This window comes from Patagioenas fasciata, chromosome 15, assembly GCF_037038585.1.
Source record: "Patagioenas fasciata isolate bPatFas1 chromosome 15, bPatFas1.hap1, whole genome shotgun sequence".
Classification (NCBI taxonomy): domain Eukaryota; kingdom Metazoa; phylum Chordata; class Aves; order Columbiformes; family Columbidae; genus Patagioenas; species Patagioenas fasciata.
In genome coordinates this window covers 2,200,655-2,309,828 of record NC_092534.1, presented here as the reverse complement: position 1 = coordinate 2,309,828, position 109,174 = coordinate 2,200,655, and the positions used below count along the sequence as shown (strand labels likewise).

Sequence of the window (109,174 nt, the reverse complement as noted above, 5' to 3'; positions counted from 1 at the left end):
GATCAGACCTTGCACAGGATCAGGGCCTGACCTGGCCCCAACCCCACGGCACTGGTCCAGCCGCCACGTTGTCACCCTAAATGGTGACACTGACTATGACATGATCCAAGTTGGAAATGGCCTCATGTCAGTGGTGGGAGCCATGATTCATCCCCTACAGCCTATAGCTCATGCAACATATGGCAATGCTTTTTTAGATATACAGGATGGAGAGAGGGAGAGACAGCATACACCAAACCAGGGAGCACAGCTAGCTGCCTGTCAGGTAACCAAGTCAGCACACGGCTGCAGACCAGCTCTGCACCCCTGTGTGCCTGCAGGAGACATGGGGACCCTGGGAAAGCCACCATGGCTGCTCTCCATCCCACCGCGCTCCATCCCACCGCGCTCCATCCCAGCATCCCATCTTTGATTTTTTCAATGGTGAATCCAAGCCAGAGGATGCTCACATCAAACTGTCTGTAAATTAAAAGAGATCAGTTCTACCTTACAGAAGGAATCTGTGTGGCTCTTCTGCTGAGATGTTGACAGGCAGATTTAGCCCAAACTGCAGACAGATTTTAGTTTCAAACACACAAATATAAGTCTAGAAGCAATTTCACTGTCATTAAAGGTGTTGTTCTGGGTTCATTTCAGCACCCTATTAGTGAGAACCTGGCCCAGGACACAGGCAGGGACAGATGAATTATCAATGTATAATTACACCCACCTTCTCCTCCTCTGTCTTCAAAGCAATTCAAGAACAACCTACCCTTGTTCCACATTTTAGCAGCTTCTTCAGGGGACCACATTTGCAGGACACCTGGATCCAGGTGACCACTGCCAGCACAGCACCCAGGTGAGCTCCAACGCAACATCAACACAAGCCCATCTGTCTGGGCAAATCTCATTTAAATGGAACCGCGCTGAATTTGGGACTAAATCATTTAAAGAAAATCACAAAAAGTATCCAGGAGTACAAACATTCAATAAGTCATCAGTGACGGCTGAAACTTATTTAAACCAGCGGTTGTGGAAGTGGCACTTAATTAGAATTCTTATTGCAGAGTCACACACTGATCGTTCAAAATCGTATTCAAAAAGCAGCCAGAGGAAACCGTACTGATGTCAGGGATTGCGAGGGATGCAGCGGAGATGTGCTGCACCATCTGCATGACGGTAACTCGCAATACAAGAGCCTCCAGCAGCCGCGGCCTCTCCAAGAAGGGGCCGCAGCCTCGTGGCAGCCGCGTCCCCACAGAGCCAGCGGCTCTCGGCCGAAGCAGAGCTGGAGGAACCACCCACCAGAGATCAGCAGACTGATTTCTGATTTACTGGGCCAAGATCCTCAAAGCACATGATGTAAAACCAGCTCTGCCTGGGACTCCAGAAGGCGCTACAGATGCAGATTCCCAGGGTTAGTTGTCCCAGGGCAATTGGTGCTGTGGAGGTTAATTTATTCCTCAGTCTCTTTCCCATCTTTTAATCAAACCTGACATTGGTTTCTGTTTGATGAATCCCAGATTGTCAGGGATGGGAAGGGCCCTGGAAAGCTCATCCAGTGCAATCCCCCCATGGAGCAGGAACACCCAGCTGAGGTTCCACAGGAAGGTGTCCAGGCGGGTTTGAATGTCTGCACAGAAGGAGACTCCACAACCTCCCTGGGCAGCCTGGGCCAGGCTCTGACACCCTCACCTCAGTTTGTACCCATTGCCCCTTGTCCTATCGCTGGTTGTCACTGAGAAGAGCCTGGCTCCATCCTCCTGACACTGCTCCTTTCCATATTGATCCCCATGAATGAGTCCCCCCTCAGTCTCCTCCAGCTTCAGAGCCCCAGCTCCCTCAGTCTTTCCTCACACAGGAGATACCTCACATAAAGCTACATGTGCGATCACCTCTTTGCTTCCCGGGGGGGTGAGCGCAGGACAGACCTTTGCCGTGCTGCAGGAGACACGACAGAGCAGTGACCAACATGAGCTGCCATCCCACAGCTCCCCTCAAGCCCCAAAAGGGGTTGGAGTCCCCAGCAGGCTCAAGCTGTGTGCTGCCATTCAAGGAGCCAGAGCAAGAACCACGGTTAAATTCACTAAATCCATGTTTGTCCACTGAATCAGGGGTCTTTAAGCACTCATTGAGAGCCTCGGGGCAGGCAGGCACACATGTAAAATTGCCATTTAAAATGAAAAACATCTAAAGTGAATGGCTGAGCTACAGGCTAAAGTATCTTAAATTGTGTGGCGCAGGCTCCCATGTACAACCCCATGTGCCTCAAAGCTCTGCACACCCCGATGCTCAGCTGTGGCAAGAGGAGGGCTGAGACTGAGCCGGCTCTGGCCCCCCGCAATCCCAGCTCCAAAATCGGCAAAGATCTGTTATTTCCAGCAGATCCACCATAATAGGCATGGGATTAGAGGACAAAAAAAAAAAAAGCAGAGCTCAGTGTGCAAAACTAATCTAATCAGGGGACGTCTGGGTCTCCCAGCAGAGCCGAGCCGCACAAACAGCCGCTTATCCACAAGGCCGATCCCAGCACCTGGCTGATCCTCAAATCCCCATCAACAGAATTGACCCCAAACCAGAAAATATACTCAGTGCTGCCAAAAACCTTATCGGCTATTCGGCCTTTTTTTCTCTAAGCCGTTCCCAGCAGAGCACAGAGGGCTCATCCTGCTACTCAGCCGGCTAACCAGGCTAATGAGACGATACACACCACAACTTCCTATGGTATATAATCAGCCTGAAATTAGGTTTTAGTGTAAATCTGACAAAATATGCCACTCGAAACTTCAAAGTGTTGTAATTGGACTCTTCTGCAGAAGAAACGTCCATGGGTGAGACCTCAGTGCTGGTTACTCTGCATGGGGTGGGAGAAAGGGAGAGCAAGGTGTGGGACATGCAGAAGATGTGTACATACAGTGTGATATAATAGCAGTGTCATAGGCAAATATCTGTGTGTATTTAAATACGGTTAAACACGTACATATAGTGAATCTATATGCGTGTACATGTATGTATGGTTAGATGTTTTCACTAGGCTTACTGGAGACAGAGCATGTGCAGGATGCTCCAGAGAAGTCAAGTTTTGAAAACGCAGCTCTGGGGAAACCAACAAGTGGACAACAGGAGGAACATAATCCTCCTTCAACTTCAGCACCCTTGAAAAACATCTGCTAAACTAGGAAGATGTTTAAAGTCACACTTCAGGTGGTGGTTTGGAGGCAAGAAGTCCACAAATGTAAGGGAGGATGTATTTTCAACTGTTAAATAAAGTACCATTATAAAACGAGCACATTGCCTCCATCCGAGGTGGGGTTCAGACAGCCCAGATGGTGCATTTGACCTCTTCCAAAAATAAACTGGACTCTGTTCTCCTCCCTCAGGACTCTGCATTTGCCCTTGTAGGGGGCATCTGTCACAAGGGTTCGTTTTCTCCAACATCTTAATGAGGACCGTGCTTATTAGAAGAATTTCAACAAATTTCTAATAAGGAAAAAGTGTTAAGTGTGTTGTATCTAAAAATGCCCACAAGAAAAGCAATGTATCCTTTAAAAATACATAGATACTAAATCCACCGCATTAGGGTGCAGCCATTTGGTATATGCTATTAATGGTGTAGGTTCCCTTAGCGAACACAGCCACAGCTGGAAAATTCAGACCTATCCCCCAAATGGCATATTAATAATGAGATCTTTCAGAGGACGATACATGACTCATCTGAGAAGAAAAATGGGTCATTCACTGCGCTGAGCTGTCAGAACAAAACAGCAGCTTTTTTGGGGTTTGCTCAGTTTAAACCAGAAAAATGAATGTGAGAGAGGATGTGGTGGATGTAGCTGCCAGATAAGGGGAGCAGTGAGAGCTGGCACTGGCATTTCAAAGTTAAAAACTCCACTCTGACAGGCATTCTGTGCCTCGTATGGTTTTACACTCAAACCAGGGGTGGAAGAAACCACAAGGATCCTCCGCCACTGCCTCAGTGCGCTCCAGCCAAAGCCACCGTCCTCCCGTCCTTCCCAAAAGCCACATCCTGGGGACATCCAGCACTGGGATGCTCAGGGAGCCCAGTGGCTGTGGCCCTGGCAGTTGTCCCTATGAGGGACACCCCTGCAGCAGGGAGCAGCCCAAGGGCCAGGATAACACGCCATGAGGGTTTACTGTATGGGCAGAATATACCCCAAAACGTAAAATCAGAGGATGGCTTTGCAGTGCCCTGCCTGTGTTGCTGCCACAGCAGGAGCTGCTCCGTGCAACCCGTATGGTTATGGGGCACGGGGTAATTAATAATGCTGAAATCCTAATCAGGCCAGGCATGCATGGCGGAGTAGAGGGATCACGTGCAAATCGACACGCAGCCCCCAGACAGTTACAGCAGGTCGCTCAGTAGAGTCAATGAAGACAAAAGGGCAGGTTACAAATCTGACATTCAAGATTTCATTAGAGCTGTTAATCTTACTGCTTTTACCAAATTATAATCGCTTTCACAACCCAACTAAATCCAGAGTAACTATTCATACTAGATGAAAACATTTGTCACTGACATTCAACTTTTACTTGGGATCATGACTTCGTGTGATGCTTTGGAGATTAATAAAAGCCACAGCCCTTTCCTGCAAGCCCCTGCCCTTCACACGGATGAAAGACCACATTTAACTGCTTTAACCCTCACCTCTGCTGTTTCCTTCTCTTCCCGCTGCCTGGGACCTTCACGCCGGGTGTCCGCTGGGTACAACCCACGGCTGGTGGTGAGAGGATGGAAGAGGTTGGCCGTGATGGAGGAGAGGAGGTCTAACGGGCCCTGTGCTCCACGTGGGCACCAGTGCCAGCACCGATGAGCAGAGCAGGAGTCCACGAGGGTGCACAAAACAGCTTCTGTCTGCAGACCCGTCACAATGTCCTGCTCTTAATTTAATTATCTCAACAAGCCAAAGAAGAATTAGTGGTAAATGGATTTTCACTGTTAAACAAATACTTGACAATGAACACCGAGCTCTTAAACTGCTGCTGGACTGTGGGACAACTGGCTTTCAAGAACCCATGGTCGTTCAGTCTAAACAGCATCCAAATCAAATCAATTTTATCTTCAGAACAACAACTAATAATAAATAAGCCTTCCCCATCCTTCTCTACAGCCACCTCTAAAAATCCAAGCCAGCCCTGCAGCACTGTCCTTTCCCAATGCTCCTCAGCAAGTGCCGGCTTTGCAATACCAAAACCTGGTAAGCGTTTCGTCTAAGCTGGTTTTCCCAAACCTCAGAGTCTCCATGCACTCTTTTTTATTCTAGTCCTCTGCACATTACAGAGGCTCAGAAAGCAAGTTTCTGCTGTCCTGGCCTTGACAAGATCTCCACAGCGGGTCACCTGGATTTTGTGTTGTCCCAAGCAACCGCATGAGTACAAATGGATGTCGGAGGGATGAGCAGAGCAAGGACACGCTTCCTAGGCCAGGGGTTGTGTTACTGAGCTTCTGCAGGAGGGATGCAGTTATAACACACACCACGCTCCAGCAAAGTTCCCATTTAGAAATCTGCTTAATACCAGCACCAGCCACTCAATACAGCCCTGACAACCAACCATCTACCGGTGCCCTGACAAAGAGCTTCACAAACGATGCAATCAGCAGCCCAGCGTAATTTTCAAGAAATACAAACGAGCAAATACCTAGTTGCCATGGTAACCCCAAGAGCCGGACTAGACTTTTTTTGCAGATTACCAAATGCAGCTACATTTTCCAACGCAGCAGGAGCATGGTGCTCGGGACAGCAAGCAGGTATTGCTGAGAAGTATCAGCTCTTGCGGCAATCTGCCCAAAAAACCCTCCGCTCTCACTAACTGGCTCCAGGTGATTCACGTTGACGGTGCCGGTTGCGATTCATTTCTCTCTCCCTTCACCTGCACTTTGGCTCCGTGCCCTTCAAGGCTGACCGGTTGTACCAGCAGAAACCACAGCAGGAGTTGTTCTCTTGTTAGATCTGTGCTTTACATCTGATCAGCAGTGTCTCTGACAATTTGCACCCAGGAACGAAAGTTTCTGGCCCAGTTACCAAGCCCCTACAGAACTAAAGCAGTTAATAACAAAATCTTTGCCACTGTTTTCAGGCAGCTGTGCCGCAGAACCCTGTGCAAAAAGCGGGTCAGGGCTGCTGACCCACAGGCTACCGCTGCCCATCGAGGCAGTTTTCACAGGAAACCTGGAAATCCTCGGCCACAAAAGATGGGGAGACTTTTGGGGTACCTGTGCTGGTTTGGCTGAAAATGGTTTCATTTTCTTCATGCAGTTGGAAACCTTTCTTTTCCATAGCTAGCACGCTCATTATTGGGACTTAGTTTGAGAACAAGAGATAACAGCCCAGCACAGAGTTAATGTAACTGTAATTTGTAATTGCTCTGGTCTGAGAGCCGAGGATGCTCTGAGCTCTGCCCACAGGTGTGAGGCAGTGAGGAAGGGGATGGATGGACAGAGCTGGATGGACACCAGACTGAGCAATGAGAGCGTTCCAGCCCATTGGCGTGAGGCTTCGTTGGGATGGCTCCTCCGTTCTCTCTCTCGGGTGCTTTCTCTTGTGTGCGTTGTTTTGTTTTCTTCGCTCTTTTTTTGTCAGAGCCGGTGGAGTTTTGGTCCGGACGTTTCATTCGGCCTTTTGCCGTTTTGCAGAGGCCTCTGAGCCTTTCTGCTCTTTTTCCTCTCTTTTCTCTTGCTGGGATCGGCTGTGGGACCAGGTGCTGTTTTCCTGGCTGCTCAGTGGGTTCATGAGGAATTGCCTTGAGTACCTTTTATTTCTACTTTATATATGTATTTACTAGTAGTGTATTAGTATTTTATTATTTCGTTAAACTGTGTTTGTCTTAATCCAAGTTGGTCCCTTCCCTTTTGATTCTCTCCCCTATTGGCTGGATGGGAAGGGGTGAGTGAGCAGCTGTGTGGTTGTATTGCCAGCTCAGGTTAAACCACGACAATAACAATCTGGAGCAACCAACAGCAAGACGGGCCCTGGTGCTGATGTGAGGCACCTCTGAGCTGAGCCTGCTTGAAGCTTCACTCAGCTTTTGTAATTAAGGTGCCATCACACAATCTGCCTTCAATCACATCTCTGGCCCTTTTCTCTATGGCCGGCTCAGGCCAGTCCCTGCCCACCCAGAGGCAGCTGCATTTCCCAGCAGGTTTGTCCCCACCAGCTCTCGCCACCCTGCTCTTCCCTGGCAGCACTGGGAGCAGCTGGTGCGAGCTGGGACAGGAACCCCCGCAGAACGGGAGGAACACGGTGGTCAAGCTGCTGTCTGCTGGGACCCGCACAGCACGAGGCCAAATCCTGCTCGCTTTCCTGGTGCCCCGCTGCTCCAGCCCTCCCTGCGGCACATCGGGATGCACCACCGCATGGAGAGGGAACAGCATTTATCATAAGTTTTTCTGGTCCGGAGGGATTTTTTGGCGAGGACCTCACTGCTACAGCCAGTAAATATCTATAATTCACTCACTGAGCTGCTGGAAGCCTTTTTTTTTTTGTCCCCGACATATTTTTGTTCGCTGTCAAAAGGAATCGCACTGCAGCATCCTCGCCCCAGGGCAGGAGCTGCTCGGCTGGGCAGGCAATTAAACCCAGGGAAACTGGGGAAAGGAGATGCACAAGGAAAAGCTCCTGATTCAGCTGTGCAGGCCTTATCCTCCCAGTAATTTTCGGGGGAAAAAAAATCTTACTGAATGAACAGAGGAAAGGAAAGCTCAGCCCAGCCAAGCCAGCCGTCTGAGCAACCCAGATTAGAAACCGGGGAGGAAAACCACAGCCAGGCTGCTGCCAGCTGGCAGTGCCAGCGCAGCCCCGCGAGCTGCTGACGCTCACTCACACACAGCACTTGTCTCCACGGCGCCCTGCCCTGCACACCAGCAGCGTATTTCAGCAAATACAGAGAAATAATAAGAGGAAAAAAAGAATCAAAAGGCAAATGGTCCATGCAGGCTCATCTCTCCACCCAGGGCTTACTCCAACTTTAACACGTTACAAAGGAAGATGTTCAGCTCCTAAAAACCCAGAGACACAAACGGGCCCTCTGGCATCAGTCCCTTGCAAGGGACATGCAAGAGAGGTGTGGGAGAGTCCCGCCACCGCCAGGCTTCCCACTGCCTGTGTGGCAAGGCAGGACAGAGAAATTCAAGATAACAGGGGAAATGGGGGTTATGGGACAAGGAAACAGAAAAATAAGCAAAAGAAGTACAGCCTGAAGAGCTGTAGCTCTTCTCGGCCACCCAGGACTGTCCATGCCACGGGAAAGGGCTTGTCCAGTCTTCCACCGAGAACTGACCTCACCAGATCCACTAGAAGTTCATTAGGGAGGTGAAAACTCCTGTTATCTTCTGAATTTCATTTAATTACTATGAAACAGAAGACACTAGCAAGGAGAGAGGGTTGCTTTGTAAATAACACCCTTGGAGTCTATGGAGAAAGTGGAGGGGGTTGCAAAACAATGCCCTTATTAACTTTGCTCCTGACTTTCGGGTCATGCATTTTCAGTTCTTTTTACCTGGAAATGAAGATGTTAATTGGAGCTGACAGCTTTCATAGGTTTCCCCATTAGCAATATTTTTAGCCACAGTGGGGCCCAAGTCTTCAAACGCTTTCCCAAGGGAAGGTTTTAACCTTTCTTTTGAAACATCTCATGCTACTTGCAGGGAAAAAAGAGACTTTTCTGGCTTGAGGCGTGCTGAGCCCCAGCTGTGATGAACTCCTGGCCCCTCTGAACGGGGACATGGGAGGAAGAGGGAAAAGAGCTCGGCACTGCGCGGCAGCATCGCCCGGCGGGGCAGCCCCCGCCAGCCCCCAACATCATAGAATCAGAGAGTTGTTTTGGTTGGAAAAGCCCCTCAAGACCATCAAGTCCAACCACAACCCACCCCTGGCACTGCCCCATGTCCTGAGAACCTCATGTCCGTCTGTCCAACCCTCCAGGGATGGTGACTCCAGCACTGCCCTGGGCAGCCTGTTCCAATGCCCCACAGCCCCTTGGGGAAGAAATTGTTCCCCACATCCAACCTCAACCTCCCCTGGCGCAACCTGAGGCCGTTCCCTCTTCTCCTGTCACTTGTATCACATCACTCAGTCTCCTCCTGAACTGCATGGGCAGCACGGTCCAGAGACCTGGTCTGAGCTTTGCTGCCAGCCCCTGAGCGAGGGATGTCCTGCCTGAAAGTGCCCCAAATTCTCCTGCAACCACCCTGATTCGCAGTTTCCTCATGAAGCAACATGAGGAACAAGAGGAAAAACAAACTATCATGATAACGCCGCTCCAGCAATAAGAAAGAAGCAGCATTTGCCAAGGTTAAATCCCTCTTTCTGAGAAGCTGGTGCTTGGCTGCCCAACCCTGTGCTCCTCACAGGCCCCGTCCATGGGTGACATCTGAAAAAGCCATCAAAACGGTGCCTCAAACCCTTTTTCTGCCCCAGATCAGACCCTACACATCAACTTGCATTAGCCTGTTGGATCTAATAACATTTTTATTTTTTTGCAGCTGGTTTCTTCACATACTGTTCTTAGCTGTATATAATTCATTGTTTTCAGATGAAGCAAAAGCCTCAAGAAACCACATTCAACGCTGTCTCCTGCCCAGGACTGAAAACTATGCAACATGCTTACTTTCCACCTAAGTATATGGATAGTGTATATATAAAAAATAATGAATTAAAAATAATATATTTTTATTTATATGTATGATTCCTTTATACCTATTAAAATACATAATCAGGAATGACAATATTTCCTCATTTTAGAAACCTGCTCCAACACACATGTTCCACTTACAACATCACCGTTACCCCCAAGTTTTGCTGTTTCTCTCCAAGTGGAAATGTATTTCAGCTGAAAGCTGTGCTGACAGCCGAGGAAGCAGCGAGACAGTCCCAGCAGAGCCCCAGTTGCTGACCTCACTGTATCCCATGCAATCGCTCTGGAAAGTCTTGGTTTGGAAATTTTGTATCTCTAAGATGGTGACATCAAGGGACACCAGATGATTTTATGAAGATGCTTTTACTCATCTTCGCAGGCGGAGGCTGAGATGGGACAGCCCAGGGTTGTCTCGGCCACTCCAGTGCCCTAAGACCACAGGGCTCTGCTGAACAGGGACAAAAGGGACACACGGCTCACAAGAGGGGTGCGGGGATCACCCTGCGGTGACCATGGGATTTACTGTGTTTCACTGGGTCCAGCAGTGCAGCTGTGTCCCCTGAGGAGAAGTGTGGGTTTGCCTGACAGCTCTGCCCTTCCCCTGGGTGCCAGTACCACCACAGACCCCATCGGCACCACCACAGCCTCCCAGCGCCACCGCAGCCCCCACTGGCATCACCACAGCCCCCATCGGCACCACCACAGCCCCCCAGCACCACCACAATCCCCACTGACACCACCACAGACCCCATCGGCACTACCGTAGCTCCCTGGAACCATCACAGCTCTCTGGAACCACCACAGCCCCCACTGGCACCACCACAGCTCCCTGGCATCATCACAACCCCCATCACACCACCACAGTCCCCCAGCACCACCACAGTCCCCATTGACACCACCACAGCTCCCTGGCACCACCACAGACCCCATCAGCATCACCACAGACCCACTGGCACTCAGGTCCCAAAAACTCACCCCGGTGTGAGGAGGAGGGTCCCATCCCCCAGTGAGCAGCCCAGGGCAGCCGGGGCTGCCGCAGCAGCACACACGTGATTTACCTGGCCGACACCAGCAGCTCACCGGTGCCAGCGCAGAAGCGGCCGCCAGCAAGGGCAGAGCGGGTCAGGGTGAACCCAGCTCCTTTGACATGAGACCCCATGTCCCTGGGGAACTGCTGCTACTCGAGCGTCAGAAAGACGTGGGAGCCTCCGCCTGCTGTTCGCTGTTTATTTTAGCAGAGAGAAAAAATACCATGAACAAGAGGCATTTTGCATAACTTAACAGAAAATAACACTTTTCCTCCACTCTTCACAGATCAATGGCCAAAATCATTTCCTACACACTGTTTGTTTTTTTGCACTTACAGTTTGTTGTATTGATAAAATCATGGGTTTCCTCTAATACTCTGTGGTATCTGGTCTGAAACCCAAAGCTCAGGCTTGGGGGGCTTCTTCACTGTTTAACGCAGCCCCCATCACCATTTGCCTGGGGGGGTGAGCGCTGGGATCATCCCTGCAGTGCTCCTGGAGGAATTTTCACAGCCGGGGTCTGGCTGGGGATGCTGAGCAGCTCAGCAGCTCCTGCCGCCCGTGCCATGTCCTGGTCACTCGGCACAGTTGGAGAGGTGACCCAAAATGAGGGGTGCAGGCAGCACCGGAGGCCTCAGTCCAGGGCCAGCGAGGGGATCTTGCAGACGAAGGGGAAGGCTCTGTCACAGGTGTTGTCATTCCAGGAGCGCAGTGCTACCCTCCAAAAAAACAAAGCATTAGCCAAAAAAATGGTGCAAGGAGGTCACCATGCACTGCCCTTTGGACCGGGACCTCCTGCTGTTGCCAGAGGTTTTCCCTGGATGTCCTCCCATCTGGGCTTCTCTGAGCAACCCCATCCTTCCTTCGGAGATGCTGGTGGGGACGCTTGGCCCCAGCTTCAACACTGGAGGCAGCTGCAACCTCCCCCTGTACCCCACAAAACATCAGCAGGTTGCACATGGATGGGGAGTTCAGGTGTGCCACCGGGGTCTGGATACGCCTGACTGGTCCTACTGGCAATGGGGGTGTGAGGAGGGGTTTTGCACAAGCAGGATCATGTCCTGCTTCAGCAAGGTGCCCCAGCCCGAGTGAGGGAGGGAAGTGCTGGCGAACTGAGGGGTGTTTCCACCGGCCGCATGTGGGAGGGGAAACTGGAAAAATTGACCTTTGGCTAAATTCAGTAACTCTTCAAAGTGGGTGTTGCTTCCCTCCCGCTGCTGTGGGAGAGGAAGATGAGCTGTGAGCGGAGGGAAAGTGTGTGCATGTGTGTACACATCCCTTCTCCGAAAAAAACCCCAAACAACAACAACAAAACACAAACAAACACAAAACCCCTACAAAATCAAAATGCAAATCTTTAACCTGCCCGCAAACTCCCCAGAAAAGCAGGAGCTGCAGCGGATTGAATTTATCGACGTGCAAGTAAGACGTACGGTGCGCTCAGCCCCGCCACTCACCGCTGCTGTGCCTGTACCAGATCTGCACGCAGTCCTCCTCCTCGGGGATGGCGTGGATGCCGTCGTCGGGCTGGCTGCCGTCCCAGTAGTGGTAGTCGAAGGAGGAGCCGTCCGTCCACTCGAAGTGACCCTCCTGGCGCGGGGACAGGCCACGGTCACCCAGCAGCGTTGGCAGAGGGGGTCCCGCTCCCGTCCCGCCCCCGTCCCCATCCCACAGCCCAGGGACATGGGGAGGGGGTGTTGCCACCCAGCAAAGGCCAAACAGAACATTTGGGTTTTACAGCTGAAAATTTGCCCTAGAAAGCCCCAGCATTCTCACCAAGTCAAGCTCAGAAATTAAATCAATATGCTTTTTAACATACGCACTCAATAATGTGTTCATTTTCCTTTTTCTTTTCTATTCCTTTCCCAATATCTACAAAAATACTTGCTGGCAAGGGATTGTTCTCCTGATGGTCTCAACTTTTCTTTGTTACATATTAGACTATATATTTCCAACATGTCAGCTTTGGAAAGCTGCAGAGTATCACAAGAAAGCAATAAAACTTGGTGATATATGACATTGGAGATACTTTCAGATAACTTGCTGTTCTTGGACCAGCAGTACATCACTCTTGCTATTAATCCATTAATAAAATATGACGTGAAAAATTAGTAATTAGTAATCTATTAATTCTAGTAACACTTTTCTTTTGAAAGCAGACTGGAGGTGATGGAACGAGAACTTTCTCTCATGCGCTGCACAACAGGCCCTACGTCACCTCGCGATTAATGGGGCTATAAGGAGCAAAGAAGGAAACCAAGTGGCTTTCCAGGAGGAAAACACAGGGAAGCAAATTTTTCAGAGCCATTTCCCACATGATTACAGGGATCTCTCACCTGCCGCAGGTCGTTGAGCCCCATCCAGATGTCGGTGGGGATGCCCGGCACACGGCTGTTCACCAGGTCGTACACAAAGACGTTTTCTTCCCAGCTGGCAAAACAGAGCAACACGGAGCCGCTGAGGGGTATGTCGGGCAAATGGTCAGGCATGGCCCTGAGCATCGCCCTGCGGCATGGCCACATGGCTCCCCAGCCTCTGACTGCTGTGGTTACTGTCCTGGCTCTGTGCAAGAGGTGTGTAGTGTGGCTGAGAGCTGGGGGAGAAGCCCATGTAATCATCTTGCATTCCCACCCCTTTCTCAAGAGTAAAAAATACAGTTTTGGGGAATTTAGGGAATATTATATCAGTTTTCCTGCCAGCCCAGTAAAGGCATTGTTTTACATGGCCTTTGTGAGCCCAGCACATCAGAGCTGACCCGGTTGCTGCTGCAGAGGATGCTGAGGCTGGCGCAGAGGGGTGCTGAGGCTGCAACACGAGCCCGTGGCTGGCACAGAGGTTGTGCTGCGGGAATGGGGCTGTGTCTCCATCCCCCTTCTTCCCCGGGCTGTGCGAGGGTGGGATGACAAGTCTCCGTGCCCCTCACCTGTGGATGGAGGCCAGCTTGGCTGATCTGATGCCAATGGAGAACTCGGCGCAATAGAGGTCAGCTTCAGCCCAGGTTTTGTTGATGGGGAAGTACCGGTAGCAATGGCCTTCGTACTCGGTCCAGAAGAGCGGGCAGGAGTAGGCGTGGACGGGCTCCGGCATGGCTGGGCAGAGCAGAGGACACCAGCAGCTGGGGGGGCAGCACGGCGCTGCTCCCCACCTCACCGGGCACATAAACACCACACACACATGGAAAAAAACATTGGTTGCAGAAGCCATGCAAAAGTTTCCGAAAGCCAAACCACATTTTGCAAAAGCCATGGGTTTCTCATTTTAAGCATCTGCCTAAGTTAGGAGGGACATCTCACAGAAACATAGAATCGTTTTGATTGGAAGAGACCCCTAAAATCATTGAGCCCAACCATAACCTAACTCCAGTACTACCTCATGTCCTGAGAACCTCATGTCCGTCTGTCCAACCCTCCAGGGATGGTGACTCCAGCACTGCCCTGGGCAGCCTGTTCAATGCCCCACAGCCCCTTGGGGAAGAAATTGTTCCCCACATCCAACTTCAACCTCTCCTGGCACAACTTGAGGCCATTTCCTCTTGTCCTGATGCTAGTTCCCTGGGAGAAGATACCAACCGCCTCCATGTTACAGTCTCCTTTTAACATCATTTTAGGCAGAGGGTGCTTAAGATAAAGGCACTGACACTTGCTACCGGGGAAGCTGAGATAAGGGCTCCCCTGGCCTCTGCCGGAGCTGTGTGCTGGGTGGGAGCTGGCAGCAGGGCACTCTCTGCCCTCCTGCTCTCACATCCTGCAGGCCATCCTCCACCTTCTCTCTCTGACCAAATCCCCCACCCTCTCCTGTGTCCCAGGGTCTGGACGCAGCCGTGCACGTCCGCACGTGTTGGATTCTGGCCCCATAAATAGCCAGGCGAGGCGCGCGTGCTGCCGGGAGCGGTGCCGGCCTATCTGCCTCCCGCCGCCAGATAAGAGCCAGGGTCCACGGGGCTGCTCCTCCTCCCTCACCGCTTTTCAGCACAGCGGGGAACGTACCCCCAAAGAGGCCATTCTGGGGGCAGGACACATTTCTGGAGTCTTTGTGGCTGAGGCTGTGAAGCTCTCCAGCCCGCTGCCTCGGTGCGTGCGGGGAGGGTGCAGCCCACACCTCACAGCACCCAACACTAACACGCATGTAACCCCCAAATCTTGTGGCACGGAGGCTTAACTCTCCTAGCTGCTGGGTTTTGAGCCTTGGGGAATTGCCAGCTCCCCCACAGCTCGTTCCCGCATCCCCACAGGGCTGTGATCTGGGGTCAGCACTGCCGTCACAGCGAGCAGGGGCTATGACAGACATCAGATGCCATGAAATTATCCAAGCAGGGAACGGGTTCCAGCCCAGGGGGCTCAGGGTGCTGCCACGGGGCCTCTGGTACCACGGGACCGTGGGGAACGGAGCAAAATCCTGCAAGCGGCAGCGTGGGCTGTGTGAGCAGCAAGGGCAGCATCAGCGTGGGGAAAAGGAGCGGCCAGGGGAATTCAAAGCAGGAGCACTCGTGGAGCGTCCCTGCATCAGTGCTGGCAGCTCCAGGTGGTAATTTCATATCATAGGGTCCCAGCCTGGCTGGGTTGCAGGGTCCTCTGCAGATCCCCAGCCCAACCCCTGCTCATGCAGGGTCACAGAGCAGATCACACAGGTGGGTCCAGGTGGGTTTGAATGGCTCAGAGAAGGAGACTCCACACCTGCTCTGGGCAGCCTGGGCCAGGCTCTGGCACCTCCCAGCAAAGAAGTTTCTGCTCATGTTCAGATGGAGCCTCCTGTGCTTCAGTCTGTGCCCGTTGCCCCTCACCCTGGCATTGGGCACCACTGAACAGAGTCTGGTCCGTCCTCTGACACCCACCCTGAGATATCGATCCCATTGATCAGATCCCTCTCAGCTTCTCTTCTCCAGCTCAACAGCCCCAGCTCTCTCAGCCTTTCCTCATGGAAATGCATGGGAAGCTCATTTTATCCCCACATGGGGATCTCTGAGCATTTTACAAACAGCTGCCAGCCAGCCCCCGGGTCCCTCCTGTCACACCCCCTGCCAGGTGACAAACCACAAACACAAAGAGCCTTTTTTCCACCTCACAGCCTCGGGACCCCCAACCGCTCCCTCCAGAGCCGGGAGCAGCTCTGCACACACAGCAACAACCCTGCGAGAGCAGCGAGGGGCTCTCCCGTCCTCACCGGCACTAGTTATGGGCTGCAGGGGAAAAAGAGAAGGCAGGCTGGGCTGGAAACGGGCAGAACAGCTTTAGGGGAGGGTGGCCATGCTGCGGCCAGCTCACTGGCAATGCAGGGTTCAGCTCTCTGGTTCACACCCAGACATCCTTGTGTTTGGAAAAGCCTTAGGACAGCTCTAGGAAATGCAAATTGTTCTGCTGTAGCCATAGAGCAGAAATACCAGGAACGTTGAGAGCTGATGGGATTTCTTGGGAGGCCCATAATGCTGGCCAGGGGTCCCCACCAAAACCGAAGCAGAGCAAGAGCAGAGGGTCAAATCCATGGGATGAGGCTTCAGCTTCGCCTCCAGGTCACGGATGAGGCACGTCCCCCGCCTTGAGGACAGGGCTGGGATCTGGTCGCAGCTCACGGTGACTCCAGGTTGCTGCACCCCAGGGGTCTGCAGCAGACGGGCACCGCCAGCTCCCCCACCAACTGGGATTTTATTATAGGGGCTGTGAAGCACCTCAGCGAACTCTTCACCTCTAACAGAATGGTGACAAAATTCACAGGGCTCAATCCAGCAGAATCCCTGGCAAACGGGGCCCTTTGCTCCCGAGTGCTAATTGCAGTGAGTGTCTTGGAGCCCTGGCTCCGAGCTGTGTCCATTGGCACCCGGACTGCCCAGGAAAATCACCCTTGTTTTGTTCAGAGCAGCCAAAACCGAGTCAGAGACAGAGACAGTCTGTCTTTGTTATTTCATACTGCTTCCCATTAGGTAGCATTAATTTGACGAGCTCCAGTGAGCCAGAGGTGCCTGAAGGAATTTAAGGTTAAATATACCAAAAAGGAAAATATGGGAGGTCAGCGTTTAATTAGCATCTCTTCTGTTAGGTCAGGATCAGAGGCTTTGGCTGTCTCTTTGGAGGAGAACTATTGCTCCCCCTTTTACAGGCAGGAACAATTGGGGTGCTGCTTTAAGTGGGGTCTTCAGGGGCTACTTTTAGCAGAAAGGCCATAAGAAATCAGATGTATGGTTGTGAGTGTAGGAGCCCATTCATGGCTCCATAGGAAAACCTCACAACCCGAGCCAGCAGCTGCTGGCAGTATTTTGATCTCAAAGGGGACAGGGGAAGCAGTTTGGGGCTATTTAGACCAGATCCTCACTTTTAAGCGCTCCAGTGAACAACCCCCAGCAGCGCGGGTGCTCCTGCAGACCCCAGATCACTTCATCCATTTGTCCCCAAACTCCTGATGACAAATGATGGCAAGAATCCTTCCTCCCTTTGCTTATTTACAGTGCAGCAGTCAGGGCTATGTTTTAATGCAGCACCAGCAAAATAGAGGTTGAGGACAAGATTCACATCAGGCAGCTGTTACTAACTCAGAAAAGCTGGAAAACAATAATTTTAGGTCAGAAAAGGAGTTTTGTGCTCTCTGGATTTGTGTTAGTGCCAACAAAACTGGGCCCTTTTCATTGATTTACTAGCTGGGAAAATCACTTGTCAAAATCTTGAAGAAGATGGAACTGCTCTATCAGAAAGCTTCATTTCCCCAAATGACCACTTTCCAATTAGAAATAATTAACTGAGAAAATCCCAGCCAGCTTCTGGAGGTTTTTTTAATTCCAGGATGCTACTGAAAAGGACAAAATACCAACTGCGCGACTCCCACTGACTCAGCTGGTGCAGAGCAGGTGTTTTCCTGACCAGCTTCATCCCGAGGTGCAACGCTGCCTCATCTCCAGCGATCTGCAGACTTGAGAGACGAAGTTTGGGGTAAGGAAGGCTCCTGGGGGGCTGCGGCTCCAGCAAAGGGGTTTGGCCAGCAGATCAGATCAGGTCAGTGCCGTTCTTCTGCCTGCAGAGCACTGAAGAGCTCCGTTTCACCAACAGCTGATAACCTATCGAAAAGCTCAGCGACGTTAGGAGACACCTCGCTGAAATGCATGGCTGTTGTGTGATGCCTCCGGAAGCTTTAAGAGCACATCCTTAAGCCTTGACGCTGTAGACATTACAAATAATCCCACCTTCATGTTATTTGCAATGTTTGTCTTTCATTAACAGATGAAAAAGATTCCTGCTTAGCATCCACCTCAAAACAAGCGGATCAGGAGAGTTTTCAGTCTCCGTGTGTCTGGGGGACGTATGGGGCTGCAGCGAACGGTATCTACTGATGGACGTGGAGCTCATTTAATAACTGAGCAATATTTTACATACTCTGAAGTGGTTTTTTAAGGTGCATATTATAAATTTCCTAATAAAATACTACACACCAGCTGAAGCACATTGGAAGTGACATCCTTTCCCACAGAGGGCTGTGCTTTTTAAGATCCTGTAATGAAGCCACGCTGGTTTTACAGCTTCAAATCAGCTGCCAGGTATGTTTGGAGTTGTGAGGCTACGGCAGCCGCAGCGGCCGCCCTCCTGCAGCCAGCACTAACAGACACAAGTTACCTTGCAGAGTTTTCTTCCTCCTTAATTAGTTTTGGTGAAGCTCCCACAGATTAGGTGTCTGGCAGGAAAGCCGGGCTCATATTGATGTTTTTTCTCACTGAAAAACACTCAAGGAGCCATATTCCTCTCACATTCCCATATAGATCTAACAGAGTGCGAAGAAACTTGGAGCAGCAACTCTTGCATTGGCCCCATGAAAAAGTTTGCAAGAAACTCAAGTGACATAGAGCACCAAACACCACCAAAAGCTCAGGAAAAAATAGGGCGGGGAAGCAAGGGAGAATCACATTTTTGTGGCCACTTTTCACATGCAGTAGGTGTTAATCAATAAATGGCGGAGCTGCGGTGCCCCCCCCAGGCTGCGGCTGCTGTCCTGCCCCACTCACACGTGTGTCCCTGAGGCTCCTCCTGCCCTCTGCCGGCCCCACAGATGGGATAGCTGATGGGTCCGTCCCACGGCCCCAGCCCCATTCCATGGCTCAGACCCACGGCCCCATCCCACGGACTCAAGCCAGTACCACGGCACCATCCATGGCCCCGTCCCATGGACTCATCCCTGTTCCCCGGCCCCATCCCACGGTCTGTCCCATGGCCCTGTCCCATGGACCTGTCTCACGCCAGCACATGCTGCTCAAGGCAAACGCGCAGCCTCTCACAGACAGAAACAAGACCAGCCCAGAGACATCTGCCATGTCCCGGCAGAGGGCCCGGGGCTGCTCTGGCCATGTCCCACCAGCGAAGAGGAAAGTTGATTTCGAGGAAGGCCAAATACTTCTGCAGCAACGGGAGGGAGGGGACCGGCAGCCGCCGGCCCTGCGGCAGGTCCGCGCTGCTGTCCCGCGGTGTGGGGGTCACACCCCCGGCACCCCAAGCTCTGCACTCACCCTGGCTGATCTTGATGTTGGTCTGGGGGAAGGCGTGGGCGGCCAGCAGGGCTGCGGAGAGCAGCGCGGAGAGCAGCGCGCACGGGGCCCGCCCGCCGCCCATGGCAGCGGCCGCCGATCGCTGCGGACCCTCCCGGCTGTGCCCGGGCGGCTCGGGGCGGGGGTGATATAGGCGCTGCTGCTCCCTCCCCCAAAACCAGCGGCTCTCCCAGCGGCATACGCCTCCCCCCGCCAACGGCTGAGCCCGGACGCGCTCGAGCATCCCACCCATCCCACCCCGAGGAGCTTTGCCACAGCCTGGCGGGGGGGGGGGGGGTGCACGTCTCCTCCAGAGACTCTTTGTTACATGCTGCAGCAAGCAAGGAAATCCCTTTTCCACCCCTCCACCCCGAGTTGTGTCGTGAAACATTACTTTGTGTCCCAGTCTAGCGCTGCCGGGCCCCGCGGGGACGCTGCGGGGGGAGCTCGGGGCAGAGCCGCCCCCGGGGGTGCCTGAGGCCGCGTCCCCTGCGGGGACAGCTCGGTGAGCAGGCTGGGACAAAGACGCTGAAGGGAGTGGAGCATCTCCCGTGTGAGGAAAGGCTGAGGGAGCTGGGGCTCTGGAGCTGGAGAAGAGGAGACTGAGGGGGGACTCATTCCTGGGGATCAATATGGAAAGGGGCAGTGTCAGGAGGATGGAGCCAGGCTCTTCTGGGTGACAACCAGTGACAGGACAAGGGGCAGTGGGTGCAAACTGGAACACAGGAGGTTCCACTGAAAGATGAGAAGAAACTTGTTCCTGGTGAGGGTGGCAGAGCCTGGCCCAGGCTGCCCAGGGAGGTTGTGGAGTCTCCTTCTGTGCAGACATTCAAACCCGCCTGGACACCTTCCTGTGGAACCTCAGCTGGGTGTTCCTGCTCCATGGGGGGATTGCACTGGATGAGCTTTCCAGGTCCCTTCGACATTCTGGGATTCTGTGACTCTGTGGTCCCCAGGGCTGGCAGGGGGTGCTGCCGTGTGCCAGGCTTTGTGCAGCCTGGAACCGTGGGGTTTAACCCACCGCTGCCCCATTGTGTGCTTGCCTTTGTGTGTGTTTGTGTGTTTTGTTTTTAACTGGGGCAAGGCAGTGCTTGTGCACACTAAAACAGCTGGAAGGACAAACCAGGGGTCCAAGGCTGTTTGAGGAACCCGTGCCGTTCCCGTCTGCTGGGTTCATGTAGAAAACCCTCAGCACCAGGAAGCAGCCAATATTATAACAGTCAGCATTCCCTAGCATGTCTCCTTTCTGTGGTTATTTTCTTTTTAAATAAACTTCAGATTTTAAAAAATATTGTATAAAGTCTGTTTCTAGCTGCTGTACTGGTACGAGAAACAGTATAGGCACAAATGCTATGAAACTTTGTGGTCCTGCTCTATTTCCAATTTATGCCTTAAATCAGCATTGAATTAACTGGTTGGGAACATAGTGCCATTCCCTTTTTATTCTTAGCTACAAATTAAAATTTTCAGCATTTTCTGGGACTTCAGCTAGGGTCACCCATTTTTACACGCAAGATTCAAGTAGAAACAACTTGGGGTGACGCAAAACTTTCAGTATAGTAAAGCATTCGGACTTACTCTAGAGGCACTAGCTTGTTCAATCAACTTGCTTATATTACATTTTCTTTGCATTAAATAAAGCCTTTTAAGGTAGCTCACACACACATTTGTGGTTCCATACATTGGTCTCAAACTATACAGCTCAAGGAAAAGCCTATTGATACATCAGACCACTAAAAAAATGAAGGAATTTGGAGGATGAGAAGCCATGGCATGACTTCGCCCTTTGTAACTGTGTGCCAGCCCCAGATAAAGCCAGTGTTAAAAGCAATTATCAGTAAACGATGGAACAAAACCCTTTGAGCATATTAATCTACTCCTAAAGCACAAATGTCTGCGCTTAAAGAGGGAGCAGAGATGCAGAACAAGTTGGGTCCTGTGGCTCCGTGCCCGGCGCAGCAGCTGCCCCCAGCCGGTCCCAGCGCTGGGAAGGTGCCCGCACGTCGCGCACGCAGAGCCGGCCGGAGCTGCAGCTGCGCTTCTGACTTCACAACACACACGATGCCTTTCACCTGCCCAAGGCAGCCCCAGGAGCACAGCCACGGCTCCTCTACCCAGCCCTTCTGCTCCTCTCTATCCACACGCTGTTTTCTGATTGTCCCCCAGGTCAGCAGCTCCTCAGTGCTTTTATTGACCTTTCCTCAGGGCTCCCTGGGCAATTTTTGGCACCGTATGTACATGACACCCCCCTGCCTGTGAAACAGCTACCTCCTGGCTCCAAGGACAGACTCATGGGAAGACTGCAGCTGCTCACATCTCTCGCTCAGCGCTGCAGCAAGCACCCGCAGGACTCGGGTCAGCTTCTGTGCCTGCCCAGAGCTCACGCTGCTGCCCAGAGACAGAGGAAGGATATTAATGTCAAAAGTAGCAACCGCTGAAACCACAGCCCCTTCTGGGAGTTACAGAAAGACATCAGCCTCTCACAGCGTGTTTGCCCAGGACACCCCATGGGCTCCCCCTCTCTACCGTGATTTGAATCTACCTGGAATCCTGGGGTCAGTTTTGGGCCCCTCACGCCAAGAAAGGCCTTGAGGTGCTGGAGCGAATTGAGAGAAGGGAACGGAGCTGGTGAGGGGCAGGAGCACAAGTGTGATGGGAGCGGCTGAGGGACCTGGGGGGTTCAGCTGGAGAACAGGAGCTGAGGGGAGACCTTCTGATCTCTGAACTGCCTGAAAGGAGCTTGGAGCCAGGGGGGTCGGGCTCTGCTCCCCAGGAACAAGCGCCAGGAGCAGAGGAAACGGCCTCAAGTTGCGCCAGGGGAGGTTGAGGTTGGATGTGGGGAACAATTTCTTCCCCAAAGGGCTGTGGGGCATTGAACAGGCTGCCCAGGGCAGTGCTGGAGTCACCATCCCTGGAGGGTTGGACAGACAGACATGAGGTTCTCAGGACATGGGGCAGTGCCAGGGGCGGGTTACGGTTGGACTCCATGATCTTGAGGATCTCTTCCAACCAAAATGATTCAATTCTATTTATTGAGGAGACAAAGCAGGAGGAAGCCAGAGAACAGATTTTCCATCAACCTCACCGCAGGACTTCTCCTTGCAGAGGGGCAGGTTAGAACTGAAACCCACCATCCACAACCCGCTCAGAAAGAGGATCCCCATGGCCAGCCCTGTCCCCAGCGCTCAGTGCTGGCAGGAGCAGGGAGCCCCAGCCAGCGGGCAGGAGGACGTGAAGGCGTTCACCAGAGAGCCGTGTTCACCAGAGAGCAGCGCGCACCGCCACACCAAGGGCGGCTCCTCCCTGTGTTCACCCCCATTCACAGTCACTGGGCAGTGGTTCAGCAATGAAGTCACCACGGTCTGGTTTCTCCATCCTCTACCTAAGGCCATGCCCAGAGCAGGGCGTCCTCACTGCCGCCCGCTGGATGGCTGCTGGATGCAGAGGGGACACCACATCTCCTGCAGCCTCTTTGCACCCGTTGCATTCCCTCCTCCCCAGAGCAGAGTCATGCTGTTAGACTGGGCTCCTGCCACACACAGGAATGCTCTGCGCACAGAATGGAACGAAACACGAAGGACCCAACGTAAAGCGGAGCAGGTCCCAGGCGAAAGGTGTGCTGCAGGGATACGCTATCAGAGTTACAGCTCAGACCTTCACACTGGAGCACAGACAGCCTGCAGGGCAGCAAGGACTACTGCCCAGCACACCAACACCTGCCCAGCACACCAACACCTGCCCAAACAAGCACTAACCTTTTTGTGATGGGCTTTTCTTTCTTTTTTTCAAGACTCACCTGTCCCTACCTATAGCAGCCAAACAACTAAACAGAGAGCAAATAGACATATATATGTATTGCTTTCTTTTTAAAACAAAAAACTATGAAAAGCACGGGAGGAAAAGGGATTTAATTCTGGGCTGCACTTGATGAGCAGAGAGGAGGGAGATGACACTGCCTGCCCCAGTGCAGGACTGGCATCGTGTACACCTCCCGTTTCGAAGGTGGGCAAGCCAAGGCAAGGCTTCTCCAGCACCCAGCCCCACGTCCCTGCCCACAAACACCACCTTCGTTTCACTCAAAGGAGCTCTCCCGCTTCTATGAAGGAGCCTGAGCTCGGAGAGAGGGAGAGCTTGCGGGTCTGTGCCTCTCCCGGCACCCAATGAGACCCTGGGGACCAGCGTGGCTGGGGACAGCTCTGCCCTGCGGGGTGTGGGGGACACAGGCCACTGCCAGGACCGTGGGTACAGCCCAGCGATTCCCCGGTGGGCGAGTAAGCAGGATTCAGCACACCCGGGGCCCTTCTCCGCCTGCTGCTCCACCACAGCAGCGCTGACAGTGGCTGAGCCGACCCATCCATAACATAACACCCGTAACGAGTTGGACTCGATCATCCTTATGGGTCCCTTCCAACTCAGGACATTCTGTAACACCCCAAGGACTTCCAACCCAACACAGAGAAACGCTGCTGGGGACACAGATCCTTCCTCCTCCAACATGAAGACACGCAAAGACAATAACATCATAACCCAGCTCTCTTCAGGATTATGTCCTTTTTGTTGATTTCTTGAACAGGCTGTAAGCAAGAAAGAGATTTTTATGCAGTCTCAATGTTGATAAATAGAGCAATAAAAAATAATAACACTTTGGGGCCCACTCCTGCAAAGAACCAAGACCCAGAGCCCGGTGCAGAGACTTGTACGTGTGGGACCGGCAGCACTGGGTGTGCTCGGGCTGAACCACGCACGGCCAGAGCCACACGCTTGGCTCATCCCTCCCAGCTCCAACAGCAGTTCCCCAGTTTCTCTCTAATTGCTCCTGGTTTGTCTGCAGTGAGTAAGAACCGAGTAATCGCCAACATTTTGGTTTTTCTTGTGCCATAAACAACTGATGGAGCTCAACACACAGATGAATTCTGCTAAGTATCACCCCAATCTATATGGCACAATTAAATAGAATTTTATTTTCAATAAATATACAATCTGCATCATACCAGACAATATGCTGTGAAAAAATAAAATGTACAGAAGCGACCAACAGGACAGCTTGACCGTAACTAAGTTCATTTCGTGACCTGAAGAACTACCTGGGTTAACACACACAACACAGAAAGAGCCACTGCAGTCTGTGAGAGAATTAAAATTGTGTATTTTGGGTCTTCTTAACCGCAAAAGCCCCCGCAGCAGGTTTCTTTTGCACAACACAGGTTTGAAAAGACATGAGCTGGCTTTTCCAGTAGGAATGCTATTGGAAATGTTGACTTTGCTAGATCATCACTGTATCTACTGGATGCACACAGACTGCTATCGAGAGTGGCAGGTCTCACCACTGACAGGACATCGGATCCGTGTGACACGAGGCCGCACAGCCGCAGGCACACACGCACCCCGGCACACAAATGCACGCGTATGTACTAACAGGAGCTTAATTCTGTTAAAGCTAGTACACGGACAAAACTGGAGTCTGAATCGATTTCACCACAGGTTCTACCGTTCAAAAAAACATGATAGCCTAATTACCACGTTCACCAATGAGAGCACACGGGTACTTATATCTTCAAGAGGATGAGCCATGGGTTGGACTGGAAGGACAGCGGAGGCAACTCCCAACTCTCGCACCCCCCGGCGCTTCCCGCAGCCCCTTCTGCGGGTGCAAACAGCGGAGCGGTGCCGCTGCGGCAGTGACGGCTCCGGCACAGCCGCTGGTGGCCCCGGGGGGACGGCCAGGACCCGCTGGGACACAGCTGGTAGGCAGCTGGGTGCCGGCAGCTGCTTCAATCCAACGGAGCTGCTGTGGGGTGCGTGTAGGGTGTGAGGTGGGGTGTTTCAGTCGGTGGTTTGTTTTTTTCCCTCGTCTGCCTGCTTGGTCTGGCTGCTGTTAGCCCCCCACCTCATGTCACCTCCAGGGACGCCGGGGAGACGCGGTCACACTCCTCCCGGGACCGCAGGCTGTGCCACTGCTCCACAGCTGTCCGGTGCGCGTTGAGCATCCGGCGCCAGTGGTTGGACTCGGGGGCGCCCGTCGAGTACTGCCCGATCACGATCCTCCCAATGAAGTCGTTGCTGCTCTTCACGTTGTGCCCGTACACTGGGGAGAGCAGAAACAGAGACGGGTCACGGCAAAAGCATCGCTTGTCCACCCAGAGCCAAACGTCCTCCAGGCCCCCGCACAGCACACTGGACACCAGCGCTTCTGGCGTCAAACTCGGCACCTCGGAAATGTTAGAGACAAAATCAGAAGTTTGGAAGGAATAAGATACGCTGTACTATAGACTGAAATACGATTCACATAAAGATACAAATCCACAGTTATCATGGTATTTAACAGAAACAGAATCATTGAATGGGTTGGGCTGGAAGGGACCTTAAAGCTCGTTAGGTGCCACGGCCCTGCCACGGGCAGGAACACCTTCCACCAGAGCCCCGTCCAGCCTGGCCCGGGACCAGAATTACATTGGATAAAGAAATGACAGAAGCACTGCCTGGGCACCGTGCAACGCCGAGAGCAGCCCCGCAGCCCGCACCTGGGGAAACCAACACGCAGCATCTCGCAATGTGCTCCTCCAAATCAAATGCCCACTCAGGTTCCAGCGCCAATCGACAGCCCTCCCAGCTGGGGACAGGAACCACACACGCACCGGCTGCCAGGGATGCCCATACAGAAACTACTTGTCATTATTATCACTGCGGCTACTTCTTAAAAGTCCAGGAGAGCAACTGAGGGAGAGGCGTCAACCCAACACCCATCCCCTGCATCAGCCCCATCTCCTGCAACGAAGATCGCAGACAGCAGCGAACTGTAACGCTGGGGCCATCCCAGGAAAGGCTGCACGGTCCCACCAGACAGGGGCAACAGCGCTCGGTGTTCTGCAAACTGCAGCCCAGCTTCGGCTCATTAGAGAGCTGAACAGACGTCCAAACACGCTGAAGCCAGGGCAGTGTTTAGAATAATAAAGAATTGTAAATCTCCTTAGGAAAAGGGCTTTTTAAGAACAAATGCCTGCAGGGGCTCCAAATCCCCCCAGGTTTGTGCAACAAGAGCAAGTTCAAAGGCAGTGTTGGGTCTGGCCCAGAGCCCTGAGCCTGGCCTGGAGCCCAGGGTGGCCCCGCCAGCAGCACCAGCTCTGCAGGGCTGCTGGAACCAGCACGGGCGGCAAAGCCTCCGGTGGGATCTGTGCTGGCAGCACCCACCGCCCGGCAGGACCCCCGGCCCTGAGCACTGCACCTCGCTTCCAGCCGCACAGCTCTGCCCAGGATGCGCGTTTCCTCTCCTAATATATCCCGCGATTAATTAGGATTATTTTAATGTGGTGCTCAGTATCTCTCTACCATCACCACACTCTGCAAAGGCTGGTTCTGAGTTATTGCACCAGTATAGGATCTTGCACCAGTACAGAATCTTGCTCCAACTTAGGTAAACTCAGTAAATGCTGCATAATCTCAAATCTTTAAGTAGTCAGACAGTGATAAAAAATTATTAGGAAAGCGGACAACCTTTCTGAATCGTGAATGCCACTCATTTCAAACATTACTTGCTAGTAAAGTGCTGTCACAAGCTAAATGAAATTGTTAGTGCCTATTGAGAGCAGATGACATTTTAGTAATATTCAAATTGTATTTGTTTTGGCCCCAAAGCAAAGCTGCACAAGGCTCCATCTCGCTTTGTACCTTCCGACAGCTCTGACACACAGTTTATGGGCAGAGAGGTTTCTCCACATCAAATTACCTGGGGATATTTTCAGTGACAGCAAACCTTCAAACGTCCCAATCATTTCTCCAAATAATCGCGCCGAAAAAAAATGACACAGCAACTGAGGGCACCGCAAGTCTGCCCGCAAACCACAGTTAAAAATGAACTTGGGTCCATCTTCCCCGAAGGCAGAGCACATCGCTCCCGCTTGTCACCATCAGGTGACGCCGCCACGTGCCGCCCAGAAGCGCCGCTGCCAAGGGGCCAGGCTGGTGGCGTTGGAAAGGCCACCTTTGCAGGATGCGGCTGGGAATCCTAAGCCATTCATCTCCAGTGAGTACCCAGCCTGCCGGAGTTATTAACGACTTCTCCGGCAAGGCAATGCATCACAAGTGTAGCCAGCACGGCTGTGCTGCGTGTCCCGCTAAGGCTTATCCAAGAGAAAACAAATACTGTGATAAAACAACACAGAAGGACCCACAAAACAAACGCCTCCTCCATTTTTTTTCCTCCTTTTTTAAAAATCTTCAAGAATGAAAGAAAATTAAGCCTAATCCTGGGAGACAACATCAAGTAATTTAAACCAAGGAGTCTTAAAGGCCATCAGTTAATCACAGGATAAATTAACAGTGAGGAAGTTACCCCAGGCATACCAATTCTTCAAAAATAATCCATGTCAGGATGGTAGAATGAGTAGGTGTGCTAATCAAGGGGATCTGTTATTTTATTGTTTAGCCGAGTATTTTGAACTCTTATAAAGCATCATCTTGCTAATCCCATCACATCAGGTAATTAGCATGTTGATTCCTTTAGGGTATTAATGGCCTAATTATACAAGCATTGTTGCCTCTATCATTAACTAGTTCAGACAGCACAGAGGCAGATTTACTGCCGAAGAACAGGGAAGACATTTTCCAGGCCAACTGTGTATTCACACACAGACAGTAAGAGGTCGCACTGGATTCAACCGCAGGTTTACAAACTCGCAGCTTCACCACACCAAAAGATGAGAGATCTTTGTGTGCCAAAAATTCAGCTTCACTCATCAGTTAAAGCCTTTAAAACTCAAGGACATGCCTTCCTTGGAGGGTAATTGCTCTGTTCCACTCTTAAAACAGCCAGTATTTGCTGAGCAAATTTGCAGATGGTTGAGGTTCCTGGAGTTGTTGCACGGACCTCACCCAGGAGAAGGTGCTGAAGTCAGTGCTGTGAAAATGAGCCCTTCCCTTTGCTCACACTCAGGAGCACAGCTTTCCCTGTTGCTGTCACCAGTTCTTCCAAGAACAGCTTGGAAAGGAAAGCTGTAGGACCCCCAGGCCCTGTGAGGCCAAGCCGTGCTGCAGGCACTCGCTGCTGGGGCTCGAGCGTCCTGTGCTACAGAACACAGCTCTGCTCCATCCCACTGCTGCAGCCAGCGCTGCTGCTCGGAAACAGGTGAGGAACCGTCTCCTTGAGCGCCCCTGAGCACGCAGGAGCCATTGCACTTATTGCATCACGTACACTCATGTCTGACACTTCATAGAATCATTTTGGTTGGAAAAGACCCTCAAGATCATGGAGTCCAACCATAACCCACGCCTGGCACTGCCCATGTCCTGAGAACCTCATGTCCGTCTGTCCAACCCTCCAGGGATGGTGACTCCAGCACTGCCCTGGGCAGCCTGTTCAATGCCCCACAGCCCTTTGGGGAAGAAATTGTTCCCCACATCCAACCTCACCCTTCCCTGGCGCAACTTGAGGCCGTTTCCTCTGCTCCTGGTGCTTGTTCCTGGGGAGCAGAGCCCGACGCCCCTGGCTCCAAGCTCCTTTCAGGCAGTTCAGAGATCAGAAGGTCTCCCCTCAGCTCCTGTTCTCCAGCTGAACCCCCCAGGTCCCTCAGCCGCTCCCATCACACTTGTGCTCCTGCCCCTCACCAGCTCCGTTCCCTTCTCTCCACTCGCTCCAGCACCTCAAGGCCTTTCTTGGTGTGAGAGGCCCAAAACTGATCCCAGGATTCGAGGTGGAGAAGCTTCAGTCTGCTCCAAAGCCCAGGAGAAGCAGCTCACATCACACCCTCGGTACAGACCCTGGATAAACCACTCATGCTCCAACCAGGACTCCCAGGCGCTCAAGCACAATCCCAAAACTATAGCTTGTCCAGATCCAAGGCGTCCCTGGGCTGAGCCGTGCCCTGGCTGAAGGGAACCCGCTGCTGGAGCGGGACACGCTGCAGAGCCACGGTGGGGCCACGAGCCCCGGGACGGGCAGGCTCTGCCAGAGCCCTCTGCTCCTCACGCTGCAGCGACCCGTGTACCACGGCCACAGACCCCCCGGCAGCACAGCCACAGCCACACCAGCTCCTGCTTTTGGCCTCTGGGGGAACAAAGCTGCTGCTCTTTCCTTCCAGCTGGTTCCAGCACACAGAGGTGAGGAGCCCTGTGGTCCAGCCCTCGGGACAGCAGCTGGGCGCTACGCCAGGCTCCGAGCCCCGGTTACGGTACAAGTGGACCGAGCTGCATCACCCCATGTCTGATAATCCCCTTCCAGAGTCTGAAGGGAGCTCAGAGCAGATTTCACATTAAATCTGCTCTTGGCCACAAAAAACAGTAACTCTGTGGAGCTGCTCAGAAGCAGAAAATTAGGTAATTATCATTAGGTTTTTCTTCAGACAGACTCAGACTCCGGTTATGGACAGGTAGACACTGCTTTCCATTCAAGAAACGTATTTTCCTGCCAGAAACTACACACCTAATCTCATCATCTCTCTTCCCACCATCACAGTAATTTACACAATAGCAACATCCATTTCCAGGCCAACACAGACCAAAAAGCAATTAAGGAAGCAGAGGTCAAATCAATTCCTTCTGCAGCTGCTCTTCACCGAGGGATGCATTTGGAAACTGAAAGACTTCTTTAAAAAAAAATATCATTATAATAGAAACGCTGAAATATAAAAGAAAATGGGGTCCATTTATGTGCATTAAAAGGGCTGAATTCTTGAGGACAAGCAATGCAATGTACATGAAACTTTTTCGTGTTATATACTTACCAAAGCATCATTCCTAAATGACTTGGGTCCTAAATGGCCTGGGTGCTACATGAAACTTTTCCCAGGGGTGGGCAGCAGAAGGAGCAGCCAGGTGATGGCCCGTGTCCCCATGGGTGTCCCCAGGCAGCACCCGGGGCCACAGGGACGACACAGGGCCCTGGCTTTGGGTGCAACTGCTGCCCACACCTCCCGTGACCACGGGCACCTGGAATTGCTTTTACCTGGTCACCTATTGCTGCGTAATCCGGCACTCGCCTCTGAGCCACCCGGTTGCCTGGGTGGCATCAACCCAGGAACCCGATCCAGCCAAAACGCCCTTTCCCTTCCCCTTCACCTTAACTGAGACTTGCAAACAAGTGCCTGTGAACAGCACAATGGCAAAGTATTCATGATTCATCTGCAATAGTAAAATTTAAGCTGGCAATTCAAATACTACTCCATCCCTTGATCGAATGTATTAGCAGCCTTGAAATGACCAAGATGGAACACTAATTCAGAAAATTTCTTTAGGCTAACTTCAAGGCTTTCAGCACCATTCCTGGGGCGGATTAGAAGGGGGTGGTCAGTAGGTCAGAGGGGTTCTCCTGCCCCTCTGCTCTGCCCTGGGGAGACCACACCTGGAATATTGTGTCCAGTTGTGGCCCCTCAGTTCCAGAAGGACAGGGAACTGCTGGAGAGAGTCCAGCGCAGCCACCAAGATGCTGGAGGGAGTGGAGCATCTGCCGTGTGAGGAAAGGCTGAGGGAGCTGGGGCTCTGGAGCTGGAGAAGAGGAGACTGAGGGGGGACTCATTCCTGGGGATCAATATGGAAAGGGGCAGTGTCAGGAGGATGGAGCCAGGCTCTTCTGGGTGACAACCAGTGACAGGACAAGGGGCAATGGGTGCAGACTGGAACACAGGAGGTTCCACTGAAAGATGAGAAGAAACTTGTTCCTGGTGAGGGTGGCAGAGCCTGGCCCAGGCTGCCCAGGGAGGCTGTGGAGTCTCCTTCTGTGCAGACATTCAAACCCGCCTGGACACCTTCCTGTGGAACCTCAGCTGGGTGTTCCTGCTCCATGGGGGATTGCACTGGATGAGCTTTCCAGGTCCCTTCCAACCCTGACACTCTGGGATTCTGTGGCGGGCCAAGGGAGTCAGATGAAACTTTTGTAGGCTGTGGCAACAGCAATTGCAGGTATACAAAACTGGGTAGGATGTTTTGAAATTACTTTCATGCCTGGTGATTGACCCAAGCACCTCATGTTCTCCCCTAGATCAGCTATAAAAATTAAGCTGGAGTTTTGCTAGCTAGTATTGCAATTGAATAGCTTTATCCTGTTCTGGAAAGGCGAAAGATTCCTCGGGGAGCCGGTTCCTGGGAGCAGGAGCTGGGAGATGCCCCGGCTGCAGTGGATGCTCTGCCACAGCGCTGCCTGCTGTGCTGTGCAACGTGTGTCGGAGGGTGAGCTGCACCAAGGGCTGCTATGGTATGTAAGGCCTCCAAAATAGGCAAGATGCAACTAAATTGCATTTGAAACAAATTTTTAAAAGAAAACAACGTTTGGAGCAAATTGTTAGAGAACGGGTGGTAGTGTGCTGTAAATAAGCTTGTTGCACACTAGCATAAACTGAGTGAAGATGTTCTGCTAGATGTCTGGCCTGAATGACAGCACAGATGAGAAGCAGGGACACATTCTTGCTTGTTATTTCTTTTTCCTCTCTGAGTTAAATGGTTTTAATTGCATTGCAAATAACTGCTGTAGGTGACTGGAGAAGAGTTAAATGATTTGTGCCAGTGCTCCCCGCGACTCTGCTGTGCTGGGATTTCTCCACCCATTGCGCAGAGGCTGCAGCGGGTGCTGGGGCAACACAGGTGCAGAGTGGCCGTAACCGCCGAGGAACTGCTGGGCATGTCTGGCAGAGGGATTTCAGGAGCCGCAGATGGTTTGTGACCCCAACCGAGCAAGGTGCTTCTGCATAAAGCTTTTCCCTCATCACATCAGTCACAGAATCCCAGAATGTCAGGGGTTGGAAGGGACCTGGGAAGCTCATCCAGTGCAATCCCCCATGGAGCAGGAACACCCAGCTGAGGTTCCACAGGAAGGTGTCCAGGCGGGTTTGAATGTCTGCACAGAAGGAGACTCCACAACCTCCCTGGGCAGCCTGGGCCAGGCTCTGCCACCCTCACCAGGAACAAGTTTCTTCTCATCTTTCAGTGGAACCTCCTGTGTTCCAGTTTGCACCCATTGCCCCTTGTCCTGTCACTGGTTGTCACCCAGAAGAGCCTGGCTCCATCCTCCTGACACTGCCCCTTTCCATATTGATCCCCAGGAATGAGTCCACCCTCAGTCTCCTCCAAGCTCAAGAGCCTCAGCTCCTTCACCATCATGTGCCCCAAGGGACCAGAGCTGTGGACGGAGGTGCTGGGAAGGTCAGGCTCGTTGTTGATAAACATTAATGAGGTTAGGTTAGGAACTGAATAAACTCCTACACAGTAAATATTCTTAAATATTGTTACTGCATGGGCTGTGCAGCACAGGCACCCCGAGCCCTGCAGCCACACTTGCGGCTGGTGCCGTTCTGCGAGCTGCAAAACCCACACCAGAAACCTTCGCTACCAGCGTCCTGCTCCAGCAGCCACACTGCGCACTGCACCCAGATGCAGCCTCAATTACAGCCAAAACAGGGCGAAAGGGAAAAATAAGCCACGACAGGCTTGAAGCTGCACACAGGCTTTTCAGTCTCCCCTGAGGACACAGGTCTCGCCAGACCATGGGGTCTCTCCGGCAGGAACCACAGTTCTGTTGGCACTGACCCACCTGCACTCCTGTGTTTCCCTAGTTCAGCCTCAGGGCTCAGCAGGGGCTGCAGAAGTGCCCCATCCCACGCACTTGCACCACTCACGCCGGCAACGCTTTGCCCCCATCCTTTGTGGGCAGAAATCAGCGCCCAGCCTTTTCTGTACAGCAGCTAATGGCTCTGAGCTATCAGGTTAAGCAGGTCTGAAAACTACTTCTGAACAGCTTGACATCAATATTAAAAAGCTGTTCAGCACGAAGAGGGTGCTGCAGGAGCAGGCAGCAGCAGGGCTAATGATGCACACTGCGAAGGTCACAGGCACAGACCAAATTCTGCCCTTTGTGCGTGGCTTGTAATATTTAGTAGAGAGGACAGAAAAGCACTGGGGAAGATGCAGTGGTTTCACATTTATCAATTTAATCTCCATCAAGGCTCTGATGCACACGTAAAACTCGCTTCCCAGCATCTCCTCGGTGAGGCTGCTCCCTGCAGCATCAGCACCTGCTCAGGGCCACTTCAATATGAGAAGAAACTTGTTCCTGGTGTGGGTGGCAGAGCCTGGCCCAGGCTGCCCAGGGAGGTTGTGGAGTCTCCTTCTGTGCAGACATTCAAACCCGCCTGGACACCTTCCTGCGGAACCTCAGCTGGGTGTTCCTGCTCCGGCAGGGGGGGTTGGACTGACACAAACAGGCTCCAACACCAAGGCCATGCAGCACCCGCGGGTGAAGGCGGCAATGGCTGCAAGAGCCACAACCTCCACCGGCACCGCTGGGCGTCTCCTCTGGTGGTCACATTGGGCATCTCCTCTGGTGGCCACAGAGCCAGGCACAGGCACCTCATCTCAGACAAAGCTCCACCGTCCAGAGCCGCTGCTGCCACCGAGATTTCTTCCTCATTTGATGCACAGAAAGGTTATGGTCTTGTGAGATGTTGGAACAATTTCTTTTACCGCAGCATGAGCCAAACAAGATGAAACACTGACGCCAAGTGAGACGTGACACTGCTTAAATTAATGGGCTTGGCAAAACGAGCAAGCGCTGATGATCAGCCTGGAGAGAGGAGGGTTTGCTCCTTTCTTTAGGAGGAAAAGATTCCCCAAAAATTCCAGAGAGCACCAGGACAAGTGGTCTCTGCCATGTCTGCAATGAGCTATGGTTATTAACTAAGTCAACCCGCCTGAAGAATCTAATTTTGCCTTCTAAGCAAGCAACAGATGGGCTCAGGAAGCACGAGCATCTTGTTGCTCTCAGCAGGATTAATAGCGTTTCACTCCTCCTCATTAAAGCAGTGAGTCTGCTGCAAAAGCCAAATCCTTTCCTGGAGCATCTTCCCTGGGTGACCCTGAGCCAGGACGGGGCCCGTGGGACCCCAGGCAGCATCTCCACCTGTCCCTCACGACCTGCCCGGCTGTCACCTGTCACCCACCCCGGGGTGACAAACTGCACCTGTGCTGGGACCAGGCAGGATGGAGAACAACGAGGACTCTCCTCCCCCAGCAGGTCCCAAAGCCCCTGCAGCACACCCATGGCTGGACAGGGGGGTTTCCAGCAGGCCAAGGTGTCACCCTGTGCCCCTCTGCCACCACCCCAGAGCAGAAGATGAGATGTCCTCCTCCAATGACAACCAACGATAGGACAAGGGGCAATGGGTACAAACTGGAACACAGGAGGTTCCACTTAAAGATGAGAAGAAACTTGTTCCTGGTGGGGGTGGCAGAGCCTGGCCCAGGCTGCCCTGTGGAACCTCAGCTGGGTGTTCCTGCTCCATGGGGGATTGCACTGGATGAGCTTTCCAGGTCCCTTCCAGTCCCTGACACGCTGGCATTCTGTGATTCTCAGCCACCACCCCAGGGCAGGAGATCAGATGTCCTCCCAAGACCTTCTGGTCACCTCCAGCGGCCACAGGACCCGGAGCAAAGCCATCAGATCATTCTGCTCTCCCGAGACCCGAGCGCCGACCATATGGCATCCAGTGCATAAATACATGAAGTATTTTACAACGCCAGACACAAAGGCCAAATTCTGATCTAAATTAAACAGGTACAAATCCCCAGAAAATCCAGTGCTGACATCAATGTTTTTTTCCTTTCTTTCCCCTTTGGCTAAGATAGGATTACACAGGTTTAAGCACAAATTAGATTCTGCTTCTGAGCTCCAGATATGTGGAATATACACATAGTCCAATGCTTCAGAAACACACATCTAATAGACAACAAGAAACAATTTTCTAGCAGCAAGTTGCCTAATTGTCTACCTAAGAGATGTTACAGTGCTCAACATGATAGTGCTTCAAAACAGAAACCACTTCTTCCTCCTGCATTCCAGCATGGGGAAATATTAGTTCCATTTGCCTCATATGTTAGAGACTTTATTTCCCCCGTACGTGTGTGCAAAAGACAAAGTGCCCAAATGTTTTCTGTGGGAAAGAAAAAGCAATAGGAAACACAAGAGATGAGCATCTGAAGCAGCAAGTCAAAGTATAGATATGTAATGACCCCAGACACGTTGTGGTTTCCATCCCTGCAAACGGGAACCTGAAGATGACGCTGGTCTGAAGGTCACGGTGTCACACAGCCAGGCAAATCAAAATTCAGGTGGATTTCTGGAGAAGCCTGAGGACAAAACCATTAGGAGCTTTCAACCTGACCCAGCTAATTGGAGCATTTGGAAATCAGCCTGTTAATGAAAAAATACCACTGAAAAACCTCGCTATGTCTGCATCCCGTCCATGGGACTTGTACAAACCTTGCACAGTGCAGGCACACACCAGAAGCATCACCACGTCTCCAACATTTATACCACGAGTCTGAACACCAGAGCTGATGGGGAAAAAACAAATAGTTTTCAGGTTTGAGGAGCTTCATCCACCTTCTCCTCAACCAGGACTCAAGCCACCTGGAGGTCCAACTTTAGGACTCACCCAGGATGAATCCCAGTTAGTTTGATTTCCAGCTGCGATGGCTATGTGTGGGTGTCTGAGCTGTAAGCCTTTGGTGCAGCAGTTCGTCCGTCCGCCTAACCTGGGCTCAGCGGGAAGCTGGAGCTGACGAGCACCCTCAGCTTTGGCCCATCTCCAAACGGCCTCTTCTGCCAGGTCAGGGCTGCTCATCCCCCCCATCTCCACCACCAGCGACTGCCCAGAAACTCTGTCATGTGCATCAAGAACACCCCAAAATATTTCCTACGAAACATCCAAAAAATGCTCATTAGACAACATACGAAATCAAATTGGTCTGTACCAGAGCATCTCCAACATCCCCAGGAGCAAAGGGCGACCGCGGGCCGGAGCAGTGCTCACCGTTAGTGACCATTTATTCCATATACAGAAATATCCCAAACAATCCACCTCTGACAAGAAGTCGGGATTTCAAGGAAGAGCCAGTTCCTCCCATCACAAGCTGTAATGCCACAAACTGAATATGCTCACACAGGCATTATTTCTTCAAAAAGAAAATACTTCAGTGAAAGCAAACCAAACTAAACTACCCAGAACTGCACCTTTAGCAACACACAGTAACATTTTTTTTCCTCTAACAATTCAAACTTCATCAAATACTCCTTAAATTTTCCCAAAGGCCCAGGGAAAGAGAAAATGAGCCAATAGAGGAAGGGGGTATAAGGCTATTGAACAGCAATCTTATTTTAATCAGCACTGCCTATAACTGGAAGTTGACTGGAGCTCTCAAGGTGATCCGGGGGTCTGCAGACGGGTGTTGCTACAGCACTTGGTGCACGGAGACACCTGATGGTACCGCCGGTGCCCCCTGCAGCGGCCACCGAGACCGCGGGTGTGGGCGAGCAAAGTCAGCGGCACTCCCTCAGGAACCCAAACACAAAACCAAATCTTTAAAAAAGGGTCCTAAATCACTACAGAAAACAGAGACATGGTGCACTTTGAAAACACACTGAAGAGTGAAGAGAATCATAGAAAAAAATCCCACAAATGGTTCAGAAGAGAGAGTGCCTGTGCGCTGCCTCCTCAGCCCGTACCTATGATGAAGATGTCACCAGCTGTCCCACATGTACCGAGGGCACCTCTCCACCAACACGCGTTCCGAGGACACCTCTCTGCTGAGGACACCTCTCCGCTAACGTGTTCTGAGGATGCCTCTCCACTGAGGATCTCTCCACCGACACATGTATCAAGGACACTTCTCCACTGACACGTGTTCTGAGGACACCTCTCCACTGAGGACACCTCTCCACTGACACGTGTACTGAGCACACCCCTCCACTGACATGCGTACCGAGGACACCCCTCCACTGAGGACACCTCTCCACTGACACGTGTACCAAGGACACCTCTCCACTGACACGTGTACCAAGGACATCCCTCCACCAACATGTGTACCAAGGACACCTCTCCACTGACACGTGTACCAAGGACATCCCTCCACCCACATGTGTACCAAGGACACCTTTCCACTGACACATGTTCTGAGGACACCTCTCCACCAACACGCGTACCAAGGACAACTCTCCACTGAGGACACCTCTCCACCAACATGTGTTCTGAGGACAACTCTCCACCGACACGTGTACTGATGACACCCCTCCACTGAGGACACCTCTCCACTGACACGTGTACCAAGGACACCTCTCCACTGAGGACACCTCTCCACCAACATGCGTTCTGAGGACACCTCTGACACATGTACCAAGGACACCACTGAGGACACCTCTCCGCCGACACGCAGGCCCTGCCCTGGGCAGAGCATCCTGCCCTGCTGCAACCCCAGTCAGCTCTGGCACAGGACCAGTGCAACCGGCCCCAGCACCGCTCTCTAGCAGCCACCATCAACCCGCTGCTCAGCCCAGCTCCAGCTACGCTCTGGGCCAACAGAAGGCAAAGAGGCTTTCCCTCTGCACTTGCACAGACAGTACCCAGAGCACCAAAATGATTTTTCCCTCTTTTGGGACCTTGCCTGCTTCACAAGCCCTAAAGATCCTGCCATCTACACACATACAAGAGCATATTTAAATGGAGAAAGACACACAGTCACCACAGGACCTTGGGGAGATATATTTTCCCTAACTGCGAGCACTGAAGGTTGTATTTTTTATGGTAAGCGATCAAAAGATGTTAACGAGTCACCAAGATGCAGTTTGCCCTGGAGCACCGGTGTTTTTTATTGGGCCATCTGGGCTTTACTGCAATGCAAACAGCATTACCGACAATTGTTATTACCAACATTATAATCATTAACAAAATGCCACAGTGCTCAGATTTCAGGTGTCACCTCACCTCCTTCTGCACAGGCCAGGCTTTCTGAAGGTTAGGCTGGGATTTAGAGGACAGCCTGCCCAAGATCCATCAGCAGGGAGAGCGTGGTGCCTCCAGAGGCTGCAGTCGCACCCCGAATATCATTTTTTCTGCTTGAAATGATCTCAGACAGCACCTGAGGGCCCTATTGCTGGGGCCAAACTCCACCTTCCCCTTGTCATGGCACAAAGAATAATTAACACCTCTGTTCACAGGTATACGTGTGTAGAACATGATGTCTCTTAAAGCTTGCCCCATTTCTCTGCAAGAGGCAAACCCATGACCTGCTGGCACTCAAGCAGAAGATGGTGTGAAGGATGTGCTTAAAGTTGCCAAAAAAAACCCCAAAGGTGGAAAAAATAACTACCCAAAAAGTGCATTTATGTTACAGTATGTATCAGATACTCATTACCTAACAATGTGTTTGACGGAGTACATGAAAATCAACTTCTCCACTGACTGTTGCCTCGCTCATCATCTTCTTTCTGTGAGGACATTAGACTTGTTGTGAGTATCGGCTGCTTTTCTGGTTTTAGTCTCTTGTTGGGAGCAGCTGTGAACAGACCATACTTGCAGCTGTGGTCCTGACGCTGGATGCCTCCTCCTGGAGAGGACATCTCCACCTGAGCTCATCCCACCTCATCTTAGGCACTAAACTGGAACGTGTAAGTTAGTGACAGCTACAGTAAGCATCTGAGGTAGGAACAGAGGAGAAAGCAGAAAGACAGCCTGTACAAGGAGTCCTGCACCAATGTGGAAGGAGAAGCATTTTGGTCTGCAAATTACAAGCATTTCCAGTGTTGAATCCTACTGTGTCTGAGGATGAGGAAAGATCTAAGAACCAGCCCAAACCCTTCTCAAATCCTGGCTAGAGTCTTATATCTGGGCAGGAACAACCCCAGGTTCCAGTGTAAGTTGGGGAACGAGCTGTTGGAGAGCAGTGTAGGGGAAAGGGACCTGGGGGTCCTGGGGACAGCAGGATGACCGTGAGCCAGCACTGGGCCCTTGTGGCCAGGAAGGCCAATGGTACCTGGGGTGGGTTAGAAGGGGGTGGTCAGTAGGTCAGAGAGGTTCTCCTGCCCCTCTGCTCTGCCCTGGGGAGACCACACCTGGAATATTGTGTCCAGTTGTGGCCCCTCAGTTCCAGAAGGACAGGGAACTGCTGGAGAGAGTCCAGCGCAGCCACCAAGATGCTGAAGGGAGTGGAGCATCTGCCATGTGAGGAAAGGCTGAGGGAGCTGGGGCTCTGGAGCTGGAGAAGAGGAGACTGAGGGGTGACCTCATTCATGTTTACAGATATATAAAGGGTGAGTGTCAGGAGGATGGAGCCAGGCTCTTCTCGGTGACAACCAACGATAGGACCAGGGGCAATGGGTTCAAACTGGAACACAGGAGGTTCCATTGAAATATGAGAAGAAACTTGTTCCTGGTGAGGGTGTCAGAGCCTGGCCCAGGCTGCCCAGGGAGGTTGTGGAGTCTCCTTCTGTGCAGACATTCAAACCCGCCTGGACCCCTTCCTGTGGAACCTCAGCTGGGTGTTCCTGCTCCATGGGGGGATTGCACTGGATGAGCTTTCCAGGGCCCTTCCAGTCCCTGACACTCTGGGATTCCAACTCAGAGTTCACCCTGTGCACCCCATCTTGAAGGCACCTGCTGTCCATCTCCTTCAGCCCCGGGCTCTGCAGGACAACGCCAGGCGAGCAGGGAACAGAACGATGCTTCACAGGAAAACACCCAACCACAGAGTTGCACACACAGCCCTTGCTAAAGTCACAGCAAAACCACCGCAGGAATTCTTACCACAGTGCCCTGAACCCAGGCAGCTTGATTCAAGAGGCACATGAGAAAAACACACACGGGGATAAAAAATACTAATCTTACTTTGTGTTGGTGGTGCCAGACCATGCGGGGCAGTGCCAGCTGCCCCCGGAGCCAGGAGCCGCGGCTGGCAGGGCTGGCACCGCTCCACCACAGCCCCTGAAGCCAAGGCTGGGGCCGAAATATGAAGCCACAACTAAGGTTCCTTTAAATTATTGAAGACATACTCACTCCTGGCTCCCATGACCGCTTTTACAGCGCTTTCTCCATTCAAAACATCGTCTGCCACCCTTCAAGTGGGATTATTTTCCTTTTCAATTGGACTTTGACTCAACAGCAAATTTAATTAACTGACCTAATGGACCAGAGCTGTGGATTAGAAAAAATAAAAAGAAAGAAAAAACAGTTCCCACAAAACAGACAACAAAAAGAACCACCCCTGCAGTAAAAATAACAAAATTAAAACAAAACAAAACAACTGAATTTAAAAAATAAGAGGAAAAAAATGTGGCTTCTGCTCCTGCACCGTCCCCAGCGCAGAACCTCAGCCGAGCTGTGCGCGGATGCTCATTGAGTTAAAACCTCACAGACGTGCATGAGAAGAAGCCGGTGTGGACACACTGCCACCAGCTTCTGGAGTGTCTCCATCGCTCATGTGAACGCTGAATGTGTCTCGGTATCGTCACCAGCACGTCCCCGGGGCCACCTCAGGTCCTCATGACACGTCTGGTTCCGGCTCCTCCAGCCATGGGAGGTTGTGCAGACTCTGCAACGCAACGTGACTGACACCTCTGGCTTTTATTTAACGTACTTTTTTTAATTGAACATCTCTCCTATTCATTTTAGATTTCCTTTAGCTTCTCCACTTAAACCTCTACCAAGCTCATGTCCACAAAAAGAGAACTGGGAAAACTTCTCTAGAGACAAAGAAAGACTTTTTAAACTGCTGCATTTATCCAGGAGAACTTTTAGAAAACATGAGTTACTACAGTCTCTGGTAATAACTTATGTTTCTTGTATAATTACAGTTGTCATGCATTTTCTCTATTAAAAAACAAGAAACAAATTAGAAGCAACCATCCTTGAGTGACAGTGTTGTGTTGTACTCTTCCCTTCTAGTTTAGGAAATAAATTGGTGAGTTCCTCTAGACAGTGAAACAAAACATTTAGATAGGTATAATAGAAAAACACAGCTATATTTTATAACAAAGCGTCTTGGTGACGTGTGCTGTTTCTCTTCTTCAATTTACAGAGAGAGATTTTATTAAATAAACCTACACAAACCACATGTCTCAACAACAGAGCCCCGACCACAAAGGCAGCGAGTCCAACGACACCAGCAGCAACGCCATGACTGAGCTGGGTACCATGGCCCTCCATCCCAAAACAGCCGCCAGAACCCAGCCCCACTGCTCCAAAGAGCTCCACAGGCCCCTTCCAGCTTCTGAACAGCAGAAGACATTTCTGCCCTGGGATTATTTACTGCAACATTCAAAGTAAGCAACACGTCACCTACAAAGTGAAGCTCCACTTAGAAGGCACGCCACTGAAATCCGACCGCATTACGTACGCTTATATATCAGCTAACTTCCCATTGAGTTATCCGAGAATAAATCCATTTGCATGGAAAATAAAATCAGACATCCACTCATTAATGCAAACTTCATCAGCTGCAGCGCATTCCCCTGGCCCTTCTGACCACACAGAGCTGCAACTCTGTTCGCCTTTTCTTCTGCTATTAGGAAAAGGGGAAAACGAAGGAACGGGTATTCCACGCCTGTCACAAGATCATCTCATGGAAGCTTCCAGGAACAAACTCATCATCGCACTCAGGGCGATGTGCATGCAAAGCGGTGATTACAGACTTCTTGCTGTGGAAATTTCTAGACGTGAAGGACAAAGCTTAATTTGTTCATCAGCATCATTTTTGTTATAACGTGTTTGGAAACAAACTAATGGGATGGAATGAGGCTCCTGGAACCAGCTTTGACACCTGTACATGCCATGAAAGAAATACACATTTAAAAATACTTCAAAATACGTTTTTTCAGATGCAGATTCCTTTCTCTTCCTCAAAAGATGGTGAGCAATGGGTGGAAAGTTGCCAAAAAACGTGTTTGAGAAGCACGGGAGCCCAGAGTGGCAGAAGAGCCCGGGTCGCACCGCCCAGCCCCTGCGGAGCGCCTGACCCTGCTGCCCACGGCAGCTGGGGGTGTCACAGCAGAGGGACCCCCACACCTCCCAAGGGGTCCCTGCAGCCCTGCCCGACACCTCCGTGTGTGGGACAGCAGGAAAGGCCACTGGTCACAGCAGGTCCACGGCCCCAGCTCAGCCCCACGGCTGGTGCAGCAGGGACTCATCTGACAGTGCGCCCCACTGCCAGGTTCTGCTGTTTGCATGCCCAGAGAACAAAAACAGGAGATTCAGAAATTGATTAAAATAACAATTCCTGTCCCAGCTCAACATCTCCAGCACCGACAAAGGGACACAAAGATGCTGTAGGGTCTGGAGCATCTTTGTGATGAGGAGACACTGAGAGAGCTGGGGCTGTTGAGCTGGAGAAGAGAAGCTGAGAGGGATCTGATCAATGGGATCAATATCTCAGGGTGGGTGTCAGAGGATGGACCAGACTCTGTTCAGTGGTGCCCAACGCCAGCGTGAGGGGCAACGGGCACAGACTGAAGCACAGGAGGGTCCATCTGAACATGAGGAAAAACTTCTTTGCTGGGAGGTGCCAGAGCCTGGCCCAGGCTGCCCAGAGCGGGTGTGGAGTCTCCTTCTCTGAGCCATTCAAACCGCCTGGACCCACCTGTGTGATCTGCTCTGTGACCCTGCGTGAGCAGGGCTGGGCTGGGGATCTGCAGAGGACCCTGCAACCCAACCAACCTGGGACCCTATGATATGAAATTACCACCTGGAGCTGCCAGCACTGATGCAGGGACGCTCCACGAGTGCTCTTGCTTTGAATTCCCCTGGCCGCTCCTTTTCCCCACGCTGATGCTGCCCTTGCTGCTCACACAGCCCACGCTGCCGCTTGCAGGATTTTGCTCCGTTCCCCACAGCCCTGCAGTACCAGAAGCCCCGTGGCAGCACCTTGAGCCCCTTGGGCTGCAACTCGTTCCCTGCTTGGATAGTTTCCAACAGTGTCCAACACCTACAGCTGCATCCACAGGGATGGCAAATCACATCCAGCACTATAAGTTATCTCAGCCAACGTTTGGCCTCTGGGATTGTTCAATACTTCTCTCTCATTCTTCTAATTTTTTACTTTATGCCCAGGTCGTTTGCCGCTGAGAAATGCAATTAATGCCTTTTCCTCCACCGCACAAAAGCGTTCCCCATGGTGCCAATTAAGCACAGGACCGCCAAGGTGTGCTCCAGCCAGCCCCGGCCGTCAGCTGGGCACAGCTGCTGCGAGGACACGGCGCTAATTAAGCTTCCCTGGAGACCCCCGCGATGGTCACCTTGTGCAGGATGGCTACTGGAACAGACACCACCTGGCACAGGATCATCTGCATAACCACAGCTGCTGCTTTGTTCACCTCCGAGGCAACCACGACCATGCCAGGTCGCTAACAGCACCACGTTTACCTGTGAACACCAGGCTGGCGTTCTCCAGTTCTTCCTGCGGAACCTTGAAGCTGAAGGACTCGTTGTAGAAGGGATCTATCGTCCCCCGCATGCAGGAGGTCTTCTTGGTTTTTGTCAATTTTAATCCATGGACAAGTTGAATTTTCACAAAGGGATCTGTCAAAAAACACAAAATGCAGCCTCTGCATTATGGGCACCCTGAAGGTCGGGCACCCATCGCAGGGACGAACCGTGTTGGAAAGAATGGGGACTCGCACCCCTGTGCTGCCCCCAGGGGCGTGCAGTGCAGACCAAAGTCAAACTGCTGTATTAAAAACAGTCCCTGCCAAAACCACGATTAATGACTCTCTTGATAGCGGCCAAGCACACTGTTCTTTCTGGCAAATGCCAACTTTCTGGCAGTAGTGGTGGCTGGGAACATGGGAAAAACACCTGAGGACATACACATGAAGCAAGTACCGGGGCAGCAAGCTCAGAAATGGCAGGGAGCAATGCATGGACACTAGAAAAACCTCCCACCATCCCCAGAGCAGCTGGATATTGTAAATGAAACCACGGCAGCCTCAGCGCTCGGGCAGCGCGCAGCATCCGCGAAGCACCGCCACAAACAGGCCGCCGCACAGAACACAGCACGCAGGTCATTTAGAGCTCCTGGTTTGTCCTCTCACCCTGGTTCAGAGAGTTTTACATTAAATATGGCCATTTTATCTCAGGGTAAGTGTTCCAAATACTTTTGGGTTTGTTGGCTATATATATAAAATGAATAGCCAGAGCCCTGTGTTAATAGGAACTGAGCATCCAAATCCCCCAGGTCCTCCACAAATTGCAGCATCACTGATCTGTTTTAAAGCACGTATAACCTGTGCATGAGTAATGTGAGAAATGCACTGCCCTTTACCTGAACCTTGGCTCATGTCTGTCTGAAGAAGCTGTTTTGCTCTAATGATGTCCACGTTCAGCCTTCCCGCACTGGGTAGGTAGTTCAGTGACAACAGCAGCTCTCCCAGCTCCACTTCATTCTGCAGAGAAAAGGGAACGTGGAAATTCAGAACAGAGATCGGAGGGAAGGGAAAAGCAGCAAGAGAAACTCAATAAATCCCATTTGTCCAAGTGCCTGAGAAATAAATTGTATTCACGTTCTAAACTGCAACCAAGAACCATCTGGTGGTGTCTCACGCTGAGCAGAAACAAGAAATAATACTATCCCCAGGTGAAGATCGTTCTTTAATTGCTGATCCTTCATCAGCTTTCCAGCAGTCCTGCAAAGAGGACCTATAAGGAGGAATGAATATAAGGTCAGTAGTTTCTACCTGCTCCATTTTGAAGGGTTCCAGGGGGTTCTGATCTCACCGACTTCTCTTAATGTACAAAACACGGACCCATAGGAGAAGGCATCCTCTCTCCTTCCCAGCCCTTAAGGACCACACCTCCACTTGGATAGCTGAGGCAAGAGATGGTTAAGTGCTGGGTCCCAGGAAGGCAATTCAGAGACATCCCCTTGGCATCCGAACCACTGTGCCCTCACTGCTCATCAGGCTGCACCATAGCCATAGTTTCACACTGACAGAGCTGTTCAGCCATTATTTCTTTTACTTAATGACGCTTAAAACTCATAATCGAAAAAAAACAGAGCTGGAGAACTGACATCCCTGTTCTTCAGACCTTCCCCCAGCACGACTTGGGTCCAAAAGGCTGCAATTCTCAGATGCAAATTACAGGTCTGGAAAGCACACCAGCCAGCCTGGGCTGGGCATCGATCCATCTGCATCATTCCAGGTCCACACAGGAGTGCAGAACTAATTCTTCATCCCAAACTGCTCAAAGTCAAGCCTAAATCGGATGGTCACAGCCTGTTCCCAACAGGAAAGGGAGCTGCAGTGATATTGCAATCATAACATCTTCACTGATGCCCCAAATATGAGATGACAGAAATCAGAGACTAAAGGACTGGGCAGACCATAAAGAAAAGGCTCAGAGACACAGTCAGAACCTGAACTGACCCAAAGAACCAGGCTCACCAGCACATGAGGTGCCCATCCCTGGCAAAACTACCAGCAGCTCTGGGGAAACCGAGGCTAGGGCTGCGGGAAACCCAGCCAGCCCACGGCCATCCAGCTGCAAATGGAAAAGCACTATTTCCACCAAGATGCACCAGTGGGCTTGGGCTGAGCCCAGGGCGGCCCTTGGGGAAAAGCCCCGTCCCTGAGCCAGGAGTGGAACCCACTGCTCACCCAAGGAGCCAAATGCCAAAACGAACGCCAGGTAACGGCACTGGAGTTTCCCCAAAGCCCGTGCTCTTCTCTCCCACTCCTGCTGACTGCTCCTGGCGATGCGCGTGTGCGCGGGAGCAGGCGGCAGCCTCCGAAAGCCCTGCACCCCCAATGCCACCTCAAACCATTTATTTCAATTCTTTTTGTTTGTTTGTTTTTGGCTTTTCAATGCAACAACAGGCTGCCCATCGAAGGTCTCTGCGCTTCAGAACCCGGCGAAGCAACCCCTCTGTGTTTAGCCCCGTACATTAAGGAGCAGAGGACAAGGGAAGCGTTGTGCGGGGAGCAGGGCGAAGGCTGCGAGGACAGCAGCATCCTGACCCAGCCCTGGGGAGAGCGCCTGGATCCACATCACAGAAACCACAGCAAACCCACCTGCCCTCCTCACACCCTCTGCTGCTCAGAGCCAGTCCAGAGCCCACCCACAGCTCCTGCCCCACATCCTCCAGCCCCTCAGCCCCATGAGAATCCCAGAATGTCAGGGATGGGAAGGGACCTGGAAAGCTCATCCAGTGCAATCCCCCATGGAGCAGGAACACCCAGCTGAGGTTCCACAGGAAGGTGTCCAGGCGGGTTTGAATGTCTGCACAGAAGGAGACTCCACAACCTCCCTGGGCAGCCTGGGCCAGGCTCTGCCACCCTCACCAGGAACAAGTTTCTTCTCATCTTTAAGTGGAACCTCCTGTGTTCCAGTTTGCACCCATTGCCCTTTGTCCTGTTACTGGTTGTCACCGAGAAGAGCCTGGCTCCATCCTCCTGACACTGCCCCTTTCCATATTGATCCCCATGAATGAGTCCCCCCTCAGTCTCCTCTTCTCCAGCTCCAGAGCCCCAGCTCCCTCAGCCTTTCCTCACACGGCAGATGCTCCACTCCCTTCAGCATCTTGGTGGCTGCGCTGGACTCTCTCCAGCAGTTCCCTGTCCTTCTGGAACTGAGGGGCCACAACTGGACACAATATTCCAGGTGTGGTCTCCCCAGGGCAGAGCAGAGGGGCAGGAGAACCTCTCTGACCTACTGACCACCCCCTTCTAATCCACCCCAGGTACCATTGGCCTTCCTGGCCACAAGGGCCCAGTGCTGGCTCATGGTCACCCTGCTGTCCCCAGGTCCCTTTCCCCTACACTGCTCTCTAACAGGTTGTTTCCCAACTTACACTGGAACCTGGGGTTGTTCCTGCCCAGATTCAAGACTCTACACTTGCCCTTGTTCTATTTCATTAAATGTTTCCCTGCCCAGCTCTCCAGCCTGTCCAGGTCTCTGGATGGCAGCACAGCTTCCAGTGTCAGCCACTCCTCCCAGCTTGATGTCACCAGCAAACTTGCTGACAGTCACTCTATTCCCTCATCCAAGTCATTGATGAATATATTGAATAATACTGGCCCCAGCACTGACCCCTGAGGCACTGCACTGGATCCAGGCCTCCAAGAAAAAAAACAAACCACAGCTGATATCTCACCCCAGACTCCTTTTGTCTCAACACCTCTCGGGCAATGTGCAGCAGTGTATGACCACACAGCACACGCGTTCACATCCACCACGTGCACTTTCTGCCATTCCTACACTATTTTTGCTTCACCAAGCAAGCAGCCCTCTCCTGCCAACCTCTGCCAACTCTCACACCACAGATCTCTTCAACATGTGTTTTACGTTCCTTCCATGAGAAAGCTGTTCCCCTACACAAACCTGACCCAACACGCACACACACACGACACTCACAACTTTTCCAAGGCCAAGCCAGACCTACACACACTGTTGTGCCCAACAATGTGCACAACGTAAGGCTCTACGAGAGTCTCACACTCAAGGTGATTTGTCATCTCTCTAATTTAAACTATCACCTTTGGCTTGATTTTCCCCAAAGCTGCTCCTCTCAGGTCTGTGGCTGGAGCAGTCTGAAGACACATTTATCACCAAGAACAGCTGGTGACTTCCACGTCTGTGACCAGGACAGTAAGGAAGCATCGCAGCACCCACAGTGCCACCCACGATGGGGTCCACCCGAGGCACCCCTCAAGCCCAGCTCATTTTTATAACATATCAGCCACATTTTTACATATCCAGTTCTGCTTCCACTTGCATTCACCGCTGAGTCAGGTTCCATGCAGGCTTTAATTCCTAGAAATTCAGGTACATTTGCAGAGCACAAATTAGGAAACTAATTAGTGTTGCTATTACCTGCTGGGAAAAGACAACCAAACAGCTCTGGCTGCAAATACCAAACTCCTGGCACAGCTGGGAGGCAGGTTGGTAGTGGACATGGATCAGGATCTTTCAAGTCACCTCAAGCTTAGAGTGCTGAAAATCCACAGTAAGATTTGGGGTAATTACTTCTGGATTCACCTGTTGGTGGAACCTGTTGACCTTCTTCAAGACATGCAGGAACCAAGGGGCTTCCCTGGGTCTGGGAGGCTCAGTGAAGCTCAGCAAAGGAAGGGAGATGTCCACGCTTCCGACACATTTACATTCACGCTCCATTTTTAAAAACCCGCTCCACGTTGCACACTGACAACATCAGATGGGTACGTAACGCGCCGCTGATGCACAGGCAGGAGAACCAGGCACCCGCCCCCCAGCCCTGCACCCCATAGCCCCGCGAAGGAGCCGCTATAATGGAACCATCACACTGCTGCCTGACCCACCAGCCTGCGGAAGGAAAAGCTAAATCCCCAACTTTCCGTAGGGTCTAACCTAACAGGGATACTGCCACCTCCAGAGAAATCCATTTGACTATCTGGGCCTAAATTTGTGTAAGGTGAGACATAAAATGCTGTACTCTCAGTGTGATCCACTTAAAGCAGAAGACAGACTACCACCAGCTCTAATGAGGCCCAGATCAGGCCTAATTTCCCAAATCTCAGTAGCCCTTTCTGCCCCTTAATTCTTTTCAGGCTTGCCCAGGTTTTTGTTACTAATTTTAAGGGAGGAACATACACTGCAGCCCCCGAGGGCCACGGCAGGACGGGTGTGCTCGACGCCCCGCTGCAGACAGAGCACCAGCAGCGTCTGCAGCGATAACAAAAGGTGTTTGCAGAGGAACCCAGATCCCCGGGCAGCTCACCTCCCGTACCAGTGACTCAGCCTGTTCGAGGCACTTAACTCAAGCACTGAACTGCCTCTGATCTTATAAATGCATTATTTCTAGCTTAGCCGCAAGAATCCAGGAAACGTGCTTCAAATCCTGCTACGGTGCCCAAGGGGACATCAAGCACTCGAGACACCAGAGCGGTGGCCGGCAGGCACCACGCGCTCCTCCCCGGCGCACCAGCTCTCTCCTGTTTTTTGATCACTCGTCCTCATTCGCAAACACGCAGGGAATTAAGGGGTCGCACCAAGCAGCTGAGGTACAAGACACCTCCTCAGGATTCAGCTCCCTGTGCTTCCCCCAGCCCGCTCACACCACGGTGCGCCTTTGCTGATGTGATAGCCTTGCTAACAAGACCCGCTGCTGGCACAGCTCACGTCAGAGACGAGGATGAGGATGCAGACAGAGCTGTGACCTGGCGGACTCGCTGGCTCAGTGGGCAAAATGGAAGTCACTGGGGAGCACAGCGGGTTCCACTGCTAGATGCAGAAACAAGACCCTTCTTGCTACATGCCGGGCAGGAGACGCGGCTGAGGGAGGGACCAGTGGCCACAGAGGTGTCCAGTGGCTGGTGGGGCCACAGGAGCTGCCTATGGACCCACTGAGCTCAGCTCCACTTTGGAAATCCTCTGTGCTGCCACAACCACTGAGCCCCAAGCCCATCACCTTGTTCACAGGCATCTGTACCAGCAATGGCGTGAAGATACGTCTTGCCAGGGGCCTGCGGGCGCAGGAGTGTGGGGTTTGTTTTGTGACACACTGGGGCCTGCCCAGACCTCGGACTGGAGCAGGGGCTGAGCGGAGGAGAGCGATGCTTATGCATGAGGTGTCATCAGCACGTTGTTCACCGGAGGGAAAGGAAGTGCCTGAATTTTACTTTTCCTAGGTCTTTTCATCAGGAAACTAAAATGCTGTTGCTCTCACCTTGAATATTTTGCTTACACCCCGCGGTGTGCAGAGATGCCCCTCAGGCATCCATGCAAAGGTATCATTTTAGCTGCCATTATTATGCTGATGACGCGCCGACTGGTGCCGAGATCCCAGATGACCCTGGAAAAGCAATTTCCTGTTTGATGAGGTGCCCGAGTGACACCAAGTCTGGGATGTCTGAGGCTCTCCTGAAGCTCTGATTAACATTTCACTCCTGGCTGCTCTCTGCAGCCGTATTACACAGCCAGTCATTTGCAGCCTTGAGCTCGCCTGTGATCCAGAACTTTCTGCAGTTACCATTTGGGTTGAACCAGACACACATAAAAAGTGTTGTTTTTTTTCCTTCTCTGTCATCTCTGAAACACAAAGAGGGCTGCCTCAAGGGAAGAGGAGTTTTTCATTAGCGCCATTTGCACATCTTGTTTGGATCAGAGTAATTCTTCCCTCGCAGCCCCCCAGCCTGTTCGCTGGGCATCGCTAGGACACAGCAAAACTCTGCAGCTGAACCCCTCCTGGCTCCCGACTGAAACCAGAGCACATTACATCAGCACAGACATCTATGCAACGCTCCTAATGAAGTTTCAGATTGATTTTGCTCCTCAAGGTTATCTGCGATAGTACCTCCAGGCGCATTAGAAAACCGGTGGTTTAGAACAGTTTGCTCTAACAGGCTCCCTATAGCAGCCTGTGATACACAGCAATCATCTTGTGAAGGTTGAGCACCAAAACCTGAAAAATAATACACTTACCAATGGATACGAACACCTAACCTATGTAACAGACGCTGAGCAGACACACAGTGAAAAGAGCCACAAATCCCCTTCTAGAGTCTGCCTGGCTTTGCATCACCTTGCATGGCCATGACAAAGTCTCTCCAGCACCAAGAGCTTTGGGCAGGCGAGGGAAGAGTTCCCAGAGAGAGCCCCTGCCATGGCCCCAGCATCCCGGGGCTCCTCCTCAGCAGAACACACCCCACAGCACCCCGGTCCCTGCAGGAAGGGCATGGAGTGAACAGCACGGAGGGGAAGGGATAAAGTGAGCGAGATGGCAGCCGGAAGCAGAAGAGACAGAGAAGGATGAAGAGGAGAAAAGGATCAAGAAGGAAAATTTCTCATTGCTGGAGCTTTAAATACTGGAAAAGGGGTGAAAAACAACTGAAACAGATCTGGGGAAAAAATACAGTGAAAGAAAAACGTGAGAATGCCATAAGCCAAAAGACGACAACAAATCATAGGTTAAGAGCAAAAAGTGTTGTCAGGAGACAAGGCCACAGGGGCAAGGAGTGTGCAAATCCAGGAGCCTGCTGAGCTGCTGAGCCTTTCCTGGGAAGGGGAGGGGACAAAGGCCCATCACGGTGTCCGGCTGCTGTCCCCTCAGCTCTGGTGACATGTCACACACAGGCTGTGTCTGGGGCCTCCCTCCCACCCACACAGCTGAACTGCCAGCCTGAAGTTAACATCGCGGTAGTGAGCGGGCAGAACCCCACGTAACCAAGCCATGCTCACCATCAGGGATTCTGCATCATTCCTTTCATTAAGCAGCTACTAAGCTTTTGGACAGAGATGGGGAAGGAAAAAACCCTGACAACACAATTCCATATCTGATTTCCCGTGGCTGTGCCATGAAAACAGAGCCCTGAGTCAACTTGTGTCAGCTCTCTGAACCAAGTCTCTCCCTGGCCACTTCTACACCGGGCCAACACTTTGTGCCCATACGAGCAGGGCTGCTGGCGTTATTTTCAATCATGCGCTGTGCTACCAAGCGCAAGGCATCATCCGCGTTCCCCGAGGATGGCTCCATCTCAGGAACAAACGTGCCAAGGACAAACCTGGCACACGCGCAACCGGAGGCCACAACCACCCGGATGTGCCACAACCACCCGGACGCGTGGTAGGTTTCACAGAATAGATCACAGAATAATTTCAGTTGGAAGAGACCCCTAAGATCATCGAGTCCAACCACAACCCACCCCTGGCACTGCCCCGTGTCCTGAGAACCTCATGTCCGTCTGTCCAACCCTCCAGGGATGGTGACTCCAGCACTGCCCTGGGCAGCCTGTTCAATGCCCCACAGCCCTTTGGGGAAGAAATTGTTCCCCAGATCCAACCTCAGCCTCCCCTGGCGCAACTTGAGGCCGTTTCCTCTGCTCCTGGCGCTTGTTCCTGGGGAGCAGAGCCTGACCCCCCTGGCTCCAAGCTCCTTTCAGGCAGTTCAGAGATCAGAAGGTCTCCCCTCAGCTCCTGTTCTCCAGCTGAACCCCCCAGGCCCCTCAGTCTCAATGTAACACCCAGAAGAAATGCTCCAAAATGACTCATTACTTGAATTTCTAATTCCTTTCTCCTTTTTTCCACCCAACCAAGGTAAGAACAACAGCACAGTACTTGTTGTAGGTTTATCTCTAAGATGGGGATCAAAAATTGTGGAGAGCTGCCGTAGGACAGCCACTCCATTTGTGAAGCACATACCATTTTCAACGTAAAAAGTGACAGCTCCTTACATGACTGTCATTCCAGTGCACTCAATGTACAACGTTAAAAGAGCAAGTCCAATACATACCCCCTCTACTATCAAAATGGCTTAATTGGAGGGAGGAAGGAATTTTTATGCTATGTTCCCACCACAACCAGGCAGGTTTTCTTTCTTTCGCAGAATGATCTCCAAGCTCTCATTACCGCTGCTCCAAAACATTTATTCCTGCCCACTCAAATCTGCCAAAAGAGAAATGAATCATATGTCAATAAAACTTGGGGTCCTCAACATGTGTTACAGAATTAATCTTAACGGCGAAATGTGTGAATCCGAGCCCAGCTACAGCAAGGCCTGCCAACTTCATTCATGGTAATTAAGCAAAGCCACACACATTTAAGCGGATATTTAAGGAGCGCAGAGTGTTCCTATGGGGACCGGACCTGAGAACTACTCCATGAGCAGTGCTTTAGAAACACATTAATTATTCTGCAAGAAAAAGCGTCCTCAAACTACCAGGGATGAGGAATTTGGCAATACCTGCGCTGACATTTTCTACAGGGAATAAGTCCTTCTGCTTCGTTGCTGGCTCTGCCCATGTACTGGACCGCACAGCTCCCCCGTGCCTCCGCTTTGGACTTGATCCCACCAAGTGCTGAGCACACGATCCGAGCTAAAAAAGCACTTATGTGCAGAGACCGTCTTCTGCCTGAATCTTAGCGCCGAGTGCTGTGCTGATCCCTCGGCACGCTGCTCACCCAGACGGGTTCTCCGGCAGCCCCGTCCCGACACCAGCGCTGTGGCTGCGCACACCTCGGCACACCTGGGGCAGTTCTCAGGCTGTTAGGTAACAAGCAGCTCCATGAAGCAGTAATGAAGTTATTCTGCTGTTAATGATGGGCTTTCACCCACTGAGGAGCTCTACACCCCATTTCACAGCCCTAAGGACTTGCCCCAGTCCAGCTCACAGTGCCTGCAATGGACTCATTGGCTGCAGAACCTGGATGGGCCTCAGCCTCAAGAATCCTACCCGTCCCTGCTGACGCCACAGCCACCCGGAGATCATTGCTGTCCTCCAACCCTTGTCGTAGGGCTCACTCTGTGCTGAGACACTGTCCCAGCTCTGGGCTTAACAGGGCTGAGCATGAGGCTGGGACAAGGACTCTGCACCTACAATCATAGAATGTCCTGAGCTGGAGGGACCCACAGGATCATGGAGTCCAACTCCTGTCCCTGCACAGGACACCCCACAGGTCACCCCGTGTGTCTGAGGACGCTGTCCGGTCTCTTCTTGAACACTGTCAGGTTGGGCCGTGACCCCTCCCTGGGAGCCTGTTCAGTGTCCAGCACCTCTGGGTGAAGAACCTTTTCCTCATGTCCCACTGACCCTCCCTGGCACATCTTCTGCCATTCCCTGGGCTCTGTCACTGTCACAGAGAAGAGCTCAGCCCTGCCCCTCCTGCTCCTGCTGAGGAACCTGCAGCCCATGAGCTCTGCCCTCAGGCTCCTCTGCTCCAGCTGAACAAACCCAGGAACTCCAGCTGCTCCTCTCCAGCCGCTCCTCATCCGGCTTCCCCTCCAAACCTTCACCAACTTTGTAGCCTCTCCTGAACACTCCAGTAGCTTTGTCTCCTTTTCTCCTGTGTCCCCAGCTCTGCACACAGTGAATGCTCCAGGTGAGGCCGCCCCAGCGCAGAGCAGAGCGGGACAATCCCCCCCGCCCGCTGGCATCGCTGTCACCTCCTGTACCAGCACACTCCAAGGCAATGGTTCCCAGGTGGGTACAGCAAGCGCAGAACAGATGTTCCTCTCAGCCAACACCATTTAGGCCACTTTCTCTGCTCTTCCACGGACCTTGTCCCACCTCACTCCCACCAGCACAAAGAGAAAACCTTTAGCCACAGCTCCTGCCATCTGGATTCACTTTGCCCCATCTCTCCAGCTCATCATGTTTCTGTCTATAAATGCCAGTTTAAAAAAAAATAATAAAAAATCACATATTTTGTGTCTTTTCATCTTTCCACATCACATCCACGCCTGCCTGTTTTTCTCTCACGCCTGTTACTGGTTTTCCAAGCACCTGCTTCGGCGTTTTCTCCACCACGATCTTCAAGGCTGGGGGCGGTGCTGCCAGCTGCTGCTCCTCAGAGCCCTGGGCAGCCGACCCAGCCTGCAAACCTGTCATGGACGCCCGGTCAGAGCCAACGAGACACTAACAACGGCTCTCTGCACCTCGACTAATCAAACGAACACGTGAGAAGTGTCAAAGCTTGTCAGCATGTCCAATCTATCATTGCACAGGCACAATCTTCCACCTAGCAATCAAAAAGAATTTCACAGATTACAAGCACAAGCATCGTTGTTATTGAAAGACATTAAAATGTTGGGGGGGGCTGGTGTTTAAACGTAATAAGCTTTATTGTTCTACTTCTTCCAGGATTTATGTTAACCCTTTGATCAATGTGTTTAACTCTAATAGCTACTAATACACCTTATTCAATGAACTTCAAAATCCTTATCACTGAGAAAATTTGGGAAGGTGATACCAAACATCCTCCCTGCATATCCCAGTACAAGTACCGCTGTTCTCTTTGCAGCTGCAGTCTGCCAGCTAAGGCCCAGCCTAAAAGAACAAGGAAGACCCAAAAGACCAAAACAAGACACTTCAGTAATCAAGGTGTGAAGGACTTTTTGCTTAAATTAAGTTTTTCCATATGATAGCAAGCAGATAAACGCAAAAGGCTGCCCATTCAAAGGGAGTTTTCTTCTTTCCCTTCCTTTTATAAATATGAGAAATGTCAATTTCCACATAAATAATTTATCTGGAATCGTGGCGAACGAGGCAGCACTGCTGAAAACAGCGGCAGCTTTCATTTAAACTTTGGGGAGGGAGGAAGGGCTGGCTCCGAGCTTGGCGCATGAAGGCAGAGACGATCTTGTCTAATCAAGGTCGGTATTAGCTGTGGAACAAATCCATGTTACTAATAAAGAGATAGATAATACAGAAAACTGTTTATCATGCAAAATCTGGTGGGTGGGAAGCAAAGCTGCACGGTGTGAAACACGGGAGGATAACGGGATGCAAAGAGGAGAGCTCTGGCTTCAGATACATAACGCAGAGCCCGTGATGAACCATGAACACCAAAATAAATAAAATAGTTGCAGGCATCTTTAAATAACATTTGGGGGAAAGGCCCAGGCAGTGAATACCTGTCCGTGTTCACTTTCCTTATGAACCATTCCCCAGCCGTCCCCTCACTAAGCAGACCCCAGTGACGTGAAGACGTTCCACATAAAGATCTGCACTCAGGGATCACACAATTTTGACTCGTGCACAACTTTCAAAACTTTCCCTTATGCACAAACAATGTTCATGCTAATCCCGTAACACTCCTACTTCTGTTACAGCAAATCCAGTGGGGTGTTCCGCAGTTATCAAGGGTCTTGACAATCTCCATGACACGCTGGAGGCCTGAGCAAGAGCTACAGGTGCTCTGCAGCCCCTCTGCACACAGAGAGGGGACAAAGCACAGACCCTTTGCGTACAAACACCGCTTGGTGGATTTGACTTCCACAAGTGTCTGATCACAAGCTTCCAGTCCAAATCAGGCTCTTCGACCGCACTGTAAATTGGCAGCAAGGTCAATGATTTACTGTTCATCTTGTCTAATACCTCTGTCTATGGCACCCTTTTGTGAACAGGTAAAAACCACAGAAACCCTGAACTATCCAAGTTCATGCAGAACTGGATTCAGCAAAGGCTCTGAAACTTAGAAATTGTGAGGAACGGGGAGAGGCAATCATGTTACACCAGCCTTGAACGGTCCTCCTGTCCTCAGCACGGATGCCTGAGATGACGCTCACACCAAGCTCTTGGTCTGGCTTTTCATGCGGTCCTACGCCTCTAGCTGTGTGGCTGGTAGGGCCAGCAGCAAATTTGGCAGCTAACTGCTGTTCCTGCTTGCAAAGGTCAGATTTTCCCACTGAGCAGCTCTTTTCCTGGCTGGAGAGGAGGCGGCACTGACCGGGGCCCTATCTTTGGAACAGACATGGAAGTACAGACCTTCTGCACCTTCTCCTCCCATCCCATCGCACGGCTGAATCTAGTCCAAGATGCACACTCCGATTTGCATGCGTGCAACATGACACTTACACCAGACAAAACCTATGACAATTTTATTTCCTTCAGGGACGTGATGAAAACAAATCTACCACCACCTTGCAATTTTCTGCTCACGCATGATGCCGTAAGGCTGTAGAGATTGTGTTTTCTATACACTTTCTTGCATCAAATTATTACTGAACGGACACCAGTGGTTCCCCTCATGTCCCCAAGGCACAGTCACGTTAACAACGACGGGAGCCACCCAGACGGGACAGTGTCACTGCAGTGTCTGTGAATGGGTGCAGGTCACTGCAGTGACAAGGAACATCTTCCAAAAGATGCACACTTCCCAAGCAGCCTGCATTTGTTCTTGTTAAAGCTGACGCAGGATCCTTCATCACGCTACCTCCTCTGAATATGAAAGACAACTTCTCTACCTCACGGTAACAGTTATAAGACCAATTATAGGCTCGACATTATTTCAACCCAGCAGATATTGTATTCACAAGATGACAATGACCAATTAGAAGCCGCATGACTTGCCAACAAGAAAAGGAACTGCACAAAGACACAGCGAGAAAAATGGTGGCAATAATTGGATAAACTCTGTTACCTGAGAACTAGGCACAAGGGCTTTCCACCAGTGTCCGCCTTTCACAAGGTCTACATCGCTCAGGGGCATTGACACTTTGCCAATAACACAATGGCGCGAGAATTTGTCAAAATCCACTACGGTTAAAAGCAGAGTTCTTCTCTGGGCTTCTAAAAAGGGGATTTCAAATGTGTACCTCTCTTCAAACACCGGGTTCTGCGTTTTGCGCTTCACTCCCGTTTGCTTGGAGTTCTTCTGATCGGGAAGCAGGCAGATCTTCACGTAGGGGTTGGAGTGAGCCATGTCTTGCCTTGAACCATCATAAGAAATCGGAGGAGGCAGATCTTTAGCCTCAATGACTCGCACTATTAGATAATTATGTAACAGGTCGTACTGCGTGCTAAAATGCAGCATGCCCAGCTGATACTTCGACAAGATCTCCTCATCTGTCAAGGAGTCCATATCATCGCTATTTGAGTCAAGAGAGTACAGTCTTGGTTCAAATTTCCTAAAATAGTCATCCGGAGTATAGGTTTTCCGCAGGACAGTTGGCTGAACTATCTCCTTCTTAGCTCCTATTATTCCAAACTCGATAGGTTTAATGTCAATTAATGGAGAACTTGGCCTCCTCGACTCTAAACCTAAACGAGAGAAATGCACAAATATGATTGTTAGAAACTCAACTGAAGTCACGACCGGTGCAAGTCGACCTGTGCTGCTCTGTCTGAGCAACGCCAGCACAGCCGGCTCCCCACCGCCACTCTTCACCAGTACATTGCCAACAATTAGCAGCACCCTTAGTTACGCTGAAGTGCAAGCTCAGCGACACTTACCCCCCCTCTATCCTTTTCCACATGCAATTACCATGAAAACACTTCAGCAAGAAAAACAGGGCTGGCCCCTTCCACTGTGCTCCTGCAGAACAGGATGAGATTTTAATCAATGTACCTTCAACCTGACTTGATTCCCTGTCTAGAAGATGAAAGAGCAAGCACGACAGCTTGATTTTCTTTCCCGCAAGAATTACATTAATGTTGGAAGGATGACCTTACTTGAAACCCGCCTCGTGAGGCTGTAAGTGGACCGTGATGCATCTGAAGACGACCGCCTTCTGTCAGGGGAAACATTCTGAAGAGTGGGAGGCAGCTCGCTGATTGTATTATCAGAGTGTCCATCTTTGTCCTCATTTTGGCTGCTTACCCTGTTATAACGAGAGACCTTTGGGTGATCCAGCCCAGTGAAAGGAGTATATACAGAATAAAAATGCCTTCTGATATTCTGGGTCTAATCTTGGGTGCACATCCCTGGATGCTGCAGCGCATCTCCTGATCTATCTGGCAAACGAAAGGCTGAGCAACTGACTTCAGACCTATGTAAAAACCAGATTATTTATGTTTCTGCCTGTCTCTCAAACAGAGTTTTATCAGTGTTAGAGTGCGACACAGGCCACACGAGCACGTGTGACTCAGATCTTCATCGGAAGTATCATATTTGTCTTTAAGAAAAAGAAACAAACAGACAACAATCAAATTAAAAATAATAATTAAAAACAAAACAAACCACAAAACCCAGAAAGCAGTTTATTGCTATAAATTCACAGCTCTGCTTTGGAAGCACAGACTTCACTAGGACTAAACCAGCATGTGAAACCACCACGCTCAGGCACCTGAAAACTTGCACACATCCCTCTCAGGAAAACATTGCTCTGCAGGTACACCACTAAGGTTTCAAACCTCAATCTTACACATGCAATTAATTAAGAGCTTTTTATTGACCTCCTAACCTGGAGCAAGAGCAGACAGCGCCGAGTGTAAGATGAAGCCTTGGAGAGCAGGGCAGACCTGCCGATGGGAGCGAGATCACGCATGGGATGGGACGCATAGGGTAGCATGCAAAACAAGCCTTTTGGTTCATCCATGAGACACAGTGCTCCAAAAAACAGCAGCGAATCACAAGGAAAGTGTCAGCACGACATGAGCAAAGCGAAGGGGGATAACACTGCGTGTTTTGCTCCTGATTCATCCTTCTACATGCATGGCTCAGTTGGGTAGAAATGCAATATGTTGAATCATATAAGTAACCAAGGACTGGACTGGAACAATAAATATGCTGTGTAAAAAGCAGCAAACTCACAGAAAAGGTCCCCAAAATATATAAAATAATTTAAACCGGAAAATCTTATCCAAACACAAAAAGTTCCCAGCAGGATCCATGCAAATCTTGCCAGAGTCACACAGCTCATCCACAACACAAGACAAAAAACATCAAAGAGGTCAGTTAATAATCAAAACCGAACCCTGTGCTAAAAGGGACACGTAATATTTGCACAACTCCGCAGCCCATTAAAGGCAGTCCAAATCATACGGTTTGACATATAACCAGTACTTGGAACACCAACGGCTTTTTCATGCCTAAATGCAGCTCTACACAATCACAGGGAGCATTCGGATGTACCCGTGTTTGAGCAGCAAACGCACAGAATGAGAAGGCAGAGTGCACAGGGACTCAGGAAGAGAGGCATTAGGCATGTTCTACAACAGGTAAACGCCACACTGAGTTAATAACGCACAGATGACCGTCAGTGAGGAAATTGCTACTGAGCCACAATTTTTCCTCAGGTAGACTTTGGCGCTGGTGACAGCAGCTCTCTCTGTTTAACCCAAACCTTTGGGAAAGAGGAGTCATGTCCTGGTTTCAGTTCAGCCTCACAGACCGTGCACCGTTTATCTCGGAGGTCTATGTGCAATATTCCCTAAGAGGCAGCGCCACCACAGACCTTCGCTCCCAGCCCCTTTCTGCAAAGACCAGGATGCGAGTGCTCGCCGTGAAATAACAAGCAGCAGCTACGATGCGTTCAGGCCAATACCATTAGACTTACTTCTACCAGAATTTTATCTTTTTTTTCTAAGTTGCTGCTGTAAAAAAACTTGGGAAGTGAGAAAAACCAACAGTCTTCCAAGAGGAAGGGTTTAAATGGGCGGCTTTAACGTCCCCTCCTGAATTTCCAGCACAACGAGGTGTCTCAGAGGTACCAAAGGGAAAAACCTACATGCAAAAAATAAAGGATGGATTATTACGCATGGGCATTCAGATGTTTGCTAGTAGGCCCACGAAGACCATAAAAGCCGCTTTCCCCTGGGGTCAGCAAGGCGCAAACTGCGTTCTGGATGATACCAGTGTCCTGGGCCCATGAACAAGTGGCAAGACGGAAAGATCTCAGCTGAAAACCTATTTTTAAAACACTTTCAGGCGGTGAGCAGAGAATGCAATGAATTGATTTGTTCCCAAATTCAGTGCATGTATCTAAATGCGGAATACACTGCTGTCAAATCCATCTTCCCTTTTAGGGGTTTCCACTGAACCCAAAAGCCCTTAGGGGCAAGGGGGCAATTGGCCTACACAGATCTCTGAGCACTTTAAAACATACCCATTAAACACTTTATTCCGAGACCATTTGCAAAGCAGGGTAACCTGCTCACACATCTAACTCCAGACAGTTTTCTACCTCCAAAAATGCATAAGGAGATTTAAGAGTATAAGTTCAACATAGTGAAAGAGAAATCAACTTTGGTTTCAGCATCCATATAGCAGCCACTATATGGGATTTTTTCTGCCTTAAACCTGCCACACAAAATCTTGGCCCCCTGTTGATCAGCAAACAAAAAAAGTCACTGTTTTGGTCTCCTGCCTTTATTCTTTTCTCTCTGTCTTCCAGACTCTTGTTCCTCCACAGCTTCATTTTCATAGAATCTTAGAATCATTTCAGTTGGAGGAGACCCTCAGGATCATCGAGTCCAACCATAACCTGACTTTAGCACTAAACCATGTCCCTAAGAACCTTGTCTAAACATTTTCTCCTCCTCTCCATCACATCTCCCTGGCTCATTTCCCTCTCCGCATCTCCTGTGCTCTCTTTGCCCTTCTTACTCAATCCATTTCTGGGTTCTTTTACCATTTTCTAACCCAGTCAACCCAGAAGCTTAAAGCACCATCACCTTCCATGGCCTCAGTGCACATCCAGCCCTGCTCCGGAACAGGACCAAGAGCCTCCTGGAGCAGGCAGAGCAGATCTGCAGCCTGCACAGCACCACAGGCACCAGACGTGCTTGGAGAGCACAGGGTTTGCAGTAGGACTGGGGACATGGCGACTCTTGGTCGTCCCACAGCACGGCAGCACCCACAACCCCTCGCAAGGCAAAGCTGCTTCCCTCGTGTGTCCTCTCTTGGGTTCCTGCTGCCCCTCTCAAGCGGGGCCTCTGGGAACTCACCTTCCTCCAGCACCGGAGCAGAATGTCCCTCATGGCACCGGATCCAAAGCTGGATGGGTGATCCAGGCTGCTGTCCTGGGGACCCTGCCCGGGCTGCCAGCACGAGCGGGTGCAGCATAAAGCACAACATGGGTGAAGAACTGGGCTTGTCTTCAGGGGACAAGGGAACTGCTGGAGAGAGTCCAGCACGGCCACGAAAATGCTGAAGGGAGTGGAGCATCTGCCGTGTGAGGAAAGGCTGAGGGAGCTGGGGCTCTGGAGCTGGAGAAGAGGAGACTGAGGGGGGACTCATTCCTGGGGATCAATATGGAAAGGGGCAGTGTCAGGAGGATGGAGCCAGGCTCTTCTCGGTGACAACCAGTGACAGGACAAGGGGCAATGGGTGCAAACTGGAACACAGGAGGTTCCACTGAAAGATGAGGAGAAACTTGTTCCTGGTGAGGGTGGCAGAGCCTGGCCCAGGCTGCCCAGGGAGGTTGTGGAGTCTCCTTCTGTGCAGACATTCAAACCCACCTGGACACCTTCCTGTGGAACCTCAGCTGGGTGTTCCTGCTCCATGGGGGGATTGCACTGGATGAGCTTTCCAGGTCCCTTCCCGTCCCTGTGATTCTGTGTTGTCTTCTGCATATGGTCATTCCAATGAGTTAATCACAGAGGCTTTCAGACAGAGTAGGACTGGGGGAAAACAATACAGGCTGGAAAGAGCATTTTATGATTCCAAAGGTCTCCATGCTCTCTGCCTGTGGCACAGTCCAGCTTGTCTGCAAAGTCACCATGTGTTTGAGTTTTCAGACCAAAAGAGGAACAGAGCTCCAGTGCTTACAGTGCCCCTTTAGCCAAACGGAAGGATCCAGCAGCCAAAAACTACAGTGGGGCCGATCGCCCCACACCCCCGAACACGACGTCCCCTCTGCTCAGCGCACCAGAGAAACTCCAAAGCACCCTCACAACAGGCCCAGCTGCTTGTTCCCAAGTCTGTAATCGCTCCTGCAGCAATCCTTCTACAGCCAATGCTGCAGCCTCATCACTGTGTCCTCCTGTGCACAACCCTCTCCTATTTAACATTGATTTTGTCTCCATTTCTCATTAATCCCAGGTGAATCCACTTCTGGGCATATATTAGACTATTAAATATGCTGCTCCATGTTTAGAAATCACTCCAGCGCAGCCTGAACATCTCCATTTTTATTGCTTCAGTATTAATAACAATCCTATTCTACCTGGATTCAACAGAGTATATAGACAAGATTGTGATTTAAACATGAGACCATTTCTTTAATGCAGCACCAAGACACGGACCTTCCAGACCTGTCACGAATAAGAGCTGGTACTCGCAGGAGGAGGTAAAATCAACTGAGTGTCTCAGTGTCCAAGTTCTGAGCATCGTGTGATGCACTGAACAGGCATCTCTGGTGCCACAGAACCCGAGTCCATCAGATGATCCATTTCCCCTTTAGAGCACACAAGAGGTATAACTTTCAGCTGCCTTTATAATAACCACCTTCATTCTAGGATACAAAAATATTTCACAACAACCTCATCAGCATTTCAGCTAAGATGAAGCCCTCCAAACAGCTGCTCCCTTTGAAGAGAAAACAGGACTGAAGTTAGAAAGTATCTCTAGAAAAGAGTGCACAACTAAACCAGTTATGAGCTTGCTATGCTAGCTTACAAAATAACTTCTGCCTTCGCCATCAGAAAAGTGTTTTACAAAGGGTTTACCTTACTGTCGGAGCTAAAAGGGCCGCTGAGCAGCCACATGCCCACACCAAGCGGGAGGTTTCTCCTTTCTACGTGGCATCCCCTGAATGTCCTGTCACAACTTCATGTCACTACTCTCGTCGGAGCTGAGCAGCCCTACTCCTCAGTTAAAGCTGTGAAATTGTGCATCTAAACTTACAGCCAGGCTGGAGTTTGAGCAGGAAAAGGTCCCAGGATTTCAACTTCATCTTCATTTGTTTGACAACAGCTACAGTCGAAACACTTCTGACAACAATTTCTACAAGTCCACCGGCACAGCAAGAGATCCGAGATTCTAGCGAGCAGACCCTGAAGCCATTGGAAACCAAAGTACAAGATTACAACCCATCAATAGCTATTGAGAAATAACATTCAGCTGTATTTATGTTTGTGTTTCTGCAACAGAACATTAAGAACTATATTTATTCCATCTATATCAACAGACAAGTGCTATGCGGTTACCAGCTCAACTTCACCGATGCCATAACAAGGCAGGAAAATAAGCATTCACCACAGGTATTTTCCCTCTAGTAGGGGTGTATTATTATGTAGGCTGGCAAGAGGGTGATTTACAAAACACTATGGCGTAGCAATATGCTAGAGTGGAAACATGCTTATTCTTTCACGCACATCAAACTAATAGATCAGCCAATGTACAACAGAAGGAATTAAAAACAACGTAAGTGAAAGCTCTGATTTAATCCAGCAAGGGTCTATTTAATTTGAAAATCACCACACAGCAACACAAACACATTTTGTCCCTGCAGGTGTATCAGCACATAATATCTGTATATGCTCCATATACATACAGCTTTACACCCCGACGGACTTGCCCCTAAAATGCATTAGCAAAAGCACGCTGTCCACGTGCCTTCCCTCTGCTATGACAATTCATTTAAAGAAGTTCCTTGACCCAGAAAAGTGTTTAATTCCTTAGGTTTCCAGGGTGGCACTGACAGCATCACCTGTACCTGCTCCTCCATGGTTGTGACCGCGGAGGGGGACACAGGTGCCCCATCTCCTGCCACCCCCAGCCAAAGCGGCACTTGCTTCAAGAGGAGCAGGAGCCAAACCTCAGCCCACTCCCCACCCACGCCAGCTCCAACTCGTGCGGTTCACAAGAAGCTCATTAAGCAGCACAGGGGCACTGCTAATGAAGGGCATTGCTGTAGCCATGGGGGGGTGGGATGCGCAGCTGCAAGAGCGCAGCATGTGCGCACCCAGGGTCGAATCGCTTGGCGATTGTATGTGACCTTGAAATGTCCCTAAGAAGCTGAAGAAATCAAGAATGTGAGATTTGCCTGTAGATACCCCCCCAAAATCCTTGAGCCGTTTGCAGCACTGAGGAGTGTGCAGACACGGGGGCACCGTGCGAAGGGGCTCCCTCTGAGCAACACTGAGAACACTCCATGTGAACGTTGCTTTTTGCTCCAGAAAACCACAGTTTTCTCCATAAACAAAATCTGAATATTTAAAATAAAAAGTTACTGACTCAAAATGTGGTGCATTACTTATATGTAGGACATCAGCAAGGAGTCAGAAAATACGAGACAATCCCCCCAGGACAGAGTAAGGAGACAGAGCAGAGAGTGAATCATCAGATTAACTCACCTCATTTATTGGTTCCAACTGTCCTTTTAGACATCCAGCATGAAGTAAAGGGAAACAAAATGAAAAAGACAAAAACAGGTTAGCAATGCTCAAATAACTTTAAATTTTCTGCCATGATATGCCCTGGCCTGGGATGAGCTTGGATTTGTAGCAAGACAGCACCTTGTCCATGCTGGGGGAAGGACCAGGCACCAGCTTCTGCTGCTTCCCACCCTCCACAAGCTCCCTCTGCTCCTCCTTTCCCAGGAGCAAAATTCCCAAACCCATCCTGGAGAATGAAAATCCTGCTCATCGCCCCTTCCTACTGGGGTATCACATGCAACCACGTATTTCCTTCCCTTTAATAACCTGTCTCTGATTGCAGCAACTACTTGCAGACAGCAAACCATTTCCAAATTTTCCAGTTAGATGCCACAGTGGAGAAAAAGGCTTTGTTCCAGATTCAGCTCATATAAACGTAGCTTCAATGCCAGCTCATTAAAACCACAGTTTCTAGAAAGGGGCACAGCCTCAGCGTACTCTCTATTATGTGTACATCGCTTGAGGGCATCTTCAGCCTCATCCTCAGATGTGACTTGAAGAACGCAAAGAAGAGAAGTTAAGTGCTCAAAACTTGAGTCACACACTCCAGTTTGAAAAGCTGCGCCACAGCCCCTTCCCCCGGGTCGCGGAGAAAATCCACAGCAAAGGATGAAATCATCACACACCGGGGTTTGATTCACAAAGCCACCCATGAAATATCATACTTGACCCACTTCATTTATAACTGAGGACTTCGTTAGCATCTCAGGTGCCCGCTGAAACGTCTTTCCTATCGCCTTCCCCTGATAATGTCTGAGAGTTTCCCAATTGTCCTGGCTGCCTTTCCCTTAAAGAGAAAGCCAAACAAACACAGAAAAACCCCAACATTCTTCTCTACTCTTCCACATGCAGAAATCAGCTTCTAGTTTTATGTCCAAGGCAGGGACAAGAGCAGCTTTTTACGAAGAAGCTGGGTTGCAGAAGTTGCCTTTTGTTCCGAGAACTCTCCATGGACCATGTTTCAGCACAAGCCTCTCTTTTAAACTCCTCAGAAACCAGGACTTGATGAAAAGGCCACCACTTGTTTAAAACATAAATTTGACATGACAGTGACCACCAGATATCCATGGACCAATTGCTTAAAAAAATTCTAAACCGTTTTAAGGGCTCCATCATTCCTTTATTAACACAAAGTTGCAGCCAAAGCTACAGTGGTTTAGCAAAGCTGCAACAAGAATATTTAAATGGCTCTAAAATGAAGTGGTTGGGTCTGTGCCACACGATTGAACATCGTAGCACGTGCGCTGAGAAAGAAGTGGCATTTCCAAACGGCCCGCGGGGACACACGGGCGCTGGTGTCACACAGGGCTCCTGGGCACAACCGGCCCCGCTGATGTGAAACCAGCCCTGGGTCCCACAGGCACCACAATAAAGTGCTTCTGTGACCACCCACAAAGCCCTGCCAGGAAACGGGAGGACAGAAATAAGAACTGAACGTTACCGGGCAGAAGTAAACAAGGGTGCTGGGGGGTCCCAGGCAGCAAAGCTGCCTTGACACACTCAGTACCCCAAGAGAAGGCTGAGCCCCCAGCACTGGGGAAGCACCAGCATAGAATCACAGAATAGTTTGTGTTGAAGAGACCTTCCCGGCTCCCCAGTGCCCCCCTGCCATGAGCAGGGACATCTTCACCAGCTCAGGTTGCTCAGAGCCCCGTCCAGCCTGGCCTGGGATGTCTCCAGGGATGGTTCAGCCACCACCTCTCTGCCCAACCTGGGCCAGGCTCTCACCACCCTCAGGGCCAACAATTCCTTCCTCATGTCCAGCCTGTATCTCCCTCCTTTAGCTTAAAACCATCATCCCTTGTCCTATCACAAAAGGCTCTGCTCAAAACTCTGTCCCCATCTTTCTGATCAGCCCCTTTTAAGTCCGGAAAGGCGCACTAAGGTCTCCCTGGAGCTTCTCTTCTGCAGCTGAACACCCCAACTCTCTCACCTGTCCTCCCAGCAGAGCTGTTCCAGCCTCGGATCATTCCTGGGGCTCCTCTGGCTCCTCTCCAGCAGGTCCATGTGTGTCCTGTGCTGAGGACCCAGAGCTGGACCAGCACTGCAGGGGTCTCACCAGAGCGGGGCAGAGGGGCAGGATCCCCCAAACCTGCTGCCCACGCTGTGGGGATGCAGCCCAGGGTACAATTGACCTTCTGGGTTGCAAGCGCACATGGCTGGGTCATGGCCAGGCTTTCACTCACCAGTGCCCCAAGTCCTTCTCTGCAGGGTTGCTCCCCATCCCTCCATCCCTTCATGCCGTGTCACATCGTCCCAACCAGGCCAAGCAGGGAACAAAGCAGCTGGGAGCCTCCAGCCACGAGTGAACCTTCGTCAAAGGCTGCCCTGGCTGTCCCAGAGCTGGGTGCCAGGCAGGGCTGCACCTCCATTCCACGCCTTTGTGGGTGCCCGCAGGGAGGGTCACTTGCTCCAAAGCAGCACAGCCACTCATCACAAACAGGTCAAGGGACCAACTACAGTCTCTCGCCATGGTGGTGTCCCCAGGGATGCTGCAGCAGAGTGGGGTCCCCACTGGTGACCAGAGAAGGCTCACACGCCCCACTACAGCGGACACTGCAGCCTGGGGACATCAGGGTCCCCTCAGTCACACAGTTGTGGGTGCTCCTCACACCCCAGGATGACCAGCAGTACAGTGTGGGGACCAGGGGGTTCTCACCTCACACACGGAGACCCCGACAGCAGCGCTGCCAGAGGCTCCGCCCGGCCCCACTCGAGCTCCCACCGAACCAAGGGGTGCCAGGGGCTCCACCCGCCCTGGGGGCACCGCCCGAGCAGAAAGGAGCCGGGGGGATACGGTGGCCACAGCCCCGCGGGAGGGGGGTCACGGGTGGCTCTGTCAACACCCCAGCGCCCGGACTCACCGCGCAGCTGAAAACGCTCCACTCGGATTTAGCTTTTGGAGCTACAGATGGAAAACGGGCAGCTGGGAACTGCAGGGCCAGAGGGAAAAATCTCTCGGGGTTTAAACCAGCCCCGAATTTAATGCAGCCTCACAATGCTGGGGGGAAGGGGATCCCACCCATCACGCCGAGAGCTGGGGTGAGCTCCAGCCCAGGGCGCCTGTGACCCCCCACCCCGCCGGGCTGTGCCCGGGCTGGAGGCACCGATGAAGCTCCCAGCGCATCTCGGTCTGCCCGCGGGGTTTAGCATCCTCCTCTTCCCAATAAATCCTTGTGCAGGCTTAGGCCGCGCCCGCCCGCACCTGCGGCCACCCCACTGCCCCGCAAAGAGCAGAGAGAGCCCAGGGCTGCCGTCCCCCCGCGGGGCCGCGCTCCTACCTCGGCGCCACCCGGGAGCGGCAGCCGGCGAGCCCCGCTCCCGCTCCTGCCCCGGCCCCGCTTGCCCCTCGCCGGGGCCGCCGCTGCCGGGAACTCGTCCCCAGAAGTTACCCCGAAGTTGGGCACCCGCCCCGGGCAAAGAGCACGGGGAGACCCGCGGCGGCAGCGGCACCCGCCCCGCAGACGGAGCGCAGGGGTCGCCCCAGACACCCCCCGGCCCCGCCCGGGGCCGCTCCGCACCCACCTGGATGTACGCCATCTTCCGCGGGGCGCGCTCGGCGCCTCCCGCCGCGCTCCTGCAGCCGCGGCGCCGTGACCCGCCCCGCGGAGCGGCACCGCCCCGGGCGGGGGGGCGGCCGCAGCCCCCCGCGGGCGACCAACGGCCCCGCCGGCGCTCCGCGGCCGCGCAGGCACCGCGGGGGCCGCCAGGGCGGGGAGACGGCGGGGTGGGCGCTGCGAGGGGCCGGCGGAGGCTCCGAGCGGGCGGGATCCCGCCCGGCCCTGCCCGCGGAGCCTCCGCCAGCCGCGGGCGCAACAGGTCCGCTGCAGAGCGGGCAAACACTGACCTCCAGAGGGCCCGGCGCGGAAATTCAGGGCTGGGAACCCCTCCTGGGCGCGGGGGACACGGCCCGGCCGCCGCGAAGCCGCCGGCAGCGCAGGCAACGTCCGTGCGGAGCGGCGGCCTCGCTAAGAACGCGGGTTTTATAGCGGTGTTTCCCTCCCAGGAGCTCTCTGGCACGGCGGATGCTGTAAGAACACCACGGTTTCAAGAGGGTGAAAGTGGTTTCATCAGCTCGAGTGAACAAAGTTAGAACATACACACTCGCATCTTGCCAACCGAGGATGAGGAGCTGGAGCAAGCAGTGAGCTTTTATCCGCACCGAGCATCACCTCGCTGGGCTTCGTGTCCCTGTGCTGCTGTTAGCAGAGAAAAACCTTTCAAAATGCAGAAACAACTGGACTCATGGAGAATTCTACACTTGTCCACATAAACCAATAAGTAGCAGAAGCACTTGTTAAGTTCAGCAACCCACATCAGCTTTATTAGATCATTACGTTTACAAAACTTAGTGATAAGGGTGCAGCTGCAGGGTATTGTGTCTTCTCCAGGCAGCACGACGTGAGCCACCAACGGTGCGGTGGAATTTGTGGCCCTTGCCAACACCACGACTCTTCCACCCGGCCGATGTCAGCCCACGCATCTCCCTGTGCTTGTGCGCGGGCTTGGTGATCCATTGGCAAACCCCAGCACATGGGTGGCTGGACTAGAGGAGGAAAGGGCAAACTCTTGGGAAGGGAGAGCACAGGAAAGGTGGACATTTGAGGCTGTTCCTCTCAAGCACCAGCTCAGTACCACATGAATGAGAGGATTCCCAATGCACAGCTTGAACAACGGCTCCTGCCCTCAGCTTTGCGGGAGACTCTGCCTGTGCTCCCAGCACCTTCCAAGCAGGGGAACTGACCTGAAGCCGCGACACTGGGGCCGCGGTTGGCGGCTCAGCGCGGGGACGGGCGGCAGTCGTGCGCTAAGGGCGCTTCCCTCACTCGCACCAACCCTGCGACGCTTCAGTGCGCTGTGGCGAACGGTAAAAACACCGGAATGGTAAAATCGCCCCCGCTTTGCAGAAGTCCAACCCAAACCCAGAGCCACTGCTGCTCCCCGGGAGCCGCTGGGGCAGGACGGCTTTGGAAAGCTCTTGCGTTCCTGCTCTCATTTAATGGCCCATTTAAGTTCTCACTGAATTCAATGGAAAACTCCAGTTGACTTCTGTGGGAAGGGCCATATCTTGAGTTAAAAAAATAAATTCTCCTTTTCCCCAGGGAGAGCAGCTACTGCTTTAGAAGAATAATTACCACGGTGGAGATAAGCAAGAAAAAAGCCTGTAGTACTTCTTTGTTTCAAGCAGTTTTGAGCATATGATTAAACAGTGGTACAAGTTGTTTGTCAATTTTTGCTCTCCAATTCTTTTTAATTCCACTTTCTTCCAAGTGCCGGTGTTTAAAATGTCAGCCTTTACTTTGAATAGCGTTGCTCTTTTCATCTTGACTCACCGCCACCATGATGCAGCTTGCATGATACAACATGGTGGAGAGAGGTTCAAACTCTTCAGGCAGATTTTTTGGGCTCCTTAAAGGCAGAATGCTGTGAGTCACAAAAACTACGGCGTGCCTTGCTATATAAATATGATGTGCGTGTTTGTTCTTACTCTTTAAGAAACATTTAGGACAGAGAAAGGAAGATCCAATGTTGAGTCAGCTGTCACTCACTTTTTTTTGGCTGACACATAAAACCAGTATGAACCCAAAAAGAAGAGCCAAAGAATGAAGTTGTATAGGGGGGTTGCTAATAGTTTTGATTTTTACAGGGAATGTTTTCACATGCTTTAGCAGCAGACTGCGGTACAAAGCCATAAGACAGATGTGCTTCCCTTGCCCGCTCGTACATACATTTAAGTGCCTTTTACACTGCTGCATGAAGGCTTTTAGATTATATTCTCGCAGCAAATATATTCACTAAGCAAACACAGCTCAAACGCAAAGAAAATGATGGATTCAAACCAGCAGACAGGTGGTTATTGTAAAATCTAATTTCAAATCTGCATATGGCTGATGCTCTGATTAAGCTCTGCAGCTACAGCGCTCAGAATAAACAGACCCATTTGACATGATGACAACATAACCTTTGGATGTCCTTTGCTGTACACGCTCTGGGTCTGATAAGACATTCCATACTTCCCACATGGAATGGCTGCAGTGCAGATGGCGAGGCTTGCAAATGCAACAGCTCGACACAGAAAACAAGGTAATTAACAGTGCTTTTGCAGAACATGATTTTATGATAGATTTCTCTTCTTATTGATATTAATACACATCGGGAATAACATCAGCCAGAGCATGCGCTTGAATCATTGCAAACAGCCCAGCAAGTAGCAAAATGTACCTCCAGCACCGCAAATCTGTTCAGCAGCTTCCGACAAACCAGGTCCCGAGCTGCTACTGTTCCAAATGCCATGTCCACGTGTCTTCCAAACCCCAGTCAAAGGCTTTCAGCTGCTTCATGCCTTAAAGTTAAGAGGGAAGAGCATCACTCTGAAAAGTGGAGAAAGAAAGGAAAGAAATCTGATGGCTGTTTCAAAGGATTTCCATTTGAACCCTCCTGAAGCAATTGGCAGCGCTGTCTGCTGCGAGGGGGAAAGCAAGGAGAAAAGCGGTGGTGCAAGATAAGATGCAATGTCTTACTCTGCTGTTCGTACACCAAGCCCTTATCACCATCACTATAGCCTGCTGGGATAGCCAGCTACCACTCCACCTAAAAATAAGTTTCTTATCTTCAGATTTTTTTATAAACAGCAAACCACTGCAGCCCGTGCTTCCCCACTGCTGTTGGCAGCCCATAAAGGTCCAGCTTTTCTCATCGTTACAGGATTAGCTCCGTTCCCCAGAGCACCATCCTTCCAACAAAAGCACCTCAGAGTCACTCCTCCGGAGCAGTCTCTAGCAACGCCTTTGTCTCCTTGCAGTTTCATGGAATGGCAGTTCCCCTCTGTGGTTTTTCAGGCTTTACCTTGGCATTCGTACCCTGAAGAGGCAAGTCCATGCAGTTTTATTCAAGAAGTTCTGGGAGCAGGACCACCCCCTGTGGCCTTCACCCAGGAGAGACAAAGGGCCAGCGGGCACTGATGCAGAGATGCCAAGCAGTGCAGTGGCACATAAAGGGGGAAAAGTGGGTAAATACCCTTATCTGGGGGTGTAAACCAGCAGATCTACCCCAGCTGCCACAGCAACTTAGCTCACCCACCTTTGTCCCCACTGTGTCCCAACAGAGCCCAATGTGCAGCGCAGGTGGGTTTGCTCTGGGGTAGGACAGCTGTGCCGTGCTGGCCCCACACTGCAGAGCCTTTGGCAGCAAGGAATAGCTTGGATTTGCCGCAGGAACCTGTATTTATTCTAGCTCTGGGACTGAGCGTCAGGGCGTGCCTCGTGCTTTGTTACAAGTGCAGAAAACGCCTCAAGTGACCTGAGCTGAATTCTGCCCCCTGCTGATGGCAAAGCTGTGAGTTAAACCCCGCTGGCTGCCGCCCGAGCTCATGCACTGGTCCCTTCACTCCTTTCTCCCCAGTTGCCCTGTCGCAGCGTGCCCAGACAGCTTTGTTTGGAGCAGGGGAAGGTGATCCCCTGCTCCTGCATCGTTCCTGGTGTGCTCCAGGGCTCAGCAATGAGTCTGACCCCCCCAGCACCTCCATCCCCAGCTCTGGTCCTTTGGGGCACGTGAAGGTGAAGGAGCTGGGGCTCTTGAGCTTGGAGGAGACTGAGGGGTGACTCATTCATGGGGATCAATATGGAAACGGGCAGTGTCAGGAGGATGGAGCCAGGCTCTTCTCGGTGACAACCAGTGATAGGACAAGGGGCAATGGGTGCAAACTGGAACACAGGAGGTTCCACTTAAATTTGAGAAGAAACTTGTTCCTGGTGAGGGTGTCAGAGCCTGGCCCAGGCTGCCCAGGGAGGTTGTGGAGTCTCCTTCTGTGCAGACATTCAAACCCGCCTGGACACCTTCCTGTGGAACCTCAGCTGGGTGTTCCTGCTCCATGGGGGGATTGCACTGGATGAGCTTTCCAGGTCACTTCCAACCCTGACACTCTGGGATTCTGTGAGGGTCACTACAGCAGGTCTTGTGCCCCTGATGATGCAGTTTCCATCAGGAGCTGGGCTGACCCCAGAGTGACAGACACAGATTCCAACTAGTGGCAAAAAGGGAAGGTGCTACAACCCATTTCCATGACTCATCCAGCCTTTGGTCTCAGCCATCTCCAAATTAACCCATCAACTCGATGGACACCTGTGAATATGCCCGATTCAAAGCCAAGATACCGTTTCCCAGGCTCCTGCATTTTCAGTGGCCAACTGCTCTTCAGATTACATTGGATTACATTCTCCTTCCCTGCAGTTTCCCTGAGCTCTTTTGCCCCTCTGGTTTGGCATTACCTACCCAGGATCTCCCTCTTGTCACATCTCCTGTATCTGATTCATGTCTGTATCCAGGAGGAAGCAGCCAGCACTGCCTGGCTTGTCGCTGTGCCTGGAAATCTCTGCTCTGCCCCCTCCAGAAACAGCCTCTGCTGATGCTGCATCTTCTGCCGCCCATCTGGGTTATTAACTGGCCACCTGGCAGCTCCCTAATTGGCAATATCAGTAAAAGCACATTTTTCTCTTTTCTTATGTCTCCAGATAAAGTGGCTAAATTTGATCTGAAATCCTCAGATCCTCATTGCTTCATGTAATTTATGATGGCCTTGCTTATGCTATAAAAATTACAGCTACTCTCTTGCACTCGCATGCTTTCTATTTCGCCTTTAACATACATTCTGCCAGGGAACTGAATGACGCAGCATAATCTGCTAAAGCTATTTCTATAGTAAACAGCGATGGAAACCGCAGCCAAAGGGCACGGAGCCTCCCAGGGAGCAGAGCCGCGGATTATTGTGTCAAACACTGGAATCCACATTCCTGCTCAAAGAAAACCTGGCCCTGGAGGGACCTGTCGCGGTTGAGTCGCGCTGGGTTCCAACATGCTGACTAGTCTCAGCACTGGTCCCTTCTCCAACTAGTCCCAGTACTAGTCCCTTCTCTAACTAGTCTCAACACTGATCCCATCACTGACTAGTCTCAGCTCTGATCCCCTCACTGACTAGTCTCAGTGCTAGTCCCTTCGCTGACTAGTCTCTGCACTAATCCCCTCACTGACTAGTCTCAGCACTAGTCCCTTCTCTGACTAGTCTCAGTGCTAGTCCCTTCACTGACTAGTCTCAGCACTAATCCTTTCACTGACTAGTCTCAGCACTAGTCCCTTCTCTGACTAGTCTCAGCAACAGTCCCCCCACTAGTCCCCCCACTGACTAGTCTCAGTACTAGTCCCTTCTCTGACTAGTCTCAGCACTAGTCCCTTCTCCGACTAGTCCCAGTACTAGTCCCTTTTCTAACTAGTCTCAGCACTGATCCCCTCACTGACTAGTCTCAGCACTAGTCCCTTCTCTGACTAGTCTCAGCACTGGTCCCCTCGCTGATTAGTCTCAGCTCTGATCCCCTCACTGACTAGTCTCAGCACTGGTCCCCTCACTGACTAGCCCCAGTACTAGTCCCTTCTCTAACTAGTCTCAGCACTAGTCCCTTCTCTGACTAGTCCCAGCACTGGTCCCCTCACAGCGAGCCCTCGGTGGCCTCACGCGTTGTCACGATGTGCAAGCCGAGTGTCCTCAGCTGCTGGAGCTGACGAAGTGGTGAGCGCAAGGTCAGCTGTAACTGTGATCCGGGGTCACGTTCTCTGCATGCCGTGATTTTGCGGTGCAGCGGGAGCTGTGCGGCTGTGACTCTCGGGTCCCAGCTCGGTGCCAGGGTTCTCCAGTTCTGCCAGGACTCTTCTGCTTTGGAACTCAGTCCCTGCGTTGGGGCCAAAAACACTTGGATACAGCACGCTTTGGGTCACGCTAAAAAGCCCAGAGTATTTTCAGACTTCCGAGGAGAGAACGTTGTATTTATAGGGAGGTTCGGTTTTTCAGTTACTTTTTAATTCATTTTGCTTATGACTGGTTCATTCTGGTTGGAGGGCTGAGGAGCTAGCTCCTAGATTTCTTTTCCAGGCTCACATTTGTGTTTGCAGACATAGGATGGAGCTATTTTTGTAATATCAATCATTACAGGGAAAATATCTCACAGTCCCCACTGAAGTGAATTCCGAAGGAAGTGACCTCTATTTTTACAGAAAATTTCTACTTAGTGTTTGTTTTAATCTAGTGACTGAGAAATGAGCAATATCAGCCTTTCTGAAGCCCAGAAGCAGTCTCCCCGATGCTCAGGAGGGCTGATCCAGCAGCAGGGATCGTTCCTACCCAGGGCAGTGGGACGGAGCTGCAGACACAGCATCCCAAGGCTGAGCAAATGGGGGACACAACCCAGGGCTCCAAAGTGGCACTGATTTAGAGATCAAGATACTTCAGATACTTCCAGTGCCCACTTTAAAAAGTAAGATAATTTCTCCTAAAAAGTTCAGAGTGTGTGATTTTCTAGAATAAGGCAAACTCAGTCTCACACTCAGGTCTCTGTGAGACTCAAGGATGTAGTTGTGAGACAAACGCCGAGAGCTCTGGCTGCGTTACAAACTCACAGATGACTTATTCTAGAAGAAGAATCTCATGTCTGGAGGTTGTTTGAATAACTGCTATGACTCTTCCTATTTGATTCACACTAATTTAATAAGTCGCGATTTTTTTTTTCCTATTCATATGAATATTAAAAACTATATCAAACCTAGAAAAAGGAGGGGGAGGAATTGGCAGTTATAGTTTTCTCCTTTCCAGCAGTGGCCAAAAGATGTCGTTTAACGCAGAACCAGATGTGGTCAAGCACATTTTCTTCAGCGAAAGCTGAGCCCCGGGGCTGTGCAGCTGCAAACGTTATCCGAAACCATTTAAATATCACTGGTAAGAGAACAACTTTTAAATGATGAAACAAATGACCAAACCAGAAAAATAGAGATTGCTTAAAGCTTTTGGGAAAAAAAAACAAAACAACAAACACTATCAGCAGCAATAAAATCCAGTTTTGAGCTGAGAAGCAACAACTACATGAAGGAGCTGAGAATCATTGAGTTGCAAATACCAAATCATCGTTTGCCAAAACATGCCCATGTCAGCTCCAGAATTCAACAAGTTCAAAAGGGCAGGGCTATTTTTATTACAAAAGGCTCTTTTTCCAACCATCCCTTCACAGCAACAGTGACCGTTACGTCTGGTTTTCCCATCCCATTAAGCAGATGTGCAAAATACTGGATTACACAGAAGAGCTAAACTGGGTGGGTTGAAGGGGTGATTTGCATTCTAAAGCACTGCAGTGCTATAAGCTCAGAAATACACGGAATTACTGAGTATTTCTGCCTCATAGGGACCTTGGTTTTACTCCATTCCCATGAGGTTACCCTGGAGTGTTTCCACTAGGATGTAGTCCAGCTGAAGAGGGACTCTGTCCATTCAGCTGAATGGAACAACACATATGAACCAAGTCCTTTCCAAATTAAAATTTCCTTCTCATGGGGAATCTCTTCTCTGGAAACCAAAATCACTACACAGAGCAACACGCTGTGCTCTCTGCCGTCCAGGTTCAGAGCTGCACCACTTGGAACACAAAGCCCTCTTCACCACAGACCAAGCCAAGCTCACACAAAAATCTGCTCGAATCCAAGTGATAAAACTCCTCCTTGCTGCTGGGCATTCCCCTGCGTGTCTGATTGGAGAAACCTCTTCTTGTAGAACATTTGCTCCCTCATTTTTTGCCCACCTGGCCAAGCAATGCCACCAGGGAAGGTGTCTGTGTTCCTCAACCTGACAAAACCTGACAGAGCCCAATAAGGCCCGACAGAGCCTGTGAAGGCCTAACAGAGCCTGAAAATGCCCAACAGAGCCCGACAGAGCCCAACAAGATCCGACAAAGCCCAACAGAGCCCGACAGAACCCAACAAGACCCGACAAAGCCCGACAGAACCCGACAGAGCGCGACAGAGCCCAACAGAGCTTGACAAAGCCTGACAGAGCTTTACAAATCTTGACAGAGCCCGACAGAGCCTGACAGAGCCTGACAGGTCCCGACTGAACCCTACAGAGTGAGGCTCAAACCACAACCTACCACAAAAGATACAGGGCCTGGAGGCTTTGGCCAAAGAAGTTCATGTCGGGTTCCTCACAATGTCCTGCTGTGGGCCCAGCTCGCTGTGCCACAGTCCAGCCAGTGTCACCTGCATCACGGGTGACTCACCGCATGGCCACGGACCTCCCAACAGCGGTTTAGATGAGCCAAGGGCTGCATTAGCCCTTTCCCAAGGGAGGGAGCTCACTTGTCACCCTCCCTGTGACATCCCTTTTCTGGCATTGACCTGAGAACCTCATTAGCAACACGGGTTTGCTGCAAACGAGCCCTTGTTGCTCTCAACGAGCAAAGACATGGCAGAGCAGCCAGGATGGCGTTAACCGGTATGAGCGGGCTCTTGTGTTCAGTCAGAGTGGCACATTACCCACCCTAAATCAACTTCTGCTCTGCGACTCGTGGGTTTCTGGGACAGCTGTCGCTGCTAACCACCGAGAGCAAGAATTTGTATTCAAATAAAATACCTGTGCACTTCACATGGAGCTACTCCAATGGCATTCAGGCAAACAGATACTCAAACTGCCGCACTCCTGGAGCCCTTTGGTATGAAAGTCTCATTATAAAGGTCTTTATCAGCCAAATTTTACCACTGAAACAGCCCTTTTGAGTTACCTTTTGTTGTAGCCCTTCAGCTGCCATGGGTGGGTGCACAGCACTTTCACCAGCTGACAGTTCAGAATGCAGAGAGTGGGGCTCAAACCACAACCTAGCACACAAGATACAGGGCCTGGAGGCTTTGGCCAAAGAAGTTCATGCAAATCCCAGCGTCAGGTCCCAGCAAGGCCGTCACGTTTCCCTTTGAGGGCTGATCTTCCGATGACCATGCAGCCCGGGTGATGCACCAGCCGCTCCTCGCAGTGCAGCGAGTCCCTCTGCAGACAGCAAAGTCCCTCATCTCCCCTTTTTCCCACCACCTCCCTCCAGCTTATCTACAAGGATATTTCTGTTGTCACTCGAAGTTGGATACTAATTTCATCCCGCAGCATCTCATTATAATTAGCTCTTAATTGCCACTTAACACAGGGATCATTTTGGAATACTATAACAATTCTTCCTTGAGGAATTATATGAGTGTTGAAAGTTCGTTATGTGCCCCTATAAATATTTTGGATAATGAGAATGATTTCAAGAAGCAAATTTAAAACCCCACTACTCACACCAGTTTTGGATTTGCAGAGTTTCTGTGAGCACTACCAGTGTTTCCAAGGAGTAAACCACTTAAGTCTGTGTGTTTTGCTACCGGCCTCCCTCCCACCATGTCTTTATCCTGAAAGAGGGAACACTTTAAGGAGCATCTGTAAAACACGAGGGGTAAATAACGCTGCTCTGCAGGGCCTGTTGCTCCCAGCCAGGACCAGGACATCACCAAGACTCCGCACTTCAAGGCAGGCAGCCAAGAAACTCATCCTTAGGCACACGCAAAGCTTTAGCCAAGACTTCACAGAATCCCAGAGTGTCAGGGATGGGAAGGGACCTGGAAAGCTCACCCAGTGCAATCCCCCCATGGAGCAGGAACACCCAGCTGAGGTTCCACAGGAAGGTGTCCAGGCGGGTTTGAATGTCTGCACAGAAGGAGACTCCACAGCCTCCCTGGGCAGCCTGGGCCAGGCTCTGACACCCTCACCAGGAACAAGTTTCTTCTCAAATTTAAGTGGAACCTCCTGTGTTCCAGTTTGCACCCATTGCCCCTTGTCCTATCACTGGTTGTCACCGAGAAGAACCTGGCTCCATCCTCCTGACACTGCCCGTTTCCATATTGATCCCCAGGAATGAGTCCCCCCTCAGTCTCCTCTTCTCCAGCTCCAGAGCCCCAGCTCCCTCAGCCTTTCCTCACACGGCAGATGCTCCACTCCCTTCAGCATCTTGGTGGCTGCGCTGGACTCTCTCCAGCAGTTCCCTGTCCTTCTGGAGCTGAGGGGCCACAACTGGACACAATATTCCAGGTGTGGTCTCCCCAGGGCAGAGCAGAGGGGCAGGAGAACCTCTCTGACCTACTGACCACCCCCTTCTAACCCACCCCAGGTACCATTGGCTTCCTGGCCACAAGGGCCCAGTGCTGGCTCATGGTCACCCTGCTGTCCCCAGGACCCCCAGGTCCCTTTCCCCTACACTACTCTCTAATAGGTCATTCCCCAACTTATACTGGAACCTGGGGTTGTTCCTGCCCAGATTCAAGACTCTACACTTGACCTTGTTATATTTCATTAAATTTTTCCCCGCCCAAGACTTGCTATGCTCCTGGACAATTTAGACTCTTGGGAGATTTGAAAATAGACAATTTGCCAAATTCTTACCCAGATCTCCTGCGCTCTTGCCGCAAATACAACCAAGTGCCAATCTGCTCTATTTATTGACCCGGCCGGCAGGGCAGCGATGGACGACTGATGGTGTGACCAGAGAGAGCCTCATTCATCCGCTGCCTCTTCACCAGCCACACCAGCCACAGCCAGCATCATGCCTGGAAAACACCACACTGACATCAAAGTGGATAAATGGGTTTACCAGTTTGTCAGAGTCTGCTGATGTTCTTCTCCCACCCACCCCCCTTTTTATTTTTTGATATTCAGGAGATGTCATTTGCTTTGCCAGGGACTGAATGGCTGGGAAAACGCTTCCAGGCCCTGTGCAGAAATGTGTTTTGGAGAAGTGCCCATGATTCACAATCCTTATGACTAGTGAGTTTCTCCTTTTTGAAACACGCTTCACCAAGCCTCCAAGCATTTATGACGAAATCAGATGCTCAGAAGACACACGAACACCCTCATACAACCTCCGCTCCACCCGCAGACAGACCCGGAGCTGAGAGAAAGACCCTGAACAACCCCTGCAGAAACCAAACATACACAACCTATTGACAATCAAGTGCAGGTCTGCACCATGCCTGTTAACGCACCGATGTTTGTGTGCCTAAACGTGGCCCTAAGAGGTGAATTTCCAAGAAGCTGTAAGAATATATTCCTAAATACATTGCACAGCACAGAGACGGCTTTTGCACAGAAATAGCGGAATGACTCATTTCCTCTGTGCTCGCAGCCGAGCGGCTCCCTGCGCCACGCCAGCAGCAACGGGGAAAAGCACGAGCAGTTTCCAGCACATCCAGACCTTGCTGAAGTTCCGCCGGGACTTGTCTTTAAAACCAGGGATCCCCGGTGACAATCTGGGAGCACAGCAGACACATTTGCAAAGGGTTCCCGAGCACTGCCCCCCTTGATGGGAGTATTGTATTTCAGCGGTTTAGTTTTGCACAGAAGGAAGCGCTGCAGAGGGAGCGGAGAGCTGCTCTCTCCCTCGCCTTGCCCTGAAGTGAGTGCACACGCTGCTTTGCCAGTCAATTCGGCTTTGAGTTTCTCTTCTTCCCTGTTTGAGATCGGCAAGACTGAACCAGACTGAAACAGCAGTGGAGAAGTGGGCTGTCCTGCTGGGTCTGCTGCTGCTCTTCCTCTGTTTCTACAGCCTGTGGGTTTCCATCAGAACAGCAAGACTCTTCAAGGCAATTCTGCCACTTTCTCCACTAGAAATGCATCACAAGTGTACACTTTAATCCTTAATTTGCTAGCTAGTAACCCTCAGAGCATAATCTCTGTCCCTCCTGTCTTGATTTCTTATCTCCCTTTTTTATTCTCCCATCCAGATTATTGTACAGACCCTTTGTGGCGGAGATAGAAGCCTACAGAGGATCACGAGTACCACAGAAACTTTAGCAAACCCTTTCTACGCCCAGTTCAGCCCAGAGAACTGATTATTCTGTATGAAGCTTTGGTCTTGGTTTTAGGGGGAAAATATTCCCAGGGCTTTAAAGAAACACACGCCTGTAACTTGAGTACACAGACATTTTCCGAGTCTCTGAATCAGCGCTGCTGTCCTTTAAGGGGGAAAATAAGGCTTCCTGAACACAGAAGACTGCTACACTATGACATTTGACGCATATGCATTTGTAACAACCTTTAGGAGATTTGTGTGTAAATAGTTATTCGAATCCTAACAGACTGTTGCACGGATACAGAACATACGTTATCTATAGCGCCGTCGCTGAACGAGTATTACAGTGCTTTGAATCTGTTATAAAGGAGTTGCAAATACACCAATTCTTGGTTATGTATTTACACTGCAGGCACACACGAGAGCACAGGTAGTCTCTTAATTGCACATACTGTATGTTTGAGAAACCCACGACAGCGATGGAATGTACAGACAGATGTGTCTATGGTCAACCCTCTATATCCTGCATGTTTTGGAGCCGTGAGCAACTCGGAGCCCCGGAGCAGGGGGTGCAAGTCCCTGTGCCATCACCAAGGGCCGCGCTGGCCGCTTTCCTACCAGCTACTCCAGCTCATTATCATCCCTCCATTCCCTGGCCTCAGGGAGGACTCACCAGGCAGACATTTAAAGAGGTGAAACAGGAAATAAACCAGCCTAGAAAAGCAAATTTCTCGTGTCTGAACTCTTCTGGAGCCTTAGGAAAATGGGATGCAGCAATAAGAGCCCCCTCCCCTCCAGGCAGCTTTAACTTGCATTAGCAGAACTGCATCAGCAACTCACTGCTGACCTTGGCTTCGCTACAAGGGAGGTGTTTACACAGGGATGGAAAGAGTTTAAACAATTTATTCAATGAGCTGGATGCAAACAGGCTTTTCTTCAAATATCAAGCATGCAAGTCCTTAGGCCAGTTAATTTTTTGTTAACAGATTTATCGTGAAAGGAAACTCCTGTGTTCCTTTAATGATTTTCTGCTGAATAGAAACTCAGGCTTCAAACAGAGAAATATATCAGAGCAAGGAATGAACGGAGACTGGTTATTGCTTTTAAAGGAAGCCATTAATAGGAGATAATGCTATTAAAGAGGTAAAAGATCTAACTCCGCTTCCTCTGTGGTGACTGAGTGCTGACACTGGAGGAACGATCTGCTCCCAGCCCTGGCCAGCGAGGAGCCCATGCCAAGCACTGTCCCGACGGCGCCTGCCCCGCACAGACCTACTCACAAAGATCTGCACATACTTATTTACAGGCTAGGTTTGATTTGAGGATTAAAAGGCTAGGGGTCTTGCTGTTATTTCACTTTAATAGGAGGCAGCACAAGCCACGAGCGTATAGTTCTGGTGTCTACCGGAAGACTAAGAAAGGATATATGCACAAATAAAGGACAGGTAACTTACTGGTCCATCACACAACCCCTGCTGGCTTCAGCTGCGCTTTTTCCGCATTTAGTAAGGTACAACGTACACAGTTTGGAACAGAGACATGTGTACGTACCACATTGAAAAGCTCACACAGGTACTGCGAAATGAAGTCTTAGATCTTCACTGAGCACCAGAAAAAGCAGATTTTATGCAGTGACCTGAAAGGGGAGCCAGGGAAACAAGAACTGAATCCTGTTTAATCACAGAACCACAGAATGTCAGGGATGGGAAGGGACCTGGAAAGCTCATCCAGTGCAATCCCCCCATGGAGCAGGAACACCCAGCTGAGGTTCCACAGGAAGGTGTCCAGGCGGGTTTGAATGTCTGCACAGAAGGAGACTCCACAACCCCCCTGGGCAGCCTGGGCCAGGCTCTGACACCCTCACCCCCAACAAGTTTCTTCTCATCTTTCAGTGGAACCTCCTGTGTTCCAGTTTGCACCCATTGCCCCTTGTCCTGTCACTGGTTGTCACCCAGAAGAGCCTGGCTCCATCCTCCTGACACTGCCCCTTTCCATATTGATCCCCATGAATGAGTCCCCCCTCAGTCTCCTCTTCTCCAGCTCCAGAGCCCCAGCTCCCTCAGCCTTTCCTCACACGGCAGATGCTCCACTCCCTTCAGCATCTTGGTGGCTGCGCTTGACTCTCTCCAGCAGTTCCCTGTCCTTCTGGAACTGAGGGGCCACAACTGGACACAATATTCCAGGTGTGGTCTCCCCAGGGCAGAGCAGAGGGGCAGGAGAACCTCTCTGACCTACTGACCACCCCGCTTCTAGTTCACCCTCGGAGCGAGGCACCACACAGCCCAGCTCACCCCACGGCAGCGCCCAGTGCACCCTCGGCTCTCTCTCATCGCTCCACAGCACAGAGCTCTGTGCTCCCACGGCTCTGCCGCTACAGGACTCTCCTCCTGCAGAGCACACAAACCTGCCGAGCACGGTCTCGGGGTCGCAGGTAGCGTTTACTGGAAAAAAATCTAACAAGGAATTTAAATCTTGAGGCACAAGACGTTTTAAAACAGCTGTTTATTACTACAGTGGAATATTAAAACAAACCCACCAACTTGTAATGGAAACAATAAAAGTGCAAATGTGTTTTGATATTAAATAGGAAATGAATTTATAAACGTTTCATTCAAATGGGTTGATGCTTTGAGCCTATGAACACTTCAAAAACAAACAAAGAATAGCAGCTGAACACTTCAGTTTAATCTTTGGTCTGATTATTAACCAGCAAAAAATAGTTGTACCAAGAATGTCCATTGCAAAAAGACACTTAAATTTTACATTGCAGAGATTCAAAATCAAAAGAGGAATGTTTTCAAGATATTTGGTCAGATAAGAAATTACAATGTCTTTGAGAAATACACAGCATTTTTTTTAACACCAAATGAAGTCACATAGAGGCATTTTGGTACTGCAATTCAACTTATAAGTCTCTTGCAGGTCTGACTCCTTCCCAATCAACCTTCATTAAAACCAACTTCATTTGCACAGTCTTTGCAAAATAAGAACCAAGAACGCGCATTAGTGGTAAATAACACTCGATCTTCTGTGTTTGTGTTCCAGTTCACACACACAGAGGCCACCACTGAATCTATGACACATCATAGCAGTTCAGACCATAACTCCACATTCCCATCTGGTTCAGTGTAGGTGTCCCTGGCTGGGGAGCAGGCGAAATGCCCGCAGGGTTGTCCATGTGGGTCACGTTCTCTGCCCGCCCTGGCAGATAAGGGCCCGTAACAGCTCCGGGATGCGGCCGGTACCGGCGCTGTCACCTCTGTTGTGGAATAAGATGAATACCATAACAGAACGCAATTTTTATCAGCTCCTTTTGTCAAGTGTATTCATGAATGCACGCTTTAAAGCAGATAACGAAAACACATTTAATATCTCCGTTGCACAGCGGAGCCACCAGTTATTCTGAGCTATTGTCTCAGCTCCCAGCAGCTGCCCGCAGGCAGCCCCACTCCTCCACAACGCTGCCCAAGCCCCAGGTCGAAGCACACGCACGCATCTTGTCCCATCACAGGCTCAAAAATGCCTTGCTGAGCAAAAACTCCCACACTGCAGATCTGCCTGCACGGCCAATAAACGGGGGGTTTGCTTCATTGCATTCAGCCACTTTGGACATACTGTCAAAGCAAATCCCATTTCTATCTCTTTTCACTGCACTTCCGAGTCTGCCTTGCTTCCAAAAGCTCCTCCAGTGTTATCCCATGGCCTTTGGCTGCTTGCAGTGCACCCTCAGAGTTCACCATCACTCTCACCTGCCCCTCAGCCCAACCTTTGTTTTCCAAACTCCTCCTATTCTCCACCATCTCTCCTTGTCATGCATTTCCTGAAGCAACTCTCTTTTCCCGGATCACCACACTTTTCCAAGAAAGCCCTTACCAAGTCTATTACAGACTTCCATGTATTGCAGCAACACCAGATACACCCCAAATATTGCACTCCTCATAGCAAACAGCACTTTTCAGAGACAGGGATGCGCAGCGACGTAAACAGAGTGACAGCTGGCTGAAGTGGTTATGACACCAGCACTAACAGCTCACGGGTTTTTATGTCATGACTTCAGGCGGCCACGATACCCAGGGCCGGTCATCTGGTCCTTCTTTGGGCAAGAGATTCAATGGCATCAGCTGCAGAGCTGCTTTTCATTTCAAACACAGAGTAAAACAAATCTGCAAAAATAGTACATATCACGGCCTGCTTATTACAAAAAAAAATATCAAAACACCAAGATAGCTCACTTAGCCTTAAATACCATGTGCAAAGAACATTTGATCAATACTACCTATAAATACACTATTTGTAGAAAGAAGCACGGTGCTTCATATATAAAAATAAGCCAAATTGTAGGTGTGACCTAGGCTATAATTACCTGAAAATAAGACTGCAAGAGCAGTTAAAAAAATAGACAGAAGTAGGCAGGGAGTGTTTCCATTTAGAAAAAATAGATTTCTATAAAGTTTCATAGATTTTGAAAATGTTTGTTTTGTGCTCTGATGCCTAGAACTGTGAGTAAAGCAAAGCGGTATCTCGGTGTACATCAGGGAGGAGGAACATATTAGCAACTTGGTTATCCTAAAGCTTCCCAGAAGTTACACTTGGCCATTTATAATAAACTTCAGCCTGCTCACCTAGGACACAGCACAGTGGGTAATAAGGTACATGCTCAGCTGCCTGAGCACCAGCAATTTGGCAAACACATTCTGGGTCTTAATACATCTAATACTTGAGCAAGTGACCCAGTAAAGCAAGGATTTGAAATTGTGCGTTTGCTGAGAGCCTGGGTCACATCAGGATCCCGTACAGCAGGTACCACGCTGGGAGCTAAGGACACTTGCAGAGCTGCTGCGATTCACCTCGCCAGGCTGTGCCAGAGCCTGGCACACAACCAGGCAAGAAACAGAAACTACCTGGCTCACGTTTAGAGAGGACACCAGAATCCGTAGCCTAAGATTGCCGCTGTACCACGAATTAGCGCTAAATAATCTTGAAGCACCCTCAAATGCTTCACCTCCTCCTCCCCACACGAAGATAACAATTCGCTATAGCACAGCGCTAGAAAACCCTATGGGGTTATTTGGTCAGGACGCTGCCACACGCAGACCAGCGGTGAGGCAGTCAGGCAAAAAACCCCCCCAAACTCCTGCCGCAGAGCAGGGGGCACAGCAGTCAGCTCACGGCACTGACACCTGGGCTAGTTTAAGGTTTGTTCCAGAAAAATCCAAACCACCAGAATTTCTTAGTTTTGTTGTTGGTCCTTGAGCTAAACACTAAGAAAATAATACTCAAAAAAATAATGCATCTCAACAAGAACCCACAAAAAAACGAACCTCAGAGTATTTCCTTAAAAGAAGATTGTCCTCAGGATGATTCAAACATCAATCCTTTAGCAAAATACTAATGCCTCCTCCATAGCAAGCACTTAGTGCGGCCAATTATCCTACGAAGGCCTTTGCGAAAATAAAGTGCTATTTGTTTCCTTTTATCTACAGTTCAACCCTGCAGTATAACCTTCACTTGAACACAGAACTGTGTAACTAGATACTTCATACTGTTGTTGGAGAGATTTCGCTTCTTCCCTCAATTTTACAGTAACATGCATATTATATTTCTATTCAGCACAACGTATTTGATTACACAGGAAATTTAAAGCATGTCACTGAGCATTTCAAACTGTGACCGACAACCATGCTCTAGTGCTCATTGCATTTTAAGAGCATTTTGGTGGATTGGGGGGGGGTTGTTTGCACCTACAGGATTTTTAAATCCAAAATTGACTTTGTATCATAAAAAGCAAATCTCAGGAAAAGGTCAATTTTGCCACTAAGACAACGAGTGAACTTGGATCTCCTGAAATGTCAGTTTGAGCCCATTTAAGTTCGGTTTGCAAACAGCTGGCTGAACATAACACTTCCCAAGTAAGGCACTTCCCCAGAAATTTCACAATTTTCCCATGGACAACCAATGTGATTAAAAAACAATAAACACAACTTCAGTAAGTCTTGGCCTCTGGTTTCCCAGTTCTCTCAGGTCAGAGACAAAACCGCAGAACCGCATTTTAAAAAGTCCCACCTTCCTGCGGCAGACGCGGGCTCTCGACGGACCGGCAGGCTGGGAGCACCCGTCGCCCCGGCAGGGCCCGTGGGCCACGCTGGCTCACCCGGCTGCCAGCTCACTCGCCCGGTGGCTCCTGCCCGGCCTCAGCAACGTGCCGGCACGGGGCGGGCGCTGGCCACAGGTACCGGGGGCTGCTGTACATCCTGATGATGTGCGGGGCCTGGATCCAGGTGTTGATGAGCTGGAAGGCAGCCAGGTCCAGTGTGGGCCCATCGAAGGCGGCCAGCAAGTTCACGGGGGCAGCCTCCTTGAGGAACCGGGGCAGCGCCAGCGCCTCGGGGAGGCTGGGGTTGCCCAGGAAGAAATGCATCAGCACCTGCTTGCGCAGGCAGCCCCTGAGGTACAGCACCAGGTCCTCCAGCCGCTCCACCAGGAACCGCTCGTCCCAGGCCTCCAAGGGCCCCTGCAGCAGCAGGGAGAACAGGGCTGTCTTCAGCACGTAGGAGGAGAGCACCCGGCCCCACTGCGAGCAGAACGGCTCCTCCAGGCCCTGCCCGCGCAGGTCTCGCAGGCCCTTGAGGATCTGCAGGCACTTGAGGTGGCAGGAGGAGGCCGGGGCCTGCTCCTTCAGCCAGCTCAGCAGCCGCTGCTCCTGCCGCGAGGCGTTCAGACCCCACAGGGCCTCGGGGGGCTGCGGGCCCTGGGGCGGGCGCGGGCCCTCGGGCGGCAGGGCCGTGAGGTAGAGCGCGTCGCCGAGCGGGATGGCGGGGATGAGGCGCACGGCCATGGAGATGTGGCAGCAGACGTAGTCGGAGCAGGGCACGATGTGCAGCGTGGGCGGGCGGCCGGGGCAGGCGGACAGGCTGATGCGGCAGCGCTCCTGCAGCCGGTACCGCACGGCGCCCAGGCAGCGCTGCAGGTGGCCCTGGAACCAGCGCAGCACCTGCGCCGAGGAGAGGTGGCTGTGGCCCTGCAGCTCCACGCAGAAGGCCTCGGCGAAGGGCCGGTAGCGGCGCGGCCAGCCGGCCCTGGCCCGCAAGCCGCAGAGGAAGGCGCCGTGCGGCCCCAGCCCCTCGGCAGAGCGCGGCTGCGGCTCCAGGCGCGGCGGCAGCCGCAGGGGCACCAGGATGTCGAAGCAGTCGGGGCTGCGCACCTTGTGCTGCTCGTAGGCGCTGCCGATGCGCACGAAGTCCCCGCGCAGACTGAGGGCGAGCGGGCCGGGCTGCAGCCCCTGCGCCTTGGCGGCGCGGACCAGCTCGGCCACGACGCGCCCGACGTGCGCCTTGCTGTGCCCCAGCACGTGGGGCGAGAGCCGCAGCTGCCGCGCGTGGAAGTTCTCCAGGAGGCTGCGCCGCGACCCCGCCGCCGCTACCGCCGCCCGGACCCCGCCGGGCCTGGGGCCGCCGCCCGCCGCGCCGCAGCAGCGGGCCAGCAGGCAGCCCAGCAGCAGCAGCGCCGAGCCCTTGAGCAGCGGCACCGACCCCGCCTCCGCCTCCGCCGCGCCCTCCCCGGCCGCGCCGCCCCGCACCGCCTGATAGAGGCAGAGGAGCGCGGTGCAGAGCCCGGTCACCAGCGGCCAGAAGACCCGCAGGCTGAGGGTGCAGACGGGCACGGCGCGGCGGGGGGTCGGGCCGCGGGGGTCGCCAGCACCCGGCCCCGCGGGCGGGGACCGCCCGCCCCCGCCGCCGCCGCCCCGCTCCTCCGCCCCGGCCGCCCCCAGCGCGGGCCGCGCCGCCGCCCCCCGCCCCGCCGCCCCCGGCACGGCCGCCGCGCTCCCCCCTGCCTGCCGCCGCTCCGCTGCGAGGCTTCCTCTTCCGAGGGGAGCGGCGCCGCGTCAGCCGCCAGTGAGCTCAGAGGAAATGCCGCGGGCGGCGGGCCCGGCCGCGGCGGGACGGCCGGGGGCGTTGTCCGACCGGGGCCGCCCTGGGGCGGGGACGCCGCCGCCCGCTCCGGCCCGGCCCGTCCCGTCCCGTCCCGCCGCGCCGAGGAGCGAGGCCGCGCCCCGGGCCTTACGGCGGGGGAGACCGTGCCCCGCAGCCCGGGCGGGGGGACCCTGCACCGCTCCCGCCGCCTCCCTCCCCGAAAGTGGAGTGCGAACAGCTCTGTGGGTGCCGAACACACCTTCCCGTCCCCACCTCGAGGTTTTTGGTGTAAAACGGAGTGTTTTCTGTGTCCCCGCAGCAGGGGGAGGGCTGTGCCGTCCGCAGTGCCGCTGCCCGGGCAGTGCTGCCGAGTCCCCAGCTTCACATGGCACGTTTTTCCTCCAGAAAGTGTTTGAGGTCTGTCCCGCTGCAGGGGAGTCTCTCCTAACGGTCTCGGTGCGAAAGGGACAGCAGTCATCATCATTAATTCACCAGGGTGTGTATGGTCTGCTGCCATACTAGCAGCTGCCTCCAGTCGAATAATTCACAAGTCTGCTCGTTTTTGTTTTGTCCAAATTATTCAGACACTGACAAACTGAAAGAGCCCTGGGAGAAGTTACTCATTTGTTGCACAGGGGCTTCTGGCCTCATGTGTTGTATGAGAGCCAGCATGATACCAGGCCCGCTGTTCACTGTCGCAACAGCTCTGCCCAGAGCATCGCCCGCAGCACAAACCAAACAGGAGAACTGCGGATCCGTCAGAAATACACAGGCAGACATACTACCTCGGCCCCTGTGAACAGCAGAGCCCAACTTTCAGGTCAAGAGGTGGGCACAACAACATCACTGCACCTGCAAAGCCTCCAGGCACTGCAGGATTGCTGAGGAGTCACACTGAACCCCATAGAAATCCCTGAGGCTTGAGTGTCATTGAGACTTCTTCAGCCAAATTTCGTCTTCGGGGCGTTGCAGATCTGAATGGATCTTCAGGACCCGCATTCCCTCGTGGGTTGTACCATCCCTGCCCTAGCTGAGCTGCATTCCTGCATGTCCCTTTGCGTCCCAGCTGGCTTAAGCTTGAAGAGTTCTCTACAACGGTGATGGTGGTTAAACCTGAGAAAGAAGCATATCAAGCTCCTGCTGCTGCAATTTGTTCGTGTTTCTAATTACCTGGATGTGAAGGCAGCATTTCGAATTTAGAGAAAAGGAAAATTGTGCCACATAGATCCAGCCATCAAGGTGCTCTGGTATTATTCCTGCTTGGGACAAGACTTCTTCTTGTGGCATTTGTCTGTCACTGTATTTTTTGACCATAGGGCTGGACTGGGTATTGCTTGTTTTCTTTCTAGATTTCATCCCTCCTGCTTTCTGCACAGATACTGGCAATAATTTTTAAACATGTCTTTTGCTGGAAGTATGTTAGCTCTATGTGACAGGATCATCATCCTCAGCTTCTGTTTGTTTAGTAAGTGTTTACTGAGTTTTGAAGCTGTTTGCTGGAGTTTAAGGAGCATCTATATAAGCATCCTGTTGTGGTTTCATTTCAGGTGATCAGGTTATTACTGCATTACTGCGACTTGCTGCATCTGCATAATAGCCCCATGAGGGTGAAGGAGCTTGAATACGAGACCGAACCCAGCAAGATGAAAATGCTCTAACAAGGAACAGGTCAGAGAACCAGGTGCAAGAGAAAGGCTGTACAAATGTCTGGTTGTGTAATTTGTCTTTATATGAAACAAAACATGACTTCAAGTACATAAAAACACAGAAAGAAGCTTATGATTTATTGCCAAGATTCTGCATTCGGAGAGAAACTAGGTAACCAAGGTCAAGCAGCCTGAATTAGTTCACATGTAACCAAAGCAGCTGAGAGCCAGGATTACACTTGAGAGCTACAGAGAGATGTCCTAACCACTCCAACACCGACCCTTGGGGTTATAATCAGTTTGTTTAAAAAATTTTAAAAAAGCAAATGTAAAGATAAGTGGTCATGGGCAACATTATACCATCTCAACCAGCACAATATTCCACGCCCCATGACAAGAGCATGGTTCCTGGCAGCTGTGGGACCACGGAAGCCACAACCTTGCTCCTCGGAAATGTCATTCCACAACAGCCATATCTTTGAAACCAGCCAGGAAATGAGAAGCATCTTTTCTTTTTTTCTCCCTCCTCCTTGTTTCATCTTTTCCTGTATTTCTTTACAAAGCTGGATAAGAGGATAAAAATATTCATCACGGTCCTTATTGCCTGTGACCCATCACAGCAAACAGTTTGTTCTGCACCCCCCAAAGAGCAAAAAATGTTTAAAAACCCAGTTGTGCTGGTATGAGACTGATACTTCAAGACATTATGTTGAAAAATACTTTTGAACTCTATGAACCCGTGGACCCATGAATTCAATTTTTACCAGCCCGTGCTTTTCACACCCTCAAGCCCAGCGTGTTTCAGATGCCTTCGGGTCTTGCTGCAGGCACGTTGATTTCCGAAGCAGCCGGTGCTCTCTTTTCACGCAAGGTTGGTTTGATGAGCTGCACATCCACGCTCGGCAGACAAGCAGCTGCACCCGCAGGGGCTGGCAGGGCAGCTGCTGCTCGCGGAGTGACCGGGGGCCCAGCAGTGGTGGCGATCCCTGCGTGACCCACGCGCAGGGGAACAGCCACAGCCTCCCAGCCCGGGCCCTGTGGCTGGAGAAAGCCCAGATGTCACCCCAGGCGGTGGCATAAGCCCAGGGCCAGCTGGCAGAAGGTGTGTGATCAGCCACACCAGAGCCGCTGGTGCAAACACTGGCTCAGCACGTGCTTGGACACGCACCAGACGGTGCTGGTGCGGGCCCGCTCGAGCTGCGGAGTAACAGGTTGTGATAACCATGACCTCAAAATCAGGACTGGAGTGAATCCATGCCACTGATTTTACTATCACTATTTAAATTAGCAGCTAGTCCTTTCTCAGCTCCTCGGCCAGCGGCAAGACAAGAGCTGCAGAGCCTGGGGCTGATAAGAGATGGCTAGCAGCCTGTTTTCCAGGCCCTTGGCTGCTTCACGGCTCCCTGAGCACCGGCTGGGCCTCTGGGCAAAATGCTGAATGTGTCAGAGGTGGGAGACTTCCCAGAGGTGAGCGACTGTTCAGCTTTACTGTCTGGATCTTACTTCAAGGAGCCAACCGAAGAGCTGCTCACACAAGCAAAGGGCATTTGATGGCTCTGGTACCGGGGTTGAAATGGTCACAAACACAAAACTGCTTTCGGTCACCAAATAGCAACAAGCATCATTCCTCACAACCCACTGTCCTGTCCTACTGAAACTACGCTGCAGGAGCTGTATTTACTTTGCAGTGGATACAGTTCATCCACATTATCACGGCTTAGCCATCATTTGCATTTTACAGCCCGTCATGGAGGAAAAGAAACCAACTGTTTTATCTCATCGGGCGTGATTTGTTCCGCTTGTCACTTCTAGTAACAAGAATATGTTGAACTTTAGGACAAGTCACAGTGATGCAGCTCACCTCTCCCGCACAGTCCTCCTCCACTTCCCAGGAGCTGGACCACATGCTGTATATTTAATTCTGTGGTGGCTCTCAAAATCATTTTCCTTTCTCTGTGTCTCCCAAAGAAGTAGCAGCTCATTTGTTTGAATTAAAATATCCATAAACTCCACTGCTGGCAAGTTATAATGCTGATGCTCCTCATTTTTTGCTTACGCAGCAGTCTTGTTTCTCTATAAAACTGCAAAGAAAAAAAGTTTGTGAGGTTTTTAATAGTAATTGCATACTCCATACTCCAGAAAAATAATAGGCTGTATACTAATAGCCCTGACCTCAAAACTGGGACTAGGGGGAATGCACGACATCAATTTTTACTACCATTGTTTAAACCATCCATTGTTTAAATAGATGTTATCTAAACACTTGCTTCAGAATGTCCCATATCCAGGATATCCTGTTCACTAAATAAGGAATAATGTTATATTTGCTCACATACAAGTGTGAGCTAAAAATAGATGTCCCAGTATATGTGGTCTGCATGATGCCTCTGGAGGAGGAAATATTGCACATGGGGATCCCAGGGACACACGGCTGCTCTTCTGCAGCGAGTGGGTTATACCTTCACTTACTATAATGTGCTATTAAACAGTCACAGAACCCCAGAGTGTCAGGGATGGGAAGGGACCTGGAAAGCCCATCCAGTGCAATCCCCCCATGGAGCAGGAACACCCAGCTGAGGTTCCACAGGAAGGTGTCCAGGCGGGTTTGAATGTCTGCACAGAAGGAGACTCCACAACCTCCCTGGGCAGCCTGGGCCAGGCTCTGACACCCTCACCAGGAACAAGTTTCTTCTCATCTTTCAGTGGAACCTCCTGTGTTCCAGTTTGCACCCATTGCCCCTTGTCCTGTCACTGGTTGTCACCCAGAAGAGCCTGGCTCCATCCTCCTGACACTCTCCCTTTCCATATTGATCCCCATGAATGAGTCCCCCCTCAGTCTCCTCTTCTCCAGCTCCAGAGCCCCAGCTCCCTCAGCCTTTCCTCACACGGCAGATGCTCCACTCCCTTCAGCATCTTGGTGGCTGCGCTGGACTCTCTCCAGCAGTTCCCTGTCCTTCTGGAACTGAGGGGCCACAACTGGACACAATATTCCAGGTGTGGTCTCCCCAGGGCAGAGCAGAGGGGCAGGAGAACCTCTCTGACCTACTGACCACCCCCTTCTAACCCACCCCAGGTACCATTGGCCTTCCTGGCCACAAGGGCCCAGTGCTGGCTCATGGTCACCCTGCTGTCCCCAGGACCTCCAGGTCCCTTTCCCCTACACTGCTCTCCAACAGCTCGTTCCCCAACTTATACTGGAACCTGGGGTTGTTCCTGCCCAGATTCCAGACTCCCTTCAGCATCTTTGTTGCCCTAACAGTCTGTAGCAGAAAAGTACAATAATTGATTGCAAAAAGATACAAGTCTGAAAGATCCATCACTTGACCTCATGTGTGGGACATCTCCTCCCCCAGCCCCCCAGGCAGACCTGCAAGGGAGGTGCCACAATCAGAATAAACCTCCTTCACCTGCCGCTCCTCTGAGTCCCAGGTTTTATGGGATACTATTCGTTACAACACAAACCAACACGATCAGGCAAATCCATTTTGTATTGTGGACCGAGGGATCTCTGCCAGGCGCAGCAGCAGGGTGACCGAGTCCCCGTTTAGGGATGGGAAAAGTGGAGCGGGTGTCTTGCTGCTGAAACCAGCTGAGGAGAATCGGCAGCCCGGGCCTGGGGAGAGCCAGACCCACAGAGCACACACGTGGGTGCAGAGGAGTTTGGGGCACAGCTGTTCCTGCACATGCTCTTTTAAAATATTTTCTATTTAATAAGTGGGATGATCTTGCCACCTCTGCCAGTCTGTTTGCTCACTAGCTATCAGTAGGGTGTAGCACTTCTTAATCAGAAAGCCTGCAAGCAGACCTGGCTGCTGTAAACCCCACGTAGCCCAATACCAAATTTCCTTGCCACAGAAGGATGGCTTCCTGAGTAACTCCCACAACACTATCTTGCCCAAGCCTGTCCTTATCCCAGACAGAAATACCCCTGCCCTGCGCTGCTGAACAGCACCAGCATTGCAGAATCACGGACTGTCCTGAGCTGGGAGGGACCCCCAAGGCTCATGGAGTCCAACTCCTGCCCCTGCACAGGACACCCCACAGGTCACCCGTGTGTCTGAGGACGTTGTCCGGTCTCTTCTTGAAAACTGTCAGGCTGGGGCCGTGACACCTCCCTGGGAGCCTGTTCAGTGTCCAGCACCTTCAAACATCAGCTGGGTCATCTCCAGATTGTTCCATACTGTTCAAAAACCCTCAAGGACTTTGTTTGCATGGAAAGCTGTGTGAGCAGGGCGCTTACACTTACCCTTCACACTGGCGGACAGGGAGCTATGCGTATGCATTTCCAGTTAAGCAATGAAACAGGAACAAAAAGCCACAGCCTCCTCTGCATTAGTGTCCGTGGGTGTCCCGCGCTCCGTCTGCCAAGCCGTGAGCACAGGACACTGCCACCATGTGTCCTCCAGAAAGCTGAAGCTGCTGGTGTGAAAAAGCCATCATGGAAAGGAAACATCTTTCTGCAAGAGGACCGCAAGTAAACACCCGTCGTACAGAGAGGCGTCAGCAGTAATTGTGAATGGAAACACCCACAGGTGTTTCTTACATTGAACACAGAAACAAAAGTCTCCAAGTCAAGTTCACAAGTCTTGCACTTGCTCGTTAAGTTCAGTATGTGATGCGACCCGCAGATGAATAGCAGCAGTCCCAGGGTGCAGGACCTGCTTCCCTTCCCTTCCCTTCCCTTCCCTTCCCTTCCCTTCCCTTCCCTTCCCTTCCCTTCCCTTCCCTTCCCTTCCCTTCCCTTCCCTTCCCTTCCCTTCCCTTCCCTTCCCTTCCCTTCCCTTCCCTTCCCTTCCCTTCCCCAGCAGAGAGTGTCTGAGGAACCCCAGGACAGGGTAAACCCCATGTTTAAACAGCATCAAAACCTTGCATGTGCTCATGTTAAACCAGTTTAACAAAAAAAAACACTTTAATACCAATCTAACTAAACCTGGATATGTGTGTGTATTCAAATGTAAATTTAATCACTGACTGAAATGGTTTAGCTTAATTCATGGGAAGTCACTTAAATGTCTATTTGCACCATAACTTGCTGAACTAATAAAAACAGATTGCATAGCCGAGCCCTAATTTTCCAATTAAAGCAGAGTAATTTAAATGAGGATTATAACAATTCCGTTATACCAGTGTGGGTTATTGTGCCATCTGATTGATTTTAAAATCAATGGAGCAAGATTGGAGCATTTTAAATAGATCTGAATATTTAATTCCTTTCTGCTAGCAAGGAGAGGGCTTAGGAAAGAGAACTGAACACAGATTTCATCTTGTTATTTATTGCTCATGTTATCGGAACACACTTTTCCCTTTGCTTCCCAAGGAAACTATGCTGCTTGTCCAGCCCTCCCCCTCCAAATAACTTTGCAATCAATGTGGTTGAAATTGGGAGGGAGAGCAGAGGTCCAAAGCATTAACATATGCAATTTCATAGGAGAAATGCAGCCTGACCACCTCATTCCACTTGGGAGCAATAAAGCCAAAACCTCATCAGCTGCTCAGAGAATCACCCATTCTTTTTCAACTTGAAAGTTTTCGCAAAGCGGGTTAAACCTTCCCTCACCTTCACCACTATATGTATAAACCCCATCTACCAACATTTGCCAATTTATCCTGGCAGAGAAAACAGCTCCTTGGTGTCACCATAACCGCAACAAAAAATAATTTAAAAGCTTCTGTTTTTCATAAACTAATGCCAGGGAGTTAGAGAAGAGATCCCCGGCTCATCCCACAGCTCTCCACTGTGACCGTGTCCCTGCTGGCTTTTAAGAGCGGCGGCAGCAGCCACCCCATCCATGACCATCCTACCGGGTCCCGACCGGGAGCCTGAATCTGCTTGGCCCCGTGGGGCTTTTGGTTCCTGCACCCCTGAGTTTCCCAGACCATCAGAGTGCTTTGTGCCTCACAAACCCCCAGCAGCAGCCAGCGGCAAAGGTGAAACTTGGGCACGAAGTGATGAGACACAGCACGGAGAATCAAAGGCGAGCGCACAACAGGGAGTGAGCTCTGTTATCAGCTTACGGCCTAAATAACGAGATGATCCTGGCTCAGCTGACACTCTTCCTGATGAGCCTGGGCTGGATCACCCACCCTGGGAAAATGAGGGAAAAAACAGCCTGGGAGGAAACCTGTGTGAGGGAGGATCGGTTCAGGGAAACCAGTTCATCAGCACTTGGCAACTCGGGTGGGAAAAGGTGATGTTTTAGCTCATGGCACCCACTCTGCAGGGGTGGGGGCAGCAGGAGCTCCAGGGAGCCTTGGCCTTGGAGGGTGGTCAGTAGGTCAGAGAGGTTCTCCTGCCCCTCTGCTCTGCCCTGGGGAGACCACACCTGGAATATTGTGTCCAGTTGTGGCCCCTCAGTTCCAGAAGGACAGGGAACTGCTGGAGAGAGTCCAGCGCAGCCACCAAGATGCTGAAGGGAGTGGAGCATCTGCCGTGTGAGGAAAGGCTGAGGGAGCTGAGGCTCTGGAGCTGGAGGAGACTGAGGGGTGACTCATTCATGGGGATCAATATGGAAAGGGGGAGTGTCAGGAGGATGGAGCCAGGCTCTTCTCGGTGACACCCAGTGACAGGACAAGGGGCAATGGGTGCAAACTGGAACACAGGAGGTTCCACTCAAAGATGAGAAGAAACTTGTTGCTGGTGAGGGTGGCAGAGCCTGGCCCAGGCTGCCCAGGGAGGTTGTGGAGTCTCCTTCTGTGCAGACATTCAAACCCGCCTGGACACCTTCCTGTGGAACCTCAGCTGGGTGTTCCTGCTCCATGGGGGGATTGCACTGGATGAGCTTTCCAGGGCCCTTCCAACCCCTGACACTCTGGGATTCTGTGAAACCCCAGCCAGCAGCACCCACACCAGGAAACGCCACCCCAGGGACACCAGCCTGCTTGGCTGCCCCATGAGGGGACCAGCGTTACAGCCCCAAATCCCGCCAGGAAGGATAAACCCGATCTCTTCCCAGCATCCCTCCACACTGATTCCTCAGGCTCCGACCCTTTAACTAAGATTAAACATTCCACAGATCGATGCAAAGCAACACAATTACTTCATTAGCAAGACAGCAAGTGCAGCACATACCCCTCTTTGTTTAAGGCCAGTCAGACAAGCTCATTAAATGCCAGCTATTTTTACATCTGGTATCATAGGTTTCCTTCTTATTATAGTGCCAACCCCTTGACTAGAGGTAGGATCATCTTTCATGTCCTACCTAATTAAATTTAAATCTATTTTTTTAGTTTACTATGCAGAAGGCATCGTATTTGCTACCTGGAACTGTAAAATATGAGTCATCCTTCCCAGCTGATATAGATATAAATGAAGAGCAAACCCGCCGAAGCAACAGGAACCATAAAGCCTCACCTTAGGGAGACTGAGATCAAGCCCAAACTGCCTTTACAACCAGTTGGTTCACATCTGCAGTTTATTTCTTACTTTTACGCCAGGAACATGTTCTGTCTCCTGTTCACTTTGCCATCTCTGGAGTGGTACCTGCAAACAGGAGGAGAATGGTGAATGCAAAGGGTTGTTCTTCTCCCGTCTTGGCAGCGGTGGGAAGGGACACGTCCCCCGCCTGGCTGAGATCCTGCTATTGCGAAGGAGTGGGTCCCTCACTGGGGGCTTCTACAGCGTTCAGAGAAACCACCGGGAGGTTTTGCAGACAGAGCACGAGGGCACCTTCCAGAGGAACAAGGAGCATGCTAGGATGTCCTCCTCAGCAGCTGCCCGTGCCCCGTCTCTGCTGATGTGAGGCCGCTTTGGCTTCTCATCAGCATCGGGGTCACGTTGCGGTGCCCAAAGCTGCCACCTTCCCTGGCAGCAGAGTCACCGCTGCCTCTGGGACCGCTGTGTCTGGGTGCTCCCCGAATGGAAAAGAACCTGCTCATAATGAAAGGAGGACATCAGTACTGGAGGAAGCACGGGGCAGCTCAAGACCACACAGCACGTGGTGAAGAATGGAAAGCTTGAACTGAAAAATAAAGAGGAATGGTTACCAACCCAAAACCAAGGCTTCTGCTGGGGTCACAGCTCTCTAAATGTCACACCACTGTCCCTGTATGAACACATTATTCCCCTCCCATCTCCCCGCTCTGTTTGCTGCCGCGGCGTGATGGATGACGGGGCTCGGCGAGAGACGCCTCAGGCTGAACAAATTTCAATCTCCTTCTGAGAGCACTTTGATATTGAAAGTCTCACACTTGCAATTTCCATACCTTTCCATACCTTTCGCTCTGCTGTGGTTACAGCTTTTCTGGGATCTGATCTGACAGGAGCTTTAACAACTCATCTCTGCGGGAAGATTTTTAGTCGTTTTAGAAGTATGAAATACCAGAGGTTGCATCTGAACTCACTAAGATATTTCAGTACCAGCCTTTGGCTCTGAAATAAATAATATACACTCTTTCTAGATAAGTATTTTTGTCAAGTATATGAATTATAAGCCTGGGAAATATATTCTAAATATCATTCCTAAGCATATTAGAGTACAATGAATTATTCATGATGATTGAATGCTTCATTAGATTTATTTTCCTTGTTTTAATGAATCATTCATGGACTTTCGCAGATTTATCTTACTAGAAGCCGTTCACCAAATACTTTGAATGAGCGATTTTGAACCAGTGGGTTTCTTGGACACGATTTGCCTCCAGTATCCTCTGTGATTTGTAGTTCGTGCTGCATGTACAGCTGCACATGTGCTACAGCGCCGATTCAGCTCCCTGAGTAGAAGACTAAATTACTAATAACAGAAGATTAATTGAAGGCAGGTGTTTGTGCAAGGAATTGGTGCCTCCCAAACCATCAGTGAGTCCAGTGCACCCTGTCCCTTCAGCAAAGAAGGGAGGGGAGCAGGGAGAGTACAGACAAACGTAACTCAGCTTTCATCTTCAACCATCAGCAAAAGGTGAGGCAGGCCAAAACACACCTGAACAGGGCAGAGCTCATGGGCTGCAGGTTCCTCAGCAGGAGCAGGAGGGGCAGGGCTGAGCTCTTCTCTCTGTGACAGTGACAGAGCCCAGGGAACGGCAGAAGATGTGCCAGGGAGGGTCAGTGGGACATGAGGAAAAGGTTCTTCACCCAGAGGTGCTGGACACTGAACAGGCTCCCAGGGAGGGGTCACGGCCCCAGTGTTCAAGAAGAGACTGGACAACGTCCTCAGACACACGGGGTGACCTGCGGGGTGTCCTGTGCAGGGACAGGAGTTGGACTCCATGAGCCTGTGGGTCCCTCCCAACTCAGGTGTCGTGGTTTAACCTGAGCTGGCAATACAACCACACAGCTGCTCACTCACCCCCTTCACACCCCCCAATAGGGAGAAAATCAAAAGGGAAGGGAGAAACTTGGATTGAGATAAACACAGTTTAATGAAATAACAAAATACTAACACACTGCAGGTAAATATATATATAAAGTAGAAAGAAAAGGTACTCAAGGCAATTCCTCACAAACACGCTGAGCAGCCAGGAAAACAGCACCTGGTCCCACAGCCGATCCCAGCAAGAGAAAAGAGGAAAAAGGCAGAAAGGCTCAGAGGCCTCTGCAAAACGGCAAAAGGCCGAATGAAACGTCCGGACCAAAACTCCACCGGCTGCACCCCAGAGCAAGCAAGAGTGAGAATGCCCGAAAAGAGCAAGAGAGAGAGAGACAGCGACCCCAAAGGTCCTGACTTTTCTTAAATACAACACGTGGCACCAATGGGCTGGAACGCTCTCATTGCTCAGTCTGGTGCCCATCCGGCTCTGTCCGTCCATCCCCTTCCTCACTGCCTCACACCTGTGGGCAGAGCTCAGAGCATCCTCGGCTCTCAGACCAGAGCAATTACAAATTACAGTTACATTAACTCTGTGCTGGGCTGTTATCTCTTGTTCTCAAACTAAGTCCCAATAATGAGCGTGCTAGCTATGGAAAAGAAAGGTTTCTAACTGCATGAAGAAAATTGACTCATTCTCAGTCAAACCAGCACATCAGGACATTCTATAATTCTATGGTTTCTGTTCTATGACTGGTCACCTACCCAGGCACAAATGACCCCACACCTGAACACAGCTCATTGCTGGTGATCTTGGGGGACACAGCAGCTCCTCGTGGCCAACACTCCGAGTTGCCCAATCCTCAGCTCAACAGATACATACAGTGTTCCTAGGAGGCACACACTGATGTGTGTTTGCATAGATACTTTCAGCCACCCATCAATAATCAAACCCAATTGTCATGGTAATACTTGCATTTGTAATTTGTTACCTTCACCACAAGAGTTTAATTCTTTCTGTAAACCTCCAAAACAGAGCACTGCTGGATAAGGGGCACAGCCGTACTCACCCAATGGCCTAATGTTCCAAATCAGCAATAATTTATAAAATGACTTTAGAAGCCAAGGAAAGCAAAGCCCACAGAAAAACCAGACCTAGCTTATGCCCAGCAAAGTAAATAAAAATGAAACACCTAAAATCCATTCTAGAAGCTGTTTGATTTACAGCAAATACAGACGGGTGATGGGTACAACTTCTGAAACTTCAGAGCACACAACCTAAGGAGTGAGATGAGGGGACACGGGTCCAGCTCCAGAGACCAAATGGACTTTGATCAACTTTGGGTTCTTTCTTTAACAATAACCGAAAGAAGCAAGACAGCTACTGAATCAAATCCATGAGGGTGTGTCGTAGCCATTTCAGATTGTTGACTGTTTACATGAGAAGCAGATTAATAAGTGAGAAAAACAGGATGGATATTGAGTAAGAGCAGTGTGCAATGTAACAATTGCCAGATGGAGCAAGAGTTACCATTTGGTTTACAACACATACAGATATTCTCTGGGAAATCTCCTCTATCACCTTCTCTTGATATGTTTATACCTAACAGGTGCGGCTCACATACGTGATTTGTTCTGTTAGTTTCTCTTGGGTGTGACAATAAGACTTTGTAAGTGAACTTTTTATTTCCCCAATAAATCAGAAAGACAAGTGTATGAGAGAGAAGTGCTGATTATTCTTAACTCACTACAGCTCAGCCTGCAACAAGATGACATACGGAGGGTGTATTACAACACGTCTTCGAAAAACAAAGGCTGTATCAGTATCACTTGTGTTTTGGTAAGTGCAGGGAAGATAAAAGGAGGGAAAAATAGAACAATGGGTTTTGTTATTAATAGGAAAGTAACTGAAAACAAGACACAGCTCATTCACCACTGTGAGTGGTGAAAAAAGTTATTTCTGAATGACACAAAGTCTATGAAGAATGATGAGTCAATTGCAAAGAAATACTGAAGCAGCAGGTCACTTCACAGGTCACCTCAAAGCAACGGCTCCATGTAAGCGTTTGTATCCCAGCATTTCTGCAGGTTCAGACCCAGCAATGCCAAGGTGGGCTCAGGCGGCCGACCCAGCAGTTCTGAATCAGCAGCGATGAGAGCTGAAAACTTCACCTCCTCCATCTGGGATTTTTCACAGAAGCCCAGAGTGTCAGGGGTTGAAGGGACCTGGAAAGCTCATCCAGTGCAATCCCCCCATGGAGCAGGAACACCCAGCTGAGGTTCCACAGGAAGGTGTCCAGGCGGGTTTGAATGTCTGCAGAGAAGGAGACTCCACAGCCTCCCTGGGCAGCCTGGGCCAGGCTCTGCCACCCTCACCAGGAACAAGTTTCTTCTCATCTTTCAGTGGAACCTCCTGTGTTCCAGTTTGTTCCCATTGCCCCTTGTCCTGTCACTGGTTGTCACCCAGAAGAGCCTGGCTCCATCCTCCTGACACTGCCCCTTTCCATACTGATCCCCAGGAATGAGTCCCCCCTCAGTCTCCTCTTCTCCAGCTCCAGAGCCCCAGCTCCCTCAGCCTTTCCTCACACGGGAGATGCTCCACTCCCTTCAGCATCTTGGTGGCTGCGCTGGACTCTCTCCAGCAGTTCCCTGTCCTTCTGGAACTGAGGGGCCACAACTGGACACAATACTCCAGAGATGCAGTGCAACAAGGCACAGGAAGGCTCAGGGTGACTTGTACCAGCTCCCCAGGATAAATCCTCTCACTGATCACCAACCTGAAACATGCAGAGAGCACGAGGGTCGGTGCCACATCTGGTGGAGAGGAGCGCGTGTTCCCGCTCCTGCTGTGCTGGTACTTTGTGCTACAAGTCTCCGCGTTTATGACAAATGATCAGCAATCACAACCAGCTCTAGAGTCTGTCTGCAAACACATGTATCTGTCATCGTCCTTTGCAAGGCTCAGCTCCCGGAGAAAAGGGAACTCATTTCTCATGCACTATCCCGCTAAACATATGCCTGATGTCCTACTCAATTTGCACAGTTTATGTAAACAACAGCACTTATAGCACTTAAAATTGAGATGTAATTATTTCTCATTAACAAGTAATGCTGCCATGTTTGGGTGGGAAGAATTGAAAAGCAGACAGTTGTTACATTTCTTTTTAAATCATAACATTTCAGCCACCTTTGTAGTCTTCAAGCAAACTGCATTTTTCCTGCCAAAGCCAGAACAATGAGGGCTGACAAGCGCTGGAAGAAGCTCCTCATCCATCACCAGCCGTTAGCTCCCCGGGTCAGGGCTGCAGTTGAGCCGTTCAGCTGTATTTGCAGAACAATCTCACCGATGGTTTTAAATTCTTTTGCTGTTCTTTTGCTGAATAAAACCAGTTGAAAACAGTGATGTCTGCACATTTTCACCAGCTACCAGTAGTGCTGTACAGTTGGTGAGGGTACCCAGGAGGTTCAACTTCTCTCAAATTCTATATCCAGTGTATTTCTGCCACACACTTGCCAGGTGGCCGCAGGCAAATTGCTAAAGCCTCACAACAAGCTTAGCCTGGAGCATGCAATTATGGCTGTTGCTCTTGGGCTTAGAGCTAAGCGTAAGCTTACATCTCTAGTAGACTTGCACCTGGTAGGTTTCTCTTAATCCAGGCCTAAAGCAAAGCCCTTTCCCATGGGAATGCCGCGGGCTGGTAGAGACGTGTGTTAAACACAACGGCATCACCCCCGAGGGGAGCGGGGGGCTCGGGGTGACGGCCCCGCAGAGCAGAGGCTCCGCCGTGGGTCCGGCGTTCGGACGCTCGCTCTGGGAAATCAAGTCCCGGGTGTTCTCCCCCGCAGAAGCGGGTGCGGGCCCTGCAGCACATCCCTGCAGCACATCCCATCCCTGCAGCACATCCCATCCCTGCAGCACATCCCATCCCTGCAGCACATCCCTGCAGCACATCCCATCCCTGCAGCACATCCCATCCCTGCAGCACATCCCATCCCTGCAGCACATCCCTGCAGCACATCCCATCCCTGCAGCACATCCCTGCAGCACATCCCTGCAGCACATCCCATCCCTGCAGCACATCCCTGCAGCACATCCCTGCAGCACATCCCATCCCTGCAGCACATCCCTGAAGCACATCCCATCCCTGCAGCACATCCCATCCCTGCAGCACATCCCTGCAGCACATCCCTGCAGCACATCCCATCCCTGCAGCACATCCCATCCCTGCAGCACATCCCATCCCTGCAGCACATCCCTGCAGCACATCACATCCCTGCAGCACATCCCTGCAGCACATCCCATCCCTGCAGCACATCCCATCCCTGCAGCACATCCCATCCCTGCAGCACATCCCTGCAGCACATCACATCCCTGCAGCACATCCCTGAAGCACATCCCTGAAGCACATCCCATCCCTGCAGCACATCCCTGAAGCACATCACATCCCTGCAGCACATCCCTGAAGCACATCCCTGAAGCACATCCCTGAAGCACATCCCATCCCTGCAGCACATCCCTGAAGCACATCCCTGAAGCACATCACATCCCTGCAGCACATCCCATCCCTACAGCACATCCCTGCAGCACATCCCATCCCTGCAGCACATCCCATCCCTGCAGCACATCCCTGCTCCCACGGCAGGGGGAAACAACCCCACAGCCAAAGGAGAGATGGCTTTGAATCACACATAGGCTGCTGTTTAAAGAGGAAATTTACTTTAATGCAGAGACACCAACAAAGATCATCATGATTGAGCAGTCTGCCTTGGCAGCGCCTGTCTGTCTTCTAGAAGCAAACGATTTTGACTCCACTAAACGTTTTAGCTATTTGCATAGACAGTTAGCAGCCTCTGACTATACAGCTGCCCTCAAGCCACAAACTTGGTAGAAATCCATGACAGCTTGTTAAACGCAGCTGTCGGAGCTCACCATCAAAATGCGCCACAAAATCTTCCAGTCGCCCTCGCCCGCGGCTGAGCGGCCGTGACCTGAGCAGGGCCTGGCAGGTGGCTGAGCAGCAGCGGCAAATACAACAGAAAAGCACTCCCAGTGCCGGAAATAATCTTGTTATTCTGCAGCTCTGGAGTCTAAAACAAACAGCACAAGAGGCTGCCAGTGTGGGCACTGGATGCTTGCTGTCCTCTGTGCCAGGTGAGGAGCCACGCGTTGCGAGGAGAGCGGCAGCGCTGCACCCTCCAGGGACACAGCCCAGCCGGCCGGTTCCATTGCTGGGAATGTCGTGGCTGACGGAGACGCACAGGAACGACACAGGACACAGCCCTACAGAGAACAGACGTGCGCCCCAGCCCCAGCGCCGCTACCACCGCCACACTCAGAGGATCACAGAACATCAGGGGTTGGAAGGGACCTGGAAAGCTCATCCAGTGCAATCCCCCCATGGAGCAGGAACACCCAGCTGAGGTTCCACAGGAAGGTGTCCAGGCGGGTTTGAATGTCTGCACAGAAGGAGACTCCACAACCTCCCTGGGCAGCCTGGGCCAGGCTCTGCCACCCTCACCAGGAACAAGTTTCTTCTCATCTTTCAGTGGAACCTCCTGTGTTCCAGTTTGAACCCATTGCCCCTTGTCCTACCATTGGTTCTCACTGCTCTCAAGCTGCTCTTCAGCACAGGGCTCAGTGTTGGACACAGACACCAGGTAGCAAGAACAGGGTGATCTTAGTTCTTAGGTGATCTTACTTCTCAGCTCCCCTCGGGGGTGATGCCGTTGTGTTTAACACACGTCTCTCCTCTACCAACCCGCGGCATTCCCATGGCAAAGGGCTTTGCTTTAGGCCTGGATTAAGAGAAACCTACCGGATGCAAGTCTACCAGAGATGTAAGCTTACGCTTAGCTCTAAGCCCAAGAGCAACAGCCATAATTGCATGCTCCAGGCTAAACTTGTTGTGGGGCTTTAGCAATTTGCCTGTGGCCACCTGGCAAGTGTGTGGCAGAAATACACTGGAAATACAACTTGAGAGGAGTGGAACCTCCCGGGTGCCCTCACCAACTGTATAGCACTCCTGGTGTCTGGTGAAAATGTGCAGACATCACTGTTTTCAACTGGTTTTATCCAGCAAAATAATTTAAAACCATTGGTGAGATTGTTGTGCAAGTACAGCTGAACGGCTCAGTCCCACTAAAACTACTCAAAGGATAGTTACCAAAACAGTGAAACCAAACTCTTCTCTGTGACATAATGAGCAGCGGCAACCATAGTCTTGGAAGGTTTAGCATGGACCTTGGGGGCCGGGGGAAGCCTTCATTTTTGAAACAAAGATATTTAGCACAAAAAAGATAATATTTTTTAATCTCAGCATAGGTATCTCTGTGAATCTGCGTCTCTGCAGGATGAGACGCTGCCACAAGCTGTAGTACTGGACGCAGAGAGGTGTCAGACTCTGGTCTGCTTAGGTCTGGGTTCTGCTCTGTAAAACTGTGATATAAGGTGGTACTTCTCAAAAAATCTCCAGTCAACAGGAGGCTGCATTTGTGGAAAGCACGTAACAATGACCTGAATTTCCTTTTAATGCAGCCAAGCTGTTGTAGAGAACTGTTGCGCGCTGAACCTGTCCCAATTAACTGTTAATTCACTTACTGGTTGATCAGCCCCTCTGCTCTGAATATAAGCACAACAAGTTTTCCTCAAAGCGAATTAAGTTCAGGGTGTGCAGCTGCCAGGCTGCTGACACTTGGGTTTTTCATCTCAGTCACTCTGGGGAAACCGAATTAACAAGTAGAGAAATGGTACCTTTACGCAATCTCCTCCCTTATCACACAAATTCATTCTTTTAACCAGCCAATGTTTTTTACTTATCTATTTAAGCTCCTCGAGCTGAAAATATGTGCAGAATTCAATACAAGCGACAGACCAAAACTTTTAAGGTAGTGACAAAAAATGACTGGCAGACATTTAAAATGATACTGTCCCTAAAGCCAAGGCACAAGGGACCGTACAGATTCAGTTAACCCTTTAAACACTAAGAAAAAATAGGGAGGTACAATCCACATCATGCCCAGCTGAAGAATGGTGCAGCATGATCTGTAACAAGCCTACCTTTATTATGCTCAAGTGAGCCACACAGATTTACTCCAGACAAATCTCAAGCCCATTGCATCTGATATTCCTTCTATCTGTAATATTTATCTTCTCTGACAATGACTTAGCTCTCTGCCAAACAACTTACAAGCCCCATTTTCCATAACCGGTGGCATAAATCCTTTCAGCTTTCAGCATCACCTCGGTCTCAGCCGTGTGGACGGGATGTCTGTCTGTCCATCCAGGCGGTGGCAGCAGGACCCGGGACACGATGGGCACAGCCCCGCGCACCGTGCACCACGAGTGCCTGTCCAGAGCAGGTACAGATGGGCCACAGCAATTCAGAGCTGATTTCAGTTTCCATCATCATCCTTCAAAGATGCTGAAGGGAGTGGAGCATCTGCCGTGTGAGGAAAGGCTGAGGGAGCTGGGGCTCTGGAGCTGGAGAAGAGGAGACTGAGGGGGGACTCATTCATGGGGATCAATATGGAAAGGGGCAGTGTCAGGAGGATGGAGCCAGGCTCTTCTGGGTGACAACCAGTGACAGGACAAGGGGCAATGGGTGCAAACTGGAACACAGGAGGTTCCACTTAAAGATGAGAAGAAACTTGTTGGGGGTGAGGGTGCAGAGCCTGGCCCAGGCTGCCCAGGGAGGCTGTGGAGTCTCCTTCTGTGCAGACATTCAAACCCGCCTGGACACCTTCCTGTGGAACCTCAGCTGGGTGTTCCTGCTCCATGGGGGATTGCACTGGATGAGCTTTCCAGGGCCCTTCAACCCCTGACACTCTGGGATTCTGTGAAACTGTGGATGACACATGAGTATTTTTGCATTTTCACCTGTAGGAATAACAGCTGTGCATATGGGAAAACCAGAACTTATCCCACAGTATTTTTTCCACTTAATTAAGTAGACTTTCCGCTATATCTGTTGTAACTAGCTTTTTTTAATTACTTTTAATTACTAAAACATTCTTTATTACATTTTCCTCAACTGAGTTCTGTTAACATTCAAGCAAAAAGTTCAGGCTGATCTGTGCCACCTGAAAATGTAACGTTCCTGTACAGAGTAGAACTCTTCATTTTACCTTCAAGAAAAATGGTAATAAGATAACTGAAGGGGAAATCTATGCATTTCATAATAACCTAACCAGATGTATTAAAAATAGCAATAAAAGATTAAAACCATTATTTATCAGTGCCTGGGAATTCTTAGATTAAAAGGCAGACAGTTAATTTCCAGGGATGCGAATATACTGAGGTTGTTGCAAAAGTTTGCTGGGTTTTCCTCAGCCTGAGCCAGCGCGGTGCTTATTTTATGGTTTAGCAGGGAGCCCCAAAAGCCAAAGGCCAGGTGAAGACCCTTTCATTTTCCTCACCCCATTTTGCAAATGCAGCATTTTACAGCCTTCCTGGCTGATCCAAGCTCCCTCTCCTCTGTCAACACGACCAGAGTTCAAGAATGGCTGCGATAACAGACTTGTGTAAGCTGTATGCTCGTGCCTCCGCCTCCTTTTAACCCCTGATGGGATGGCTGACATGAACCCCCTTTAGTTCTGCCTCAAAACAACAGGAAAAACCCTGCGGCCTTGCAGCAGCTGTACAACATAAGTTCCATACAGCATTTGGGCATCTCTACTCCTTTTGTAACCTTCTACCACCTTTTGTAACCTTCCAAAATCTGAAACACGTTCTTGAACAAAAAAATTACCCTTTTGCATGAGGAAAAATTAAAGCTGCTCTATTTTCTACGTAAAACAACCACAGCAAAATAAGAGAGTGACAGTGGAGGGAGGCGCACAGCCCCTGGAGTGGCAGCACAGCTCACCCACAACAGCCAAGATCTGCGGGAAGGAGCAGATCCTGCTCGGGAGCACAAGGCAGGGCTGTTCTCCCGGCTCAGGTTTGACGCTCACAGCCACAGACAGCGGTGTCCGAGGGGCCGCTCACATTGCAGGACGTTCTCAGCTGCTGCAGACAAAGAACGGGCTGTGAGCACGTCCAGCGGCCGCCGCGCCGACCGCACACAGCCCGGGGTTTGATGTTCCCAGCCTTTGGCGAAGGAACCCATTAAAAAGGGGCTTTGTCTTTTAAATACCGTTGCCCCGAGTGAGCAGTGTGTGACGGCCTCGCAGGCTGAAGGATCACACGAACAGCTGTGCCAGCAGCACGGCCCACAGCTGCAGGCACGTCCAGAGGATCTGGAACCGCTGCCCTGCAGAACGTTGGGCTCCGGCTGAGCGCCACGCACCCCGGAAAGCCCCACAGGTGCCTTGTCCAGAATCCAACCCTGATATAATGGCCGAGACACAGAAACTGCCCAGCTTGGGTTCCAGTTCATATCACCAGTTACACGTGGGTGTGCAACTTCCAGCTTTGAGTCAACACATGCTGTGCCCCCCCAACAATGGACTTGAAAAAGATGCTGCCCCATTCTGCCTCTGTCATTAAAGAATTCACAATGCCCTATTCATCAATATTTCTTCCTCTTTTTACTCAATTATTTAAGTTCATGACTCACACAACTGCACTGCTTGTTCTTTCAACACCGCTTGTTACCCTGGTTGGCCACTTTAATGAACTATTTTGTGCTGATCCCTCTCTTCTCCAGATTACTTGGGAATTTTCCTCATGCCCGCATATCAAATGTTTGAGGGAAATGAAGTCAAGAAATCTGCTAGATATAACTTTTTTTTCAGAGAATGGCTCAACTCAGGGAATCACGGAAACATTTGATTGGAAGAGACCCTCAAGGTCATTGAGTCCAACCACAACCCACCCCTGGCACTGCCCCATGTCCTGAGAACCTCATGTCCGTCTGTCCAACCCTGCAGGGATGGTGACTCCAGCACTGCCCTGGGCAGCCTGTTCAATGCCCCACAGCCCTTTGGGGAAGAAATTGTTCCCCACATCCAACCTCAGCCTCCCCTGGCGCAACTTGAGGCCGTTTCCTCTGCTCCTGGCGCTTGTTCCTGGGGAGCAGAGCCCGACGCCCCTGGCTCCAAGCTCCTTTCAGGCAGTTCAGAGATCAGAAGGTCTCTCCTCAGCTCCTGTTCTCCAGCTGAACCCCCCAGGTCCCTCAGCCGCTCCCATCACACTTGTGCTCCAGCCCCTCACCAGCTTCGTCATCTCCTCTGCACTCTCTCTAGCGCCTCAGTGTCCTTCTTATGATGAGGGGCCCAAAACTGAACACAGGATTCAAAGTGT

At 51.2% G+C, this 109,174-nt stretch overlaps 2 protein-coding genes across 4 annotated transcripts; both read right to left on the bottom strand.

Moving 5' to 3' along the window:
• Window positions 1-10,843: 10,843 nt before the first annotated feature.
• SYT17 (synaptotagmin 17) lies at window positions 10,844-68,125 on the bottom strand. Of its 3 annotated transcripts, XM_065850650.2 has the most exons (11): window positions 67,988-68,125; window positions 64,382-64,399; window positions 62,931-63,079; window positions 57,815-57,963; window positions 56,784-57,403; window positions 44,215-44,335; window positions 43,317-43,472; window positions 13,582-13,747; window positions 12,995-13,088; window positions 12,116-12,248; window positions 10,844-11,372 (listed from the first exon to the last, which is right to left on the bottom strand). In XM_065850650.2, the coding sequence occupies exons 1-11, from the start codon at window positions 68,000-68,002 to the stop codon at window positions 11,293-11,295; spliced, it is 1,701 nt and encodes a 566-aa protein (XP_065706722.1). In that variant the 5' UTR covers window positions 68,003-68,125; the 3' UTR covers window positions 10,844-11,292. The 3 variants fall into 3 exon arrangements, with proteins under 3 accessions (XP_065706722.1, XP_065706723.1, XP_065706725.1); XM_065850651.2 differs by lacking the exon at window positions 62,931-63,079 and having other exon boundaries at window positions 67,988-68,056; XM_065850653.2 differs by lacking the exons at window positions 10,844-11,372; window positions 12,116-12,248; window positions 12,995-13,088; window positions 13,582-13,747 and adding an exon at window positions 24,087-25,237 and having other exon boundaries at window positions 67,988-68,123.
• A 14,495-nt stretch (window positions 68,126-82,620) lies between these two features.
• Window positions 82,621-88,563, bottom strand: ITPRIPL2 (ITPRIP like 2). The gene is made up of 2 exons (XM_065850859.2): window positions 88,098-88,563; window positions 82,621-87,993 (listed from the first exon to the last, which is right to left on the bottom strand). Exons 1-2 carry the CDS (start codon window positions 88,561-88,563, stop codon window positions 86,300-86,302), a joined length of 2,160 nt encoding a protein of 719 aa, XP_065706931.2. The 3' UTR covers window positions 82,621-86,299.
• Window positions 88,564-109,174: the final 20,611 nt, after the last annotated feature.

What these genes read in the sequence shown, in the direction of transcription:
- ITPRIPL2 (XM_065850859.2), bottom strand. Translation starts at nt 88,563, where the DNA reads ATGGCAGCAGACCATACACACCCTGGTGAATTAATGATGATGACTGCT. An exon ending in CCCGCCCCAGGGCGGCCCCG is followed by an intron (nt 87,994 to 88,097) that starts GTCGGACAACGC and finishes CCCTCGGAAGAG; the next exon opens with GAAGCCTCGCAGCGGAGCGG.
- SYT17 (XM_065850650.2), bottom strand. An exon ending in CCTCACGAGGCGGGTTTCAA is followed by an intron (nt 57,404 to 57,814) that starts GTAAGGTCATCC and finishes TCTCTCGTTTAG; the next exon opens with GTTTAGAGTCGAGGAGGCCA. An exon ending in CTGGTACAGGCACAGCAGCG is followed by an intron (nt 11,373 to 12,115) that starts GTGAGTGGCGGG and finishes TTTGGAGGGTAG; the next exon opens with CACTGCGCTCCTGGAATGAC.